General features: G+C 39.1%; 1 protein-coding gene and 1 long non-coding RNA gene across 5 annotated transcripts; both read left to right on the top strand.

Annotated features, from left to right (window-relative positions):
- Window positions 1-23919: 23919 nt before the first annotated feature.
- Window positions 23920-109025, top strand: ZNF608 (zinc finger protein 608). 3 transcript variants are annotated; one of them, XM_054517934.1, is made up of 10 exons: window positions 23920-24244; window positions 27354-28400; window positions 60917-61172; window positions 97652-97739; window positions 98213-100664; window positions 102427-102844; window positions 103388-103560; window positions 104469-104622; window positions 105871-105952; window positions 106943-109025. In XM_054517934.1, the coding sequence occupies exons 2-10, from the start codon at window positions 27516-27518 to the stop codon at window positions 106947-106949; spliced, it is 4515 nt and encodes a 1504-aa protein (XP_054373909.1). In that variant the 5' UTR covers window positions 23920-24244; window positions 27354-27515; the 3' UTR covers window positions 106950-109025. The 3 variants fall into 3 exon arrangements, with proteins under 3 accessions (XP_054373909.1, XP_036259318.1, XP_054373910.1); XM_054517935.1 differs by lacking the exon at window positions 23920-24244 and adding an exon at window positions 26145-26404; XM_036403425.1 differs by lacking the exon at window positions 106943-109025 and having other exon boundaries at window positions 105871-105956.
- A 15549-nt stretch (window positions 109026-124574) lies between these two features.
- LOC118699428 (uncharacterized) lies at window positions 124575-129345 on the top strand. 2 transcript variants are annotated; one of them, XR_004982072.2, is made up of 4 exons: window positions 124575-124703; window positions 124903-125035; window positions 125328-125404; window positions 128850-129345. It is a non-coding gene; the product is annotated as an uncharacterized LOC118699428 (long non-coding RNA). The 2 variants fall into 2 exon arrangements; XR_004982073.2 differs by lacking the exon at window positions 124903-125035.
- The last annotated feature ends 14834 nt before the right edge of the window (window positions 129346-144179 follow it).

The raw sequence follows: 144179 nt of genomic DNA on the forward strand, positions 1-144179 counted from the left end.
AACTCAAAATATATTCTCCTCATTGCTTGGGCCAGAGTGTTTGGACCAGCAAGGGAGAATCTATCAAAAGTCTTTGTATATGGTAAAGAGAGTTAATGACTTTTCTTTTTAGAAGGAATGGTGCCCATTGAGATGGCACTGAGGTGATCTGAGTTTATCTAAGTTTATCACCAATACATTCCATGCACTTATATCTCTAATGGAGCTCTATATAATCAAATTCCTGATTCATTACTGGAATTTGTGGCTATGACCAACACTCTCATTCAACTTCTCTGTGATAAATAAAACTGACTGCACACCTCAAAACTTTCACAATGAGGCTTGTTCTCCAGTCTTTCAATTTCTTTTCTAATTCTTTCTGCATTTTCTCTGGAATATCAACAGCTTACTTGAACAGAGTGCTCCTATACAAACTATCCTACTAAAAATATTTTGAACCTTATTTGAGAATCGCCCAGCCTTGTTATTCAGTTGACTATTCCCCATGGGCCTCCACTCATTTTCAGAGCTGCTGAAGTCCTCTACCCTGAAATACTGGCTTCTATTATTTGCTCAGAACTGAATTGCTATATGTAGGTCTGGTTCTTTTCTCCTTCCTTTTGTTGGAAAAAGAATAGCCATAGTGTTGTGTGAAAATGAAATAAGCCATGCTTTAAAATACTATGTGTAAAGAACCTGAGTGAGCAAATACAGGGGATCCTTTCATGCAGTTACCATACTTTCGATAGTTTTTCCATTGAATAAATACAGATTATATTCTGTATTTATATTGTTATATTAACACTTTACTTAATAGAAAAAAGGCATTCATATTGAATACTATTTGTGCTATTATTTTTATTAATGCCTTGTACGTTTCAAGAAGCAGTTGCCAGGATTAGTGAGAGAAATGGGAGCATATTGTACAGGCAAAATTGACATAGTAACACAATGAAGCCAGGTGACCAGGAGTCTAACACACAAATGAGAGTAAATATATTTTCTTCAACACACTAAGGAGCTAAGTGACTTTTTTCCCCATTCTTTACAGAGTTCAAAGCCCTGGCAAACAGCTTGCTGCAGCTCAAGTTATTTTGTTTGGAGAAATCTAAAAAGGTTAAGCCAACTAACACCATGAAACAAATGGATCAGAGGTATTTGAGCTCTGGAAAGTCAAAGTATTAAATAAATTGTAAGTTCATACTGTGCCAGTTCTTTGTTTTCATTGTTTTAATTTGAAAGATGAAGCAAAATACAACTACATTAGATAAAAACATAATAAAATAAAAAGGTATGAGTAACGTGACATAACACATATAAAATAGTAAATAATTGTTTTTGCTCAGTCAGTTTACATAGAACCTCAGCAAATCAGCTTATTTTTCCTGAAAGCAGTTCAAAGAACACAAGCTGCCATTTGTACCCTGTGTTTTTTGCATCTTCCATGCTTGCTACCTAAATGCTTTGTATCATAGATACAAAATAGGAGTTTTGACTGTGCACCTGACAACATATTCCATGGATTTTGGCTGTCTCAATGGGTGCAGTTCTCCACAACACAAGTATCTGCATAACACAAATGGCTTATGAACATAAAGGCCTGCATGTACTTTCAAAACTGAATATTCGGTTTGCAATGCTTTCCACATTTTGGCTTGAGGTACAGATCCTTGTTTTGCCTGCAAATCAGGCATAGTAGGTACTCAGCCTAGGAATACATGCCACAGTACATGCTCTCCTGTCCACCTGGACCTTCACCCTATGAAAAAATAATAGTAAGTGAAATTTTTCTAAAATATGGTGGCATATTCACCATGAAATCACTGGTAGACTGAAAAAAAATTTAGAAATTACCTAGTATAACTCTAAAAACAACTTAAGCAAGACTTTGTATTGGTCCAAAAATAAAAACTGAATAATAGTAAAATTTAAAATATACAAGTAATTTTCCAGTGTGTTCGTGCATTTTGGTCTCTAGTCTATTTGGAATTAGCTTTAAACTTTTTGAGAGGTTTTTTCTATTGTTTTGATTACCACTTTTCTTATACGTATGACACTTTCTACACTTAAAGCTCAAAAGAAGGGGTGTTAGTGAACTTCATAAAGATGACCAGAGCGAAATCCCTGAAAAATACATTAAAATGTTGGTTCTTGTCCTATCTGCCAGACCCTGCAAGATGCCAGAGTTTTACTGTTCTCATTGATCTGATCTGGGAGAGATGACAAACCCCTGGAAAAATTATGCACCACTGAGGCCCAAGTGCATCTATGGGTTCAACAACCGGGATTGATGCAAACGAGAAATCTAATTCTTGCTCTTTGCTTTATTTTAAAGGTTGGAATGTGGCATTTCAAAGACATAATGTCAGATAAGAAAAAGGGTGAATGTTAAGGGTTTACTGAATATCAGATTTCATCCAAGGAGATGAGAAAGACATAATTTCTGCAATATTTGCTAGATTATGGCTTTTATTTTTGTAGGAAGGGTGGCTGGCAGCTCCTTGTCAGCAGATGGGTAGGAGTACAAGAAGCTTCCTTGTGTTCAGTATCAGCAACTCCTGTTTAATTTGCATTTGAGGGAGCTTTTTCCATAGCGTATTCATTTGCCAGTGAGTTAATATGTCCCTGCATAATCAGATAAGAATGGAATAGAATTACTAATGATAAGAGGAGGTGGAATAAGGGCATGCCAGTAGAGCAGCCTTTCCTTCACCCACTTAATCTGGGTAGGTCATAATTTCAGCTATCTCAAGTTTAGGATAGTCTTATTTCTTTTCCCAGGGTAGGAAGGTTTGTTGCTTGATGTTTGTTTTTATGGTTTTTTCCCCCCTCAATGGTGATTTTAGAAAATTAAATGCTGTGGGTTGTCTATGACAGATACTACTTCATTCTGTGAAGGTGGAGAATACAGAAGTTATACTTGCAGCTAGAAAAATACACCACTTACCTCCTAAACCAAATAGAAGAGCAAACTAATTAAAGCAGAGTAAAAAATATTCTCTGTGAAGCATGAAGTGGAAATCAAAAAACCCTAGAAAATGTTTGTTCCAGTGCAATACAATCTTAATATATGCAAGTCAATAGCCATACTTGCATTGGAGTAAATGCAAATGCCATAAGCCTTTAGGGTTGTAACACGCCATTCATGGGGCAGCCTTCAGTGGAGGAAGGAGGAGTCCAAACAGCTTTGTCAGCTGCTATTGTGGCCGTGAGCAGCAGTGCGTGAGTGCCCTGCCAGACTCCTTGGTGCTCCAGAGGTGGTGCCTTGACCTCAGCCGGGAGGTCACGGCTGCACTGCAGGGGCTTGTGCTGCAGCCAAGGACAATCCTCCAGGCTGCTTAGCAATGCACTTGTGGGCCCTCCTGCAGCCCTTGGAGAGGGGTTCAGGGACCAGCAAAAGGCTGCAACGTGGAGCTGCAGCATGTTACAAAACCCACAAATTTACCACCAACAAATTCATCCCTACTAGTGCGTCTTGGACAAAGCAGTAGTACAAACACTCTGGAGTTTTATGTTGCATTATTGCTTCTAAGCTTCTGTAACTCCACATAGATTATCCCATCTAGCTGAAATACTTTGTAATGTAGATGAAGCTACTTTTGAATTAAAGAGAGACAGGTGTTAATGGCCAAGATGCAGGAGGCCCAATTTTAAACTCATGTATGATGTAATTTCATTTGGATTAGCTCAAATCCTAATTCGGTTTTCTGTGGAAATTCTCAGTGAGCTTAGTAGGCTACACCATTTAAACACAATAGCTAATGCAGAAAGTGGATATGTCATATATTCACCAATTCTGCTTTACAAATTTCATTGTGATTTTAGCATAGAACTGTGAGTATATAAGCCATGATATATTGATAAGTGTCATGAATATCCACAGAAGCATATAAGCAGTTTGAAAGAAAAGAAGGAGGGAGAGAAGGGGGAGAAAAGGAAAATGAAAACAAACAAAAAAAAAAAAGAATTGCAGGGATAAGGGAGGGGATGAAAGGGAATGCAAGGGAAGGCAAAGCAAGGCAAAGGAAACAGTCTCTAAACATGTATTATGTGCCAAACCTAAAACAGTTTCTTCAGTGTAAAGCATTCCTGTGGAATATCATCTGCTCAGCAGGATGATAAGCCAACTATAAACTATTCTGCCTAAGTGACATAAACTACATGACCTTGCACTGGCCTTTGCAAATGATTTGGACCAATGATGTGTTTAATTGGGAATTTAATGAGCGAAATAGATGTTCCTGTGCTTTTCCAATTCACAATTATGTTCTCCTGCTTTTAATTCCAGATAACTCTACTGACTTTGAGGAAGTTACAGTTAGAACACAATTTCAAAAAATAAAAAGGCAGAGAAACAGGCCCATGAGAACTTTGCTGCTGAAAAAAAAAAAAAAGCAGGATTTACACCACTATGGAGGAAGCAAATCCAGATGTAAAACAAGGTAAGTAACTACGGTGTCTGCTGAAACAGCCTCCCCAAAAGGAGCACGAGATTACTGAGAGATGTTTCAGCCACTGACACGAAAACTAAACTTTGAGATTGCAAAGCCTATTGAGCATTGGAGAATGCTTGATCCTGTCATTGAAATCACAAGCATTTCCCTCAACCAATACATCCCAAGAATCATCTTAAAATTACAATACAATAGTCCCTTCTGAAGAAAGCCTACACTTGATGCTACCAAGTCCAGTGTTTCTAGTCACTTTTCTTACTAAATCTTTTTTCAGTAGCTTAATTGAGAAAAATGTATAGCTATCTCAGCTGAATGGGTCTTTTTCCACTTTCTCCATCACTGTAGGACTTGAACATTTAGCACTGTCTTGAGAAATATAGCATAGAGAGATGGGGTTACTCATTCATATAGAAATATGCTTCAAAAATCACACTCAGAATTCAGATTATATTAAAAAATTCTAGCTTTTTTACTTTGATTTCAAAGTCGCCTTATCATTAGTAAACCACAGAGAAGATGCAATATGCAAGACAGGTGAAGGTCTGAGATCCGATACAGAACACAGAGCAAGAGGGCTCATCTCTGACATTATTTAATGCAGAAGTGCAAAGCTAAGGACATCTAGCCTCTAAGGTAGATACTCATACTGGATGAACAATCCAAGCAGGATCCTTATTCTAAAGTCAAAAACTTTAAAATAGAAGTCATTGACCAAGATATGGACAATGTGCTCAGATCACAGGGACACCAGGAGGAAAAGGTTCTGCTTCAAGTACAGCGTGCTGTGAACATATTTTACTTTTCCACTGGCTTCCAGTGGGGCCACTGAATTCCATTAAAAAAAAAAGGCATTCTGCCCATACAAGTATGACAATGATTTATTGCTAATTCTTCATTCCCTCATGTAGTTTATTTATGGTAGGCAACTGATAAAGTGACAAGAACTACATGACTCTGATTTTTATATATAGTTTTGTTCCCTTTTTATTGAAGATTCTTTTCAAGAACAATACATCATTTAGTGAATCAGTAAGATTCACTAAATTATAAGAACCTCGGGTCCACACAAAATTTTCCAAAAACAGGTGAAACTAGCTTTTGTACTTTAACCTTCCCTCAGTCCCCTAAGGGACTGGTGTTGCCCTTCAGGTACCCAGACAATGTCTGGGAATGTCTGTGATCTTTAGAATATAAAATTCCAGCTCCACCGTATTTGTATGAAAGCCAATTCTGCATTTTTCCCTAAGTCATAGAAAATGTCAAAAGCCGTAAGGCATAATGACAGAGTTAGAGTCCCTGCTGTATTATTTATACACATTAAGATATGTCACAGCAATTGTCGTACATAAGGAAGCCCAAGTAGCTTGAATTTTTAAAGGTCTTCAAGTGGATATTTACATGACAATGCCTGTGAAGACCCAGTAGGTGTGTTCTGCTAGGAAAACCTCTGTGGGTCACTTCTTTCTGCAACCGGCAAGAGGTTGTTACAAAGCCTTGTAGGAATGTCTACAAATTTGTTGTCAGGTAGCCAGAAAAAAAAAAAAATCTGCATTTTAAGAAGGATTTATTCATTCACATAAGTAGACTTTACAGGTGTAAGTGTCTGTATGCTTCCACTGGTCCCAAAGCTGCTGCATGTACTTATTGAATTGGCCCATTACAGTTCTTAGTGCTGGTCAGACCTGTCTAGTTTTTAGTGCAAAGCAGAAAAATTAATTTTATTTACACAAACCACTAAGGTCCCGAGTTCATGTGAGCAAATATCTGTGTTTAGGATCTATATTATCAAGTCTCTTCCTTAAACTCCATCAACAACATTAAGGCAACGAGACATAGAGTCTTCAAGAAAGCTATGCTGAAGTCTCTGAAACACAAGGATTTTGATTCAGCAAAGAAGATGAACATCCATTCCTGCCTATTCATAAGTCACCAGAAGGTTTCTGAAACAATGAACTTGCTTGTAGAAAAACCACAGACTAACAAAATGTGGTAACAAGATAATCCCAAATAATTGGGCTATGGTTTCTGTGACTGCACAGTGAGGTGGAAAGATCAGACTTGCAGTACATGGGCAACCCTCTACTGCTTTGTATCTGATTGTTGCTGCCCAGGCAGCTTCAGGAACCTGCAGGGCTGCTGGGCAGCTTTGCAGAGATTGTACGATAGGTCCAACATTCCTGGGGTTGAGCGTTGTGCACTGTCAGTTAGAATCTTTAAGAATGGAGACCTGCAACTCCATGCTCTCAGGTGATCGTGCATAGCAGCAATAAAGAGTGAGGAGCACTCAGAAACAAGATTAATTACCCTTTTGTTTTGGTCAATTCTTACTGAGTTGTGAAAAACAGACAAAGTGATCACCTTTCTGCTTTTGAAATGTATGTGGTGATGAAAGACGTACATAAATTCTGGCAGCAAAGTTAATTTCCCTTTTTCTGCTTTAGCGTGTCATGCTGACCTACAAAAACATCCAATGGGAAACAGGTAAAACACTGCAAAGAAGAGGAGATGGTGTTAGCAATCAGGTGTTCAAATATTTGTTCTTTTTTTTTCTCCTGGATTTTGTCAAACTGCAAGTCAGAATTAAAGTATTTTATTGCAAATTCTTGTGTATCTTGTGTATCATTCTGTATTACTGGTCCTATTGTATTCCTTCAGCAGGGCGCAACAGACATCAGTTACTATTTGCAGGTTTGGAGATGTATATATTTATTACATCTTTCCTGAAAGGCTTGAAAATAAAAGCATTTTCATGTAGCTTATTAACATTATGCAAATGACAACATAACTAGTCTTGATTTGCTGCCACCACCTTGGAAATATTTAAATATTATTATTACTGAGCTCAAGCTTTCAGTTTTATCTTGGAAATTTATGCTTTTAGGCTCAATTTATGCTTGTCAACAAATAATGATCATAGATGTGAGCTGGTTCATAATCCAGAGGTACTAGGTTACAATGTGTTGCCATGGAAACTGTGTTTTATTGCATTTTCTCTACTTGATTTAAGATATTTGACAATCATAGCAACTGTTTGCTTGTCTTCCCATATCATAAAATATTCAAAAACACAAACAGCCAATAGGAGATATTCACACAGTTCTTAGACCTCACCATAAAAATTAAAAAAAAAAAAGAAATTACAACCTTATATTTAATAGGGACCTTTTCTGAATAGTTTATCTCACAGAATGTCAAAGAGTGTTGGAAAATTCAATCGGAGGTTCGTCATCAAATGGACCTGTCTTGCCTGTGGTTCATTTTGTTTATTGCATCATATATCTTTTATGATCACTGGGACTTTAGCCTGAAACAGCATTTTCTTTAACAAGAGCCATGTTTCCTCTAACGTTGTTTATTGCATCTGAAACATTACTCTTTGAAACCACAGTACATTTTCAATTGAGCAAAGGTCTGTAACAGAATACAGCATGTCTGTGTTTATTCAGGATCGTGAGTAAAAAATATCCCAGTTCATGTAACATTAATCACTTTGCCAGTGTTCAGCTGAGGTCATTGCCACATTCCTAGCAGTATTAAGCCAAGTCAAGATTAATCACGTACATTAAACCCTGCAAGGAAAGCATGTGCAGCAGATCTGAAATTAGACATTTGGTGAAGGACTAAGAGAGCACTGTAACAAAATATGTTAGCAGTATTGTAGCAAGCTTTCAGAACAATTTGAGATTTTTACCTCCTATGCCCTTGTCAGCTCATCTATATTTAAGGCCTTGTTGCTGTCTCCCTCATATAGCCCATTTTTAAGAAGTTCTAAATAAAACCACTAAAATCCTTTCTAGATTGTAGGAATTATTTCCTCCCTTTTTTACTCATTCATATACTTTAAAATGCATTAATATATTCTTTTGTAACTGAAATTTGGCTTCTTAATATGAGATTAAAATGAGAATCTTAATAAACAAGTAGTAAAATGATTATATATTTTCAGATAGAAAGTTAATTATCAAATAGTATTTCATATCAATTTTCCATTATACTTTCACTTCTTTTTGTATGTGCACATACCTCAGTACCATAAAGCTTCACATTTTGTGCTAATGTTGCTGGAAATGCAAAAGAGGCATTTTACACTATGCCTTCATGTTCTACATGGTAGACATTTAGAATACATTTGTACATTCTTGTAAACTTCCATTAAACATTTGTTTGATTTTTTTATGTCACACAATCATAAGAGGATAATTGAATGAGAAATAATTTCCACTCAAAACCCCAAGGAGAAAACCCTGTTGTGACATGGAGTTTACAGTCAGTTATTTCTGTCTCGAGAATATATTGACATATCAAAAAGACTAGATTCATGTTTTTAAAAAAATTAGGAAACTTGGCAATTCAGCAACAAAAACGGGAACTAAACTGCTGAACTACAAAATTAAAGGAAGCAGATTAACATTATTTTGCCATTCTGCAATGGCTTAGCCATGGCCTTCAATACCAAATGCTTTTTTTTTCCAAAGATAACAGAAAGGTTTTTCATACAGCAACATCCAAAATCTGGGCTTGCCATAACTGTAACTACGTACAGTTTTGTCCTTATACAGCAGTTCAGGGTCACAGAAGTGTATAAAACATGATCTCACACCACCAACTCATCCAAACACACAAAACGCTCCCAGCTGGGGATGGAAGGACCGCACATTGAAGGCAATCCTTCTCTGCTTGGAAAGTTCTCTACTGCCTGCCTGACTTCTGTGACCAGCAGGAGCAATATCCCCACCTCAGGGTCCTCAAGAGAAAGGCTGGATTCTACAGGAAAGGTAAGTGGCACTTTATCTTGACAAAATCTCTCTGGAAAAGGTTGCCTAGCACCAGTTTTTGCAAGGGTTCAGACACTATAGCATTTTTTTATCTCCTTCTTTATGAACCTTCACTCAGCAAGAGTGGGCTTTTTGTATTAGACCAGCAGAGAAAGCAGTGAGAAAGTTTAATGCTTCCCTGCACTTAGAGAACAGCCTTCTTCTTGAATCATCAGAGGCAATGGTCACAGCTGAAGGCAGGAGATGCTTGTAGTAGCAATGACATTTATGAGACATATGTGTCCTGTCTGTTTGCCACAACTTTATGCTAAACTGATGTCTGGAAACAATCTTCAGTTCTAATTGGGACATATTCCTGATATTCTTCCATACAATTAATCTTTTCCCTGTGGTTGTAGGCAAGGTTCCTCTCTGCTGCAAAGGCTTACAACGTAGGATAAAAAGCCTGCTGCCCTCCTTGGACATAATATAGCTGTGTCTTTTCATGTTTTTATATAGGTCTCATATTTGCTGTAGGACTTGGGAATTAATTCTGTGGCCTTCGATGTTTCAGTAGTATGTAGAATATATATTCTGTGAACCTCCTAAAATACTTATTGCAAGGTTTTCTGCAAGGGCAGGGATTGTGATTTCTTTCACAGTGTCCTCTCCAAACCCATACTCTAGGGATTCAGTGATTTTGTCTGTTTTGCCAAGAGGTGATGCGTGACATTCAATCTTGTTCTTCTCCTATACTACCTGTCTATCTAGCAGTTTGTCTACTAGGTGTCTGTAATATTTTCACTTCTGCTTCATATTCTAAAAGAGTATTTATGAGAAATAAACTCATCTTCTCAGTTTTTTTTTAACTCTTTGTAGAAAATAAAAGTCTTTGTAGAAAATAAAAACTTTAAAAAAAATCCAAAAGGCAACATAAAAGAGAAGCACTTGTCTCTCTTTTTTTGCCTTTTGCTCCAAAAAACGTTATTAATGCAAGTTAAAAGTAAACTGAAAGGGTCTTGCATGTCTGCCAAACTGCGTATGTTTTCCCTGGAAATCAGTTTACCACTGGCTTTATTCAAGACCAAATTCATAGACTCACAGAATATGCTGAGTTAGAAGGAAGCCACAAGGATCATTGCATTTAGCTCATGGTCTTATGCAGAACACCCCAAGAGTCACACCATGAGCCTCAGATCATTGCCCAAACATTCCTTGATCTCTGTCAGGCTTGGTGCTGTGACCACTGCCCTGGTGAGACTGACAGTGCCCAATCACCCTCTGGGTGAGGAATTTTCCTGACATTGAGCCTAAACTTCTCCTAACACAACTTCAGGCCATTCCCTCAGGTCCTGTAACTGTCACCACAGAGAAGAGATCAGTGCCTGCCCCTCCTCTTCCCTTCCCAAGAGCTGTAACCGTTGTGGGGTCTCCCCTCAGTCTCCTTCAGCCTGAGCAGACCAAGTGACCTCAGCCACTCCTCACACGGTTTCCCCTCAAAGCCCTTCACCATCCTTGTTACCTTCCTTTGGACCCTCTCTAACAGCTCAATGTCTTTTTTGTGTTGTGGCACCCAGAACTGCCCCTGGCACTCGAGGCGAGGCTGTCCCAGAGCAGAGCAGGACAATCCCCTCCCTTGGGGACTGTCCCTTGCATCAGGCACAGCTGGCCTTGCTGTGCCTGATGCCCCCCAGGACATGGGGCCCTCCTGGCTGCCAGGGGACTGCTGGCTCATGTTCACCTGGTCATCAACGAGGACTGCCATTGTACCAATACCTTTGCAATCGGCCTTAAGTGATGCCATAATATTATGCTAGAGTAAAAGAGTTAACACAGTTAAAGTTTCAACACCATAACAGCTTGACATTGTTTTTCTGAGTCTTTTTTGTTTTGTATTATTTCAAGGTTTTGGGTTTGGTTTTTTTTTTTTGGTTGCTATTTTTTGGGAGGGAGGTTCTTTGGGTTTTTGTTGTTGTTTTTGGCTTGTTTTGTTTGCTGCTGTTATTGTTTTTGTTGTTTGGTTTCTTGTGGTTTGGTTGGTTGGTTTGGTTGGATTGTTGATTGATTGATTGATTGATTGACAGATTGAATGAATTACTGATATCCTATTACTTTTTTGGCATGAATAGAAAATCTATGCCAGTCTTAAAAATAGGGATGCCTCTCAGAGATAATTATCTGTGCTCAACTTTAGAGCTAAAGAGACAAAATGAATGTTTCAACAATACCACTAAATGGTCCTAAGTTAGTTAAATTAATCACAGCAAAGATAAGACTGTTGAAATCTTTTGTGGAAAAAGTATGAAACTGTGGCTTCATGTGTGTGTAGTCAGTGTTTCCCAGACAGACGCACTGAATGCCAAGGGATGTACCACGCAAAATACTCCTCATGGGTAAGTGTGATTAACAGGTAAATAGCCTGACCAAAAGACCTAAAAAAAAGCCAGTGGGTATAACACAGAAAGAAATCAGGTCACTTTGTGTTGAGCCCATGTACCTGAAAGAAGTCACACAAAAGATTTACTTTGAATTTCTAAGATTTCTTACAAATTTGGAAGATTATTTTGTAGTTAACAGCCTGAATATTCTCTCTGACTTTTCCAAATCATTTGTCTTCCAAACTATTTGCTGCCTTCAGCTCAGGTCATCATCTATTGCATACATTGATCTCACAGCCAAACCTCCTTAGTCTGCTATGAAAGCAGGTTTATTTCTTCCCTTCATTTGCTTAGGATTTCCCATGTGTCTCCGTGAGTTCCACCTTGATTTCTTTGATATATTCTTTTCACTGAGAAAGTTACTGCAAAGTATACTGTTGTGAATTTATAACACAGTCGTTCTTCTGCACTAAATCCCTCGCAATGCTGATGCTCTAAGGACAGAGGCAGATCATTTCTTTTTACTGCAGCTGTGCCAGAGGAAGGGATCCCTAGGTACCAAAACTTTCTAGCTATTCCTCTGAATGAGGTGCTTTCATGAGTATGTCTTATCCTGCTCTTGGAAAATGAATGGGAGCGGGTTATGTCTAAAATGTGGTTTTTTTGGGGCTTTTTTTTTGCAATTCAACCCACAGATCTGGTGATGGTAGGTATCTGTCCTTATGGTGCAGTTGTATTAAATGGTATAACCCAATTTCACGGTTTACTGCAATTAAAAGGGGTTGTCTTGCGCTGTTCAGGCCTCAGTTTCCTCACTCTCACTCCCATCTAAACTGTATGCTACCACTGAGCCCCTTAAGAGGTGACACATCTGCTCCTCTCTGACTGCAGAGTGCACTCACTCATTCAGCTCACTGAGCCAGCAGCAAACTAACCCCACAAAACAGTCAACAGTTTTTGTTGGCTTAACAAACTCCACCGACTCACTTAGGGGTCAAATGACTGCCACATCTGTGCAATGGAGAGGATGAGACCACACAACTTGAAGGGCTGGAGAAAAAGTGGGAAACCCGGGCCTTAGAGAAAGGAACTTCCTCTCTTGGCAGCAGCAAGCTGTTAGAGCAGCTGAAGTGTCTGTCTGAACTGCACCCTCACCGTGCACAAAGAATGCCCATACGAGAAAGAGTGCGGTAGTGTGCTGTAAAGACACACCCCTGCATACTTTGCAGTACCTTCACTTGAGCCGTAACTCTTTTGTTCTGTGTTTGTTCTCCAAATTCCCTCCCTGCAGGCAGGTAAGGGAAGTAGCTTCAGCTAATCCCCTTAGCATACCTTTTGTCTGTCTAAAGTGCAGTCATTATGTTCAACAAGCCTCCATTGTAACGAGTCTGGGAGAGAGAAGACACTATCCACGTGACCTGGATACCCATTTGCCAGGGCATTCAGAAATACAGAAAACCTGCAAGCTCACCACACCAACCAGAAATCCTAAATCTTACCCGTTCACCCCATCGCTGCATTATGTCAGAGTTCAAATTACTAGACATTGATTAGGTGGGAGAAAGGTTTGCCAGAAAACTTTTCTGGCTGAATGCACATACATTGCACAGCAGAACATGTCGGGCCCCTCATCTAATTAATTCTGTAATTAACAGACATTGCCCTGTTTTGAAGAGATCAGCCTTTTTGTGAACGCAAGTAATGTCAGTGACTGGGACAGAAAATGTGTGTTTGAATTAAATTTTCAGTGACCAGTTTTAACCTGTTCCCTTCAGTAATTAGCAAGAATATTCTAGAAGAATCAATGGCTTAACAACAATAGAGGCAGCTCCAGGATATGACTACTGGGCTGTAAACAACCATTGCAGATGAAATAGAGTTATTTTCAACGTCTATTGTGACTTGTTTATCACTGCACTCCCATGTCTCTTCCCAGAAGTAACTAAATAGCATCTCTTCCAGGAAGAGCCCCCTCTAAATCACTTCTGGCGAAATGGGTTCGACTACTTAAGCAGTGGGGAAAATAGTTTTGCTAATTTGCCTCATTTTGGTTGAAATGATCTGGAGAGTGCTCAGGTGGAGGGAATATGATGTGCTGTCCCTAGGCAGATGATGAGCTGTATGTCTTCGCTGGCACAGCTATTTGAGGAGTACATTGTTTATCTCTACTGCTGCAGTCTCCCAGGGAGACAACAGGGATATCTTCAGAGTAAGAAACTTTTAAGGTGCATTTAAACATACATCAGATAAACCATTAAAACATTATTTCATTTTAATGATTTGTATCTGCAAGAGGACATAAATTAGTAATGGCTTATCAAACTTTACAGTTACAGTTTTTTAAAAGATCTCTGAATAGTAGGTGTTAAAAAACCCCATATATATGTGTGTGTGTATGTATATGTATGTGTATATGTATATGTGTATATATATATGTATGTGTATATATGTGTATATATATGCATATATGTATAGTCTTACACTTACATTCACACTTATATTACTACAGAAAGAGCTAAAACCAACTATTTTTTTGTCTCTCACAAAAGAAATGGTTCACACATGTTGACCGGTTTGAAAGTTTCCAAGAGAGCTGATTGCCAGCAATTATTTTGTTTTATGATGCATTCTTTCACTCTGTATTTGGTTTTGTTCATATGGAGTGCTCAGTGCAGTACAAAGGTTTGTATAAGTTTGGAATTCCTAGATTTCTCTTCAAAGCTTGCTACTACTAACAGAGATTGCTTAAAAAAACCTTTTCCATAGCTACTGGCTGCTCCTGAAATGCATAACAAGATTTCAAGGAAAAAAACTCAACCCATATAGAGAAAAAATAATGAGAGGACACTAATTTTACTCATTCTGAGTAGGAGGTATAATGTCTTTATAAAGTAATAATTAAAAAAAAATACAAAACAATGACTGGTGGCTTATCTGGACCTTCCAGCTGTACTTCCCCCTTTTGCATTAGCAGTATGTGTTCTAAGGTTATGAAAAACCATGAAAATTGCATCTTAAGAGGAGTTTTATTCTTTTTCCTAGGATTTGATTGAAACAGACAGCTACATTTTGTGTATATATAATTAGGCAGTAAAATAGGCTTTGAAGGCAGATTTCTGTTTAGTATGTGAGTCACACGCACAACAGTCTTTCATTCAGCAAGGAAAGACTGATCTTTTTAATGCCTCAACTCGCTCAACATGTTTTCTGAATGCTACATCTTGCAGGAAAGAAAGAAAAAGGAGAGAAGGAAAAAAAAAAAAAAAAGACAACCCAAGCAGCTTTAAAGCCATATTTCTCTCTTTCTTTCTGGTTTTTTTCCTTGTTTCCCCAAATAAAAAACAATCTGAAAAGCCAATCTAGCTAGTCTGTAGTGATTTAACCTTATGACAAACTGATTTTTATCGTCTTTCTTTCCAGATTGTTGTCCAGGGCAGCAGTGAATGCTGCACCAGCTCTAGGCGTATCTAATCCCTCTCATAAAAGGCCATTGTGGTAGTAAAACTGAGACCAATGGCTTTTTCATTCTCCACATCTCAGCTCTCCAAAGTAATGGCAATGGGGTCTCCTCTTCATGTTTTTCTTTTCAGATGCATAATTTCTCCTTTTAATAAGACTAAAATAGAGAGAAATAAAAGGAACACAATCACATTTTCCTCAAAGCTCTTTCTATAAATACCTTCTGGGTAACTGAACTTAGGAACAATTATCTGTATTCTGAGTTGTTGGGACACTTGTGTGAATATAGCAAACTATTCATGAAAGTTTCTGATCACTATGAAGTATGCGAACATATTCAAATTTTGGGCACTATGACTTAGGGCTTCATATTTTCTGCTTAAGGTCACACTGGCATTCTTCATCATCCTAAAGCCTAAAGATGCAATAAAGGCAGTGCTCAACACCAGGACAGTTCTCATACTTATTCCTTGCAAACTAATCATGTAAAAGCAATTACCCACTGATTTTGTGCATTTGCAATGTATTCCTCTCAACAATATTTTCCCTAAACCATAATCCATGTATTTTTACAAAGAACAGCTAAGAAGGCTAGACAGCAAATATTCTCTGGGGAAAAAAAAGTGTATTTTCCTTTTTTTCCCCCCTCCCCCAAAAAGCCTTGACCTCGGTGCTAAATGTTTTCATTAACAATATGTTAACAGATTATATTTCAGAACTAGTTCACCATTTTGAACAGCAGTATGAGAGAGTTGGTCTGCATTTGATTACAATTTTTTATTTGACCTCAGAGGAATGCTTTTAACCAGCAAAATACAAAGTGCTAGATAAAAAGATTTAGAACCAGAAACTTTTCACATAAGGTCATTTCTCCAAATAAAAAACCACTACATTTTAATACACCTGATTAATATTGATACACTTGCAGATAACTTTTTATATTACCATTAAAATTAAAACCAAACAAATCTGTTTAAATAATATACAACTTTGCTTTGGGCTTTTTTTAAAATTTTGAGAGCATTACATTTGTGCCCTTAAAATTATAGAAGTGTAAAATGGAAAAGTAAAATTTTATAATAAAAAATCATATAATTTATTCCTAAATTTCAAATTGGGACAAAAGGAAGGAGAGGTATTTAGTCTGCAAAATAATATTCCATGGGCCAGAGCATGGAACAATTCATAAGTATCCTTGTTGTTTAAATACAAGAAATCTTCTGGGCATTCTTGATGAATATGCACTAGAATACACTCTGTAGAAGCAGACAGAGATCCTCACAGGATTTCTTCCAGGTTCTTTTATAGTACATCTGTGGGAAGATAGTTGAAACAGCACTTCCGGCACCAGGACACCACAGGCTTAGGCTCCAGAACAATTCCTAAACATCTCCTAAGGACTCAAGACTTCTTTCATGACAATTACAAAAAGCACACCAGGTTTTTCTTTTTTCCACATCCCCGGTGGAAGTTCAGAGAACTGGACAAAAAGTCTGCTTACATCCCAGCTTAAGGGTTTGAAAGCACAGAGGATCTTTACATAAGGCAAATAAAACTGACACCCCTGTGTAATTCTTGGGACTTCTTTTCTCTGGTCCTAAAGAAGAGAGAAGTTGCAGTCACTGGAAAGTCTGCTTTAATAGCAGCTATTTGCAACACAGGTCTAAATCTAATCACATTACACTTGATCTCAATATGCTTAACAAACACAGTCCTCAGGGCACCCTGTAAGGTAAGTAATCACTGTTACACTAAATTACAAGTGAGGAAGCAGAAGCTTTGTGATGAGAAGACCTGAAGATTTCAAAGTCCAGATTGTGCAGAGGCTCCTCAGCTAACAGACCACCTCTGCCCTCTTGTTTGACACAAACAGTGCTACGTTTAGCTCACACCACTGCTCTGAAACAGATATGAGGAGTTCAATATAGCTACAGTCACAACTTGCTTCCATTAATATGAAGAATGATCAAGCAGATATGATTATGTCACTTGGTGCATTCCCTGGAGTTTTGGTTTGTTGTTCTTTTGGGGTTTTTTTTTTCAGTTTTGGGGGTTTGGTTTTGGTTTTGTTTTGTTGTTTGTTGTTGTTTTGTTTTTTTCATTTTCTCTATTATTTACCAGGCTTCTTTTTAAATTAAATGTTTGTAATCATACTGCTGAAGAAAATGTCTAAAATCTGGATGGGTTTTCTCCTCAAATGTCAATAGTGCAGTTCAGCAATGTTCCAGGTACCTCCATGGAGAATGTAAACCTTGAAATGAGTAATGTCTCACCTGATTGTGTTTCATCATCCACTAAAAAACATAGCTGTGTTACTTATGGCTAAAGGAATCATTGATGTTTTTATATTCACTTGTTGCTTTAGTTACTATTTCAAGGCAAGATGGCCAAATCACAGAAGTTGTCACATAATGACTGTGAGACAACTGAGACCAGACTGCCCCAGTTCCCTATCTTCTGTACTAATCTTCCCTTTCTGTATTTACATTGCCGCCTTTACTGCCTTAGTCTCTTGGTCCATCATCCCCTCTCCTTCTCTCCTACTGTCTCACTCCTGTTTCCTCATGCTGCTTTTAGAGCAAGTCCCTTCTTGTGTAGCGGAGGGTACAAAGCTTTCTTTGTGTTTCTCTCCTGCCCCAATACAGCAAAGGAAACAACAAAAGAGCAACAAGGACAGTCAGGAAAACAAGAGGTCATAGTTGCTAGCTCTGGTACACACAGAGACATTCTTAGGGTTATTCTCTTCACTTGCAGCTCTAGCAGCTAACATATTTAGTTTGTTTAAATGCTTCTCATCCTGATTATCAAAATCTTTGGTATTTGTTTCAGAGCACAGGTTTTCTCCTTCCATACCTCTGCAGTTTTTAAAACTACTGGGTTCAAACCTACACACAAACAGACTCTTATTCTTCTCTCGTGGGTTTTCAAGGGTCACTCATCTTCGAGCTCCTTTCTGTCAAAAATGTAGCAGCATGTTTTCCTCACTCTTCCTGCAAGGATGTTATACCCAGCCTTGGCTCTGAAAACTTTCGGAGTCATTCCTCTCTTTACCAGACAGTGCACATTCTGACTGTTAGTCACCTTTATCTTATTCCTGGTATATGCTATCTGATCTTATATCTGGCCTATTCCTTCTGCTTATTCAACATCATGCTTCTTGCTCTCCTTTCACGTTGGGAAAGTCCCTCTCAAACCCGCTTCTGCTGCAGACTCCTTAAGCCTAACTGGCTACTCCTCTGCAAATTCCATTTCAAGACTCATCTTTCCTCTCCCTGGCCTATGACTCCTAGCCTTTCCTCTAAAAAACCAATCCAATCCTATTCACTAAGCCTCAGTTTCATTTCCCCATGCTCATTTGTTCTCTCTGGAAATGGGAAGTACTGTACCCAGCCACTGGCCTTTTGTACATTTTTCACCTTCAAGACTAGAACATCGACACGCTGTCCTACTAAAATACTGAAACTGCATCTATCATTTCTATTACAAATTATAATGGACTGTGAAACATTAAGCTTAGGCTATGACAAAACTGTAAAAGATTTCAACATGTATTGCTTGTTCTCAGAACACACTCTTTATTATGAAAGAAAAAAATGTTTTTAACATTATCTGAATGTTTAAACAAAGCACTACATAAATAAATATGCTGTTTAAATTACTTGAAAAATTGACCATCTATACAATGAACTGAAGGCTATACTCATGTCTAGGTAAAAGGTTTGTAATTCAAATTCTACAGCAGAACCTTGGAGAGCTGTTAATTTACAGAATAGAAAAGACTTACTGGGTCATTCAGTCCACTCTAATGCCAACACGGAGTAATTACCCATATTATTTATTTTTAGTGCTCTTTCCAGCCTAATTTTTAAGTTCTATGCTACGGGACTTGGGAACATCTCATTTATTCCTTCTGTATTTATTTCACTGATTAGCACATCACACTGGTAGGACATTTATTTATTTATTTATTTATTTATTTATTTATTTATTTATTTTCAACTGTTGCTTTTCTCTTTTCCTCTTTTATTTTTTTATTTTCCTTTCCTTTTTTTTTTCTTCTTCTACATTTCCCCCCACTTTTTTCAGGTTTGTTCTCTTTTGTTTCCTTTTTTTGTTTTTGTTTCTTTCTTTGTGCTCTCAGAAGGATAGTTTTTATCCTGGTTACTTTTTACACTCTCTCTGTACTCCCAAATAAATATACCTATGCACATAGAGGCTCTTTCATAAATCATTCCATCTACTTGTCAGGTCATCTTTGTTGCTCTTCAATAAACAACATAGCAGCACTTTGATTCCATATAGAAACTATATTTGTATGCTGAAACGTCAGAGACACTGACCTCTAGATTAGGTATCAAACTGAGACTCCTTGTGAATATGCAGATAAATGTAAAAGAGTCTATGGACTGCTCTAAAGAAGAAGGAAACATTGTCAGCATTGCCTCTGGAAAAAAAAATGGTATCTAACAGAAGTATCTGCCAAGTGTATAATGACTCCTCTGTAGTTTGTATCATCAGTTCCCACACTCTGGTCTATGGATCACTGGCTGTCAGCAATGCTGTAATAAATTACCCACAACTAATCTGCAGAGCCAGTAGTTTGTGCACATCAACTGAAAGTTCGCCCATAATACTGTGGGATGTTCTGAAGGTTCTAAGGATGAGCTAACCGAAAATTTTCGAACCAATACAATTTCCAGTGCACTGCTTTCAAGTCTTGTTTTGAGAAAACTTTTATGCACAAAACGTTGTACAGGAGAGAAACGCCACTCATTGTTTACGTAATTAGTCTGACAAGTAAATGCTGATGAGAAATGGATTTTTGCCCTCTGGTGCAAGTTGAAGAGAAAGAGAACGATGGGTTTATCTTTGCAGACACGCTGTCGATAATGCCGAGATTGGAGGTACGGACCCGTACCCTTGCTCCTGCAACACCGAACACGGGAACAAAGGGAGAAGTGGAGACAGACTGAATGAGGGGAGGCAATTAAGGCTTTGCTGCTAATGACAGTAGGCCTAGGTGGCATTACTGCAGCTCATCTCGGCAAGTTTAACCCCGGCGCTGCCAGCGGCGCCGGGCCGGAGCGCCGGGCCCGCCCTGCTTCCCTCAGGCGGAGAGCCACCGTTCCCCCGTCAGCTCCCCCGGGGCCCGCGCGTGGGGCCCCCGCCCCGCGCGCCGCCGGCCAATGGCGAGCCGCGAAAGCGATTTCTCGCGCGCTGATTGGGCGCCGCCCGCTCAGCGCTCGGGGAGCGGGCAGCGCGCGGGGCCCGCGGCCGCGGAGGGGCGGGAAGGCGCCTCTCTCACCTCACGGCTGCGGCCCGCCCGGGGCAGCGGGACCGGCAGCGCGGGCCCTCCGCCAAACAAAGAGACCTTCGACGGCGATCTTCGTAGCGTGTGCGATGCATATGTCTGGCAAGGTTAAAACAAAACAAAACCGACAAAAAACGAAAAACCCTCCCAAAAAACCAAAACAAACACAAAAATCCGGACAGGGACCAGGATGGGTGAATGGTGATCTCTTGGTATTATTAGCAGTCCACAGCTGCACCAATTAAGTACGGATTTCCTATTTTAGACAATCACTAATTTATTGGCCTTTTGTCTGTCTTGTAAAATGCGCAGAAATACAAAGTCGTAATCTAATTTGAAGAGTAGGTAGAAATTAAGGCGGAAAAGTCACTAAATCATACAGCGGGCTCTGGCTGCTTTTTGAAATACCGACATTCTTAACCTGACAAGACAATGTGAGTTCAGTGGTCCTTTTGCATCCACTCATGGGAATCGGCTGCTGCAGATGCGCCCACGGGCCGGCAAGCAGTCTTGCTCTAATTTCTGACACAGAAATGGGTAAATAAAACCCTGCTTTGGCAACCATGTGGTATGCTGGGCAGGCTTCTTCCCTATAGACTCATACACAAATGCCAGGAGGGAATGGGGCGAGAGGGGAGGTTCCCCTCCGAAATTTGTAATTTAAGGAGGTTTTTAAGGATACTTTACCCATCAGTTGGCCTCTGTAGTTAGTAACCCTCTGTGGCTGGCTCTTCCCCTGACCGTTACTTTCAAAAATTAAAATGATGGTGTAAGGCAGATAAAGCAGAGGCATTTTTGTAATCTCTCCCAGTGACTGCTCCTTGGCTAGTTAACAGACCATCTATTCAGAAGCAATTTTCTTTGGGCTGAAATTATGTGCTGACCGTAGCAGATCACTTCCCATAACACCCCTTCCCCCACCCAAGGCTAAATACAAACCGTCTCCTACTCACTGTATAATAATGTGAAAATGACTGTAATTTTGCAGACGAGAAGCAGCCCAAAGTGAAACGTGTCTAAACAGAGGTCGATACTGAAAAATTCAGGGTCATTACCTAAATCTGAAAAATACATACTGTAAGGAAACAGGAATAGTGATCCACGACTAAGTAGACCAAGAGCTTGGTGTTGCTGATCTTAAAATTTTGCTAACCAGTGAGTGACATTCACTCAAGAGCTACCCCCGGGGAAACTGTGATTTTCGGTACCTTGTGACATTATGCATGCCTCCTCCTCCACAAATTGCTCGTGCTGGGCATAAGTGTCCCCTCCCTGGGGGGAGGGTGCCAGTGTCCAGCCGTGTCCGCTGCCACACCGGCTGGGAAGTGGCTGCTCACAGGTCATTATCCCTGCGTTGTCCCAACACCCGGGCGGGAGGGCAGGGATGTGTTCACTGTTCACACCTCAGCATTTCTTGTTTGAGCTGTACACATGCCATGAGGTGTTTTTTTTGTTTTGTTTTGTTTGTTTGTTTGTTTTCTTCCCTCCCCTTTGTAATGGCTTAAACATTTAATGTGATCAAGGGCCTCCTTGACAATGAACATATCCCTGCTAATAAACCCTTCATTATGAGCCCTTGAAGGGTAAGTATTTTTACACAGGAGAAACGGAGCAGTCTCAGACCGGGCAGCCTCAAGGCCTCCCAAGGTAGCCTATGTTGGTGACCCCAATGTCCGCGGCGTGAGGGACTCACAGGACCTGGAGGGCAGCCTTTTCTCCTGGGGCGCCTGGCTACGGTGACCATAGCGCGGACGAGTGCCACGCCACGGGCGGTTTTTACCCCCACTAGTCCTGTTTCACCTTCCGCAAAGCCCGCGCGGCAAAGCCGGGTCTGGGGGGGTTTGCTCCTCTGGTACCTCTCAACTAATCGCCCCTTTCATTGGGAAGCCTGCAACGAGGGCACGCTGACGCGCGTGATTTGCTCAGCTGGACGAAATCCAAAGAGGTATTTTGTCACCCTGTCATGGGTGTGCAGGACATCGTAAATGCCACGCTTTGACTTCTTGCCGGAAATCTTGACTTGGGCGTAGCGTACGTTTGGCAAGAAAAACATCCCGTATCGATTTTCACAGGGAGATCAGTCCCAGCGAGATCAAGGGGAAGAGGAAGGGGGAAAAAAGTCAAAGAGAGGGAAAACGGAAAAAAAAAGAAAAAAGAAAAGAGTAGATGGTGCTTAAGGATATTAAAAGGAGCATGGTGTTTACGGGGCTAGTGCCCCCCACCTCCCGACCCTCCCGTGCCCGCGGGCGGCGGCCGCCGCCGCCGCCCCCATTCCACCCCCGCCGTCCGCGAAGGGTTAAACGCAATTTAACGCAGTGGTGTAGCATAATGGCTCCCAACGTAAACAAAAGGAATGATTAAGGGGGATATTTTCGAGCTACACAAAGCCCGATAGGGAAGATTTGTGTTACTAATTCCTGTGAAAGGATGTTCACGTGGTAGTTAGAGGGTCGCTGGCATTCACACTTCAGTGCGTGCGGCAGTAAATCAGCAGTCTGGAAACAAAAGGGTTATTTTCTGCTCCCCTTCCTTCCGAAAAAGAGGAAGAAAAAAAAAAAAAAAGGAAGGAAAAAATAATAAAACCCGACCTGTCTAACTTAAGCCATATTGTAAAAATGAACATGTAATAAAATACATGAGGAGCTGTAAAAGTGAATGCAAGAAAGAGGGCTGATCGGAGAGTGGAGCAGCACCTCGGTGACCCCCAAGCAGAGCTGGGGGTGCTGTCCTACCCTGAGCCTCCCCTCAGCCCCTTCCTCCAGACACTGTTTGCTTTTCTCCCCCACTAAGCACGAAAATAATCGCACATGTGTATCGCAACCCTCTCTCGCTGGCTTCAAGCTGTTATAATTTTGAATGAGGGGGCATTTAAAAATTATGACTGAGATTCTAAATTGCCTCTTTGAAACCGGCACAGTAAAATCATTCATCATGGCTTCGAAAACTGCCCTGAAATTAAATTAAAACGAAATAAGGGAGTCTTCCTCCCGACGTGTGAGTCTTGGCAGAGCTACACTCCACCTTGGTTTTCTATTTTTTCCCTTCCCCTCCTCCCCCTCTCTTTTCTTCTTTTTTTTTTTTCTTTCCCTTCCCTCATTTATTTTCCTCTCCCTCAGCTTTAAATGTTATGTAGGATAATTGAAATGGGAAACACGATTTTGTATCTGGCTGCAGCAAGGAGGCTCGGTGTAGGCTGCGGGCTGCAGAGCGGGGGGCTGCGTGCGTGTGCGTGCGAGTGCAGAACGTCTGAGTGAGTGTACAATGCGTGCGGAGGTGGGGGTGGGCTGGTGCGAGGGTACCGGGCGGGGGTGCGGGGCTGAGGGTGCCGGGCGGGGGTGCAGCGTGTGCGGGGCCGCAAGGCGCGAGTGCGAGCGGGTGCCGGGGGTGTGAGCGAGCGAGCGAGCGGGTGCGTGTTTGTGTCTCTCGCCCTCGCCGGCAGGCAGGAGGAGCGGCGGGCCAATGGCAGGGCCCGGTTTCATAAAAGCTGGGTGCTGATTGGCCGGCAGGGAAAGGGCATCGCGAACAAAGAAAGTCCCTCTCAGGTACCGCGCGGAGTGAGGCTCCCACTCCCCCGCCTCGGCCGCTGCTGTGGGGGCAGCGCCCCTGTCCCCTGTGCCTGTGTGTCAGCCTGTGAGGGGACAGACACACATGCCGGGTTTGCCTTCTCTGCCCAGTTTTTATTTTATTTTCGTTTATTTTTTTCTTTTATTTTTTGTCGGTGTTGTTTTAATTTTGTTTCTAGAAAGAAAGAAAGGAAGGTTCATGATATCTGGTGCTCTCTTCCTCCAAACACAATAAATCTGTTGAAGACATTAGATTTTTTTTTTCCTAAAATAAAAAGCGGCTGCAACAAAAACACACTCAATGCAGTTAGAAGGAAAAGGTCAACTCGATCCAATACAGACCGTAAGTACGGTTGCGTGGTGTGTCTATAGCACTTAGAGGGGATTTTCTTTTTTTTTCTCTGCAAACGGGAGTGTTAAAGAGTTTTGGGAGTTGAGATAACTAGGGTTCTTGGGGATTTTTAAAGGAGGAAGAAAACCCCAAAACAATCCCACAAACAGGGTGAGTTATTTGATGGAAGTAAGAGGGTGAAAGCATTGTAGCCACACAAATCATACTTGACGGTGCACTTGGGGGGCGTTAAAGCGTAGTGCCTTTTTGGGTTTTAACTAACCCAGGGTGGGGGAGGAGGGGGAATAAAAGTGACACCATTACAGCCAAGTCTGCATTGCTTCCCCGCCCCCCCGGGCCCCGAGAGCACTGCGCTCGTTAGCAGGAGCGATGGGGCACCGACAGACCGGGAGGCACCTCGCATGTCACACCGAGACACCAGAAACGCGAGGCTGGAGCCGGGGGACGGGGGTGGGATAGTCCCTCGGCGGCTGCCCGCTTCCATCGCCGTCTCGGTTCTGCCTGCCGTGAGGCGCAGGGAAGGGAAAGCCCTGAGGTAAACGGGCCCCCCCACCCGGGGAGGTGACGGGGGGCTCGGCGAGGCGTTCCTGGGGGGCACTCCGGGACTCCAGCCGAGGCGGCGGGCCGGCGGCGCGGGGCCGGGGCAGGGCGCGGCCCGCCCCGGCGGGTGTGTGAGGGGCGGCCCCGGCCCCGCTCGGCGGCGGCGGCGGCCAATGGCGCCCGGCGGCGTCACGTGACGCGGGCGGTGAGCCCGCCGCTCCTCCCCCTCCCCCGCCCTCCCGCCAACGGCAATTCATTACGGCTTTTAGCTTCCCATCGCCGGCTAATTAAAAATACTAAGCTAAAGCTCCGAGACCGTCTGACTCGGGGAGGGGGGAGGGAGGCATAGAGAAGGGGGAGGGGGTGATAACGGTAGACTGCGAGGTTTGCTGAGACAATAAGGTGGGAGCGATCTGTCCTGACAAAAAGGTCGTCTGCTTTATCTCCTCGGACTCTAATTACTGAATTACTTACCGCATGACTGACTAGCCCAAGCTCACGGGTTTTTCGTTGTTATTATTTTTTTTCCCTCCCAAGACAGCCATTCGAAACTGATACGTGCCTATGCTGGTGGTTTGCCTTTTTTTTTTTTTTTTTTTCTTTTTCCTAATTCCTATTTTTAAAAAGCGCTGATCTAAGGCTGGTGGGGGAGGGACGGACAGACGAACGGACGGGGACAGGCACCCCCCTCCCCGAAATCTTACCCCTGGGAAAATTTAGTTCGTTTGAGAGTACGCAGTCCTTCCTCCACTCCCACAAAATGTTTTGATAACCGGTTTATCAGATCAGTGATTCCCCCCTCCCGCTCCTCCTCCTCTTCCTCGCCCCCCCTCTTCCCCCTCCCCCCGCCTCCCCCGCCCGTTTCCCCTCAAGTTACTTCAAGAAATCAGATCTGTCAGGACGGGCGAAAAAAATGCCACTTCCCAACTAACAGGCGGAATCCAGCCCAGATTTTCAGTCCTTTCTTCTTTTTTTCCTTCCTCCCTTTCACTAATTTATCCCGATGTTAGCACATTCTGTCTTGTAACACCCGGGCGCCTGTAGGTTTGTTTCGTGGGATCATTACTTACTGATCGGGATGGCTCCCAGGTCCGGGGCTGAAGACGGAGTGTGAAGTTGGGGAAACATTTTTTTTTCTTTCTTTTTTTTTTTTTCTTTCTTTTTTTCTTCTTTTTTTTTTTTTTTTTTTTCTTTTTTTTTTTTTTTTCTTTTTAATATTACTGTGGTGTTTATTACCTCTCGGTGCTTATTCAGGAAAAGCAAACAAACAAAAATCTGGTCCTTGATGCTTCACTTCTGAATGTAAAATATTACCTCCCAGCTCGTAAAGTTGTGAGGCACAGCATTTTTTTTTTTTGCTTTTTTTGATTCTTTTTCTTTAAGCAAGAACGAAAAAACCTAGACAAACAAACAAAAAAATGGACTTCTGATCCGTGTGCCAAAGTAGGGGGAGATATGTTATTGGCCGATTTATACTGGCTGAGATGATACTTGCTTTCTACTTCTTGATCACTTGCTCTTTAAGTAAAATGAGGCACAGAGTTGTTGCTGAGACGAGTGGGAACAGCATTTTGATTTGCTGGTTTAATTAAAAATGATAAAGGATTAAAGGTAAGCATTATGCGTATATATGTATAAATATTTCGGCAGTCGACTGTAAAAGGGAGAGATCCCTTTAAAAATCGTTTTAACTAAGCTTTGTCAAACACACACTCATTTGCGGTCACTGAGGCCACCTTGGTGCAGATCACTTAAAGTGTATGTCTTAATCAGTTTCCTGTACAGTCAGTAATACTATATTTAACAGACCTAACAATTGTGTGACCTAGGAATACATTAGAGCTGCTTTTAGAACTGTTATCTTAAGGATATTTTTTTAAAGGAATGAGAATTTTTATTTATTCTCACTTTTTTTTTTTTAATTTTAACCTATGGATTTTAGTATTTTCCAGTAAACATTTGAGTTTGTAGGCTGTTGTTTTTAACAGAAGGTGTATTGTGGCCGGGAAAATGAGGTTTCCCACTTCCCTTAGCAGTCTCCTCCCCCACCCCCCCAAGAGATTAAGTGGAAGGGGGGTAAAAGATAATACAGGAGAGTCGCAAAACTTCAATGGTCTGGTTTAAAAAAAGCCACAAAATCCATGGAATGCACTGAAGAGTGAATCCGTATCCTTCCTTTTCGTGCCTAGGTGGTGGTCCAAGGGGTTAGATTACAACATGTGCTCCAACAGCTAGGCACCACTTCTCTGACTGTATTTCCTGAACTTTGTAGATTTAAATAATATAGATATTTTTTTCTTCCTTTTTTATTCTTCCTTTTTTCTTCTTCTTCTTTTTTATGGACATGGCTCTTAAAGAGAGGTTGTGGATGTTGGTATACAAGTAGATTAAAAGTGCTCATTATAAAAACACTACAGCCACTGTCTCTGGCTTAACAAACTTAAGAACGTGGCAATGCTGAATGTTTTTGCTCCCCCCTACCTTGCCCCCTCTTTATTGAGTGACGTTATATTGTGGTAACACCCAGACAAGAAATACTTGACTATTTCCCTCCTCACAGGACAACGTGGATGTGGACTGCAGGTTGTGAGCCTAGACACACCTAGGGGAGGGAGACAAGAAGAGTTGAACTTAAGAGAGAGCCCAACGGAGATAAACGAATGTCCCCACATCTCCAAAGAAAAGTTCATCGGATTTTTACTCTAGAGATCTTATCTTCAGGATGTCATTGAACACTTCCACTGCAGGAAAAGGTGTGGATCCAAGCGCAGTTGACACTTATGACAGTGGCGATGATTGGGAAATCGGTGTTGGGAATTTAATAATCGATTTGGACGCCGACTTAGAGAAGGACAGACAGAAATTTGAGATGAATAATTCTAATACCACCAGCAGCAGCAACACCAGCTCCAAGGATTGTGGGGGTCTGGCTTCCAGTGGGGTTAATGCTACCTCAGCCTTAGCTGATGGCCTAAAATTCGCTTCTGTTCAGCCCTCTGCTCCCCAGGGGAATTCCTCTCACAAAGAGACTAGCAAATCAAAAGTGAAAAGGAGTAAAACTTCTAAGGATGCTAATAAATCTCTGCCTTCTGCTGCCTTGTATGGGATTCCTGAGATCAGCAGTGCTGGCAAAAGGCAGGAAGTCCAAGGGCGCCCTGGAGAGGCAACTGGCATGAATTCAGCATTGGGTCAAAGTGTGAGCAGTAACCCAAACGGCAATAATAACAACACCAGCAACACCACCACCGTTGCCTCTTGTGGGAAAAACAAAGAGGAGAAACCAGGTAAAGCCCCAGGCAGCAGGGGCTCCAAGCGGGATAAGGATGCAGGAAAATCCAGGAAGGACAAGCAGCATGACCTGCAGCAGGGCCACCCCAATGGCAGTGCGGGTGGCAATAACCAAATTCCCTCTGGGCACCTCTATGGCTTCGGGGCCAAAGGAGGCAGTGGTGGAAGCAGCAGCCCCTTCCACTGCACCTCCTCTGCTGTGGGGGAGGTGAGCAAAAGTACCCCGGATTCAGGGTTAATGGGGAACTCTGTGTTGGTAAAGAAGGAAGAGGAGGAGGAGGAGAGCCACAGGCGAATCAAGAAATTGAAAACAGAAAAGGTAGGACAAAGCTCCTCTCCACCTCTTCTGTGTTTCCCCATGTCTATAATAAGTGTCCCATGAGTGTATGTCTGGTTCCTCTGTCCTCTCTGCTGTGTATTTGTGACATGCGTATGTCCTTCCTCCTTCCCTTAAAAAAAAAACAAAACCAACCCAGAGACCTCTTCCCTACATGGAAGATACCATGTTTCCAGTGTGCTGCTCTTCCTTGTGATTTCCTCTCCTGTCATCAGACCTGCAGAACCTTTCTGTTTTGTCTGTTCGTTTTAATTGCACTTGTCCAGAAGGAGAAACGCAGAGATGACCCTGACTGAGCTGCCCCCAATTTTAGCAGAGAGCAGCAGTACCAGTGGGATGGCATGTGTTCACAGGCTGGGGCTGCAGAGCTCAGGCTGCAGGCGCAGCAGGTCTTGTATGTGCTGACTCTTCCACAACTTCAGCAGGCATTCATGGCCATTCCTCTCCCAAAGTCTAAAGGAACCCCTCTCCCTTTCTCTGACCCTCTGCCTAGAGCTGGGATTGTGCTTGGGGAGGAAACAGGAGCTGTGGGCAGAGACCGGGGCTCTGCCGTTGCGCTTCATGGAGACGCGGGATGCTTATTGTGTTGGGGGCTTCCGTGGCACTGTAGCCCAGAGGCCTCAGAAGCTGGTGTAGCGACTGGGAGGAAGGAGCCAGCAGACAGGCAGTGCCTCTTGTCTTCCTGGAAGGAGGATGCTGGGAGGAGGGAAATGCACCTTGTGCTGAGAATTATGTGTGCAAAACAGCTTTTGGAACAGAGTGGAGCAGTTTGTCTCCTGTCTGGAGGAGTTTTCCTCTCTGAGCCATGCTGGCTCTTGGATTTGAAGTGCTTGTTTGTTGAGAGGTTGAAATGGTGTGAAAGAAATCAGATGAGAGTGTGTGGTTTTATTTCTTTCCATTTCGGATGCTTTCTGTATGAATAGATGGCCGCTACTCTATTATTTGGGAAAGGTGGAGTGAGACATCGTTGTCTTTGTCAACTGCTGGTTCAAGGATGTTCTGGTGTTGGTGGGAGTTCTGTCCCATCCCTAGGGCAGAAGCCATCTTCTGGGGGGCCAGAGGGCGAATGTTGGCCCAGGATTACAAGTATGGTAAATTCTACAGGTTGTTAAACAAAGGGAACCTGCTCTGCTTGAAAAATAAAGCAAACCAACACCCTCCAGATGAATAATCTCGGGGTGTTAGTACAGTGACTGTATTGTCAGCTGTTTGTCCTAAATTACCTGCTTCTACAACTTCCTCGAGTGAACATTGCAATGGGGAGATTTTCGGGAAGGTGTTAACTGTATGGTCTGCAAGTGTCTGGGAGGGCTGAAGGTCTCAGGGAGCGGGAAGTTATGTCTTCTTATGACTGGCTACCAGCTTTTTGTATTTCAGTCATGAAGTTTTTGTAATATGAAGTCGACTGGAGGATTAGATTTGGGTGTTTGTGATAGCAGATATTTGTTAGTACTGGAAGATAATTCCAAGGGATTTGTTCAAGGCAAGGAACAAATTACATTTTATATTGTATGCGTATTATTGCTTTTAAGATAGCATATCTATGGATGAATTTGAATGAGCCTTATGACCTTGTCTAAATGCAGATGAGAAAACCAGATTGCTATGTAATTCCTGTGTATATGTTTGCATTTTGATTTATGAAAAGTGCTGTTCATGGCAGAAAGGTGTCCAAAAATCTCATGGTCTCTTTATTATCTTAGTACAGTAGGCATTTACTTCTGTTGCCAATAGTCTTCAAATTGCAGTTCTCTAATCTGTTTTAACTATCTAGATAAATTGCCCTAATCCGGTCTTCACAATGGCTGTGGTTAAAGAGTCAGAGCCATTTGATTGGATTCAGTGGCTGCCTGGAATGTGGGAGGTACTGCCCTTTTGCAACCCCCTTAGCCTTTTAATCTCTCAGCCAAATGTTCACATTCAACAATTTTGTTTAGCTGGCAATCTGAACATTTCAGTATCTCAAAGGCTGCTGCCATGGCAACGGAGATTAGAGGGTGGTGTGGTTTCTCCCGTTTTTGTGTTCTTTCAACTCTCTAGTCACACAGGAAATTGTATGAAGAATCTATATACGTGCGAGTAATCTTATGTGCAATGTAAATGGGATGGCATGCAAATTCAGAGCAAACACGTATGGAGGAGTTCAGCGTCAGTGGCACACTCTGTGTGTTGTAGATGTCGCTCCAGGAGGAGGTCTGGAGCTTGCATTTCCAGCAACAGCCGCTGCTGTTGGCACACACCGACTTTAATACAGGCTCTGCACACCAGAGTCGTGCAGCCTTGGCCATTGTCTGGCACAATGGTGTGCTTGCTTGCTATCTCAAGTAAAGTCCCTTAGCGTTTTGCTTAGCCAAGAATGTTCCTAATAATAATAATAAAAATAATAATGATGTAGCTCGTTGCTGATAATGGTTGATATTCTTTAAGTCCAGCCAGTGGCAACATTAGCAACATTCGAGTGTTTTATGTTTGTTGTTCTGCTTTTTTTTTTTTGCTTTTTTTTCCCCCAAATGATTAATCCTCATTGGAAAGCATTCTTTAAAGGCTTAAGATGGTTGAAGTGTTATTGCTTTGACTGTTTATATGCTAGAACACATATGCCGTACTTGCACGAAGCAACTTGCATCTGTAGATAAATACATAATTTGCAGCCTGCATGTTGAAATCAATGTGCAGTTGTCTTACTGTTGTGCAAGGCATGCCTCATGAAGTTGGAGGTTTCCTTTTAGAATCAGATGAGTTCATGACTGCTGATTAAAAATCTACATGTTTTTATATGTGGTGTGGAATATAATACTGCATTTGTTTACTATTTGTGAAAAGCTTGGAGCAGATTCCCAGGAGTTGTAGTCACTGTTTAGCTTTCACAGCATGCTTCATTCTATTTTTAGTCTATTTATTATGTTTCCTTGCTGCAGAAAGTCATGTAAAACATGATAAATTGGATCTTACGAAGCCTAATTAAATCAATGACTGTGTTCTGCTGGCTCTTTTATGCAGAAACCACAAGTATGTTGTAAAAGTCGCCACTCCCCTAATATGTGGATAAAGTCAAAGTGTGCTGTAATTCTAAAATGTTTGAGCTATATTTGTGCAGTCCATTTTGTGGCTAAGCCAACAGTGACATGTCTGAATAAGTAGCTTTGACAGGTAGGCTAACCACTCCCAAGATTTTTGGTGTTAAAACCTGTCTCCATTTTCCATTTCTTATCCATACTGTTTTTAGCACAGTTGCTGACTGTTTGTCAGCATGAGCTCTTCATCTGTTCCAGCTAACATATTTTGGTTTTTAACAGCTGTTACATTGAAAATTGTTCAGAATAGCTACAAAATTTGCTTTGTATGCATTGTGAGGAGATTTTGGAATTAATTCAGTCATAATTTACTCTGAGATACAGGAAAACTTCATTTTGTTTGTGAAAAACAGTATGTTTACATGGAATTAATGCAGAAGATACAAAGCTGTAATCAGAAGGGTTTAGTTACAGTTCTAAATGTATCAGTCTAGTGATACTCCAGGATGGAATTTTTCCCTTTTTTTTAGCTTAGTGCTTCTCATTAAGACTGCATTTCACATTTGAAAGTTGTCTTTAGCAAATTAGCCAACAATTAAATGTTGGCTAGTATTATTTATTTTATCTTCACTTTCCTTGTTGTGTTTTAGCGTTAGGATTTGATAGTGTTTTGTATGCCATCAGGAATCTCTGGGTGAATTTTACCTATTGATGTAAATAATTTAAGTACATGCTTTGATTAATGACGTTATGGAGATATGCTCTTCATGTACTTTTCTTGCTGGCCTTGTGTGTAGTTTATTCACTGTGAAATAAAAGGGCAGGGAGGTCACTTGCTGTAATTAAAGAACAAAGTCTATTGTTGTTTGACAGCAAACTGTTTTGAAAGCTACATAAGGGATTTAGCTGTTAAAAACATTGATAAGTATGGGTGTCTAACAATAAGCACAGCTCAAGGTTCTTAAAGTTCTGTAGTGCTGTCTAGTAGTGTGACGGTGCTTTTTGAGCTGGGTGAAGAGGTGTTGCCCTTTGGCCGAGGAAAGCTTTCAGTGTGAACCTGCTGACCTCTGCCAATATGTATGACCAGATCTTCTATTGAATTCCTGTGCAAAGCAAGAGTTAGTGTAGCACAATGGAGGCTGCTCTAGAGCATCTATCAAACAAAGCAAGGAAGCTGATAACCATATTCGGAACTACAGGAAAAATATTTCACTTTGGGCATTAGTAATTTTACAATTTTAATAACTTCATAAATACCCAGTAAAGAGGAAAGGATTGATTGTCCAGATGTCATGAGGTTAACCGTGTTCTCCATGTTAAAGGGCTTTCCTGCAAGACTGTTTTAATTATAGCTATATAAAGACTTGTTTTTCCAAAGTAGCATTTTATAGTCCAATAAATAAAATGTATGTTAAAAGTGCTAAGCAAAATCTCCCGTAACCATAGAGGTGTTCAATAACCAGATTCAAGTAACATGGACAGTACCATCTGTTTTTAGTTTTCAGCATAAGCCCAGGAATTGAAAAGCTGAGATTTGCTCGTATTTTTCTGACTCTCTTTTTTTAATTATTATTATCATTATTTTAAAAACTTCACCTGGCACTTTATAGAAGCTTTCTGAAATGCAATAATACAGGAGAGACTGTGAAAACACATGTTCATACATACAGTTAACCAGTTCCACTTTCATTTAAAGAGGTTTCCAGAAGTTCAGTCATTGAAGAATTTATAATAGTGAATCACCTCCTGCAGGCAAACACAATAAGGGTCAGTTCTTCAAAGGTCTTGCTATTGAGGTAGAACCTGATTTACTCTGTCTTTCCTTACGAAGTAAAATGAAGGGGGGGAAAAAAAACCACAACCTCCCAACAACAACAACCAAAAAAACCCACCCCAGCCTCTCAAAGGATAACTTTAGCAAGCTCTTATCAGGCACCTAATTGCATATGATAAAACCATTGACTAAAATTTTCCATGCAGACTTTGCTGCTCTTCAGAGAAGTGTTCTAGAATGCTTGATAGGGAGAAAATCAGTCTTTAAAAGATAAGTTGTTCTAAACTGTTAGGCAATGAGATTCTTGGCTGCAGCCTATGAGCCCTGGATAAAACGCCATCCGGCCTTTGTTTGAGGTCTTTTACTGAAGCTAATGACTGGTCTTGTGCCGCCCTGAGATAAATGACATTATCTCTGAGTGGTCTGACAGGAAACAGACATGTTAATGGTGAAGCTGCGGGGAGGATCTGCTGTAGTTCTGACAAAAGAGTAAAGCTTGGACCCCTGGTTGTGATCATTAACGCAGAATGCATTCCTTCATAATTGGAAAGCTATTTTATCGACAACAACGTAAATCACAAATCTGAAATCTGAAGGGGTTTCTGCGTGCTCAAACTAGTGCCTTTTTTTCTCCACGGTATAAAAAATGGGTTATCTCCGTAGTACTGACACTAGTGCGAGGGCCTGGGGTCTGCTTTCTGTTAAATGGACACATCCTTTGCACGTTGAATGCAGGTTCCCCTTTATGTGCCCTGTGTTATTCATGCTATTTGCATTTCTAAAAGAATAAAAAAAAACCCTGTTTTTCTTCACGTCTTACATTCTTACTGATGCGTGTGATATTGAGCATGTTTCTCAAGCTTCTTCAGGAGTATCGTTGCAGAAGTACTAACATTTCAGGTATTCTTCACCTTCACTTCCATTTTGGATAAGAGCATACTTATATTTTGGATTTCTGTCACCCACCCTTGAAAAAGGTTGGATTTCCTCTGCCACAGTTCAGGCTGTTTTGTGCTACTACCACATGGTCCGTATTTCTCAAATACAGAATTCATATTGTGAGTGGCATGTTCCAGATTTGTTGCATGGTATACAGTTGGAATTGCTGAATGTAACCAGTCTACTGTGGTCTGAGCTAAGATACTTTGTACAAATGATCCAACAACCAGGTTATTGTTTTTATAGTATTCTTAACATTGTACCTAGTATGATGTTCTAATTCACATGATGATATATTGCTATGTTCCCTGAATGGCTGAGGATTGTCTGACTTCTTAAGTGTCTTTCATTTTTTACAACAGAAATACATCTTGCCCCAGTCCTCATATAGGCACTGTGGATTTGTGGATTGGGTTCAATTGAAGGGCTGGCCATATTTTTTTGCTAAAAACTAGCGTTTGTTTTAGTGTGCTTACATATCAAGGAGTTCTTTTCATTTCTTAACAATCACGGAATATATATGGATATTAAAAAAAAAAAGAAGTGGTCTGTACATAGGATTTCCTGTTGGGTGAAAGACGGCAAAGCCGTCTTTCATGAAAATTTCTGATGATGTCATAATTGCAGAAAGTAAATACCTTTCTAAAAAATCAAAAAAGTTTTATTAGATATATATAAAAATAAAATGTATTTAATTACTATATTGTATGTGTATATATATATATATACACACATACAATATAGTAATTAAACAGAATATACATATATATATATATATATGTATATATGTATATTCTGTTTCATAAACCTCTTTCTTTTTCTCTTTTTGTAGCACTATTTCTGCCCAGTGCGGCTTTTTTCAGTGCAGCTTTTCATCAGAGTGAACAGTAACACAATCTATCATTTTTTAATTTGCTTAAAAATATGTTTGAAATGTGATAATTTTAATAAATATAATTACCATTTGTTATAACAGGATTTGAGGGATTTTCTTAAATGAGATTTTAAATCATGATTTAAAAAAATTATTATTACATTCTTGATTTAATACGATAATTTACTGAAGGCAATGAGTAGCCATTTGGACAAAGAGGAAGGTCAGAGAATGACTTTTGGTTGTGCGGTAGGATTTCAGAAAGCACCCTCTGTTGCACTTTCTCTTTTAACTCTTACAAAATGGTCTTGGCAATTGGAACAAAGCCTTTACATTTGAATGAAAGGTTGTAAAACTATTCAGAGCGACTTGACTGACAAGCAGGTTCTTTGTAATTTTTTTTTTCTTTTTTGAAAAAGCTGAGAGAAACATCAAGGAGTGGAATAGGTAGCTTGCTCTGACACCCACTCCATGTACATGCATGGTTCCATAATATATTTGCTTATATATGTGTAACACTACTTGATTAAACAGTTCAATTGAGTGTTCAGGGCAAGTTGCATGCAATGAAATAGGAATCATGTCTGTACAGATAGGGCTACTATGGTGTTTTTCTGAAATCTGAAGCCAACACTGCAAGTGAGAAAGTTGCACTTAGTGACAGAGATTTGTAATATGTCTGCTTGTATGGTCAGTTGACAAATACTGCTAAATCTTAAGGTGGAAGGATCAACTTCTCTAGCTTCTGCCTGTAATACCTATGAGGAATTAAATGTGAAGCTCTTTGTTTCACTAATTTTGAAGTGAAATTGTGCTACATTCAGTTGTATATCCTTTATGATAAGTCTTCGTCAGCTGATCTTCAGAAAAAAATACCAAAATTTTGGTTCCTTTATCTTCTCACAGCTTCTGATTCTTCCTAGCCTAAATCTCACTTTTGTGCACAAACGCAGTTTGAAGTGTTTGTCTCCAGAGAAACTCCACCAAATAATACTGGAAGGGAAATAACCTCATAAGGATGTTCAAAGCATATGCCAGTAGTGGCATGTGAATGCAGTTTTTGCAGTCCAAAGAGCAAACTAAAATCTATTGATTGTGGTTACTTGATGTTTTCAAAACATTAGCATTCTAGTTGTTGAGTTGTCTTGTCATGTTAACCAAGAAGCAGATGGCATAACACCACAAAAGTGTACTTTTACTTAAATAAACTTTAGAGGTTTTGATGTGTTTTTTTTTTTTCCTCTTATTTCCCCAATGGCTTCTTTTTATTGAAGAGTAACATGAGGAAACCTGGTAGCAATTTTATTGCGTTCCTATAACAGTTTGAAATAATAGGTTGGTCTTTGGTTGCCAGTCAAATGTCTACCAGTCAGCTTGATTCCTTTTTTATCATGTGGCACTGGAATATAAAAAGTATATGTTTGTAGTTTGCCCTCAGAAACTGGCTTTTTTCCATGGTTCAATTAGCAACAGAAGACTAAGCTCCAATTGGTCACACTTTGGTAAACTCTGAGTGCTTGCTTTCTTCATTCTGATAAAAGAAAGCACCAAGTTTAGGTTTTGTTTCCCAGGAAATTTTGAGGCACATCTGGCCTCTTTAACTGTGTTCACTAGACAGTTTGATTTTGCACACATTTAGTCATTTGCATTATCCATTGAATTAATTCAGGGGTTTTGTTAAGCCCATCCCCCCTGCAACACAAGTTCATGCTATTCAAGTGCCACCTTTATTGATGAATTTCAGTGATGCTGTGCTGAACTCTGGTAGAAATAGGTCTGTGGGTACCATCGTTGCTTGTTAGGTAAGCATAGCCTTCATAGTTTTCACCAGTTCCCTCAACCAGTAAGAAGAGTGAAAAGCAAACTGTAATCTCCTTTCTCATAGTGTGCAGGGCCAAACCAAATTATTTTTGGATTTCCTGTCACCTCCTTGGCTGATTTCTGTGGATGGCTTATGTTAAAAGCAACAATAATGTTTGAATTGGAAGGGTTTGGTCTTTGGGTTTTCATTCTTCATGGAGAACTGTTTATTTGAGTGTGGTTCACCACACTACACGGATAGGACTATCAAATCTGTGCTTTATTATAGGCTTGTAGCAGTGAAATAATGGCAGTATTTGCATGTTTCAGGGTTTCACGTTCTTGCCAATCCTTTCTTTTTGAAGGAGGGAAATGAAACTAGATCTGTATCTCTTCAACAAAAGGTAATAGAAGCAAGTACAATTAGAAATGGACCTCGTTACTTCATTGAACTTTGTTTTGCTGGTAGGAGTTTTAAATCTGATTTAGTAAACTTTGAGGCATCTGTTTACCTAGCTTGTACTGACTACAAGGATCTAATATTCCAGGAGTATTTATGGATATAAGGAACATATTTGACATAAAGTTTTGATAGTTAATTTTTGCTCTGGGTTTAATGTTAGGCGCTATATGTGCTCCAGAACTCCAGTATTGCACTGGAGTTCTGGAATTTTAAAGAAAAATAGTGCTGCGTTTTGAGAACAATGAAGGTGGTTGTTCCACACTCAGTTTTACTGAAAACATAAATTGATGTTCTTATCCACTTCAGCCAATAGTAAGGTGCAATATTATATTATTAATATTAATATTAATATTAATAATATATTGATATTAATATAATACTAAACAATATTAATACTAGTGTTACTAGTTGATGTTTAAGGAGATGGTTATGCAAACACATGCATGTGTACATATATATCAATATAAATATTCACATATATATATGCTGGAGGTGTGTGTGTATATATACATACATGTAATGAAAAAAGAGCTGCTACTGTTTTATAAATACAGCAACTGAGTTTTGGCTAATAGTTTTATTTACATTTCATGTCCAGATCTTTTAACAGTTCTTTCCTGTGACGCTGCAACGGATGCCAAGCACTGAAGGAGAAAGCTAGCAGCTGCTTCCATTACAGCATTGGTACATTAGCCTCTGCACTTTATTTTCATTCTATGATCTCCTCCAACCTTTTCCTAATCACCCCCTAAAAAGGCTTTTCCCCTTCTGCCTCTGATTTATTTGTCTGCAGGGTTCTGTGTTTTTCTTAGCTTTAAAAATGTAAAATGCTTTGACTCTTACTCACACTGAGCAAGGGCTTACTGTCCTTTTTCAACTCAAGTAAGTAGTTCCTTGTGTTATGTCTCTGTAATCCCTTACTTGAGATGAGTCCAGGTTGCAGAACAGTACCTACTATGACCAATTATATTATTCTTGTAACAGCTTGAGCTACTGTAGGATTTATAGGTTTTTTGCATGCCACCTGGGTAGTGTTTTGTTCATTCTTGCTCTTTCCTTCACCATCTCTCTGAAAATAATTGTTTCATGGCTGTATGCTCTTATTGCTGAGATATGACTGAAAACTGCATGCAGTACAGTGAAGCACATTCATTTTCATCTAGTACCCGTTTATTGCCTTGAGCACTGTAAATCTGTCAGCTCTTCACGATGCTTTCACCTCTTTCTTCATTTGCTCCAGCTTCTAGTTTGACAATGTTCCCCTGAGGCAGAATTCTAATCTGCTTCCAATTAGTTGCAAAATGTGACTCAAATTTCCACATTATGGCTGCTGTTTTACTTGCACGCACACATCTAGAAACAAATTAATGCTCTTGAATATTTATTTTTGAGCCTTCAGATTTACTCTAGGTGGAAAATTTGCCAACTACATTCAAACTACATCCAAGATTTTTATTTTTTTCTCAAAGTGAAATATTTTTTGAAAGGTTTCAAATGCCTCTTACTGTTTCATTTTCACAAACCCTTTTCAACTGTTTGGTAATTATTGAGGGTACATTGTATTGCGATAAATTAAACAAGTTAACAATACACATAATTAACATTTAAATATGGATGTGACTGCTGTGTCAGTTCAGGATAAGAGACATTTCTTTTCTGCAGGGTTAGCACAATTTTTTTTGGAACCTTTAAGTAGTTTTTCAGGATGAGCATGCATACCTGACACCTGTCTGGCTGCCACCTCTTATCTGCAACTTCAGAAGTTGTGAAGTTGTCATTTGGCTGGGGGGAGGGTGGGTGGGGACGGAGACTCATTTGATCTCTGGGGAGTGTTAATAGGTACAGCTCATTAAAATCTTTTTGTGTGTCCTTTTGTATGGACCTGTGCTTGTGTATGCATCCATATTCATGAGTGCATGGGTTTACATTTGAAATAAGATACCTTAAATTAAGAGGGTTTTCCTGTAGTGTTCATTCTCCCATGAGTAGCTACAGTAGGAATATGTTATATTCAGTGGGGAAGAAGTGAGATTTTGAGTGGAAAGTGTGGAAATCAGGACTAAAACCCTGAGGAGAGGACTGGAATCTAAGGGCAGTTGGAACTTCATTCCTTATTCAGGCAATACTAGCATTGGGTGCTCTGTGTCAATTCTGCCCCATTGCCCATCCACCTTTAATGCCATATGTCTGTAGTTGCCTATACAGGGAAACACTGAGTATTTAATTCAAATATACCAGTGGCTAAACTTGTAGGTGAAAATCTTTAGTAGAGATTAGCACTCTAAAGCCTGGCAGATTGATGTCAGCAGCCGTAATAGACTTTAAATAGGCTTGCAGAATTTCATTGGAAGTATATTGCTGAAATTGAAATGGCTTAGTACCTGTCATTTCTAAATGAGATTTACACCTGTAAATTTATATATCCACTTACAATACTTTACTTATTTAATGTATTAAGTATTGAAAACATACAGACATGTTTTTAAAAATATTTAATTGTCTTTACTGTCACGTGTTGAGGCAGTAGCCTGCTAATCCTATGTTGTATATAGAAACATCTCCATGAAGACAAACATATACACGTTGTGTTCTGGTTTTAACCTGAAAATGTATTTTCCAGAAAGAACAAAAACTTAAAAATAGAGGTAAATTAAAGTTATCTCAATGTTATTTTCTCTTGAGTCATCAGTGACTTTTAACAGCAGCGATGAAAAAGCTAACGTGTTACTTCTCTGAAGCTCTCACTTACTCTGGCAGACTCCTGTGATTCCCAACATCATTCTATAAAGAAACTATACTTGCAAACATTGTGAAATGCCACAGTAGCATGGCATTTTTTTTTCTCATACAACATCGAAGTATTTGATGTTCAGCTTTGTAGCCATGGTGAATCACAGTTCCTGTGATTGTCAGCTGTTATAAAAAAAGTACCCAGTCAATTAAAATTCGAGTGAAATAGATGTATTTGTAGTTTACAATAACTGACCTTTTAAAGGCATGCCGAGTGAATTACCAGGCCAGTGCATAAAACCACCCCCACATATCATCCACATGTATGTGTACACACATATAAACATGCAACCACACATTATTAATTTTTCAGGCAAAAATCACAGTGCTTCAGAGAAGCATTAAATGCTTTTGTTGATAGCTTATAGTTTTATAAACTCTGAATGAGCTTATTGCCTTTTAACCAGCACTAAATAATAGAAGAACCTATGAGCCTCCACATTGGACAGCAGCCAAGCAGCCAAAGAAAGAGAGGGAGGAAAAAAGAAAAAAAAGCAGTGAATGGCTTAATTGTAGAGCAAATCATTTGTTTACAGATTAAGACCTATTTGGTAGCTAAATCCTATGGACAAGGAGGTGAAAGAATGAGGCACTAAGGTACAGGAAATGAGCTTTATATTTTGTGCCTAAGTCTTGCTATTTTTGCCTCCTCCTGAAGCAGAGGAGGCAAGGAAAAAAATGAATTGTTTAACAGCAAAGACTGCTGAACAAACCACACATATTAAGTAGGAACAAAAGAGTGGGAGAAGGGAAGTGTTGGTGCACTTCCGTGCTGACAGGAACCTGACAACTGGAGCTGCTTCCAGCTAAGGGGCATCAGTCTGTGGCAGGAGAGCTGCCCTATTTTGTTTTCCTTTTGAATGGTGTGGGGGAGAAATGCTTCTGTTAATTTGAGCAAATATAATACATTTTCTTGAACCTCTCTCCCCAATATGCCATTTGGTTTGCTCACTAGAACTGCCTACCCCCCTTTTTTCTGACTTGCTTTTTCTCCTCTCTTCTTTTTAAGAGCAAGTTTTTTTAACAGGCCTTTGTTTCAGTATCATAATTAATTAGTTGACAGTTCAAATGGTTAAGAAGTGCTTGTGCTTCCTGCTTTATTGTTGTACAACATTTTTTTAAAGACCCACTTACTGGTGGCCTGTAAATTTGAAGATATCATTTTCATGAGTCATTGGTTTAAAGATCAAAGCCAAGAAAGCATTATAGCAGAAATGGAGTAACCTCTGCAGTAAATGTTGTTTAAGCTTCTTCAGTTAAAACTCACTCTTTACGTAATTTATAGCCTTTCAAAAATCTTACCTTCTGAGATGAATTTTCTATGACTTCTTCTCTTCGTCACTGCTGTGCAAATGAATTTAGAGAGTTAAAATAAGGAAATAGGTCCATAGGTCTTGGAAAAAAAAACATATTATTTTACAGAATATCCCTGCTGTTGGTATCTTGGTTGGCAAAGCCTTCTGAGAAAACAAGTCATGATTATTTGTGTGGAAATAGGCTTTGATTTGATCTGATTATAAACCATCTGAAGATTATGTTTGGCCTCTGTAAAACAACTATTCCATTTTTTGTCTTCAGTGGTTGTAGTAATTTGCATGGGAAAAAGAGTAGATATAGCTAAGTTTGGTAAGTTGTGTCTGGTCATCTGTAGTAGTAAAATGCATTTTTAGTTTGACTTAACTTATAATAAAGAAAACAACTTAGAATAAAATGGACAATTTTTTTTTCCTTTGCCTAGTGGAAAGTTTGTGTAAAGAAAAATCAAAAGATGCATAAAATTTTTTTTTTCAGTTCTTACTTGAAATCCAGTATAAGAGCAGGAGAGTTTTTAGTGTGTAATTATACTGCGTAATTTTTGTAAGGGGACAAGAAAAAAGTTAATGAGTTTCGGGTGTGACCTTTTTAAGTGCCTGGCAACGCTGTGCCTTGTTTCTTTACATGTTGCTTGATTGAAAGTCACTGATGGATATAAAACGTTGCGCTCTGCTTATGTATAAACAAATGCAGAGTGTGTTGCCAGTAATTGTGCTTATTAAGACTCTATCTCCCTCAAACTAGAATCTACTAAGTAGCAACCTCCAGGAAAGTATTCTTAATAGCGTTTCTTGTTTCAGATTTAGTTTCTGTTGCATTTCCTGATCACAATAATGAGAGATAGTGCATGGAAAAGTGCTACTAGCGGCATTCCCTACTAGCAGGCCACTTCACTCATCCCATTTTTAGGCATAGAAGCCGAAGGCTTCAAAATGAGCAGCAACATGAGCATTGACATCTCTGCAAGAAGAATGCTGCTGTGGAGATTATGTAAGAATTGTGTCTTTTATATGCAATATATTAATTATAAACATATTTTTGTATGTTTACGCCCCTTTGGATACTCCCTAGGCTCTGAAATGGCTGTGTCTGTGGGAACATTAAACCAGGCTGTTATCTGATATCTGTTTGGTAAAATGAGCATTGACATATTTGAAGTGATTGAAAGCAGTGTTCTTAGTGACTATTAAAGAACTTTACATTGTGTGCATGGTACTGTGATTTTGTTCACACTATACTTTAAAACCTGTATAATGTGACTGGCAGAACTATAAAACCAGTTTGTAATAAGAAATTTTCTATAGGAGAATTTAAGGCAAAATGGTAGTAATTTTTGCATCTACTTACACATATATAATTTCCTTATTATTATTGCTTCTAATAGATACACTGTTGGTAATCAGACTGCAAGTTAAAAATTGTAACATTGAGATAACAAATGAAATTTCAAAAATTTTCAAAATAAAAGTACTCTTTTTGTGTGTGTATGTATGCAAGGCTGAACTACCAGTAGACAAATTCACTCCAGGGTAATCAATGTAGTGAAGTAGGACCATATTTTTCTTTATCAGTAGTACCTTACCAAGTGCTTGATAGACTTAATAAAGTTGTTTGTATCCTTGGCAGAGTAAAACAAGTTTATTAATGAAGCCAATGATTAAGCAATGTTGCCCTGAATGTGAGTCTTTGTAAATTCAAAAGGAAATTTGCATTCTAAATCAACAATTAGACAAAGAAATAATTTAATCTTAGGACTTGGAGAAATCTGATAGAAATTTGTTTTAATTTTTCCATTGTTGTTCTTTTACTGGAAACCAAGGAGCTGGTAAAAAGGAACTGCTGACACTTTAGCTCATTAGGATAACAATAGCTCTGGATAATATTTATGGTGTCATAAGAGCTCATCTTTCTTATTATTATGCTTATCAACTTTTAATTCTTTCTGGAAGAGCCATGCTAATACAATTTTACTTTCAAAATTGAATCGGCAGTGAGTGGTGTAATTTGCACAATCAGATTTCAGTATTTTGTAAGGAACAAGCCTTTGCTAAGTTTAAGCGTAGAGGTCAGAGCAGAGTTTTCTCTGTCCTGTTTGGCTTGCCATTGTTGCACAATAAGTCACTGTGTTTGCTTTTGTGAATAAAAAATCTGCTCCGCGGATGAGGAGCGTGAGACTTCTGTTGGTCATTCTTGTACTTTCAGTATTTTCAGTGTTTTGACTTAGAGAAGGTCAGTTGATGTGGAAGCTTCAAGTCAGTGTACCAGGTTTGTCATGTACTTAGGCTAATTTATTTTAGTAGTTACTAAATTTATAAAGCTTTTGCTAACAGATCAGGCTATGAGCAGAGAGGAAATATTACTTAGAGGTCAAATTAATCTTTTAAATTGCAGCTTTATTTAAAATCAAGTTTGTAGTCCACTTTAGAGTTGAATTACTGCATTTGTTGGTTTGGAGTGAGAGCAAAGCATCATTACACGTCTTTAGAGTAAGAAAACCTATTTCCTTTGGTTTGATCTAAGTTAGGAACCAGGATATCCAAGAGTAACTCCTCTTCAGCACTACAGAAGTTCTTCAGTCTGGCTTTTCCTCTGTGAAAGTGGGTTATAGTAAATCTTGTTTTCTTCAGTTCTGGACAAAAAAATCGTGGTTTTGCTCAGTTCTCCCACAAAAGGTTTTGCATAGTGCTCATGCAAGAGTGTCTTCACTGGTCTTGGCTGTACCTTAGTCTTTGCATCTGGCTAAGCAGAGAACCTGTATCTGTGGCATGGGTAGAAATGGAGCAGCGCCAGGACAAAACTGGAAGCTGATGATCAGAGCATGCCCCAGCCTGCAGGTATCAGTGGAACAGTTTTGTTAGGGTTCTGAAAATGAAACTTGAGCTGTAATCCCATGTGGAGTTATAACAGCATCTTCCCAGAATACTACCAATGCATATTACTTAGGGGTATTTCTACAAGGTGGAACATTCCCTAGATTGCTTCAAGAAAAGGTCCAGGTGATCCACAATAGTGTGCTTTTTCTAACCTAGTGTCCACGTGTACTGTGGTGAAAAGGGAGGGTACATAGACAATGTGAAGGGAAAGGCAGTGATCTCCAGAATAGGTGTGGTGGGGCTGGTGATGATACCTAGCTTTGATACCCTCACTTCTATTTACATCAGCTGTTAAAGGATATGTGACTGCAACTTAAGTCTGTTGAGTTTATTTGGGCATTTAGACTGAGGTTTGGGATCTCCTGGATAAACAGAAATTTACTAAAAAAGTAAGCATTACATTGCATGCTTTCTTCATGAAAGGCATCACTACTTTATGTATAGTTCTTTCTCCTCTTTCCCACAAGATGAATGATTATTTGGACTTTTTATTGAATTTGTGAGATACTTTTGTTCCTTGCACATTGTAGTGCCTTTTAATATTTTTCCTATCTTATTCTACATGCAGTGTTAGTAGAAGGGGTGGAATGTAAGGTGAAAAGTTTCCTCAAGACTCCCCTCTTCATTTGACAGGTTGTGTATGGAGTAAAGTCTCTGGTTCCATGTTGTACTCTGTCTGTCTCCCCTGTTGTTTCTGTGAACTTTTCAGCTGGTTACTGAGAAAAGTATTTCCAAATTAATAGGAAAGTGTGTTGTGAAACCACAAAAATGTACCAAAGTCTCAAGGGTAAGCTGTGTATCTGGAACACTTTGTCAGGGCTTTCCTTTTTTAAAAGCTTTCATTAATCTGCAGGGACAGTGCTTGTAGAAACCTAATTGTGAAATCCCTGTCTCTGTTTGCTGTCCTGCTTTGGAACTCTCCATTTCTTTAGCATTATCTCTTTAGCAACATTTGAAATTCTTATCTGGCTGTCTGATGGCTAGGTGCTCTGGATATAACCAGGAAGAATGTCACAGATGGCGAGAAGGACAGATTTTTTGGGCATAATTGTTGGAGCTGTAACTGAGTCACTTGATATAAATGAAGCTCACTTAGATGAAAATTCACACTAAGTTCTTCAGGGGAACCTTTTTTATTTTTTTTTGGCAGAGGGGGAGATTGGACATCTGGTCATGAAGAGTTTGGGATTTTTTGTTGTTGTTGTTGTTTGGTTGTTGTTTGTTTTGTTGTTGTTGTTTTGGTTTTTGTTGCTGTGGTTTTGTTCTGTTTTTCTTTTCTGGCCACTGTTTTCATACCACCAGATTCTGGAAAATATTTGCTATTGCTGGCTCGAGATAGGAACAGCCTCATCTTGATGTTTAACAGTCTGTTGCTCCTTCATTGGTCTGTCGATTTGTCTTGTGTAGCCAATGAAATAATTTATGATAACCTATGGAAATAGGTAAGCATACAGTTACTAGCACAAGGAACTGCAGGCTCCAACTGTGACATTCTTTTCCTCTGCATCTAATACATGTTGGGTAGCTTTCCATAAGGTATTCAGTGATGAGGAAATTAAAAATCAGCTCTTTGTAAAGGAATAGGAAGCAAGTGAGTGTAAGCCTTTGGCAAGGGAAAGACAGTCTCTCCACTGACTGTGTTGCTCATCTTGTGCAAGAGCACAAAAGTGACTCTTGCCTTATTTCTCTATGTGGCCTAGGCCAGATACTATTGATGGTGCTGTGTTAAATGCTGAAATGTAGCTTCTCTGTAACCATTATAAATCAACAAACATTTGTGAGTTCCTTCCTGTTAGATGTGTTTTCATAGTGCAGAAAAAGCTGTGGCACTAATTGCTGAAGAATTAGTTTTTCCTTCAGTATGCCAGCATAGAGATGCTTATGGGTGTAATTACTTGGGTTTCAAGCTACTTTACTCAAGAGAAGCCTAAGAAACGCAAGAGATGTGTATTGACTGTATAAGTACTGAGGGCTGAAATCAAAATTATCTTTCTTTCTTGGCTACAGTTAACCTCTGGTTGAACTCTTAACTAATCAAACTGGCACCAGCCCCATTTCTTCCAATGTTTCCTTATCCAAATTTGTACATACAGATATGTGGGAATTACTAGGATGATGACAGATGCCATTTACAGGGCAGTGGAGGGGTAGCTTGATTGACCTGATCTGAGAAATGCGCTTTAAAGTAGTTATAGAGACAAAGGTATTTAATGCGTGAGGCAAGCAAGCCTAGCAATGACAGCAGCTTCCAGACGGTTCTCCTTTGTCTAATCTAATTTAAGATCCAGAGAGTTGTTTTATACGCCGTCTATTGTGCTGAGAGCCACAGTTACTTCCATAAAATTAAGCTTAAAGAAGTGTGCATAATTGCAGGAAAGATTTTCGTGGGATGGGTGTAGCTGCGAATCTTGAGCGTAGAGAAGGGGAGGCTGTCTCTGGTTTGCCTGCAAAATCTGTGGTTAATCTAGGGGAAAATAATAATATAGCCTTTGATTATCAGTTTCAAAGTACGGTGACGTACTGTTTGTTCCCAAACTGTTAACTTTCTGAAAAGTCACTGCATCTCAGTTAATTAATGATGTTTATAGGATCAGTATGTTGTCCAATAAGCAAATCTTTCACATTAATTAAAATGTGAGTGTTATAATCTTAAAATGCAGTTATCTGACCTTTTGAAAGAACGGCTCGTGTGCTACTCTGTGCCACTGTTATATTGAATTAGAAATCAAAATCTAATAATGAGTATGTTTTCTCTCTAGTGAAACTAAATGTGGAGCTCTTTTCCCTGTGTGTCACTGCTGTTACAGTCAAGGGTGTTGTCAGTATTAAAATTTAAATACCACCTCCTCGTCAGTGTGATGACCCACCCTTAAGGGGAAGGTGGGTCATCACATTCACTCATCACCGCTGAACAAAGCTGTTTTTAATTGTAACTTTACAGATTAGCAGTTCCTTAGTTCCCGTATTGCACTCCAAAGCACAGGGGTAGCCTAAAATGGCTGCAGATTATGATGTATGACTGCTCTTGTGAAGCTGCAGCTGTGAATCTCAAAGAGGATGTAACCATGCAGAATCGCTCTTTTAGATGGTCATTAGCGCTGCATAAGTACAAGCCTCTTTTTCAGACAGCATTTATTCTTCACGGTTCTTCTACTAGTATGTGATGGCAATGTCATTTGCCAAGCATTGAATAACAATGAGTGTTTTATTGAAGTACAGTATTCTGAACCAGTGCTTTTTTTAAGCTGTTTAAGTGCTTAATTTTCGTTTGACTGCTCCTTTTCATGCAAATGTGAGTGTAGCAGAAAAATCCAATACATCCTTCTCTCGTATGCTTGTGTGATGTATTGGACTAAGCTGAAGTCTTGTGTGAGGCAAAAGGAAACACAGCATCATTTATCAGTTATCCACTGGCATCCTATCCTATCCCAGTTTTAGTTGTCTTTATTTTGTTTAGAACAAACACGTGCAAAAAACCAAGCGGAACAAAAAACAGGCGAAAATTTTCTGTGTGATACTAAGGAAAAAAACAAGTCAAGAAACAGTCTCTTCCTTGCCCCTAAAATTGCCCTCAAACAGAGGGAAAATTAAGCACAATATTCTTTTTTTTGGAATAAAAAGTGGAATTTGGTCTAAATATTTCGATGCTTGGTGATTTCACTCGTCTTCCAAGGACCAAATTGCATTTGGAAGCATTATGACTTCATTTATGAAGGACAGATTTTTAATGTGGTTAACACCTACAACTTTGGCAAGATTTTTTTGAACAGGCTAGCACCTCCTTTTGTCCTTATGAGGATCTGAGGGAAAGCTCATGTACCCAATGTGCTTTGTCCTTTGGAACATCTGGCGCCTTGTTTCGGTTTGTGAGCTATCTTGAAAATCTGGCATCAGTTCTGGGGTTTAAGTTCTAATTAAATAAAGTACACCGTCTAGCCATAAGCTTTGCAATACATTGAGGAAAGGAAGAAGGGGGGAAGAAAGCTGTCTTCATTTTATTGTCAGTGGAATTGAGATTGTGAGACCATAGAGTTATTGAAAATGGTCAATATATTTTGCTACTGAATATTTCCTTCAAAAGTGGCTTTTAGTGCCTACATACAGACCAAACCAAATGTGTCTGTGATCTCAGAATTCCTAGGTTTTAAGACCATAAAGCAAGTTCTGACATTACCCATTCATGATATGGGCATGAAAATTAGCCATGCCATGCCGTAGAGCAATACACGATTGTATCTATTCCTATATTATCATCAGACTCTTTACCACGATTTGGGAATACAAAATAATTTTCAGCTGTTTGGGGTCAGAACAACAGATACTTTGTTTGTTCTATGGAGCAGTAAACAAATACTCATCAGAATTCAAGTGCTGTGACACTAATTTTAATAAAACACATGATCGTTCTCTTCTAATTATAAGCAATACCGAAAGCAAGTGGTCAGTCTTCGGGAAATATTCAAATTAATCCAGTCTAGGGTAGCTTAAATATATATTTCTTTGCTGTGTAAGAGAGGAGAACCTTCTATATCAAGCCTATTGAAATCAGAGAAGGTTGTGTTTATCCAATTCTTTTTGCTATTTTTTCCTCTATGGAAAAGTTAGGTTGAAATATAAGAATGTGTATGAAGTTCTTTGTATTCAGAGATCCACTAATTCTACCTCTGTATCTTGGGTGTATGATTTTTCCAATGTCTGTATGTGTGTGCCTTCTTTCTCTCTCCTCAAACAAGCAATGCATCTTCAGGTATCTTTGATCCAGTCTTTTGTGGTTGGCCATTAGTCATATTGATTCTCTAGTGATAAAGGAAGCTTTGTTCTCAATGCAGTTTTAACAGTTCAGCATCAAGGTCTGTCACAGAAACACTTTTGACATCAAAGAATTCACAAAAACGTGTAATTTTGCAAAAATATAAACTCAGTTATATGTTGCCTTTTATATTTGAGATAGGGAAAGGAAAACTGAGCAGGTTGGTTTTAATGTCCAAGAGGAAGGAAATTCCAGAAGCAAATAAAATCTAAGCAGTTCCCTCAAAACTGAAAAATAAATGTTCTCAATTACAGTATCTGAAAGTATTATTTTAATTACTTTGTTCACAGGTAGGCTTTGAGCTAAAATACAGTTTACATACATACCAAGAAGTGTTGTCAACTGGTGCATTTTTTATATTCCTGCTTTAATCCATTTAATCCATCCAAGAGTCAGTCCAATGAGAAGGAAAGCAAAAGCAGCAGAGGTGTAATAAACACTGATTTAATTTTTACAGCACAGTACATTATAGAACTATAAAATTGTGTGATTAGCCAACTCATTAACACTATCTTAAAGCAAATAAGTGTTTAGAGCTTGACACAGTTAGTGTTGAAAACCTTTCTGATAGTAAATTTGAAAAGTAACCAGTGTTGCTTGGAATAAAGATTGTGCTGCTGTGCATCATCGGGAGCTCTGTATTAGGGCTGTCATCCAATTATTCCATTCTAATGCATTCCCTGTTTTACAGCACTCCTGTCTATACTGTTTTGACGCTTCCTTGAGAGTGGTGCTGGGTAGAACCTGCACAGCACTTTGTACAGGACTGCCACAAAAATAACTTAATTGATTTAAGTACTGCCCTCCACTTTATAAAAGGGTTTCTTTTCACTTACTCTTTTATCCTGTGTTTATTAGTAGTGACTTAGACAGCATAGTTTGAGCCAATATAGGAGTCATTGTGGTCACCTAAAGTCTGCTTTTCTGGTAGAATCCTGTTGATCCAGATGCTATGTTAGTTGTTTATGCTCTTAACATTTTCAGTGGTGATTTAAGAGATCTAATCTGAAAATTCCTACATTTTTGTACAAAGACTGCTCATGGACTTCTTTCTGAAAATGACGTATTTTAGCTGGGAATTTAGAAGGTCTTGGCCCCTTTTGAAAGAGTCTAAAAATAGATAAACATTGTCTTTTTAATTTGCTGGATAGTGGCAGGCCACTCCGGTGAAACTAAACTCATGTCACTTGGTGCATTAACTTCAACATTTGATATTGGTTTGTATTAGTTCATTATTCAAATTTGAAAACAATGTTAGAGGACACCTGGAAAACAAATTTACTGTGTCAGGCAGCTTAACAAAAACATGACCTCTTAATAAATTTTACTTCTTTGAATCAGATTTTTTTTTTCTGGAAATTAGCAGTTATACAGTGGTTGAATTACTTTCTTGTGTTAATGCTGTCCTTACAAAGTTACTGCTTTGGACGAGGTCTGCCTGATGAGTGTTTCCTCAGGTTAGCTTTTAAGCAATTGAATTGCAAGATCACATCATAGAATGACAGAAAGAGGGAACACACTGAAATTAAAACCTTGAGATATTTTAGGGTGAAGCTCATATCATGGTATTCTTTTTCCCGTATATTTCAGAGATAATTTTTTAAAACAAATCTGTTCCAAAAACACATCTAGGACAAGAAAAAATATTTTTCTAAAATTGTGTCAGCCATTAAGCTACAGGTGATCCATCAGGCCCTTAAAGGGCCTGTTTTGTTTGAGACGTTGCTTTTGCTACGGAAAAATAAGTATAAACCTGAGTGAACAAGGGGACTCTTACACAACATATTAAGCTATGTGATTAAGCTCACTGATGCTTTATCAAGTGAATTTAGGATGTTCTATTTCCTTAGCACAGTTGCCATCTGCATGTGCTGACAGAATGATTGTGGGAGAGAGTTCTGTGCCCTTTGGTGCAAGGCTTACATGGGAGCTGTGGTTCCACCTCTGCAGAAGCTGATTTCAGACTGAGCTGTCACTGCCACACTTTCTCATGGACTTTATGCAATGAACTGATGCGTCAAGATGAATACCACCAAAAGTATGAGATGAGTTGTGGGATTTAGGTCAGATCCTGCAAGATACAAGACTGAACCCTTAGTTAAAATTGTCATTACAGGTGTCCCTGGGGCAGTAAAACTGTGGAAGCCAGTATTGCCATGGCTGCCTGAACAGTCTGGGATTGATACCTCCTTAGTCCAGCTGTTTACTAAAGGAGGAGTTCCACAATATCAATCTGTTTATTGACATACTTGGTGCCTTTACGTGCTTCCTCGAGTAGCTAAAACCCTCTTAGCTGTGTCAATTTTGCTTAAAAATATGCCATCCTGAAGTAGGATATGAGATGTGTGGTACTCCATGTAAGAAACATGAAGGCAATGATTGTCTGGAAGACCACAGCAAAGTGGGAACTTTTAAAACTGGTTCGTGTCAGAACAGAATATATATTCTGGAGCTGTGCCTAAAGCTACTGGCTCTGGGACAGTGAAGAGTCTAAAAGGTTCCTGCTTCTTGCTCCCTCTTTGCTCAGAGGTTAATTACTGGCAGTAACTGAGATAGCTTTTATAAAGGTAGCTCCCCACAAATAAATTCTCTCTTCCCTTAAATACACAGTATTGGCGGATCAGGTTGTTTGCAGCCATGCTGTGAAACCTCTCTATATTTAGACCCTTGAGTAGAGTCCAGAGAGGGAGGACAGTGAAGGGACTAAACCATCCACCTAAAAGTGCTATATTTAAAATGTCAGCAGCAAGTTGTTTGAGGTCCATCTTTATAGGTATGTTTACTTTTGTACAGAGGAATAACTGTTCCCTTTGGAGTTACATTCTTGGCTTATTTCCATTCATTTATATGCAAGAAGGGTAAACCTCTAGTCAACCACACTCCATAGAAGTCAATAAGAAAGGCATAATTGTGGATTTGAAGACACATAAACCTGAAAATGACTTGGTAGTATTTCTACTTCAGTTTTTCAAAATCATTAGCAATACAGAGTAATGCAGTCTGGCTAATATGTATATAATGGTAAATAGGTCTGGTTTTGAGGATGAGAAAAGTCATCAAACACTTCTGTGTACGGATGTTCATTTCCAAATATCTGAATAATAGTTGCAGGATCGATACATTCAGGAAAGCAATACACAGAACTTGTCGCCTTTGTCCACCAAATAGAGCTTTTCCAGCCTTTCACAACTTCACATATGTTAATGAAAAACATTTTCTGAGAAATTGGCAGCTTCATGCTTTTTAGCTAATGCCAGCTTTTTTCATGGACCAGTTCAAGACAGAGCAAAGGGAAAAATGCCTTGTTTTAGTGCGTGAATTACTCTGACAAGCTTTCACATTGCCCCTCCTCTTATTAATATTCTTTTTGATGTGAGCTTGTAAAACAGAGGATTGGCTGTTAATCTCTGGGATCTCAAGGGCTTTTGGCAGTGGCCCATAATTGATGTGTTCACATGGCTGTTGTCTGACTACTAATGATTAGACAGCAGTGTTATCTCCCAGCTAAATCAGTGTTGCTTATAAATCACACTTGATAAAGTGCAGTTTCATTTCTTCAAAGGTCTGTACGTGTCTATATAGTTTGATACAACTGCCAGAGCCATTTCATGATTTCATGACAGCTTAGATTAGGTTTATTTTTATGAGCAAGATATTTTAATTTCTACCAAGCATTCAAAAATGTTTCTTTCTGTTTGTCTTTGTTTTGTTATGCAGTGGGTAGAATAGAAAGGATATGCACAGTTAGGGCAGATCATCCTAGAAGGTGCAAATAACTGGAGAAAATATCACATGAAAAGCAGAATACTTGGACTGTCAATTTCTTTTGCTCTATTTGAACAGAAAGGGAGCTTTGTTTGTAGTATGTGTTGATCATGCTGGTACACTATAAAAATAGTCTATGAGAGTATAAGAAAAGACACAGGCAAACACAACGCATTTCAACAATGGTGTCTGGGATTTTCTGGATGAAATGAGGTACTTTGCATGCCTCGCTTCTTTTTCAGCAGCACAAGAATGAAAAATCCTTACTAAAAGTCTTAAAATACAAACTTTTGTCTGTGTTTGCCCTCCTAGAAAGCAAGCTAATGAGGATCTTGAGGTACTAAGGCAAAATCAACAGGTAAAACTGTTGTTGAGATAGGGACATGCAAAGAGAGATCTCAAGGTGACCTGAATTCTGAGCCACTGAAAGGACAAGATTTGTCTGTCTGTTAGGTAACCTCTAATCAGATAACTTGGGTGCTGTTAGTGTAGATGCTCTCATGAAAAAGAACTAAGAGAACACTAAATCTGGGTTTCTCTTCTCTACCCAAACTGAATGACCTCAGACTTGAGGCTAGTAGGTAAGCAAATTTTGAAAGTAATAATACTGTCTTCTTTAAATAAAATTAGGACACAATATCCTACACTTGGTAGTGTTTGTAGCTCATACTGTGAATATTTAAGGTCAAATGAATACAGAAAAAAACCTAACTGATATGGCTCCTACACCATGTCAAAAAAAAACCACAAGAAAGAGACTTCTGAGGCAATAATACAGGAATATGTTTGTCAAAGAACGATATGTCTTGTCTAAAAAGCCTAAGAGCTTTTTAAATTAAAAATTTTAAGGTCTGTGGATAGAAATAAATATGGGTCCATTAAGTCAAATGGTCGATTTTTGGAACATGCTAAAAATGCCATCCATAAGAATGTAGGCAGGCCCATTAAAGCTTTTGGTATACATAGGTCATCAAGGAACTTAAGTTCTGTTTTGTAGGATTACAGAAGGTCCTTCATAACCTTTTGGAAGAGAAATTTAGACAATTTTTCTTAACAAAAAATCATTGAATTCAGGAAGGAACTGCCTCAGTCATAATGTGTGCAGCTCCTCACTGGCAAAGTGAGTGGTCAGCAAATGGGTAAAAGGCAACAGTGGGCTACTGACATGCAGAAAGTAAAAAAAAGTACAACTAAGCCATTTCTCTTCTGAGTTCTGTTGCCACTTTATTATATATTGTACTGGAGTCCTGGAAAAACTCACAATGTTTTATTAAATGTCTTCTATTCCGGAATGGCTGAAATGGCTGCTCTTCCACCAGACTGTGGTTGCATCATCAAGTAACTGAAACCATCAGTGGAGAACTTCTGCTTTGGAGTCATAGGTCATTATTTGTTTGGACATTAGGAATGAAAATTTGCAGTGGAGCAGTTAAATGATAATGCCATCAAGTTAAACATGATCTTCCTATATACAATTGAGAATGAGAAAATTTTCCTTGGTCTCTTGTAGTCTTGGTTTATCATGGACCAGCTATGCTTCCTTTCTCAGGTTGAAGTCTCTCATGTATTAGAAATAAACATGGGAAAACTGAGGGTAATATTTATTTATAATGCTATGAGACCTATTAAGCAAATACTGTATCTATTTTCAGGCTCAGAACCCTGAAAGTTTGAGCGTAGCAGAAACCTTGGAATAAAAAGAAGTGGTTGTCATTGTTAAAACGAAAAGCTTCTAAAAGCTCATATAACTTCATAAAGCAGTATGTAACCTTCACCATCAAGTGTACATGCCTTGTTTTTTACCATATTCAGTTGCATGACACTGACAGATACTGGATATCATTAGACAGTTTCTATCTATCCCCAGACAATACAGAGAAATTTCTTCCTTTACTGTTCAGAATAAATTCCTTTCTTGATTGTAGAATAGTGTACCTCTCGACACAGGACAGATATCCTGATGGAATTTTAGTACTTGTTCTTTTTTGTATTAAAGCTTAGTGTATGAAAAGCTTCGTGGCTGATTGAAGAAAAGTTTGGAAGTACAGACTGACTAGGAGAAATCAAGATTCAATGCAGTAAAGTGTTTTAGATACAATTATCTCAACGAATGTGATTTACATAGGCTGAATGATGAGAAATGTCTCTACAAGAAATGCGCAGGTGGTGATCTGGGCATCCTCCCAGAACTCTGCCAAGCATTAGAGTTGACATACAATTTTTCACAGACTCAGTCTTGGCAAAAGGCTATCACTGGCAGCTGTCAAATGCTAATCTCTCTCACAGTAAAATGGGTGAATGGCTTGGGAAATCCCACTCATCTGAGCTAGACCTGGAGATCCAAGAAAGGATTCAAGAGAGGACAAGGAAGTTTTCTTGCCTGTTGTTCATCACTGTTGTGCTGCATTAGACCAGACCCTGCTCAGAACTTTGACTTTTCATCATAGTCTCCATTAATACTGTTCTAAAAATAAAATACTAGCATTATCATGGCTGTGGAGGTGCTGCAAATCCATAATGTCATGTAGTCACCTAGAGTCTGAGGAGGTCTGGAGGCCACCATATAAAAAGAACATGCAACTGTCAAAAGATGAGTTTGCAGAGCTTGTGCTGGTTAATGTGGCTGATGCGAGTAACAGAGAATATCTTTGGTACAAGGGGGGCTATTCTTCCTTGTTCCCTGTATTGAAAGCTTAGTAGCAGAATAAGTTTTAAGTAGCTTTTTTTGGTTGGAGTTTTTTTGGGTTTTTTGGTGGTTTTTGGTTGTTTTTTTTTTTTTACCTAAATAACAACTGTTCAGAATATGGAAATCATTCCAGATGTGAGTGATTTGCTACTTTACTAGGAAAAAAGTGACAGTTCTACTAATGTCTTTTTGCACTCTCCAACTACTCAGCTGATTGAAGTGGAGAAGTTAATTTTAAGAGTGGGAAATACTTAGAAATGCAAGTAGATGCTACTTGTGTTGCACAGTTCAACACAATTACACATCAGGTTTCTTGCTCACAACAAGATATGTTATATATCTTATATATGTTGTATATGGAACAATATTTGTAAAGCACAAATATTTTTTAAGAAAAATATTATTCTCAAACAAAGGTTTCAAAGTGTGATATTTGGATGAAATTTAGGCAGTTTGAATCACCTTTGTAATTCTTTTATATTTAAGGTCTTGTGATTCTCAACTAAGTTCACCAAAATAAGTAATTTTCTTCGTACCTCTGACCTTCCTGAGTTTTGAATGTAAAGTATGTAAAAGATATGTCTGTCCTATGGCAGAAATTCCTTTCTACATCCATGTCTTAACAGTATTTATTTTTCTCCTGTGCTTTCCTTTATGGGACTGACCTTTCTTCCCCCCAACAGTTTGATGCAGAATATTTGAAGAAAACAAAATATCAGTTCTGTTAAGCATGATGTCACAATGCTTCTGAGTTGGCCTCTGATGTGATTTACAGGCAAGAAATACTGAACTTAGATGCAAATGAGATCTTTGAGAAAAAATGGAGATTCTTCACGTGGTAATTCCTGTTACATAGTAGAATATGAAGGAATAGCTTTCAGTTTTGAATATGTAAATTCTCTGGGGCAAGGTCTGTAGCATGAGGAGAGTTATCTGGAAGTGCAGACATGCTTCTGAGCACACAGACATTTTTCTCATGTCACATTCTCCCATATTTGTTCTCTTCCAAAGCAGTTCGGTTAATTTCATTAAAATTGCTTCTGATTTGTGATGTTGTGCATGAGACTACAATGACGTCTTCTGGAATCATGTTGCTTTAGAAAATTAAGATAGAGGCAAGTATACTTTATGTATAAGTAAGTTTGTCTCCTTTTCACCTTAAAATCTAAAGAAAGCAATTTGTAGGATTCAAAACTTCCAGATAAGGCTGAATTCCTTTATTTCCTGTTTTCTTTTGCAGACATAGTGATTCTGTGATTTATTAATTCATAACTCTAAAGAACTTGTCAATGTAATTTTCAAGGCTGGAAGTTTCTTAGTCCTTTCTGCCTTTATGTTGCTGTCTTCTAGAGGGAGGAATTAGATTTGCAAAGGGCCAAGCTTGGTTTTTTAGTTAGATCCTATAATAGGATTCAGATCTTCCTTCCATACTCTTTCTATTAGGGCAGACATTCCCACTGGGAGTGCTTACAGTAGATTTTTCTTTTTTTCACCATTTAAAAAGTGGTGCTTTCTGGGAAGAGCTTGTACTTAGCCTGAAACCTGCTCCTCTGCCTTTCTCCTGGCTGTGTTGGTGGATGGATTAAATGGCTTTTTTGGCATGTACATTTCAAAATCACCTGGTGCATGACACTGCAATAGTGTTTGACCCACTTTGGTCTTAGATAGGTAAACTATGTTATCATTGAGATATATCTTTAAAGACACACCTTCATTAAATCAAGAAGGTGAGTTTTGATACACAGAACTTGATTCCAGCATGTAAAATGCCTGAGTAACTGAATGGCAACCTTGCTTTTTAGAAAGTCTTGCCTATTTCTTGTTGGTACGTTATTTCCTTTTTCTTTCATGTGTGCTTCCTCCTACTGATGAATGTTATACAGTCACCAAAACACCAAAACAGACCAGTGACTACATTGCTTGGCAGGCAGCCTTCATTTTCTGTGAGCTTTCTGCTACTAAGCATCATAGCTCCCTGATACGATCAAACACTTGGCAGTGGAAAACTGCCATGAATAACACTGCAGCTTTGTAGCCTTTGTCACCAATCAGCTCTCAAAAGCTCTTGGAATTAGGTGAAGAAAATATTGCTTGAATATTTTTATCTTTTTGTACTCCTTTGATTGTGTGTCTAAAGAGAGCATCTATGTAAATAGTCTTCTTCAGATTCAGATTTTCGATCTCATATTGGAATCTCTTGTGTGATAAACAGCAAGGCTGCTGCTCAGTATGCGCCAACACCTGGGAATAATAACGAAAAAATAACAGTGAGAAACTGCAGAGCATCTGTTCTTGACATTAACTTTCCTCAGTTTGACAGACTGCCACCACCAGATGTTAATCTTATGTGCCTTTTTTTCCACTGGAGATGGCGGCCTTCCTGCCTCTCTTTGCCTCTAATAGCTTACATCAGTGCCCTTTGGAAAATTCATGAAAACAATTGTGTCACCACAATGATCTCTAAGAACCACCACTTTGCAGTGCAGTTATGATTATCAAGCAAGATGGGTTAATTTTAAAACATGGAAATCTGGAGCAATGTTTAAACTTATTGTTTTTTTTTCTTGTGGCTAAGGACATACTTGTGCAATGAACCTGTATCTCAGAGACAGTAAGTGTCCACTTATTTCTCAGCCAAAGGTTTAGTGTTTTAATTCACAGAGAAGCAATCCCATTTAGTGCAGACGCCCCTATTTGGCCTTGTCCTGAGTGAATGTTTCTAGTGGAAAACATGAACATTTATTAGCAGGTCTAAATAAACCAGAACTGAGCACAAATATTTGTAACAAAGAACTTAATAGGATACACTGTCAGATCCATGCTTTCATTAGCTCCCCCTCACTGTTTATAGTAGTCAAAAATGGAAAACACATCTGTCAATTTAGCCTACATTCATTAAAACATTGGCTAGTTTAGTATGACCACAGAAAACCCTTAGGAATTTTCTTCCTCTGGTTTTGTGATAAGTCTATTTTACGGAAGAATTATGTTGCATGTGTAGTAGGAGGTTTTGCACAGCTTTACAGAACACCATGTAAACTATCAAACAGGCTATTCATCAGCATTTTTTGGGTGTATAATGGGATGTGGTTTAGCTTTTCCTAAGTGCTAGGCTCCATTTACCTGCCAGCTACTGAGCCCGGTTCTCTTCTGGTTTGAGCTAAGGTATGTTAAGAGCTCCTAAATGATGCAGGGGTATGCGCTGACCCGGTTCCACTGACAGAGCACCAGTACACGGCCAGTGCCAGAGAGCAGGGCTCTGTGCCATCCAAACGTGTGCCTCCACTTGGCACCAGGCAGCAGGAGCTGCAGAGCACAGGATCAGTGTCTGCCCACGCACAGCATCCACAGCTGTGGTTTTGTGTGATGTGTGCTATTAGATACTGCAAGTAACAGCTGCTGCTGGGGGTCAGTTGATATTTGACTTTCCTGTGTGCATTCAAGTCTACTCTGCAAAGCTTTCTGCCTGTGCTTTAACTCTGCAACTCTCTTGGCATAAAGAGAAGAATAAAGACATCATTGCTTGAGTACATTGTTCTATGTCACAGGAACTCTGCTTTAATCAGTAGAATTTTGATGGTATTAGTAGGTTTTTACTCCTTAGGGACGCTTTCAGTATTTATGTTTTGTTTTGGTTTTGGTGTTGTGGGTTTTTGTGGTTGTTTGTGGTTTTAAAATTTGTTTGGTTTTTTGTTGTTTCATTAATTTGTTCTGGGTTTTGTTTGGTTTATTTGGTTTATTTGTTTGTTTTTTTACTTCCCTCTAACCTGAAGGTTTCATTCTCAATAAAAAGAATCCCCTCTAATGAGGAATACTTTGGAGAAGACTGTGGTTATAGGTCCTTCCCCTCTCCTGCTTAGTTCTAATGTAGTTGAGGTCAGAATCTAGGCTGGTCACACAAAGATCATGCAAAATATTTTCACAATGTTATTGAGAATTATTTAGCACGCATAAGACTTGCACACATGATTAAAAGCATTGGTGCTTGGTTTGCTTCTATGAATAATGCTAAAAAACTCAGAATTGTTACAAAGGCCAATGATAACAATTGTTACAATTTTTAAAAAGTTCTTCCTAATTTGTCATTTTATGTTCTCATTACAAAAAGTGTCCATCTGATGAAGTGGGCTGATCTGTGATACATGTGTAATACCTTTTAGTCTGTCCTTTTATTTGTATCCCCGTTTTGCTTTACAAGCAGGAAAATTAACCTTGTCCTGTGTTATTATACATTTGAGCAAAACCTGGATGATGTACAGTGAGTCATTATGTCTTCTCTGTTGAGTCTTCCTATGAGGTCCAAAATTAAAAACAGCATGGTCATGGAAGACATTTGATCCTCTATTTCAATGCAGCTAAAAAGCAGCTATTTTTAAAAAATCATTGGGCTGAAGAGTGATTTCTTTGCATGGTATCTGTGATCCAATGGGCCAAATGAACGTGGCTTCCAGGGGGTTTAGCTAGTTGACTGGGCACTCTAATATCCTCATCTAGCTGTTTTTATGGGACAAGGGACCTTAGAGCCAGAGTGAAACATTGAAAACCCTCAGCCAAATCTTCATACAGAGAATCTGCTCCTGAGTAGATTGGAAGTCGTATGGGAGAGATAACTTCTTCAGTTCATATGTTGATATTGTCTCTGTGAGTTGTCTTGTGTTCCAACTGATTGTCTGGCAAGATGCATTCTTCTAAATATGCATTTTGGAAACCCTGAGAAATTAGATGGTTTGGCTTGATTCTTGTATAAGTCCTCTCTGTTACTCCAAGTAGAAAGATCTAAATGCTATCTATAACATACTAGGTGGGTCATCCTAATGTGTTTTAAATTATTGGGATGACAAGAGATTGTATTTGCTGCCATATGGATATTAGAATTGTTCCAACTACTAATTTCTCTATGATACACATGAAAGAATAGCATTTGTGTCTTTGTACCTGTCTTTATAATTTTTTTTTCTGTAATTAGAAAATGAAGTTTCCAGTTCACAAAATTAATTTCCATCCAGAAATCAATCTCTGTCAGTGCCAAGAAAAAAGTAAACTTAATCCTTGTTTTAAAAATTTATTATTATTTCATACTAAAAGTCTATGAAAACAGGGAATAGTCTAGTAGAAACTTAGCAAGTTGCCTTGTTTAGCATGTATAATAGATATTTTTGTACTTAATTTTTCATGTGCGGCATTTGGGCTAATGCCAAAAAATTTGAGCTCATAAGACTGAAATTATCTGTGATACACCAAATCCCTACATAAAGAACTGCAATCTTGGCAAACTGGACTTTCTATTACTTTTTTTTAGAAAAACATTTATGTATTTTATTTCATATTATTTTATTTTATTTTTATTTTTTTAACTCTCACAGCACCATTATAGTAAGTTTGTTTGTTGTTTTCAGGTTGATCCCCTGTTTACAGTGCCTGCACCTCCACCTCCGATTTCCAGCAGTATCACACCTCAGATTCTGCCTTCCTACTTTTCCCCATCTTCATCCAATATTGCAGCACCAGTCGAGCAGCTTTTGGTACGGACACGTTCAGTGGGTGTAAATACTTGCGAGGTTGGAGTAGTAACAGAACCCGAATGCCTTGGACCCTGTGAGCCTGGGACCAGCGTGAACTTGGAAGGAATTGTGTGGCATGAAACTGAAGAAGGTAAATTGTTTTTTCCATTAGGTTTGTCTCTGAGATGTGTTGGCAAGTGGGGGGTGTATGGTCTATCTGCCTGGGTGCTGGCTAAAGGCTTGCTAATCTGTTGGGACACCAATATATGCTATGGCAGTCACAGCTTTACAGTTCAGTTAGCGAGTTTTTATTTTAAAAACAAATGACAAGTCTTTTTATTATTTAAAGCAGCTGTGTTTTCCAAATGACCTACCATGTAACCCTAGCTAATAATAGAATTGTTTCCTCTTGCTAAATTAAGAAAAGCATATGAAGAAATTGCTAATAGAATGGCATAAATGTCCTATTTAAATGAACATCATGAGGAGGTGTTTATGTGATGGGAGTGGATATATGAATAGTTTAGATGAAAACTTAGCTGAATATTTCAGCTGATAAGAAATGCCATGATTACATAACAATAGAGGCCCCAGAGACCCTGCAAAAATTCAGTTTGATGTGATTATTTTTGCTTTTTGATTATCTAAAATATGTTTTAAGAGGAAAGCTTTCAGCTTTGCAGAAAAGTGTTCATGTGGTGAAGAAGTGCTATCAAAACCAGATTGATTTCTTTAATATCCTTTGAAGACATTTGTCCAAGTAGGAGTGCTGGAGAGCTTTGGGGAGCACTAAACATTGATTTGCTACGATTTGCTATTATTTAGAGCAAAGTAAGCAGGAAGAGGATTATGCTGTGATATGCAGATTTTTCCATTTTGGATTTCAAAAGCTCTTTATTAAAATTCCAGCTTTCTCCTGCTAAAAATACTGCATGTGTACACTAAACTTCTGCAATTTTTCATTTAGTAATAGCAGATGTTTTCATTTATAGCTGTGTGAAAATCTTTCTTTTGAGGATTATTTAATTTTTAGTGATCTACCTCCCTCAACGGTGAAAACAAGATTATTTACAAAATGATATAACGACAGAATACAGCGATGCAGTGCTTCATGATAAATCCTGACATGCTTCAGACCGTATGCACAATGGCATTCCGTCCTTTGCAGTGATATATAAGACCTCACCAAAGTGCTCTACGCTGTCCTCTCAAAAATCAATAGAGAGAGTCAGATTTACTTGCTCTTATATGCTTTCATCCATCCATCTTTCTCTCTGTGTATGTCTACAGCAGATTCATAAGGTAGATTGATCCTTTTAGATTGTTTTTAAAGCACAGTATAAATTCTAGTTTAAAATATCCCTGCAGAGATGACTGCCCTTAGCAACTCCAATCTTTCTTGGCTGGCCTGTATTAACCAGAGTTGGAATGTGTGGGTGTTAACTGTGTTGACATGAAAGAGCAGTAGCTGTTAATAGTGTTATTCTTGCTGAATAAACTAAACTTCTGACCCCCACTGAATTTAAGAGGCCTTCCTTGCGAAAGGTTTGGCACTAGAAATGAAGTATTAAAAAAAGTGCATTCTGGTCAGGGTGACATTCCATTTACCAGTATCTCAGCACTCTAATGGTTTAAAAACTCTTGTTAGTTAATGGAAATGAACTCCCTTAGCCTTTTCCTAGTTTTGTCTAAAACAATTTTCTGAAACAACTCAATTCAGTAATGGTGTGTTTGAGTGTAACTGTTATGAGTGTGCCTGTTTTCATAGCTTTACAAACACTCTGTGTACACTGCAGCTATGAGTGACTACAAATATAGATAAAATGGGATTCTAAAATACACTAGAAATATAGCTAGAGTGTAGATTAAGAGACTGAAGATAGTTGATATGATATCATATTGTGTGGTTTGTACCATGCTCTTTTTGAGTGTTTCAGACCCTGCTGACTGAAGAAAATAATACAAATTTGACTGTTTTATCCCAGAGTCCGCAATCAACACTGTATTAAGAAAAATGAGTTCCTAATGATGATTTGCATTTTAATTAAGTTTTTGATGTTTGGAGCACACATATAAGTATATATTTATGTGTTTTCAAGCTTTATGACATGTTCAGGAAAGCAGCTATATAAAAGCTTGCATGGGGCCATTTCTGCCAAATTCTGGGAAACAGCATACAGATGGGTCTTCTTTTTACCTTTAATAGAAAAAAAATATTATCAGATACTAATTTTCTCAAGTTCTGATTTTGACTTTAGGTTAAAACACAGCCTTTGCTGAACTGGTGTAAATCCACCTTACTTTAACCAAAGTCTTTGTAACTAGGCACATCTAAAACCATCTGGACATTCATGATGACATAAATTTTTTTTTGTGATTTTTATGTGTTTCTTTAGTTTTCACTCCCTTTACTGCTTTCCAAAAGTAAATAAAAACACCCATGCAAACTGACATTTCTCTGGCTGTCTATAATATCTTATAGCTTCTTAACATAAAACAATTTGAACAAGCTAAGGAAGGTATGAACATTTCTAATCCCGGCTTGTGTTTTGAGATATTTGAATTATTTTGTATCTAGTTTAGCCACTCTGTAAAATGAGTTATGGTGTGATAAGGAAAGGCATGTAGGCTGGTTGCATACTCATATGAACCAAGTGTGCTGCTGAGCAGCAACTAGTTGTGGGAATGCAAATACAGAAAGGATGTGGTGAATCACAGTTATTACAACAAGAATAGTAGCCTGTGTGGAGAAAGATAAAATCAAATAATTTATGCAGAACTCATTATTAGCATAAATGTAAAACATACTTCATAAAAGAGAAGGTATATACTGAGAATTCCTGCTATGAAGCCATCTGAAGTAACCAGTTTTCTTTTATGTATGTTGAGCAAGTTGTCACAATTTGTTGCATTTGTTCTTTGAGGTCAGAAAAAGGATAATGTTCAGGCTTATGAGTCATATTTTTAAGATAATCTCTTCAAGGGTAGGGGGGCAAGGGAAGAAAGCAACACTTGATTTCAGACAAAATTCTGAAAGATCAAAAAGGGCATTGTTACAGCTCTTTTCATTACTTCCACACCTCTTTATTTAGTTGACTTGATTTAATAAATCAGACAGACCATTCTTCCCAGCGTGTTTTAATCTTTAGAGGTGTAGAGGGCAGCTGGCATCTGAAGCCTGTGATATTTAATTACAGGGGGTGGTAACAAACCATAGGTGGTTACTCTTAAATGACTGAGTTATCACATGGTTTTCACATGGGCATTTCTCAGTTGCTCCACTAAGCTGTGTAGTGTTTAATTGCTAGTATGTATGCCATAGGCATTGTCATCTGCATAACAACCTTGTTTGGATATAACTTGGTAGTGTGTCCCAAGTGGTGGTAATGGCTGTGAAACAGAGCGCTGAAGGGACTGTCTGAGGCTATCCTATGGGAGAGGAAAGAGAAATTATTATGTGGGCAAGTCAACCTGAAACTGGCAGCTGATGTGGATATTTGACACCAGAAGCTATCTGCAGTAAAAGTCCTTCACAGAGAGCAGCTTGGTAGTGTTAACTGGAGTGTGCGTTTTGGTTTGTTTGATTATTCTGATGTTCTGGGAAACAGCTGCTAGAAGTCTCTATTGCTATACTGAGAAAAAAGTTTATCTTGAATCAGGTACTTGCTAAATTGTGTGATTATCTTCTGGGAAAACAATTTCTAAGTGAGCAATAATTGCTTCTTACTGCCTGGAGGAAATAAAAATGACCCAGAAAAAAAAGGAAACCACCAACCAACTTTCTAAATTGCTTAGAGCCCTCGTTTTTGTTCGGCTTCTCACACGCAGTTGCCCTGGGTCACGTCCTGGTTTTAGTTCTGCATCTAGTAGTAGAGTCTGCCTTTAGGTGGGAACCAGTTGTTCTGATGATGTCTTTTTTTCCTGAAAACTGCGTAGGAGACAGCCCTTGCTGCCTTTGTGTGCAGAACAAGCTGTCTACATGTGGTGAGATTCTTCCTCTTTGTGCAGAACAGGTGCAACCTGCTGTTGTACAGTAACAAATAATGGGGAAATGACTTGTGTTTTTTAATCAGTGTTAGCTTGTTGGTCTTTATGACCTGAGACTGCCAAATAGAAGAGACAGGAATCTGCTGGATCTCAGAAGCCTGATGGGATAATTGATAGGGTATTCCAAATTTGCCACAGCATCAGTTCTGCCACTATTTTGCAGAATTTTTAGAGAAATTTAGTAGAAAGGAGAAGGCTTAGAAGACAAAGAGGCATGCTGGTATTTGTTGTGTGTACAGTTTTCCAGCCTGCCACTTTTGCAACTAATATGCATGGTTTGTTTTGAAAATGTTATCTGTTGCACAGAGCTGATGTGGATTCCTCTCTGCCTTACTATGTGGTCTTAGTTTTGCAAAGACTACTTTAAAACAACAGTCTGTTTTAAATATCTTTGTTTAGATACGTGTTTGTACATGTGTGTGTAAGTAAGGGTGTGTATTTGTCAACAGAAATAGAATTAGAAGAATGGCTAGAATTAGTAGTCTGGCTGTCTGTTATTCCTGTTAGCAATTTTTGTGGTTTAACAACTTACTTACTTTCACAAATACAGAGGCGTGATCAAACAATGAAACTTGTAATGGTGAAAGCCATATCAAATGTATAAGGAAACAAATTATAAATTAGAGATTTTTATCAAAGAACAGTACAACAATTCGTAGAAATTTAGAGAAACATGTTAAATCACATTTTTGTCTTGAACTCAAGCAAGTTTATTGAGAGAGGCAATAGGCTTTATTAAACCAAGTGATACAGTTGTAAAGAACAGGTTTGCTTTTATACTGGGTGCATTTACATTTCTGTGTGATGTAGACCATTGACTTGCTGGGTACAGGTGTTGGGTATTGTTAACCACTATATTTAATTCAGAATTGTCTATTTTTATGATAGAAGCATAAAGATAACTATTGCTCAAAAATTAGGCTTTGTTATGTCTGTGTTACAGAGAAGTGGTCTGTGGAGACAAGTAGGGTTTTTGGCTACCTACATGAACAGAACACCTAAAATCCAGTTGTTTTCTCCTGCTGCATGGGTCGTCTGCTGACCCACTATGAATATCACCCACTATCAAAATCCCCTCTGTCAAGAAAAAGCCTTTACATGTATTTATATTTTTACACACTGTGTTTAGTTTTTGCTCTTTCTACTGTATGTGATGCCAGACCCAGTAAATCAGTGGATTTAAGGAAGCCTTAAATATGTGATTTTTTTATAGACTTCCAGCTGTCTCATTTTATTATCTCAGGCACTTGGAGTCTGACGTGTATTATGTGTTACATAGAAACCTGTAGTAGAAGAGATATGCTTTGCATCTCATAATGGAAAACCACAGTCTTGCATAAAAATGTTTGTGGTTTGTGGGAGCTCTACCTACTTTTCAGAAGGAATCTGGGATGTACACAGACTGTCTGAAACAAGTTTTAAGAGTTGTAGGATTCAGACCACAGGATGGATTTAGCTGTAGTTAAACCAAGATTTGTCATGTCTGAAGGGGCCATTTTGATCATCTCAGCTGTTTGTGTGACCTTGTCAGAGTATGCACTTGTTTAGGGACATAAATTCAGGCATTGTCGTCTAACTGACTTCTACACTGTTTCTTGTGTATTTCTTTGAAACATAGAGTGCTGGCCAGTGTTAGAGCCAAGGAGTGCCTACTACTTGTAACCTGTTTTATGCCATTTTCATCTAAAATAAATGAAGAAAATAGTTATTTTAGAGTATCCACAAAAGCCTCTCAATTGGTTTTAAACCATTGGGACTGACTTTATGAACCAGGTGCACATGTTTGTGATGTGGCTTCGGTGAGTTGCCCTGAATCAGCTGGGTCACAATAACCACACCTTAGCAGTCTCTTTGTTCTCAGCAAACAGTACATAAATCATGTCAGTATAAACATCAGTGAAGCAGAAATTCAAAATAGGTTATGGATGGTCCCTGCTGGCAGAGGAAGGGAGATGGAAGATATTTTTGAGTTTTAATTTTGATTCTGTTGCAAAGAGCTCCTTTTCCCAAAAATTTAAATTAGTCATTCATATAAATTTGAGTTTGAAGCTGTTTGATGTAAAGCATCACAGATTAGTGAAGAGCTGTAAAAAAAAAAAAAAAAAAAAAAAAAAAAAAGAGGTGAAAACAGATCCTTTATTAATTTCCAGGCGTTCTAAGCACAGCAGAGAAGTCAAACTAGCTCATCACCCTTTCCATTTCTTCCCAATACTATTGCTTCAGATTTTTGAAGACTGCAGAACAACACTGGAAGAAAACCACTTAGGAAATTTGTGCTGTTAAACGTTAAATTTGGTATTTAAATGTCAGCATTCCTCCTTGAACATAAACACCCCACAGGGCCTAGCCAGTGCTAGTCCTACAGATTTGTTTAGGCTGTATGCCTCTGTTGCATGGAGGAATGTGTGATTTCTGTACTGCCTAATGCTTCTCTTTTTGGTCCACTCTTAATATACTGATGTAATGCTAAGCAAAGTGTAGCCACAATGCAGTCCCAATAACCGGCCAAAAACATCAGATGTGTCTTATTTACCCTGGGTACTAACAGACAGCTTATCTAAAGGGACCTGGCAAGTGCTACATGTTGCAACTGAGTGCGGATCTGGGTGTGATTCTCTTGGTATAACCCAAAGCAGAGAATGAAAAAACTTAACAAATTCCAGACAGTGCTTACATAAAACTCTGCATATTGCCAAACTCCTACAGAGGAAGACTCCCTGCGCTTCTTGTACATACATAGAAAATGATCCCTTTTACAAACAAGCATATGGGGGCAGGGAGGGTGCCTAGAAAAAGGAAGGAGGATAATTGAGATTGGAAACATTTGCTTGGAGCCATATGAATGTGAAACTGAGCCTGCTCAAGCGGTGAGGTTATGAACACTGAAGGAGCTGCTTCAAGAAAAGCAACAGTTTTGAGCATTTATTGCTCAAAAGCAAAATCTCAGTAGCAGCAGATTGCTTAGAAGTGAGACTGTTCCAGTACGAAATACTTGGAACATGTGATGTTTGGATTTGTAGATAGCAGGGGGAGAGATGACTGCTAATGAAGTGTGTGTGCATCCAAGTGTTTCCTTACTGAATAAATACCATTGGAGTAGGGGATGAAAGTACAACTGTAATGGCATCTTTAGCTGGTGTACTTCAGGGATTAACCCACTTATTTAAAGATGTTCTCTCAGTCAGTATTAATTTTATATGTAGTTTAAATAGTTAGAACAAGCTGTTGTATTCCAGTTTTTCTACACTCCTAATCGGCACCAATCTTGTACAGTAGTGAATGTGAGGTTCTCTCAGTTGATAAGACTGTATGTTTGTACTAATACAGATTAATATAAATTTAAAAAATAATCCTTTTTCTCCACTCTTTGAGGCTATGTCATGAAAAGCTGCTTTTGGCATTGGAATTAATTTTCCAGTATCAGATCAATGGCTGGCCTAACAAGCAGATTTTCATTTTTTTAAAAGAAAGAGTGGACAGTTAAATTTTGGTACCCTGAGGCATATTTGTAATTCTTTCTAGTTGCTACTAGTTGCTACTGATGTAGTAGTAACTAGCTACTAATCTGGAATTTTTGGTGGCAAGTAGCAATCCAAAAAGCAGAAGGAAAAACTCAATTAAAAATTTTGAACAGTGAAGAGCCCTTTGACCTTCAGGGTTAATAAAAGATTACTGCTTATGTTTTTGTTCTAATAGAGGGAGGCAGGAAACACAGAGGTTGTAAATGTAGAGGGTGAAGGAAAAGAAAAAGTATATATATAAAAAAGAAAAGCTTAATGGAAATAGCTTTCTTGATTTAGTCTGAAAAAGTAGGTCTGGATTTACAAAAGCTGGTGTTGCAATGGAAAGCAGAATTGAAGTTCATCAATTTTGTATCCGCAAGTGCTATGAAATTTAGGGTAATAAAATCCCCTAGAAAAATCTGGGATGAAAAACAAAAGACCAGTATTAGAGCATTTTGCTTTAATTTCGATTTTCAGGGTTGGGTTTTTTTTTGGTGTTTTTTTTTTTATGGAGTATCAACTAAAGCAAAACACTTACACATCCATCAAAATTAGCACTGGTTTGAGTATACTAGCTGTAAATTTAAATCTTAATAGAACCTAAAGGGGTTATAGCTAGGGAAATAAAAGACTGTAGAATTAATTTTTAAGGGCAGATTTTTTTACCGTCCTTGTTAAAGATTTAATCAGAATCAAGAAGAATATTTAAGAAAAGCCTTAAGAACCTTCTTTCCCCCTACGATTTTCTTTTCCCTCTGGTTTAAGATGTCAGTTAAGTTTATTTGGGATGTTTATTAGGCCTTCACTTTGGTCAATATTTCGTGTGTTTAAGTGATTTTGTTTTGTTTGAGTTTTGTTGTTTCTGTTTGAGTGTTAGAAGAAGATCAGGCTATTTGCTGTTTCTGCAGTAATTTAGCTAACAGTATGACGATCTCCCGTAATAAAATGGAACTGACATTAGTTGTTAGGCAATGGCAATTCTGTTGCCAGTCCCTAACACTGAGGATAAGTGTTGTGGAAAATCAGTTTCAAGCAGAGGCAGTTCCAAATCAATTTTCAATTAATCTAGAGGTGGTGGGTTTTTTTTCCCATCACTTAAAACTTCTTCATTTAAGTCGGTTAAAGCAAGTAATTATGTTTTACTGCTTGTTTACTTTCCCCTGCAGTGACCGAACCTGTACTTCTTAACCTTGCATTCATATTGAGCTGGCTTTTGTGGATCTTTGAAAGCCCTGAGGCTATGTGACCCACTCTAGCTGGGATGTAGAAACAGTAAGAAGAGTCTCAGGTTTCACTAAAAGAGCTGTTTTCCTTAGGGAAGAGAGAAACTGATGTCAGCTTTTAGCAGAGTATGACTTATAGTCTGTTACAGATTTTAAAAAGAAGCTTACTTTTTAGGTTATTCTCTACAATTTTCTGAAAGTCCTAAAAGTTAAGACTATAGGTTCTGTGGAGAAAGTTTTGCAATAAATTAATATTGAGGGATTTTGTTCATATGTCACTCTCACCTTTGACAGTGAAGGCAGTACAAATTCGTCTGCATCCAGGCCAATTTCATCCAGAAGAATCACTAGCTGTTAATAGAATTCATAAAGCTTCAGACTAGGAAGAATCACTGGTTACAACACTGAGCAATTAAAAACAAGTTAAGAAAAAAAACCAAAACCAAAAAATAGCTCATGGGTTCCAGCAATTTCCAGCCAGACACCTTTATTTAGAAGTGATATAACCAGACGGAAGGCCAATAGATGCTACTAATGTTCATTCTTTTAATGAAGATCAGATTCTTTTTTGCTGAATGCTGGAGAGAATGACATCCCCACATAGTTTCACACATTTGAAAATTCAGCATTTTTAGGCACATGTGACAGTATCGAATTTCTGAGATTTTTCAACTTCATCAACTTTTTGCAGCCCCCCCCCCCCCCCCCCCCCCATGGCCCCATTTCTTTCAGAGTGCAGGTTACTTAAGATGGGAGAGAAAGATCTGGGGTCTAAAACATAATATATATAAGTTTATTTTTCATTAAACTGCATAGTCAAGGTTGGTTAAAAGCAGATTTGTCTGGGAAAATGTCCAAACATACTTCAGGGGTGGGAGAAAAGGCGGCAGCAGTGTTGGTGGTGGAAGTGTTGCTGGAGATGCATACATACATACATTTCTGTTGGTGGTGGGGATTTTTTGTTTAGTTTTTGTTTGTTTGTTTGTTTTCATTTTGTTGTTGTTTTGGGTTTTTTGTTGGTTTTTTTTGGGGGGGCGATGTATGTATCCCAAAAGCTGGACGGACTGGTTTCCTTGAACTTTCTTTGCTCCAGCACCTGAACTTCTGTGGGCCTCAGCTGATGTGCTGTTGTGCCAAGGTAGTGCCACTTGCTGAACAGGGAAGCTGTAGGTGCCAGCTGACTTGAGATGGGTTTTGAATGACTGCACCTCCCCTGCAATCACCTTCCTGTTGACAGTGGAGGTGAAGTTGTGTAACATTTTAGTAATTTATTTGATGCTACTCACTGAAGGTTCTTCTGCAAGAACTGACAGCCCCTTTTTCCCTCAGATAAAGATTAAAGGCAGCACAGAGGTCTAGATTTAGTAACTGATGCATTTTCATATGAAATATGAATGGATAGGCTAATGCCATTTCTTTTTACTTTGATTCTGCCCACACAAGTGCCACATGAAATTAGTGTAAATGAGGGGGAAGAGGGGCTCTTGAGGGGCAGGAGTAAAGCTGTAGTTGGTTTTGCTTCAAGGTCGTAGGTGGTGATTGCATTACAAATTATTCTGTTGGTCTAGACAAGCAAGTGACAGGAAATAATTTAGAGAAAATGTTTTTGTATCCCCAAAGCATTATCTTTGAGAAGCACAGTTAGTAATGCTGTTGTGAAAAGAAACCTGCATTTGGACAGACAGCTTGATGTGGGCAAAGCTGCTAATTTGTTTTCAGCTTCAAGGAGATTTAGAGTCTTTGCATCTTTGGCAGTAACACACAGTGTAATTGTCTCCTTTCCCCTTAATCTTCAGTCTAGATGCATTGGCTTAATGTGGCTAGGAGAGTACTGGAATGTTGACTGAATTAGCTGCACCAGATAGCTTACCCTCACAGGTGAGGAGAAGTTATTTCAGCACTCTTGACTTTGTAGTCAAAGTCAGAGAGAAGAACACTGGCTGTTCTTTTCATCATTGCATCTAGTGGTAGAAACCCTTTTAAGCAGAATGGAAAATAAATTGTGGGGTATGAAAGGGAGGTGACAGAACTAATGTTCTTGCACTGGCAACATTACTCAGCTATTAGAGGCTCTCTGTAAATAACAGCTTTGCTTTCATCTATTTTCTGCCTCTTTCTTTCACAGAAGTAATTTTGTAACACTACAATTTTTAAGTACTGCAAAAAAAGCTAACTGTGCACCAGGAAATTTGTTTGCATTCCTAGTATTCAGTTTGGTATTGTTGGTGAACAGCAGCTGCTTATGCTATTCCACATAATGGAATATGTGCCATTAATATATCACTGGTTCAAAACTAGCTCAATTCACTAAAACTACAGTCTTCAGTAAAGGGATGTAGCACATCATTGAGCAATTAAATTATTTAGTCAATCCAGTGGTTAAGCTTGGGTCAGCTTTGAAGGGTAAATTTCATTGCTGGGATACATTCTTGGCTATGAATGAATGCATGAATAATCTGTCTTTGAACCTTAAGATGCACAATAGACACAATAACTCTTGAGTTGAACTCTTGAGAGTGGGCTGATTTATGGGCAGCTGTTGAAAGTGCTCCTAGTCAAATTATTTTTTAATCTGTGAAATAGAAACCTGTAGTATATTAATTACTTTATACCATTCCAGTAGTAGACAGAAAAAAACTGTGCAAGTTTTTACGACGGGTTTTTAATTTATAAATTAAAGATTAAAAGGAAAAAGTAATGATTTTGACACGGTACATTGCCATAAAATGAAAATCACTTGTCAGGGCTCCAGCAGACAAATAGCTGAAGGCGTTGTTGACCTCAGCTGCTCAGCCAGTTGATCTGTGTGAATTGCCTCCCGTTTAGCAGAGACAGCAGTGGGGACTGCGCCTGCTCCCGGCGCCAGCAAGATCACAGGCCTGCCTAAGCCAGCACGAGTTTCATTTACATTAATGCTGTGATTGCAGGTGACCAAGGAGCTGACACACATTTATTTCTACCTTCCATTTCTTCTACCATTTGACACACATTTATTTCTACCCTCCCCGTTTCAAGGTCCAGAGCCTCAAGCGAGGGCAGGCGCTGATGTACAGGAGGGTGTAGCAGTCCCTATGCCAGGATTTGGCCACGTTGGTCTGCAGGAGGGCACCATTTGCTGAAAGGGTAAAAGGTTCCGTTCCTGACCAGCTTTAGTGTCTTGGCATGGCACCTTTTAAATGCTGGGGAGGATTGAACTCTCCTTGTCTCAGTATCTCTTCCTGAACTATTGTGTTTACATTACACAGTGCTTACAAGGTTTACTGGTTGTTGTAGGGCACTCTGAGTTATTAATATTGTGTCATGGAAGTTGGGTTTTTTGGGGAGTTCTGAGAATTAGTTACAGAAGGAGCAATTTGATTTTATTTTCTTTCAGCTAACAGGCCAAACAGATGGGGAAGCAGACCTGGAGTGGTTTTGCTGGCTGGCTGCCACGATTCTGTAAATTTTGATTTGTATGGATATGTAACAGTTTTATTTTTCCCTTTTTAGAAATGTATGCCTGTAAGTCTTTGGGAAATTAATCACTGGCTTCCTGTGAAACGTGCACTTGTAAAACAAATGTTGTAGCAGTGTGCCATGCAGACCCTGTGTTGTGTCAATTAGGAAATGTGACATCAGCAAACTCCATAGACTGTCAAAGGCTAAAGCACTTTTCAAAGCATCATTCATTCACAGCTCTCCAGAGAAAGAATTAAAAAATGACAGAAATTTGAACTGCAGTTCAGTACAATTTTATTGTTTTTCTTTGCCATTCAAAAGGTACAGGGCTTGTAATTCTGCCCAAATGAGATTTTTAATACCATTTGACCTTGCGCTGCTTTGTATTTGAAATTAACAAGACATTCATATTTTCAAAATCTGTAGTAATAACCAAGTGTTAGGTGATCAAAACGTGGATATCCTAAATTTAAATTTGCAAGGGAGAAAGAAGAAAAATACAACCCATGATTCACCTTTGGTCTGTCCTTCACCACTTCATGCTGCTCTTGGCACCTCCTCACCAGAACAGCCTGCAAGAAAAAGTTACTAAAGCTTTTATTAACTGTGGTATTGATGATGATGTAGCCACTAATTACACACCAAGAGGGCTACATTTAACAGTAAAAATTGCTAGAAATTTAAGCACATGACTGACAGCTTGGGTCATAGTCCTTTTTTTTTTCCTCTTTTTCCCTGGAAATTTTAAGAACTGAGCTTTTTACTGCTCACTCAGCATTTGGATCTTTGAGATCAAAAGGCCTTTCCTTCAAAGAGTTTCATGTTGTTATTTAAATGGTAATTGGATCTATCCTCAGTTCGACTGTGAGTATTTTAACTTAAGCAGACTTGGGATTTTCATTATTTTCAGTTCTGTGCTTCTGATGGAGGAGGTGATGTGGGCAATGACAAAGATTAATTGTAAATTTGGAAGCTAGTTGCTAGTGACTAGAGTTTAGGAAGTCACATAGACTATTTAAGCAATAAGTGCTCCAAAATGAAGGATTTTGCTTCTCTAATAATTTGTCCTCTCTTTACTGGTGACTTTTGCTTCTACAGTACTTCCTTACTGACAGAGTCATGTTTCTGTATAGTGTGGACTGTGAAGTATACATAAATTAGGGGATATTTTAAACTATTTGCCTGCAAACCTTTCATTTAATATAGTACACTCTCAAGAAAATGTCATGGCCATGAAGTGCTGATCTTCAGAGAGACAGTGCTTGAAGACTAGAAAGCTCTGGTGTATACTTTCTACAGTAATCTTCAATACTTTCTGGTGAAGAAAAAATTATTTTTACATCATTTCTTTGGAGACAGAGCCAACATTTTGCTTTAATCCCTCTCTTCACTGAACTGGACTTCCTCTCTTGTGAAGCCTTACCACCTTCAGCTGTCAGTGCAATCAAGCAGCATGAAAATTGCTATCATTGTTATCCAGGAAAAACACTTTCCCAAGGGAACATATTGCTATATGATATCACTATCATCGTAGTAAGTAAAGTACTGCTGAAGAACATGATGAGTGAGACACAATTGTTTTTCCTGTGCTCGGTGACTTGGTTTTCATTTCTCTCTGGGGAGACCCCAAAACACCCTCAGGTATAAATACTGTTAAAGTGGCTAAACTGTATTCAGGATTAAAATGTCCTTGTGCTAAACATTACACAAGAACCTGCAGACCTGAGTCAGAGAAACAGATAGAGACAGTTTCAAAATGCCACAGTACGACTTCCATGTGTAAAGGAAAAAGGCATCTGCGGAGTGAACAGAGGCATCTTTGTATTAACTGCTCTAGCACCACGGACTGCGTTAAAAACCTCTGGTGTTCTCTAATAATATTAGATGTACCTTCCCATTGACAAGCTCATTTTCTTTAGACCACCCAACATCACATCTAACCTGCAGCCTTTTTTCCCCTCAGTCTCCTTCCTACCCTCCCCCAAATGTATGGTGCATGTGTATTCATGTTTTTGCTTTCTGCTCACGGAGATATCCAGCTGGGAAAATATAGTGTGTACAATACTTTCTGCCTTCAACTGACATTTCTCATAAATTGCAACAGAAACACTGCTATCAGCAGCTAAATAGCAGGTATAATACAGCTCTACATAGCAAGTCTCAGCAGGACACAGAAACTATGGTTACCAAATTTCCAAAGAGAAAGGGTTGGGAGGCAGAGTTTTTATATTAGAATAACTGGGAAGGGGAATGAGAAACATTTAAAATGAGTTCATTGAAAGCTGCCTTTAAAAAAAAAAAAAGGCTTATAGGGGCTGACTCAGTGGCTTCACATTCACTTTTTGCTGAATTGTTGTTTTAGAAGACCTCACAAGAGGTTTCTATCAAAAGCAATGCAAAACAGTCTTTGCTAGTTGGTCCTTAAAAACACTCCTACCCTCCACACACATTCCTTGAAATACTTTTTGGAAAATATGTTATTCTTAACTGCTGCTGTAGTATAAAATGTTTATGACAGAATGGCTGGGTCAGCCACAGTGCATTTATGGTTTGGTGGAAATAGACTAGTAAATATCATTATGTTCCTAATCACAGGATTTAATATGTTTGATTTTGCTCTCAGCTCTATTCAAGCTCAAATCTTGACTGGAAAAGGCTAGAATAAAACCTCACAGCATAGGTTAGAAAATATATCACAGTATTTATTGGCAAAGAATTTTTACTTTTTTTTCATGTCTTGCTTTTTTCTTGTTTTGGGAGTTTTTTTAGTTAGTTTGAAGAGGAGATGAAGCTGGATGATATCTTGTTTATCACAGGTTGGTCTGTTCTTTGTGACCATGGTAGAAAGGACAGGAAACAATGATCTTAAGTATTGACAAGAGAGATTCAAGTGAGATACATCAAGGATTACAAAGCTGTGGAATAGGTAGTCTAGCAGCTTGTGGCGTCTTCCATTAAAGAAAAAACCTACATGAACATTTTTCAGGATAGATGCTGATACTGCTTCAGAAGTAGGAGGAGGGTGGGTGGACTGGGCAACCTCTGAAGTCCTCTTTGCTCAGTAGTCCAATTCTGAGAGCAGGATACTTTTGGCTGTAGTTTTTGTTTTGGGTTTTTGTTTTATTGTTTTGGTTTGGGTATTTTTGCTTCTCACATGGAGATTTCCTAGGAAATTAGGACATAGTGTGTCACCTTCCTCCCTTTTTTTTTCCCTTAGATTAAAAATTAGTTGAACAGCATTAGTGAAATATTTTAAAAAGGCCATAATAAAGAAATTGTACTGTCTAAACAAGGACTATATATAAATTATAGCAAACAGCTATTAATCAAGGGCTTGTGGGAACCAAATATGACACAGAGAAAAACTCTCTTATGGACAGCCTAATGAAGACCAACTGTTGAATCCCCACAGCTAAAGGAAGAATGAGGAGAGAATGCAGGTACTTTTTGCTGGGAAGTTACCCTTGTGCTTGGCTTTAGCTTTAATTTTTCATACCAGTACCTAACTAGTAAATACCTCATCATTTTGAAGGATGCTTCTCCAGTAACCTTTGTGTTTTGCAACATAATCTTTGAAAGCTGTCTTAGGAGTAGTGAGGGAAGGCAGAGTTGTAAACATAGAACAGCATATTGAGATACAAGAATGCCATCAAGTCTGAGGGAGGCATGTAAACAACACTAATCTTCCATTTGTTTCAGTTGGAAGAGTATTGAGGATATACTGCTCTTCTTCAGTTTATCACACTATTTTCAATGGAATGTTTTCCAGCAGTAAAACATTCCATTCTTCATTAGCATTTTTGTTCATTTCTTCGAGTGCTATTGGTTGTATGCTGAGTTTTGCTTGGAGAGAGCTAAAAAACCCAACTCTTCAAGGTCTCAAAGACATGGCTAGGTCTATTTTATTTATGCTATCCATTAGATGGTTCGCAGACAGCCTTCAGAGACAGAGTTTAACTCTTAGTCTTCCCACTTTTCTCATTCTTCCTACCATCCAATGGTAATAGTATTTAACGTTTTCCTATTTTGTGTTGTTTTCCTTGTAGCTGATTTCCCTGTGGCAGAAAAAGAGTAATAGTGAGCTTTACCACTGTCTTCATTTGAAAAGACAGATGTCTGCTAAGGAGGGCAAGAGCCTCTCTTGAAATGGAAAATGTAAACCTCCTCCCTCTAAATTATTATAATTTTGAAATTATGGGGCTCTCAGGCAAAGATATGGGAATAGGAATAACAGTTCTTTATTAGGAAAAAATGCAGTAATGCAAAGCAACACTGACAGAGTCAGAATATGACCTGACATGCTGTGGGTCAGGGTGTTGATAGCAGTCCGATTAGATGGTGGCTGCAGCCCTCCTGCAGGGACAGGTGTGGTTCTGTTGGAGCAGTGATCCTGTAGAAGGGTGGAGATTTCCTCTGAAGGTCCAGTGGTGGTGTAGATGGGCCTGGTCTTCCTCAGGGAATACAGTGGAAAAAGGCTCTCCTGGTGTTCCAAATCTCTGATTATATCCAGGTAGGAATGCTTGGCTCCTCCCCTTGGGCAAAGCATCTCCCAATGGGATGATGTTATTTTATCAGTTGTGCAGTGAGACTCAGTGGCCCATTAACAGAAGATATTTTCTGGAGAGAGGATGTGTTTGTGGAAGAGATAAAGAAAACTGCCCAATTAACAGAAGATAACTGCCCCACCTCTAACAAATGGTAATAGAATACACAGCCCCAGCCACATCTTGCATTACAACCTAAGACAACCACTAATGTTCTCTTTGATTCATCCTTCATTAGGGTTTTTTCCACAGTGTTCCCTTACACTTCTGAAGTTTTAGGAAGTCTAAGTATCTCATTAATTTCTCAGTTGGTCAGCTATATAGTTTTGTCAAAGAGCTTTTGTTATTTTGTTATCTAACCATGAATCTCCTTGGCAGGGAGCAACTAGCTTACAAATGCTTTACCTTTCTCTCTGTCCAGTCTCTCTAAAAGAGGATGTTATCTCACAGACATCAAGAAAAAGCCTCGTACTTCACTAATCATGTAGGCAGATAATTTATTAATCTCCCCTTGCAAAGACCTTTAAGAAAAAAAATCTTTAACCAATAAACAAATAATTTTTGCTTGTGCCTGCTACATTCTCCAGTAGGACAGGTGAAATGTAGAGTCTGAAAAGTAAGTTTAAAGCTGTTTAGAATCTAGACACAATTTCATCCTTTATGTCTCAATGATCCTTATGATCATTGTGAATCTCTGAAATCCAGATAAATTTGGAAGGTTCTTTAGGAAATGCCTTTGCTTTCAAACACAAAGACCTAAATTGGATTAAATCTTACTAGAAGTGTTCTTCCTTGACTGTAATGTGATGGTTAAATGTTGGGGACAATAAATTATCTTTTTACTCTCCAAGTGTCTCTGACAGCCTTCTGTAAAGTACAGTCCCCTGTCCTTGGAGGTCTATGGGCTCATTTTCAGCAATTCCCAAAGAAACAGAGAGTGGGTATATTGAACCCCTTAAGAAAGACATATCAGAGAAAAAATATAGGTCTTACTTTTCTAAAACACTGGCTGTTTACATGGGAAATTTAAAAGTAAATGAAATAAAGTCAGTGGATGTAATTTTGCATGGAATCATTTCTGAACTACCTTAGTCTAGCTACTGAAATAATCCCTTTGCAATCTTTTGGTTTAAGGATGTTTTACTTCCAGTTGCCAGTTTTTCAAGTTTACCAGATTTGCCTTTTGTCTTTTTTTGTCTAAAGTAGAGTCAAGTCTTTGGACTAGTCTATAGATGCTTAAAAATAATAAAAAAATTCAGAAAAAGTACACAAAACTTTTTAAAAGGAATAGTTGCTAAATTGATATTTATGAAATACAGATGGTTTCATGAGCATGCTTATATCTTCAGGATTGTATCAGTGTAAACAATGTTCATAAGGACTATACAACAGTATAGTTGTATAGTCCTTATGTCCAATATAGTCCAATATAGTCAAGTTTGCATTTCTAATGGAACAAATGCAGATTCTGGTGTTCTTAGAAATAGTTCTTAGTCACTTGGGAGTTTTATCAAGGGAGAAAAGGGCTTTTTCAGAGGACAGAAGCTCAAAGTAATATAACCTTGCAAATCTTACAGGAAAGTTAGCATGCATCTGTTGGGCAACGGAGAATCTTTGCCCTAGAGGTTTTTCAATGGAATTCTGCTATTTTAAAAACATCCAAATGAAGGGTAAAGGTAGCAGCTTTCCACCAGCATACCAATCCTCAACTGGAAAGAGATCACAAAAACTTGATATGGATTTCTTTTGGCATAGCTCTTGTGTGTCCTCCAGCTTTCTTCCTTGGAATCTGATTCTGTTCACCAAGCAGTCTTTTTATCTGTCTATCCGCAAAAGGTTTCCTACTAAAAAGCAAATGTTTCTGATTGTGCATGGGCCTATGCAAAATGAAAAAAGGCTTCTCAAAAATAAGATGTTAACTGGATTTGTGTTAATGTGATTGATGAAGGGAAAAAGACAAACCCTCTACAAATATATTCCATGAACATATTAAAATCCTAGTTTTTTGGGGTTTTTTTTAAGTAGTTTGCTAACCATTTTATGTAGTTTCAAATCTTTGTTAACAAGAATATATCAGTTCCTGTTATTAAATCTGCAGTCTTCAAATCTTCACTAGTGTCCCTTGTTTTAAAGGCAAGTTCCTTCCTTCCTTATAGTTTTCATAGATAATTGTAATTTTCTTTCATAAAATTACTTTTATGGAAGATTTTCAACCAGAACTGGAGAGGTGTTCCAGGAGAAAACATCCCTTTACCAGTGGACACCAGTCCTAATTTTGTTCAGCTCCCAAAAGAGGCAAAAGATGTCTATATTCTTGTGTCCCTAAAGAGTTGAAACAAATGTATGGCCTTTAGATTGATCTCTAGTTCTCTTTTCTAGGTCACAGGGGGAAGTCTGCTAGAAGAAATGCAGCCTCTAAGCAATTATTTGAATAAAACACTCAAAGTTCATTGAGAGAACCTCTGAACACACTGAAACTGTGAGGAAAAGGTGCCACAGCCTTGGCTGCTTTCTTGGTGAGGAGAGAGGCTTCTGCCAGAGATTTGAAAAAGGCAGCCAACTGTCATTCCTTTCACACCTTCCTGAAGTGTTACAAACTTCTTGTTGTGGCATCTGTTGTTACTGCATTTGGTTGTCTACTGCTCAGAGATGTGGTTCATCAACAGGGAGCTCATGGTTGGAGACATACGGAGGTCTGACTTTTTTTCCCCACTGCCATCCTTCCTTTGTCAGTGCTGTTTTTTTTTTACCTGATGAAATGCCCTGAATCTGAGAGGTTCTACTTTACCCTTTCTTTTAAGTACCCTTAATCTGATCGTGAATATTGCACAGGAAACATAAGAGAACAAAATGCAAGTACAGTATCAGTTTTTGCTGATTACTTTTGTGGTTTCAGATGGTCATCTTCATAAAATCATAGAATATGCTGAGTTGGAACGGACCCACAGGGATCATCAAGTCCAACTCCTGGCCTTATGCAAGAACCCCAAGAGACACACCACATGCCAGAGAGCATTGTCCAAATATTTCTTGAATTCTGTCAGGGTTGGTGCTGTGACCTCCTCCCTGGACAGCCTGTTCCAGTGCCCAATCACCCTCTGGGTATTTTTTCTAATACTGAACTTAAGCCTCCCCTGAAACAACTTCAGGCCATTCCATCATGTTCTGTCACTGTCACCACAGAGCAGAGGTCAGTGCCTGCCCCTCCTCTTCCCCTCACAAGGAAGCTGTAACTGCAGTGGGGTCTCCCCTCAGTCTCCTCTTCTCCAGGCTGAACAGACCAAGTGACCTCAGCCACTCCTCACACAGCTTCACCCCAAGGCCCTTCACCATCCTCATGGCCTCCTTTGGACACTCTCTAACAGCTCAGTGTCTTTTTTGTGTTGTGACACCCAAAACTGCCCCCAGCACTCGAGGTGAGGCTGCCCCAGTGCGCAGCAGAGCAGGACAATCCCCTCCCTTTCCCAGCTGGCCATGCTGTGCCTGATGCTCCCCAGGAAAATGTTGGCCCTTCTGACTGCCAGGGCACTGTGGCCTCATGTTCAACTTGCCACTGACCAGGACCCCCAGATGCAGGACCGTTCCTGGACTCATTTCTTCTCTCAGCTCTCATTCCTGTCTGTACATCCAGGGCTGTCCTGTCCCAGATGCAGAATCCAGCACTTTTCCTTGTTAAACTTTTTATGGTGGGTGATTACCAATCTCTTCAGGCAACCTTGTCTTCTGAAATACAAGGCTCCTCTTCATAAGGCAGGTAGGTGTTTTGAAAGGTCCTAACTCTATAAATAGCATGGAGAGCCAAGAGGAGAAGAGCAGTCTTACCATGCAGTTCCCTCCCAGCCAGTAGGAGGGTGAATATCTACCCCATTGAACACCCACAATCTTCAGGGGTATAAGAAAAAATGCATTGGTTAAATGTACTTATGAAACCACATTCACATAGGACTGAGGGAGGTAGATTTTATAAGGATTTGACACATCACACTGGCATTTCATGAAAGAGGAGGTCCATTTGAGATATGCAGATAATTCCATGTAGTAAATGATGGCATCATTTCCCTTGCTTCCATCCTGACAGAAACCATTAGCTGTAGTGGATTAGCTGCTGTCTGAGTGGAAGTTGTTCTGACAAGGACGATCATGTAAGAAGTGAACTGTAGTTTTATATTAGGAGAGAGATCAGAAAACTAATGCATCAGAGGATTTGAAGAGAAAGAACAAAACACTCCCAGAAGCCTTGCTTTTGTGGCCTGTCAGAAGCAGCTTTCTTCGTGTGGCCAGAAAGAACATAAATGACAATAAAACATGGAGTGAGGAGTTGTACTTAATCTGACTAAATGCTGTACATAAAGTCTTTATCAGTCTTTTCTGCTCCTGCTGTTACAGGCATATATTTTCAGGCATTCAGTTCATTTCCCCCTCCCTCTAGCTACTAGGCAGGGGTTGCAAAAATTCAAGTTTGTTGATATTTTCAGTATCAGAAATAGAGAGTGAAGGATAATACTAGTATGACCCTAGTTCAGACATGACATTTCTTTCCTTCCCCCCCTCCCCCATCAATTTTACTGCATTACTAAGCACTCACAGTGTGGTGGTGATCAAGTTTACAAGCACTGTCATCACAAAGATGGGAAATGAAAATGTTTTTTGCCAAAATTCATGAAGAAGTAGCAGGTGAGGCGTGGAAATCAGAATTAGGCCCTTGGTGCTTTTGGTCAGTGTATGGTGTGCTCTCCAGCACAAATCTGCATAACAGAATGAAGGGAAGGATTTTTCTCATTAATTCCTGTGACAAGGAAGTGAAACAAACCATACAGCTTTTACTACAAAGTTTTTATTGCTTTATAAATTTTGCTGAGATAGAAATTAACCAGTTTTCTCTGTGTTTTAAACAGAATCAGTTTGTGTTTTTTGACACAGGGGAAGCTCATCTGTGTTCGAGAATAGATGTGTTTTCTGTTAGAAAAGGCTGCACTTCAGAGAATTCTTTAATGATATAATGTATTAACTTGACACACCATGTTTAAGAATCTGGTTTGGGATTTTTAATTTAGCAATAACAGTTTTTTCTACCTGATTGGTTTTATGATAAGCAATGAAGTATCATGAAAGAAGTACTGAATAATAAGAAAACCACTCTGAGCGGCAACAGATGTGCCAAAGTCAGAAAATATTTATTTGCATTTCCAAAAATTTTTTAGCACTGCATCCACATTAGGTCTGTTGCCATGTTTATTGAAACATTTGAACTAAGATTTCCTGCTCATTTAGGGAGGGCTGTTCAGTCATGGGCATCTTATGTTGTGGCAAACACATTCAGGATTGTCTTTCATTTAAGCTGTATTATTCATTAGCGGTTTTAAGCTGCCCTAATACATGCAGAATTTACACAGCTTTATTTGGGTGCTTCAATACAGATATGTCCATATTTGAAATGGAAGCTTAATGATCTGTGACTATCTGAAGAATGAAACCGTATAGGCAGAGCACTTGAAACGTCACCCATCTTTTTTTCTCTTATTTTTATAATAATGATTGTACAAGATGGGATTTGCATCTCTGAGCAATGAGTTAAATACTTCCAAATCTCCTTGAAATCAATCTTGTGTGTTCATGCATGCAGATTGAAAACCATGACTTTGAGATTTACGTTCTGTGAATAAAATTTACGTTCCCTGAAAAGCAAAGAAGGCTGTCATTTCATGCTTCCTAACCTTCATTGTCTATTTCACTTCAGCAGAAGCCCCATGCGCCTGCGCACAGTCTTGAGGAACAGCTTTCTGCTCTGTCGATTTTTGTTTTATAAAAGCCCTGTTTTCTTTATTGCACTTACCTATTACATCCGGAAAACTTATTAAAGGTGTGACAAATTTCTCTTTTGGGCCCAGAGTATGAACAAAGAACAACCATCAGGCTGTTGGTAAAAGATTTGTTGCCTATAATTGTTCATTAAATGGTAAGGGTCTGTAGATGAGGCTAGCTGTCTAAAGCTGCTCTGAGTAGGTGGGTTATGGGCTGTATTTAGTGAATATACATCATCAGGGAGATAAATGTGCTTCAGCAGCCTTTTGTTTTGTTCAGCTAAAATGGGTGTTGATTTTGGAAAGCTCAGCAAAATCACTGTCATTTTTCCAAATTAGATATGATTCAGAGTACCCATGAAAAACAGCATTTAGCTTAAATATAGCAGCATTACTTGTCGGCTTTGTAAGTTGACAAGAATAGCATTACATTTATTTCCCTTTAAAAAAATGCTCGAGCCTAACACAGTGCCTGGGAGTGAGAGCTAATTGATAGCATTGTATATAGGAATCCTTGCACACTACAAGTCCTGTACAGTCCCAAGTTCAGTGCTTACCTTTTCACACTGCTTGGTTGGTTTTTTTCATTTATGTTTTACGTTCCTGTAGGGACAAGAAATTTAACGTCAGTACTATTTAAAAGATAGGAAATAAAAGAACATTTGTAAAGATAAAAATTTGAGTTACTAATACTATGACTGTTTGATCCACAGTGTCTACATAAATAAATTGAAAGGCCCGCTATATTTTTACTTTTTATTGTGGTATTCCAGCACCACCAGTGCTTACTGCTCTGTTTATTCAGATGTCCACCAAAATAACTGTGAAACTTCATTTTCACCACAATCTGAAAAAACAAGCTATTTGATGGACTGTGAATTATGAGTTCTTCTCATTCTTCAGGGCATAAATATGCTTTCAGCTGAAAGCCAGGGAAGGAGTGGAATCCTTCATTTGAAACAAGCTTTTAGTCTGCACTTGATCTCCTCTGGTTTTGTATGAAAAGCCACATTGGACTGAATGACAGCTGAAAAGGCAAGCTGCTGTGTCAGAGGATTTAGCAGAAGGAAACTGTTGTTCTTTCAGCCAGCACCTTCCCAGAAAGCTCTCTGGCTCTTATACCAGTTCAGTGCACTTGTGAAGTCAGAGCACTAAAAATATGTGGATGAAACAGTTTAATTGAAAATACATCTCACTGCCTTAGTACTGGTGTTCAGATTTAAGAAAGTAAATAATTCTTCACTTATGGCTTCCAGTTTCTTGTCTGTAATTTAATACAAGATGATCCTTTCCTAAAAGCTGAAGTTACAATGGCAGAATATTCTAAGGCTACAGCTAAGTTAATTAAAAAATCCTACCACCACACCACCCCCCCCCAAAAAAAAAAACAACAACCAAAAAGCCAACCAATAAACAACACAACAAAAAACCCCCCACAAACAGCCCAAAAAGAGAAGGAAGACTTTGCCAACTGCAAAATCTAATCATGTTACGCTATTGTTGAAATTATTACAGGAAAAAGGTTTTTGTGTATGTGGCGACAGCACCTGTTGGTGGTATTAAGATTTATGCACGCAGCTGAAATCATACAGAGTTGTTTAAAATGAAGGGAAATGTTTTCAAAGACAAGTCAGTGTACTTCCACATCACACATGTAGGAGTCCTGCTTAAATGGTCTTCAGACCTCGGAACAACACTAGGAAAAATGACATCATGATTAGTTCTGAAAGTGTTTTTCCATTTTGAGCACAATGTGATATTGATCTTGAAATACTATGGGGGGACTAAAGAAGAAAATATCCATTTGTCCACAGTTAGCATGGCATCACTCCACTAGGGGTATTTTTAATCAAATATGTTATGGTCACTCGTTTTCTAATACATAAGCTATATTATGGTACATGACAACATATGTATGACAGTTCTGTGTGGCTGAAAGGTTATTCTTCTTGGTGTGCATAAAATTACCTTCCAAAATCTTTCTTATTAAGTAAAGATGACAATTCTGTGTCTTTCAGTGTTACACCTTTCTTTCACATAAGTCTAAGAACTGATCTTTGTTGCCTATGATTATTAGCAATTAGTAATATATTGCTTTCAAGAAAAAGGCTTTGGGGCCATTGTTGTACATCTCAGAGTCAATAAAATCTGAGCTGCTCATAATAGCCTTTCTTTCTCATTGAAGCCTTGGACTTGCTCTAACTTCATCAGAGCAGAGGAAGAAAAGAATAATGTGAACAATAGGAGCCCTGGAGTTTGACTTAGGCCTAACGTGAGGAGGCTGTGAAAGCTGTCAGGGAGCTTGATTGATTGGCTCTTGGGCTGCAGTCCTCAGTGCAAAGCAATAATGTTCCTGCCTCTTGTGAGAGGGCTGGATATGTCACCTGGGGTCAGAGCTTATCAGCCTCAGGGTCCAGCATTTCAGATGAGGCCAAAGTACAGTCAATAATTTATACAGAAATTTGTGTATAGATTCTGAAGTAAAGCAAGCTTTATCTTGAAACTGTTTGTCTGACCAAAGAAATAATTTAGTTATGTCTGAAAGTCCAATCTTTCCCCCCTCCCCTTAGTGACATGGGAAAAAAATCTCCCAATGTAGAAATATGTGTTTCTGTCATTGTGCTGGTTGTATGTTCAATGAGGGAGAGCATTCCTATGATAATCCTTTATGGGATGTTACTATGCCAAAAGAAACAGATATTTTTAGCTGATTATATTAGTTTTCCTAGCGTCCTAAGTCTTTGCGTACATTTTGTGCAACACTGGGCTGTTTTCTGTGTCTAAATGGTTTTGTTTCTAAACCTATGAGGGTCAAAGGTTGATCAGCTCCAGTGCATGAAAAAACCAAGAGAAGCTGTAGTAGAGACATACATCACAGCAGGCCTGAGTAAACTATCCAGGCTGCTATTAATAACTGGAGAAACAGGGACAGCACGCACAAAGGATACTTACAGGAAAATTGTTGAACCAGTTGCTGACAAGAGAATGAAAGTCTCACAGAAAGTATACTCATCCCTAGTGGGTACTCATTTTGCTGGTAGCTTGCCTTTGCATTGCATCAGTATTGTCAAGCATCTGGAGAAAGCCAGCTGGTTAACTAGATGCTTTACTAGTATGCCCATTTGGAAGATAATTTAAAACATAGGAAAGAAAATCATGGTGAACTTCTCTGCAGAATTTTGACACCACTGAAATTGGTTAGCTGACAAGTAGTTCACTTTTGTTCTGTCCCAGCAAAATTACTACTTCACTTCAGTAGATGCTAACAAAAGCCCTTTTACCTTACTTCTGCTCAAGGAGAACACTATTAGTCACAGTTCATTAGGCTTGTTTACAAAACTGAACTGGTATCTTAAGTGTGGAACTGAAACACTTCTGACTGCTGGGGGCATCTTTTCCACCACAAAGTTGCAAGGATTTTGTAATGGCAAGGATAGCACTGCCTACTATTTTTCAAAAAAAATAACTAGTTTGTGGTATAAGAAGTGCAAAAAATTACGTAGTTTCGTGTTTTCAAACCTAGAAGGTGAAGTTTCAAGCATAGTTTGGTTTATAATCTGTTAGCTATAGTAACAAAAGACCCTAAAATTAGCTGACACCAAATCCTAAGCCATAGCAAATCCTAAACCTTCTTCTTATGTAGGAAGAAGAGCCCCAGATTTTTAAGGTTCTTTATTTGCTCTTTTTTATACAGAGGAAAAATGGGAGTGCTGGGCCTCGCCATGCCAAACTGATTCCATTTTGGTGCATCAGTGGGAAAGAGTTAGAAGAAAAAGAATTCATCATTCACACTTGCAGTTTTCATGGAACTCCTGTGTAGACCTACTGCTTGCCTATGCAGCACTTTCATCTTTTTGTATTTTGCCATGAGGTTTCTTTGTGGCATATTACTGTATTAAGATCTTAACAGAGTTTATATCTCCCAATACAAGGGATGTGTCCCTGTGAGTCCCACAAACTAAATGAAAGAAGAGTTATTTGTCTCCCATTAGCTGTTGCAAGAAAACCTGAGGGAGTTCTGCAGACGAAATCCCAGATGTTTTTATTTCCCTCCCCTTTGTCTTGGATGTGTCTGTTGTAGGTGTTTACTTACCCTTTTCCCAGGCTGAAGACATGAAGTCTTAATGAAATCAGTGAAGCTTAATACAAAGAGAGAGAGAAAGAGAGAAAGATGTAAAATGCAGTTCAGTAGATTTAAATGTTTTCAGCTACTGCTTTAAATTGCTGTTTTAAATTCTAGTGAGTGGAATAATAGAGAAGTTATCATGTCTACTAACTGCAGTTGGCCTTTGTAAAGAATGGCTTGTTAGGAGGCTTTATGATTTACTGAGGCCCACAGCTGGCTGCCAGCAGAGCTACAGGAGTGTGGTCTCTCTTGGGCCTGGAAGCTAGAGATGAAAAGGATCCAAAGCTGGCACAAAAGCAAATAAATGCTTTGACTTTAAATAAAGCATAATAATTTATAAGGGGCTCTGCTTCTCAGTCCCACTGAGGTACATGGATCAGCAGCAGCTCTTTGAGGTTGAGCAGAATTGTCTGTCTGGCTCGACTGCAATTCTGATATCTGCAGTCTACATATTTGGAAGAATTTTCATGGTTTGGGATTGGAATTGTTTCTTTATTCATGCTGATTCTTTTCCATAAATTGTCTCTCTTCTGTCTTCCATTTCTTTATGTTTCATTAGCTACTCTACTGTTTGATAAATAATTTTACCAGTGTTTGGACCTGGCAGCTCTTTATCATGATTTACAGTGCTGGGAAACAAATCACCAAAGACACCTGAAGGTTTATAGGTGCATTTTGGCATCTGTTGCTTGCTTGGGATTTACTCATCAAGTTCCTACAGTAGCAGAGTTCAGAGCTGGGAGACAAACATCTACTGAGATGCCCTAATACTTGCCTTAGGAAGAAAAAAAAAGGTCTGAGCTCCTTAGGAGGTTTTGGGGGTTTTGTCAGAATTTTTTTTTTTAATAGATATACACACACATGCATACACACATAAATTTATACCAGCTTCCCCATTTCTGCAGCTGTTTCTCAACAGTCTGCTGATGAAAACAGTATTTCTGTGGTCTGGTGTCTGAGAAGAAGAATGGAAATGAGGCAGATAATTCTTAAAAGGAACTCCTGAATGCTTGTCTGGGTGAGAAAAAATTGTTTTGGTTTTCCCTTTTTTTGGCCCTACTTCTTGTACTGAAACAATAGCTCTTTCCACCATGCTCCAGACTTGTTTTGCTTTGCTATTTACTTGCTCTTAAGGGAGAAAGAGTTTGGGAGAGAAGTAAGTAGCTGAAGAGTTCCTGTAATTAATATAAAGTGCAGGAAGCAAGTGTGACAGATTAGTTGAAAAGCCCTGTATTCTGTTGCTTATCTCAAGTGACATATGGTCCTGGAGTATGAGCAAAGGCAGTGGATTGTGGGGCTTCTTTTTCTTTTGCTCCACAAGAAGTCAGAAGAGTGTCCATGTGTTCAACAGGCCAGCAACATAGGAGCTGAAATAACACTCCTTGAGAAGTGAGTGGGAAGCTCAGGGGATTACAGAACAGCATTTCCTTCTTCTAAAATTGAGACTGTGACACTTTTCAATGTCAGGCTATGTGAATCACAGTTATGATTACTGAAGTAAAAAAGAAAAAAAAATCTGCTAGAAATGGAATACTTTATTTCTGAAACAGATACAGTTTTCTTCAGAACACACAGATGTTAAATTATTTTCAAATTGCATTTTTAGTATCAGCTGAAATAAAGACTGCAGTTTTATTCTCAAGCTGCAGTGAAACAGTGAAGTTGTTCAGTTACTCTGGCCAAAGAAAAGGTAAGGGCTGCACAAAAACTAGCTCTTTAGTTGTACTCCAGAGGTCAGAAGCCTATGGTTAGTTTATAATAACATTAAGTGCACATTTTCTTGTAAACACTGCAGTCATGTGGTCTGACATTCAAGAGGTTTAACAGCATTTTATCCAAAAGTTTTCCTAATCCTGCCAAATTCTAATCACTTTGATAAAAATCTGGCAGGAGAAAATTATGTCGATTGCTGTGGCTTCATAGTTTTCAAAATCACCACTCTAAGTAGCTCATATTTTAGTAGAACTATTTAGTCATCGATAAATCAACAAGCCATTTGGGATCCAACCTGATGTAATTTCTGGGGTACTACCCAGTTTTCCTTGAGACTTTTATTGGTCTTTTAATGAGTGTGAAATTTAGCCTTATATTTGATTAGGACCATTCATATTTTTTTTGGCTTTCGATTTGTATTTAGATCTTGGTCACTGGTTATTTGTTAGACAGACCAGCTTTAGAAGAAATATATGCACTGAAAAAAAATGTAACAGTTATCATTATCACTAGTAAGGGACATGAGCTCTTAGATTAGATGCTGTCCTATCTTCCAGAACTAACCTGCCCCCAGCATTTCAGTTATGGCTTTGTCCAGAGAAACTGTCATTTCAGCTAACCTCAGCTACATGTCTTCCTAACATGATGGTTTTTTTTTATACTAAAGCCAGAAAAGGGTAATGTTGCTAGGGAGGCAGGAAAAAGAAATGAAACCAGAGCTTCTTTTAGCTGCCCGTTCAACTGAATATTGACCAGCTGTCTTCATGAGAAAGAAATAGATGGTGGTGAATAAGCTAGAGTCTAGTTTTCCAAGAAGTTCAATGATTTTCCCAAATCAATACAGCCCATGAGGCTTCAGAACAAAGGATGTGGGAGACATGACAGTGATGGAAGTATCTTGTGTTCTTTTGTGTATTAAGCACATGGGCTCATGGGGAAACAGGATTTCTTCAGTTATTGGAGTGTTATATTCTTTTATATGCACTGGGATAAACTTCTAGATTAGGAAAATCTATTACAGTAATTATTAGGTGGGATTAAAAAGTTGTCTGCTTGATGGCCCAGCTCCATGTTTCCAAGAGCTACTCCTTACTGTATAATTGCTGCTTCTTTTTTGAATGCAAATGGGAGTATGTAATGCCAGTCCAGGAAACAGGTTCTATAAAACAGCTATTTTTAAACAAAGGTGGTAGTTCCTACTTTCAATATTACCTTTATTTTACCAATGACTTCATAATGAAAAGAAAGGGGATGACATTCAAATAAAGTGTCCATGAAATGTAGGTTGTCATTACTCAGAACTTACTGGAAATCACACAGATGTGATCTTACTCTGTTAGGCTGTTGCAGAAGATACTGTAGTTTGTAGTCCAGCTTTAGCCACCAGCAAGGCAACATTAACTAAAATAGCAGAGTTTAGCCTCTCAGCCCTCTAACCTTTAAACTTGCTATGCTGTCATAAAGTACAGAATGCAGAATTAACGCCACTGCTAAACGCCTCAGTGGTTTATGACTACACCAGCAGCATTTCATTATGCTTCCTTTCCTTGATGCTATCCAATCTTCTCGTCTTCATTGCTGTACAGTATTTGTTCAGATAAAGTCCAGTGCCCAGGATGACTAATTGCAGATCTGTGCTCCAGATGGTCTGATTACAGGATGTGGTTTAAGTGACTTTTCAAACATTCTGTGCTGCAATAGGGCTCTTGGGAAAAAAAAAAAAAAAAAAAAAAAAAAAGGCCCAAAAATCCCACCAGCAAACCAAAACAAAAAGAAGCAAACCCATCAGTCTTGCATTTCCAGGCCACCTGACAATCATTACATCCTCAAGCTGGCTGATGTTGATGCCAGTTACATGTGCACCTGTTGTAGATATAGTTAAGTTCTTGTGCCATGCTAGACAGAGAGTGTGATTAAAGTAGTATATAAACTGTACAACTCCCAGATCAGCATTCAGTCTATAAGACATGGCTTCATACAGAGATCGTTTACTGATCATTTTAGATTACTTTCTGGATGGAAGCAATCAGGGAGGAATAAGCCATTTGCATTGAAAGTCTAATATAAAAATTGCTCTGTGTTTTTTATGCCCGGTTGAATTGCAGGTGTATATTTGGATGTGGGATTGATGATGATGTGACGGATATGATGGTTGTGAGGCAAATGAGTTGTACTGCTTTTACTAAGCCAGTGGCAACAAAAAATCTTGAGATAATACTAAGAATATAGATTTTCATCTTGCAGCTTTTTGCATTTCATATATTTTAGCTATTGTTATGGAGTGATGTCAAATAGTTCTGGGTGGGACCAAAAAAATTGCAATGCCAGATTTAGAATAAAACAAGTTTAATCGGTGGGGGTGGTGTACTCACTGATGACAGATATGCCATGGTTTGGCTATCCCAGGCATGTATGTATTATTTGTACTTGACATGGCAGGGACAAGAGGCAAATCAAATTTGACTTGCAAACATATTTGTGGATTCACTAATCATGAAGATACAAGGAATTGATTATGTTGTAGTGTTAGAAGTAATACTTGTAACAGTAATCAAGTAATGATGTGATGCTTCGCTATACCAGGATTGCATCTCAACCTTGAAGAACTACTATGCCACAGAGATTTTTGCTACAAGAATTTATCATATTAACCTTTTAAAGAAGTAATCTTACTAAAATAATTGTGGAAAGTGTAGTCTACTTTAGAGATCTTCCTCTGGCATCAGGAAAAATTGTTTTAAAATGATACTCAGGATAGTAAAGGTAGTAGGCAGAACTTAATTTTGGAATTTTGACAACAGAGGCTTCCACTTATGTTTAAGGGTAAGTGACTTATGTGACTCTTAAAATATATGTGACTTTTTAAATATACATGACTTCTGATGACTGAAAAGTAGACAAATCATTCCTAGTTTTGAAAGATCATATAAATATTCTTCAACAAAGAAGTGTTCAGAAAGACTTTGTGCAGATCTGGTTTCTCCAGAATTTTACAGATGCTTTCGGCCAGATTGTGTACTAAGAGCAGAGGGAGCAGCTCCTTTTGCAAAAATGAAGGCTTACCCTCTCAGATAACTGGTTTGCTGAGTTTCCTGGTGAAATAATCAGTTTGCACTACACCAGGATTTTGTAGCATTTGCTGGGATCTGAACACAAAAGTAGCCTATGCTGTAAAAATTAAGTCAGGCTTTCCAATCTGATTAATTGAGTAGTGCCTACTTGTATTGGAATTTGAACATGTTTTCTAAAGCCAGTATTTTTAAAAGCTGGGGCCTGCATTTAAGGTAGTGATGTGATAATTTGATTCGTCATCACATGAGCTCATTTTCAAAGTTTTGGATACAAACATAAACATTCTTGGCTTATGATCATTGCAGAAAACTGAGTCAAGAAGACAAAGAAATTAGTATTTTTTTTTAGACTAGGTACTTCAGGGGTTTTTTTGTCTTTAAATGAAGGAATGTCTGCAAGAGTGTAGATGTGTCTGCTAAACGTGCAGTGCCAGAGTAATCCATATGAACAATACCCTTACTTGGTACTGAAAATGCCTTTGATTCTGATGTTTTTATGTCAAAATAGCACATCTGCATTTCTTAGCAACAGGGTTATTTACTTCATTTCCAACTTGTGATGACATATTTCATTCTACAAGATATAGTTAATAGTAAATAGCAAGTTTTGGTTCTGGCCTTTGTTAGGCAGTCACTGAAAAGCAGGCAGAAGGGATAAGGGAAGAAAAGACACATCATATCCGTAGAACTCATAAAAAGTGAGGTTTTTGCTGTAGATTTCTGAAATTACATTCTTACATACTACTTTAGTGACATGTGACTTTTCATTCCATAAGAAAATTCAAGTAGAAATTGTCACAGTTGTTTTGTACGTTATCTATCAGAAGTGCTTATATAAAATGGCTTTGTATTCCTATAGGCATGCATTAGTTTTTCCTGCCTGAAAATTTTTGCCATTAATGTTGTGGTTATGATTATGATGAGTAAAGAAAAAGAGCTCATAATGGTACACATACTGTGAAGGAAAACAGCAAAATACAGAATCTTGTCTTGTTCCTAAAAGGCTGACAACATTTGATCTTAAAGGAGGAGCTTCTATTGACGGTGGTGGGCACCAGATGACATCCTGGGTGTGCCGTTGTCATACATTAATGCTTTTGCATATGATCCTGCCTTGCCTAATAATGGATTTTGGCAGAAAAACTACAGTAGGTGAACTCTAAAACTTCTGGGTAACATTACCCCATTTTCTTACATTATAACACCATTTTGTAATTCCCACACATAAAACATTCTGTACTTACTGTGTTTACTCTTTAATGATAAAGAGTAGCATGGGTGGTAACTTTAGAACATTTAATTCTCATATTCTTTTTTTGCTTTAATGTAGGACATATGACACGGAAGGCTGCAGAAAGTATTGTTAATTTCAGATATACTGTAACTGTGAATAGTTACATAGTTTGCAAATGGAATGATCAACCAAATTAAACCAAGAAATTTATATCCGTATTTTGGGGAGATAAGTTTTTCTTTGCTACATTTAATTCTTGTGAACTATGCTCTAGTAATTGGTCAAACTCTTTAAGATGACACCCCTAGTTTCTCAAAGAAGCATTTGTGTGTAGTATATATTCACTGGTTTTTGATCCAACCTCACAGGAACAGAACTAGATATTTGCCTAAGTTTCCTCCTGAATTAGAATCTTAGAGAGTCCAAATGTCCTCAGGTACATTTCATTACAAGCACCTGTTTTTTTTTTTCCTATTCTTCAGTAAGGGGTATTTTAAAAAGTTTAGCCTCTTGGGCTTTTTATAAGGTGAAAATGCATCTCTTGTTTCAGATAGTATGAAACCTGTGGGTTCCTCAGACTGTCTTTGCATTTTCTCTCTTGTTCAGTCAATGTTAAATAGGTTATTGCTACATTATATGTAGTCTGATGTAATAGGAAGTCTCATTACAGGAACTTCTTATGATTTGGCACAGCCCCCAAGAGGTTTGGTCCTGTGTGTGGTGTGTTCATTCACAAGATGAAGGGGTTACATGAGCACACAGGTGCACAGAGAGGAGCTGGAATGACCCAGAGAAGGGCTACTGCATCCCTGAGTGCATGGCCAGTGTACTCAGAGGTGATACTGGGAGTGAGCCAGGCACCGCTCTAGCCCCTGGGACAGAGCAGGCTCAGCAGAGGTTCTTGCTTTGAGCTTGAACGCTGTGCCATGACAAACAGCACACCCTGATTTAGAAGAATAATCCCTTCTCTTCAGCACTGCATTGAGTACATTGTGTGGATTACCAGCTCAGTCATCTCCATTTTCATGTTCTGGTGCTTTGGCCTAATAAGCCTCTCCCAGTTGCACATTTCCTTAGATCCCTACCTCCCATGTTACTTATATTCTCCTCACCCATTTCTGTGATAATCTTAGAAGAGTAAACGAGTTACCTTCCCTGCCAGTTCTGTGGAGTCTTTTGTGTGGCTGAGCAATGTGCTGTCATTAAGGAAAGGAAATGTATTCCTTTCCACAGCTAACACAACATGGAAATTAATATTCTCTCCTACTTGCACGGGACCTTTGCTAAGCCTAACAAATTTAATGAGATGCTATATGTAGCAGATTTAAGGGAGGAGCTTACTTGTGTTTGCTTTTGAAATACTGACTTTCTTACATGGGAAGGTCATTTAAATGTCTTCGTAGAATTATTGAAATATGTATTGATTTCAGGGGCTTTTATTATTTTCACTATTCTATGCCTTCTACCTTGCCTTCTGTTCTGTCAATAGGCAACAAACTATCCCTAGGTCTGGTACATAAATAAATTAATAAAGTGCACATAGAGATAGGCAAGATTACAAATATCGAGGAAGATAGGTGAGAATAAACCTTTATTAAGACATCCCCCCAAAAAAACCCAAAACAAAACAAACCAACCACCCCCTAAAAAAAAAAATCCAAACTCAAAAAATCCCGACAAAGTAACAATTACTTTTTAAAAAAAGGATAAAAATGAACTAGCTTGGGAAGAATAAATGACAAAGTTAGTTCTTCAGTAATATTCTATGGGATGTCAGAGAGCTCTCTTTGCTTGGTACTTTTAGGAGACTGGACAAATGCTGGTAGGTGGGGTTGAGGGATCAACTGTGCTGCTTGCAGATAGATGGGCTGCCTGCCATAATACAGTTTACCAGGGGAAAATACTCAAGATTCTCACTTGGACCCTTACAGAGTCACAGATGACAAGCTGTTATAGTGGAAGAAAGGCATCAAGGCTGCCAGAGAAACACCTATTCAATCTCTTTTCTCTAGGTTGTGAATGGAAGTGGGAACATAGAGCTGCTCATTGTAAGAAACCCCATTTCTACCAACAGATATTTCCTCTTGGATGTACTGGGTTGTTCTCCGCTTCCTCCTCCTCCTCCTCTCTGGACCCCAGCACTTCCTGGCTGCCTCCATGCCTATGCAAGAGGCAACATAAAGCAGCCTTGGTGTCTTTGCAGGCTGCTTAGTTTGCATAGGTCATAAAAATACAGCATGGCCTTTTAACCCTGATAACAGAATCACAGAATCAGTTAGGCTTGGAAGGATGTCTGAGATCATCGAGTCCAACCTATGACCCAACACTGCCCTGTCAAGTAGACCATGGGACTAAGTGCCACATCAAGTCTCTCCTAAACATCTTCACCATGGTCCCTCTAGGACCTGACAGACACTGGCTGGAAGTGCAGTTTGTCTTTCATGCTTCAGACCAGTTCATTCCAGTGTGCAAAATTCTAGTTGCCTAATTGCAGTGAAAAACCATATGGGGGATAAATTTCAAATCTGTTTCAGAGAATTTTCAAGGAAATCCCTTCTTCCTTGGTACCTCTGCTAACAACATTTAAAATACTTCCCTGCTGCTAAAAGACCCCTGAGGAAATATGCTGCTGCTTGTGTGTTAACTTCGCCTCAGTGCAGCAGAGAGGGATGGTTTTATTGCAAAATTAGAAATTGCACTGGTAAGACAAAGCAAAAAGATGGGCTGGAAACATTCTGGCACAATGCCATAATCATTTCTATTACAGAGACGCTGCAGATAGAATAAGGGAAGTGCAGAGGAAAAACAAGGCTGTCAGCTGCGAGTTGGTGTCTTCACGCCTCTCATAAATTGGGAACATTTTGTACTGTGCCTTTCTTTGTTAGATAAAATGTATTTCTTATTTCACTGTGTGTTCTAATGAGAAGAGATGTCTGGCTCAATAATACTACCTTCTGTTTATCTGTGGCAGTTAATGAATTAAAGGGGTCATTATGCTGGCTAGTCCATAAACATGATGATAAATTATGTGAAGAAGCGTTTGAGGGCAACCTGAAAACATTTGAATGACATCCCCTACATTTATTTTCTTGTTACTTACAATAACCTTATCATTCAAAAATTTTACAGGGATAATTCAAATAAAACAAAATTAGAATTCTGCTTTAGGCAGGCAAATTTGCATTTAATAAAAGTCATAAGTGGAAAATCAATTAAATTACAGTAGGTTTTTTGAAGGATCCCTTTTCCTATATAAATATATATTGCAATTACTCCTACCTTAACTGTGGTATGGTTGAAGTTTCATATCTAGCTCTCACTTTCCACAGAAGCAAAAGCAAGGCAAATAATACATTTTTTGATCTATATCTGCTGAACAAAACTTGCAGTGCATAGGTGTATATGTTTGTGTGTTTGGATATGAGTAATTTCAAGTAAATAGAAGCATCATTATCATATTGTTCAAAGCAAAGCAGATTATTCTTCTCAGTCACCTTCTGATTTAAACACTGTAACTGGTGCTTAGTTTATGCTGGCTGGCTGCCAAGTGAAAGCAATTATGTGCAATAATAGCAAAATTAAGAGGTGAGTGTTGCTGTTTTACAGCAGGACATGGCAAAACCCATTTCCTTCTGTCAGCTGTATCTTGATTACACACACACCGTCACACAGGCAAGCTGTCTTGCACACAGACACATGGGTGCACTAATTCTTGTTCTTTGTCATTTGCAGTCTTTCCTGTGGGTTTTAACTTGAGGTCACTGAAACCAGAAAAGAGGAAGAATATAGACCAGAGTGTTTGAAAGCAAATGAGAATTAATGTCTTACTTTGTGAGGAAAGGACAGGAAAAAAAAAAAGTGCAAAACAAAAAGCCTATCTCAGTTATTGTTCTTATGTGTGATAATACTTTATTTTTTGCTCACTGACAGGTGTCCTGGTGGTAAATGTTACATGGAGGAACAAGACTTACGTGGGAACACTGTTGGACTGCACAAAGCATGACTGGGCCCCTCCGAGGTAGGCAAACATTCTGAGACTATTTTTTCTTTGCTGTGTTTTAACCCCCAGTCTCAGGCAAGAGACCATACAGAGATTAATAAAGCACAACTGGTTATAATTGAAAACATGCATAAGTGAATTGACTAGTTCTGTCTTCCAGAGTGAAACGTGGGGTGGAAGCTCTTCTTTATTTTACTTTTGTATTTTTGAGAGGGAAGAGGAAATACATGGGATTCAGTCAGAGAGCAGTTAATTTCAAAATGCATTTCTTTAAGTTAGGAAAATGTTTTGCTCCATTGTTCTCACCAGGTGGATATGTCCTTACCATTTTTGTCGTTTTTTAATGACTTTGCCTTTGACACTGTAACATTCTCACTTGTCAGAAGGACATCTTTCCTTTAACATTTGTGAAGGTTCTCTTACGGGACATGGTAGTGGTTGTTATTTTTTCAGTTCATGGCTCCTGCTGATGGAATCTATTGTTTGTACAGGTTTTGTGAATCGCCAACAAGTGACCTGGAAATGCGCGGAGGACGGGGCAGGGGAAAGCGGGCAAGGTCCGCTGCAGCTGCGGCTGTACCTGGGAACGATGCGAGTTTCGCCGAATCCCGAGGACTTCAGAATAAAAATCGAGGTGGTGCCAATGGGAAGGGGAGGAGGGGCAGCCTTAACTCAAGTGGGCGCAGAACACCCCCAAACTGTGCCATGGATGAAGTCAAAGCCAGCCCCTCGTCCACAAACAAGAGGAAAACTAAGCCTCCTATGGAGCTGGATTTGAATTCCAGTTCAGAGGACAATAAGTCTGGAAAACGCATTCGTACTAACTCTAGAAGCACTCCCACCACCCCACAGGGGAAACCTGAGACTACTTTTTTGGACCAAGGCTGCTCTTCCCCAGTGCTGATTGACTGTCCTCACCCCAACTGCAACAAGAAGTACAAGCACATTAATGGATTACGTTACCATCAGGCTCATGCACACTTAGACCCAGAAAACAAACTGGAGTTTGAGCCTGACAGTGAAGACAAAATTTCAGACTGTGAGGAAGCACTAAGTAATGTGGCACTTGAATGCAGTGAGCAAAGCACAAACTTGCCAGGCTTTGATCCACTAAAAGCACCGACATCTCCTTCCTCCATTGCTACCCCAGGGACCCCCAAGGGAAAGAGGGAACTGACCAGCAATGGCCCTGGTTCAGTTATCAGTTCCAAAACTGGCAAGAATTCTGGCAAAAAGAAGGGTCTGAACAGTGAATTGAACAGCCTTCCAGTAATTTCTAACATGGCAGCCACAATGGATAATTGCTCAGTAGCAGATGGCAATTTGCAAACCGAAATGCCGAAATTGGAGGCTGAAGGATTAATTGACAAGAAGAGTTTAGGTGATAAAGGCAAGAAATCAAACAATTGCAAAGTGGATAAAAACCTTTCCAAGCTGAAAACTGCCAGGCCCATTGCCCCAGCACCAGCACCAACTCCTCCCCAGTTAATAGCTATACCTACTACAGCCTTTACAACCACCACTACAGGGACAATACCAGGACTGCCCTCTCTAACAACTACTATTGTTCAGGCTACACCAAAGAGCCCTCCACTGAAACCCATTCAACCAAAGCCCACAATTATGGGAGAGCCAAGCACTGTAAACCCAGCTCTCACATCACTCAAAGACAAAAAGAAAAAGGAGAAGCGAAAGCTGAAGGACAAAGAAAGCAAAGAGACGGGCAGCCCTAAGATGGATTCTAAGCTGGGGAAGCTGGAGGACTCAAAAGGGTCTGGAAAAGACTTATCTGGACATTTTTTAAAGGACCATCTCAACAAGAATGAAGTGCTAGCTAATGGACTGTCAGAATCTCAAGAGAGCAGGATGGCAAGTATTAAGGCTGAAGCTGATAAAGTTTACACATTCACAGACAATGCGCCCAGCCCTTCCATAGGGAGTGCCTCCAGGATGGAATGCAGCACTTTGGTGAATGGACAATCTGCCATGGCTCCACTGCACGTGTTGACACAGAATGGCGCAGACAGCACGGCTGCTAAAACCAACAGCCCTGCTTACTCAGATATTTCTGATGCAGCTGATGATGGTGGCTCTGACAGCAGGTCAGAGGGCATGAGGTCAAAGGCCAGCTCTCCATCGGATATTATTTCTAATAAAGATGGTGTTGTAAAAGGACATTCTTCGACCACAGCACAATCAGCTCAAGCGAAAGAGTCTCATTCTCCCTATTACCATGGCTACGATCCTTACTATTCCCCAAGTTACTTGCACTCTGGACAGGTCAGTGCCCCAGCAGCCGGGAACAGCAGTACCCCACAGGGGCTGAAGATTAAAAAAGAGGCTGAGGAAGAGGCTGAAAAGAAAGAGAAGGCAGAATCGTCAGATGCCAAGAAAAGCGAAAGCACTTCCTCTAATTTGCAGCCGCAACATCAGTCAGTAATAACTCAAAGACACCCTGCACTTGCTCAGTCACTTTATTATGGACAGTATGCCTATGGGCTCTATATGGACCAAAAGTCCTTAATGGCCTCCAACCCTGCTTACAGGCAGCAGTATGAAAAATACTATGAGGACCAGAGACTAGCAGAACAGAAAATGGCACAAAGTGGGAGGGACTGTGAAAGGAAGAATGACCCCCCCTTGAAAGAGATTGGGAAGGATGACAACAAGCAGAAGAATATTCCATCTGCCACTATTTCAAAGGCCCCTTCAACTCCAGAGTCCAGCAAAAATAACACTAAAATAGGGTCATCAGTTCCTAACAAAGGTGAGGAGACAAGCAAATCACAGATCCTTTCCAATCACCAGCAGCAGCTTCAGTCTGACACTTTCAAAGCCAAACAAATGGAAAACCACCAGCTTATAAAGGAGGCTGTGGAGATGAAATCTGTTATGGACTCAATGAAGCAAACAGGAGTAGATCCAACCACAAGATTTAAACAGGTGAGATCACAGGAAATGGAACAAGAGTGTTTCGGTTTATCTTTTAAGTCGTGGTATTTACTTTCTGCTACATTCTTCTACCTCTGCAGCCAAACAAGCTCCACCATCATTTTTTCATGCTGGATTGTATTGTAGTCTGTGAATAGACCAATAAACCTTCCAGTTGAGCTGTTTGAAAATTACAAAAAAAAAAAAAATTAAAAAGTCTAGTAAGGTGGTGACAGAGCACAGGCTTATGACCTGAACAGACTATTTTAAATTATATGCATGAATAAAGTAGAATTAGATTTCTCTTTTAGATGTAAATGGTAAGCAGTTTGCTTAGTTCAGAAGTGAGAAATTTCAAGCAAAATAAGCAGCTTTCATTGTGAGAGGACTTAAAGTAGATTTGAAACATGGTTTGAAGTGTTTCTTTTTTTTGTTAAATAACAGTTGGCATTTACTAAAGATGGGTGAGCTGGTTCTTTGAAGAGTTGGCTTAAAGCACAGCTCTTTATCTTAACCCAAGGTGACCTTTCTGAAGCAGTTAAGTTCCCCTTCTTTCCTCAACCAACCTCAAGCCCCTACAGACCTACACAATGGATGAAATCCTCTTTCCATTGAAGTCAGTGATAGTTTTGCCATTGACTTCAGTGGGACCAGAATTTTATCCAGTGGCTTCATGCTGACCCTCGTAGATGTCACATTGCCTTCATTTGAGGCAATGCAACTGTCTCCGTGCTCTGAACTAGAGCCTCAATGCTTGATACTTTCATGTTCTGGCGTATGGTACATCCCAGACTTCACCCTTACAGGCTGTCTTTCAATGTACAGTGGGATCAGGGGAGTGGGAGTAGAGAGCTCTAAAGGAAGTGGGATGGTACAGTCCTAAGTAGGAGAAGATTTCTACTGATTCAAGTGAGTATTTGAACCACACTGTCCAAGCGTTTAGTTGCGTGCTTATATTTCTGTGGCATGTGCCATAAATGTATGTCATTTGGAGAAAATGTTGACAATTAGCTCTTGCATATCCTGTACCAGAAGAAGAAGTCTTCCTGTTACTTCTCCGTAGCAATTTGGTGTAGTGTTGTGAAGATCTCCCCTCTCCAGTTCTGTAACATGTTTATAAACTGGTCTGTGTAATACATTATTTTTGGAAGTATTTACGGTGCCCAGTAAATGTTCTTTAAACCATGTGATCCTGATCCAATAAATACTTGCGTACCTGTAATTTTACAAACTTAAAATAAGATTGCCAGCTGAAAAAGTCTGCTTTAATGTTTGACTTCCACTGATTCCTGGATGTTTGTAATACCAGAGGTAGCATTAAAATCTTGCCAGCTAGATCAGCTTTTCATGTGCATTGTTCCAGGTATTCTAAGTATTCTGGCATATCATTAGCCAGGTCTAATTTTGTGCTTCACAGATACTTTTTGCTCTCTAGTGGGAAAAGTCTCTCTGTGGGCTTTAATTAAAATGTTTTATGAATAACATAGTCTCAGAACTTCATTACATTGGACATGTATTTCATGATTAAACTAGTTAAAGGCATGAAGAAGGATATAAGATGAAGCAATTGAATTAAATTTTGATAATAGACTCTTGCTCCTTCATGGGAATATTGGTTTGACTTTGAGCTCAAGGCACTCTGTGGCAAACAAACCTCTCCTCTATGTAATGGGGAAATGGTATTAAAAATACATTAACTGAAATGTGGGGAATATCAATAACAAACTTAGTTCTACATCTAAGTTCAGGACAATTTTTTTCTCCTCTTTATTAGGACCCAGATTCACGAACATGGCATCATTATGTCTATCAGCCCAAATACCTTGATCAGCAAAAATCAGAAGAACTTGATCGTGAGAAAAAGTTAAAAGAAGACAGCCCTAGAAAAACACCTAACAAGGAAAGTTCCCTGCCTAACCTTCCTGTCTCATTAGCAAGCATTAAAGAGGAGCCCAAAGAGGTCAAGCGTTCTGATTCTCAATCAGTGGATGAGAGCAAGATAAAAAACGATGATCAAAAGACTCCTGTAAATTGGAAGGACTCTCGGGGTGCTAGAGTAGCAGTTTCCTCACCAATGAGTCAGCATCAGTCATACATCCAGTACTTGCATGCTTACCCGTATCCGCAGATGTACGATCCCAACCATCCAGCCTATCGTGCAGTCTCTCCTGTCCTAATGCACAGCTATCCTGGTATGTATTCCAAAACCTGCCTTGTGTGCTAGTTAAGATTTGCATCCTCAGGTTCAGTAAAGCCTGCATTTTAATATTTCTGTTAGTAGCTAGGCTAAATTAGAAGCTTCATGGATGACGTTGTGTTGCTTGTGCTTCCACTGGGGAATGTTCTGTAGATGAAACTGGTTTAATACAAGATGTTCCTTTTATGAACTCTCAAGTTTCTCAACACTTGACAGTCTGCTGTTGCTGTTAGACTGACAGATAGTTTATTGCCTATAAAAATATTCTAAGCACTTACTGTCAGAACCATTATAGTTACTATTCCTTTTACTTAAATAGGACCCATAAATGTCTGAAATGGTTATCAGCTCAACCCTCTTTATAACCTCCATTCATCAGGGCAAATTAGGTGATGAAATTGAAGAGCAGTCGTGCCGTTTGGTAGTCATGTGATCTACTTTTGACGTAATTGTCAGTTCTGATATTGTCTCCTCCTACCTTGATATAATCAAAATGTAAAAACAGTAACTTGATGTGGTATTTATTGTTTACCCGCAGGGGCCTATCTCTCTCCAGGATTTCATTATCCAGTTTATGGGAAGATGTCAGGGAGAGAAGAGGCAGAAAAGGTCAATACCAGCCCGAGCATCAATGCAAAATCAACCACTGAGTCCAAAGCACTGGATTTGCTCCAGCAGCATGCCAACCAGTATCGCAGCAAGTCACCTGTTGTAAGGCTTTGTCTGTTCTTACTGGAGAGTGTCCCATACAGGAAGGGATAGAGGAGGAGCATAACTGTGGGAAGCACACAAGCTGGCATCAAGCTATGAGTGCATGATTCTTCTTTATAGTACAGCTTATAATAAAAGCAGTTTATAGTCAGAATGCTTCTGTGGCATAAACTGGAAGTAACACATCTAACACAGTTCTGTGCTGAGGTTTCCTGTCTTGAATAGACTAATATAGAAATACAGATTCAGAGATACCTCCTGGTGCACAGTTTTTTGCAGTTAAACAGGAACCTCATGTTCAGAAACATAATGAAATGAGGAGTTGGGCTATAGGATTTGATAATATCCCCTCCTTGTATTTGCCAAGAATTCACATCTTCCAAGTAGCTGATTACCATCCCCAGTTTCTGAAGATTTACAAATGAGATTTACAAAGTTGGAACAAATACTGTTATTTCACTTTCAGATAAGTTGTTGCTGGTTTTAATTGTGAGCAAGTCATTGGCTCTCATTCTATTTTCTAAAAATAGTTTTTCTGTTATTCAGTCAGACTTGATCCCCAGAGAGCTTTAGAACATTGAGCATTTTCAGCAGCTCACCTAGGTTGTTCAGGCATTGGCAAGCCAGCTGAGCTTCAGGGAGCCCTAAACCAGAAGTCACCATGGTGTCTTCAAGATGCAGTGTGTTGCCTCAAAATCTTCTGCCTTGGGAAATCTTCCATTATCCAGAAAGATTAGCCTGAGATTAGAATCAAGTGCAAATACTCCGGTAGAGATACTGCTTCAGAAAAAGTGAGCTTCAGTCATTTGTATTCAAAAAGTTTTTGACAGGTAGTAGCACACGGTTTTATTGTGATTTCATCCCTTTTAAAGTTCTCATGTCAGTTTTCTTTCACTTTCTGTTACCAGCCTGTGGAAAAATCACCAGCTGAGCGTGAGCGGGAAGCAGAGAGGGAGCGAGACCGCCATTCTCCTTTCAGCCAGCGGCATCTCCATACTCACCACCATACACACGTTGGAATGGGCTACCCCCTTATACCTGGACAGTATGACCCATTTCAAGGTGAGCAGAAAATTGTCAATGGGTAGGATTAGCTTGCCTCATGGAATTGTTGCCTTGACACTGGAAATTATGCCTACATGAAGCATTTTGAATAGAGATCGCACTGTTAGAAAAGAACTGTGTTACGTTTAGGGAGGAGGCTTGAAAATTCACAGCATGTACTAGCAATAGATTAATAGCTTCATGTCTGAGAAATACCAAGTTTTGTTTCCAAAACTGGGTGTCAGAGCATTATTAAAGATGTACCAGTTAGGCTGTCATCCACATGAATGTTTTGATTCCTCCTGCAAACTGATATTAACTGGCTGAAAGGCAGTAAAATATCCAAACCAAACAACCTCCTTTTTGTATAATTAGGGTTGTGTAAGCAATGGAGGAAGTGTAGCAAAGACAAAAGCTTTTTATACTGAACATATTTTATGTACAAGGCATTCCAGTCACAAGGGTTTGTGCTTGTTATAATTTGACTGTTTGAAAGAGGACTCTTTGTATTTTGGCAAATGCCGTGCACAAAGTTGCAGTCAGGAAAAAAGCAGCACAGTGAGATACAATTTATTCTCCCTAGGTTTTATACTGGTCTTTGAATGTTTTTTTCTCTAACCATGGACTCTAGCCGAATTAAAAGGAGGTTTCCTCCCAGGCAGCAAAATATGTGCTACCACAACTGGTGGCTAAATGACATTTCTTCTTTCCATTGACTTGGTGCCTCAGCATTTATTTTTCCTGTGTAAAAGTCTTGACATTTCTCAGTGTGATTCAGTGATTCCATATGCTTTTTGGGATGCCTTATGCTTGTTCAGTAGCAAAACTGTAAAAATGGTAAGTTATTATGAAAGTATTGTATCCTGAGCAGCTGGCATGTCGTTTCTATAATTCACTGTGACTTTTGATTCTTGTTTTTTCCTGATACCTATTATTTCTACTGAGCTTCCTATTCATGAACTCTCATACAACCCACTTAGCATCATGCAGTGCAGTGTTTGGAAAGGAATGCAGTGAGTAGAAATGCTGTAATTTCTTGTAGGATATCTATCAAAGACAGTTCCGTTTATTACAGAAAGGTATATTGATCATACTGGGCAGATTGTGTTAACAATGTTGCCTGCAATATTTGTTATTTATGTAGTGATAATCCCCCTACATTTTCTGCTTGTTTGCCTTAGAGATCCTTCCTACCATTACTCTGACCACAAAAATCCATTAGAACCAGAGGTACATCAACATTCCTTTGTTTCTTCTTTCTTGCAGGATTGACCTCTGCTGCCCTTGTTGCCACTCAGCAGGTGGCTGCACAGGCATCTGCATCTGGTATGTTTCCTGCACAAAGAAGGTAAATAGCCAATAAATTATATATTGTAACATATATAATTTTTTACAAAGAGGAGAAAGTAAATCACAGATTTTTTTAGCCTGCTGGTGTGCATTTCCTTGTATGACGCAAATTTTTAAAGTTGAGGAAAAACTTGGTAGTTTGGATTAATTGCAATTCTGTTCTCCTTAGAATGACATTTTGTCCTTGGTTGTGTTCTTTAATTGTAACATAGGTCATTAAGAAAGAACAAGTAGTCTGTCTTCTGAGATTTTCCACAGAGTGTGTTTTAAGCACTGCTATTGAGATAAAACAAGAGATTGTGAAATATAAGATCCAAATTTTTAATAAAATGAGTTTAAAATTAATGTTCAATTGGTTCCATGCATGACCAGAAGAACTTGGGATTTTATCTATTCTGCAAGGCTGCCTGGCTTGCTGCTCTTGCTTTTAAGGAGTTTTGTCTGGGAGCCCACTAGAGATGGTTTTGTATTTAAGTTGTACACCCACGTCATACATTTATATGCCTAAAAGCCTCTCAGTTATTTACTAGGTTGTCAAGAGGAAAGCTACTGTATTATGATGGTTCCATATCAAGTGAAAATTCCAAAGCATCTTTTAACATTAGGGTTTCATTCACTGCCGCCATGTTATGACTCAGAATTTAATGTATCAAATAGAACCATGAAGTTCCATGTTACGGGTGTCTGTCTGAAAGCTGATCCTAAAACAGGCAACCATTAGCTATAATTATTTGAGTAAGAAACGTTTGTAGCCCTGGAAGACCTGATGGATGATAGGGAGCCAGAACACAGAAAAAAAATCCTGACACAGGTTACTTCTCAGGATGTTGTTTCTGGCAGGGGAGGGAAGAGGACAGGGCTTGCTGTCTTTTCTTCTTGGGTTTGAGAATACTTGTACAGATTTCATTTTATGGTGCATTTAATGTGCAAGAAAAAAAGTGTGAGGAAAGGATTCTGCTTACTAAAACCTTCTTTTTTCTCTTTTCAGAGAATGATGAATTTGGGGATGAACATTGTCATGTGACTGGATCACATGAGGAAGCGCTTTATTACAGACATCAGTTCCATGGTGTTAATTTGAAATGCCTTAATGGCAGGCAAAAACCAGTCATTTCATTTTTGTAAATTGCAGATTTTATCACAGAGTAACAAATGTTGCTGTAATTAGACTTCTGTTTTTTTATATATATATATGCGTATATATATATATACATATATATATAAAAATATATATATATTCTTTACTTTTTTTGTATCAGTACCAAGGCTCGCACACAGGGTCTGCTGCTAAGTTGCGAACCACACACTAAATGGAGATATGTACTTGTCATGGTTAGAAGGCGTTAACCGCAAAAGGCTGTTTGTTTCCTTTCTCTCCTTCTTCTTCTTCTTCTTCTTCTTCCTTTCCTTTTTCTTCTCTCTTTTTTCCTTTCCAATTGTAAATAAATAATGTTATGTATCAGTGTGCCTGAACCTTGCATACCCTTCTGGTATTTCCCACAAGCTCTCAGAGAGGCTAACTGTGATGACACTTTGGTACAATGTAGATGTCTATTTGGTGGTTCCTATTAAGATGCATCAGTGTAAAATGTTACTGTACTCACTGTTTCATTGTAATTGTGTATTGTGAAAAATATACCTTTGGAAGGCATGGGGATTCTAGTACCACAAAAACTGTGTTGTATATAATGTATAGATTTTAAATGGAGATAATGAGCATCTGTGAATAATGAAATGTCTTTTTTGATAATCTTGAATGGCAGATAACCTAATAGCCTGCATATGAGAAGACATCTGTGATTGTTCTATTACTTGAATAGTCCTGCAGTCTTTTTTTTAATGTTTACAATTACCCAGATTTAGAGGAGAGACTTTAATGCCATTACCTGTTTACTTGTTTTATGCTGTAACCTAGTTTATTTTATGTAAAACCTATATCAAATGCTTTCATTTTTTTACTTGCCTTAAATAATTTGGCAATCAGAATAATGAAAAAACTTTGATTTTTTAATTTTTTTTTTTAATTTCTGGGTGTTCTTGAGCCACTTTGAAAGATGTGTCATAGCTGTAGATAGCAGAGGGTGCAGCAATAGCACAGCTCCTAGCTGTGCTCCTGCTGGGCCTGTGCCAGTGTCCTCTCCCAGCAGGCAATGCAGGGTCCAAGCCAGATGGCAGATGGACCTCTTTCTGTTGACCCTGATAGGCTCAAAAAAGGCCCATGGTAACACTTTTGATGGTATTAGTGGAACTGAAGTCTCTAATACCTGTTTTAGAGCAGCTCTGTATGCTATAAATTATAGGTAAATTTTTTCCTATTATATCTGTATTGCCCTTCCCCCAAAAAATGAATAGATTCCTAAAAGCAGAGGATCTGTCAATTAAAAAAAAATTCCTTTGCTGTGTCTAACCTGCATTACCACAAGATAAATATTTTATGTGGCTATACCACCTGTTTTGTTACAATGCAGTTAATACAGTACACAGTAACATGAAATCACTAATCATGATGTGAAAAAAATCAAATTTACTGGTCAGATTTTTGAGGCTTTAATTTTTTTCTTTTTCTGCATATCCCAGTTACATTGATTGTCAAAACTGTTTTTCAAAGTTTTACTGGTTGTTTTTGTTTTGTGTTTGTTGGGATTTTTTTTGACAGGGTGAATTACTGCAAGTTAAAGATTGTTCTTGGAGTTGGTTCCGTTTCTTCTACCTTGTGAATACTTAATACAGAAGGATGAATTAAAGATTCCCAACAGACAAGCACACTTGGACTTTTATATTACTATGATGAATCTGCCATTAATATTGCTATAATTGTTTTATTTTTATAGGCATAAAATCAGTTCCCTTAGTGAATAGTTATAAGGTTTATTGATTTTTACTACACATCATTCATCTGTGGCTTACTATTATTGTCTTGTTCTGAACACATTCAGAAGTCTCACAGTGGTGACATACTACAAGTTAGCCTCATAAAAAAATGGGAAGGAAGGGGTGTTTTCTTTGAAAAAGGGGATATTGTGAATGCAGGGCTCTTGAAATAATAAATGCCTTATTACTTCTATAGTAAAGGCTCAGATGGCTTTTGTGTTGAAACATACCATTGACTTTTGTTTTTTTCCGCCTAAACCATTACTGCTACCACAGTAAAGTAGATCTTATAAATTCACACTATGGGTGATTTTTAGTGTGGTTTGAGTGTCATAAGTAACTGGAATGAATTATTCTGATTGATACAGGGTAAGCAACAGTTAAAATTACAGTTAACGTTATAGTTTTACTGTATCCTTGAAGTCTGTAAGAGTGGCTAACGTCTCTTGCCATGTATTGTCTTCCTCCACTTAAGATTATTATGTCTTCCATCTACCTTCATAGCCTTCTTTTTTGGTTTAACACTTGCCATGCTGACCTCCCTAAAGGCTGTGCCACAGTGAGTGTCACTCTCTGGTTCAGCACTCCTCAAAGGGTGCTCACCCACACATCTGAGCACTGATGTGCAGCTACCAGGGTCATTTCACCACTTTGCGAGCATCCAAAGGAAGAGCAAACTGAAGCAGTAATACAAGGAAGACAATTTATACACTGGGAACTAAGAGCTGCAGAGGCTGGTCACTGAACAGGGGCAGCAGAATCATCATGATACAGATACATTTGCACTCTGTTTTCGACAGGATGGGATTACACTTTTTGCTACCTCTAGCTGATCTCTACCACCCTGCCCTTCCAGCAGCAGCTAACAGTGACCTTGCTTCAATCTTTCATCCAGATGTTGCTGGATGTCTTGCAAAGGTGAAGCAGGGCTTATGCAGTACACTCATTTGAGTTTCTAAGTCTGTCCATGTAAATGCAGCTAGAGAAATGAAAAGTCCGTCAGTACAAGCCCATCACACAGACTCAAAAACCCAGCCAGGGAGGTACTGCCTGTGATGCTTGCAGGGGGAGAAAAATGGATCTGAACAGTAAAGGAGGGTGGGGTGCTTTCTGAGCGATCACATAGCTCTGGGGCTGGAACAGCTCAGGGGTCTAACCAGCTGAGCTGGCTGGCTACCAGGACTAGCCTAGAGCAGGTGAAAATGAGGGCTAAGAGAAACATAATTTCAGTTTTGTAATTTTAGAATTCCCTGTGGCCTTGGGGAACACCTGAGAAGTCACAAAGCTAATTCTGTGCCACACATCCCCTCCTTGCTTTTGGTAGGTGCACTGGTTGGGCTTAACCATTAGGTGTTGAGTTACACTTGTCACTCTGCTCTCAGGACGAGGACTTCCAAAGGACATGAATTTAGAGAATCCTTGAATTCATCCTAAAACACGCACATTGCTAATATTGGCATAAACAAAGGACACTATAGCGCCCTTCTACGACTCTCCACCCTGGCTCTTCTCAGAGAACCAGTGAGGGTCAGGCAGGGAGTCTAATTCATGTTTCATTCCTGGTATCAGAGTCTTGTCACTGTCACAACTGACAGAAGTACTGTCCTCATGTTGCTGTCTCAAAATCTCACTCTAGTGTTTGCTTACCACTCTCTCTCCTCTTTGCTCCTCTCCCCTCTCTGTGCCACTTGCCAGCTTAACAAGCCCTCTTACATCCATCTGATACCATCAAAACTCTATTTGCACATATAAAAGCTTTCTGCATACATTTGTGAGCTTGACCCTTGATTAGTTCTCTCTCTTTCCTTTTATCACAATTTGTCTGTTGACCTGCACTTTTATCTTAGACTGTGTTAATGTATCCTGCCTCTCTTTAGCCTACAGTGTTTGGGACAGAGAACATATTTCACTTCAGATTCATACCGTGCAGTTCATATTTATAGCTACCTCTTAATAACAGCAACAGCCCCTCACAGGTGATAGCACAAGATGCCATGAGTAGCTAGGACAGACCACTGGTTAACAAGGAGCCTAAGGTAACTGACAAAAAAGTTACAGTTACAGTTTTCAAAGATATTTTGAAACCATCCAATGACTCGAAATTGTGAATGATACGAAGCCCACATAGGAAGTCTGAGCCTTTATCTCCCTGAATCAGAGGGAACTGGAGACATACAGTCATTACTTAATATGCCAGCTTTGTTCTGCTTTAGAAAGAGAGCTCTAGTTTCACTTTTAGCACTTCATGTAGCTTCCCACACTAAACACCCTATAGCATTACTGTGAACTACTCCCTCGGGAAGTCTTCTTTTTTCTAGGTCAGTATTTCCTAAGTTCTCATAGCTTTAGCCTTTTTGCCAAGGTTGGCCTTTTTTTTTTTTTTTTCTCTGTTTTTTCCCTCTTTTTTGTCATTCTTTCTGTTTTCTTTTCTTTTGGAGGGGGTCGGATCTTACTGTTACCAAGAAATACAAAAGGATTTTATTAAGGAGAGGAGACATCAGCAGAGGCTGTGTATGTTCCAGTGGTGGGGATACAGACACCATTAAAATTCTTACACTGGCTGTTAGTAATTTCTGTGCAACATACACTAAATACAGCTTTCAACTTCAGTTGCAACTCTGAAATTTGTCATCTGGACTGATAAATTAGCAAACTTAAAGGTTTAGCAAAGGTAATTATTACTTGCAGCCTAGAAATATTTGTCATGAAGAAAACTTAATCTTCACCTTAACATGATAGAAAAATGTTCTAGGGCTATGAAAGTGTAGATTTTGTTCCAAATGAATTCCAGCAGACCCAGCTGATCCCTGTAATTCAGTTCCAGTAGCCTCACAGATGTTTCAGCAGTATTCCATGGCCATTTTGAATGGTATAAAGATGCATGTTAATTAATGATATGATATCTATCATTTGAGTTCCCTGACGATAGGACAGTGCTTGCTTACTGCTTTGGGCGGTAATGCTACAGGATTTCCTCATGAAACAGTGAAGCAATGCCTGATAAAAAGTAGACTTAGATCAGTAGGCAAAGGCTCTCTGAAAGCCTCTTTAAACCCTTAATACAGGAGACTAATTTTAAAGCATCCATCTTGACAAGGAAATGACTTCGGTTCTTTTAACTGTTTCCAAGGCCCTGAGGGTATTACCAAGCCTTGCTCTCCCTGCCCAGCCTCCCACGGAGCTCCCCGCCCCTTCTCAGTGGCCCAGGACTCCCATTTCAGTCCAGGCTGTTCATCTCTGGCTCAGGGATACGGATGCCTTGGGCTAGAGCTGTACCCTAGCAGTCTTTCCCCTTTGCTGGGGTCACTGGGGTGGTACCTGCCAGCCTCCAGGAGCCCCCAGTCCTGGCTGCATCTTTAGAATGACTTAAGAATGTGCAGTTTCTGCTCTTAAGGGATTTGTGTTTAGGCTGTTTCTTACAGAATGCTATGTAGGGAAAGGTCTTCAGTAAGACCCCTGCTAATATTTTTTAAAATAGACAAATATAAGGTTAAAGAGGAATTTTGTCTTTATATGTTTCAAATGAAACAGTGGAAATGAGGTGTGGAATAAAAAGCCCCAGACTGAAGAGCCCCTTGCATAGTTAACAGCCACCATGAAAAAACAGTCCTTTTTTTTACCTTATTTTTTAATCCTTCTTTCCCCAACAGTATAAACTTTTATTTGAGAGTCTAAGTGACACTAAAAATAACTTGAGGATACAGGAGCATTTTTTTCCTCTCTCCTTCCAGCGAGAGTGACTGAAAGGAACAATTAGATGTAAAAGGAGCTGGCTCTTAATACATGTACTCTAACTGGGCACCTTCTGTATACAGAACATGTTTCTCATTAATGAGCTCCCTATTCAGCAGTGGTCAGCTCTGCTGCCTGCTTCAGCAAGCTGACTGCCTTCTTCCTTTGGGGCTCTGTTCCCCAGAAGAGAGTGGGAGGAACCACATCAAGGGCTACATGGACTGCAAAAGCAGTGGAAATTTCTGCTCTTCCTTTGCTTATAAAAGCCAGAGCAAGGCTTGCTTTTTATAATTTCCTTTTGTTCATACCTTTCCCCACTCCGTCACTAAGTCAGCTTAAGTATTTGCAGTGATGAGCCTCATCAAGCCACTGATTTTCAAGTAGAGCTCCAGACAGAAAAGGTCATTAAAATGTCAATGACAACATGTTCCATGCCGTGCATTGGAACAAAACAATTTAATACCAAGCTTTGCCACAAGTATCTGCAGCACTAATTCATTATCTTCCTGATTGAAAAGAAGCTGATTTCCCTGAACAGAGAAATCACCAAATCCTTAGACTCCAAATGACTTGTGGTTTTCCTGAAACCAATTGACCACCTTCCTTTTGATCTGTAAGGAGTCTGTCCCCATGTTTGGATTTATTTCCCCAAAGAAAGTGTAGAAGAAACTGCTAGAGAAAGAAAACATTAAAAATAGCAAGACAGAGTCCAGTTCTTTATGCTAGAACAATTCTCATTAGGCTTAGGCAGACTCTTCTGCAACTCAGATAAGCATTTGGTCCCTTGAGGCAGAGCAAGTAATTGCTATTTGCTATAGCTCCTTCCTACTTCCTTGAGTACATGCACATGTACTCTCTCAGATGCTCATGTACTCACTCTCCCTTTATTACAGGGTCACATATATATGCCATATGCATGGTTTGATACCAGTTTGCTTAGGGGTTTCTTTTGTAGCCCATTGGCAATAAAATAGCTTTCCAATAGCAATGACTGCTCAGCTTTGGAGTTTTATATCTGCACTTCACACTAGATCACAAGTGTGATTTTAAAACCTGTCCTGCTTCTAAAAGGGTTAGTGAACATACACCAAAATCCAGTTGTATAAAAGGAGAGCAGGATATGTACATCAGTGTTTTGGCCTGGCAAGTTATTCAATGTGCACCCAGAAAGGGGAGGGTACAATTAAATCTGGCCTTGATATGTAGGGAGGACAGGAGGCATTGACATAAAACGGACCTGGGAGAAAACTTCTGAGTCTGCTCTAAAGACTTTGGTGGTGTGCTCTGTAGTGAAATACAGGGCTTTGGAGATTTGTGGGTCCAGCAAGGTCACCCAAGCAGCACAAGGAGCAGTGGTGTCACATAAGTCACTGAGCAGGTGAGTGCCCAGACACTGACACTACAAATTGCAGTGAGTCCTAGCAAAGAAAGCTCTGGCATTGGACAGGCAGACCTTCACTGTGGAGTTAACGTGGAGCAAATGCCCTTGGGGCAGATCTGACTGTTCTGAAGCTGTTGAGTTCTTGCTACATGCCAGCGGCTTATGAGCTGATGAGCTGCCCTCTCTGTGTGCTCTGCCTTCCTCAGTGGCACAGGCCTGCAGCATCAAGGGACAGGGTGTTTACTGTCTGAAGAGAGGTGAGTTACCCTAATACATCTGAGAAACTTACAGACGATAAGATAGGATAAAGCATGGGTCAGTCTTAAAGTTCAAGCATGGTCTTGACAAAAAGTTGTCTTTAGAGAGGACTACACCTGTCTCATTACTGAGGTGCCACTCGCCTGCCCCAAAGGCCATGAATTCTCCTGCTTTGGGCTGCTATACAGCAAAAATACACCTTTTCTGTCTGCCATCTGAAGGCAGGAGTAAATGATAAAGAGAACTTTATTGCAGAGTAGAAAATTATCAGTCAAGGGACTGTATGTGGCAAGCCAGAAGTGTGTGTCTCCAGTTACACTTCCTCTCATGGCAGTAAGGTGAAACCTTTGGTGCGATTCTCTTTCATTGCTTGTTACCGGTATCAATTCTTACATTCTTTTGGGCCCCGTTAAATGACAGTATTAAATTACTAGTCACCAGTGTAAAGGGCCCATGTCTCCTCATTAATAGGCTGATGTTTGTTTAAGAAGTCAGTTTGAGTATTTTTCACTGTAAGAAGGATATTTCCATCATGGGATATGTTGCTGTCCTTGCTTTTGTACTTCCTTTTGTTTTGGCTGCTCTGGTTTTAAATATTAGCACTTCAGTGTATAGATTAGATGAGCTCAGCTGAATCTTCAGGATGCAGTATTTCATATGTTCCTAAGCTCCAAATTGGTACTATACTTTCATATTAAGTGCCCTATATATTTAATAATGTTTTACAGTCTTGTGGTTTTGTTCCTTGTTGTGGTTTTGTTTGTTTGTTTGTTTGTTTGTTTTAAACCTTGCTCAATTGAAAGAGGAAAAGAGGTTTGCAGGAATTCAGCTTTGACATTTTGGGGCCTTCCGTCCCATTTTTTCAAAAGGACAAAATTAATTCCCAAATCATTCAGGATTCGGTAGGATTTGGTAGCTGATAGGGAAAGTAAATTTCAAAATAAGTCATTGATTTAATGAAGACAACATTTATCAATAATATTATCACCACTCTGACTCATGCTAAGACTCATTTGACTAGTATTCAATGATCAGTAGGTTTTCAATGAATTGAAAACCTTCTCAATTTTGAATCTGCAAGGCAAACAGAGGACAGATTTCAGGAGGCTTTATCAGGGTGACTAAGAGCAGTTAGGGATGCAGACCAGACCACCATCTCCCTTTCACAATCCCACACCCCTTTTAGACTATGCTTTGCCCCGGGGTTGCTGCTTAAATATGCCATCCATTAGACCCTAGTGATAGCATCAAGGTCGGATGCTCTACTCAAATCAACATCTGAATTACCCATATCTTCTGACACCATCAAAAGCAAATTGCTAGCTAATCATTAAGGAAAGGAGACAACAACAAATAGTTCTGTGACCAGTGAGGCTAATAAAGACCACTTTTCAGTGGATCCCTTTTCTCTTCAGACCCTCAGATATTTAATAAATCGTGGTCTTCTTCATTTTTCCTACATGAGGCCAATAACAGGCCATCTCTGCTTTGCCTTTTTTAGCAATACGTGTCAAAGTAGAGACTGTCTTTGGAGTGTGCAGTTTATTTGCAACTGGTCAATGGCTCAAATGTTTTGTGCTAGGGAAAGGTTGTAGGCTTGATGTGTTCACAGGAACTGTAAATGAGTGCTTTGCAAGGGTCTTCTCTGCATGGCCCTATTGTGTGTGTCTCCGGAACACTTACAAACTGAAAGGTGGCCATGTGTTTGAGAGCATCTTTTCCCCTCCCAAAGACGGGAGGTGTTCAGGGCCAGGACCCTTTCTGTGGAATAACTCCACCCACTGCCTTGCACCATGCTCTGCACCATGAATAAGGTGCAGAACATCTGCAGCCAAACAGCTGTTGTAAACAAAAGTAACTTGTTCAGAATTTACTTCATCTTAGGGTAAAGTTATGAAAAAGGGAAACTGAAAAAAGCCCAGGTCATGGCATTGAGTCTTAAATCCATCAACAATCATGAGAATACATAACTTGGAAGTAGCCCATTATATTTATCTATTACCTATAGGATTTTTGTGTCATTATAATATACACATAGGCAAAAAAGGAGCCTGGATTTATGAAAAGCTGTAGTCTCTTTTAAATGCTTTTTGGGTGCCAGCAAACAACAATGAATTTTTCTAGGTTAATAATAAGCTAGTTAAGGTACAAAAAAAGAACAAAGTTATTTTTGAAAGCTCTGGGTATTAAGCACATAATGGTTTCATTATCCAAAGTTCAGTCACAACAAGGACAAAGAAATCCCTCTTATGTATGCTGAAGAGCTTTTCAGTTTTGAAAAAAAATCAATACTATATTCACAGTAATGTTAGCTTGCATAAAATATTGACTGTAGTCACACTGGTGGTTTTACATAAAGACTTAAAAGCAATTTTGGATGTCTGAAAGATTCTAATTGTTTTTTCCTTTTCCTGAAAGAGTAATGAAAAGATGACTAAAAAGCAGAACTATATAGTTATTTTATAACTGGCACTAACAAATTTCACCAATTACAGAGTCCATTCTGTAAGCAATGAATGTGTGGCTCCCAATTAATCTAGTGGACCTCCAGGCAAGGTCTAAATCAGCTGGATACAGCTAAAGCAATTTGCACACAGCTAAAAGCAAATTGGAAAATAAGTGTTCCACACTACTGCCTATCTTTTCAAGCCAAATACACAATCAGTATTCTGGCAGCAGCACTCTGTCATGTTATTTGCAACTATCAATTTTAATTATAACAATTATTGATTAGTTGGGAAAGTGAATAATCTAATGTTCAAATGAGGTTGGTGCGGCTGCTGGGGATCATTTTTCGCTTTCATGCACTTGTACATTCAGTGTTAGGAAACACCATGCAAAGAATATACATGCAAAGAATATGTCATGTCTCCACCACCGTCATGAGCTCAGACAACTACCATTGAAGGTGCAGCTGTGATTTTTTTTTCCCCCAGTTTGTTTACAAGCATCCAGTTTTAGGATTCACCATTCTGCTGTACAGAAAAGGTAATATGAATTGAATTAGGGTGTGAGAGGACTGAGTGAGGAACATAGGCAAATACTTTCAAACTTGGACACCTAAAATCAAACTCTTATTTTCTTACTTAACAACCCAGAGTGCTCCTGTTGCCCATTGGCATGGGTTATTTTTCTAACCTATTTACTTTTAGACTCAAGCTGTTCTTTTGTAGAACAATGCTTCTCTTGGAACAGAGAAAAAAGAAATATTCAGCCCTAGCTGAACTAACAAGAACATTATGTGTTTCAGCTAAATAAATAGCTGGGGGAAGAGGGCATCCTGACTTGAGCAGTTACAGCCACAAACATGAATTCTCTGAATCCAAGTTCCTGGTACAAGTTCATCTCCACTGCTAATCAAATGCCCTGTGTAGTGTTTCTGAAGACATTCTGTTTCCATTTGAAGTGACCCAGTAAACACTCCACTAATAATTACTGTGCTCCAGAGAAGCCTTTCAAGTGCACTGCAGCCTACCTCTGCTGAGGCTGCGGGAGAACAGGGGAGTTTTCCTGTCACACGTGCTCTGCTTGCCTCGTGGCTGAACGTGCCTGCTGTGCTGGGGACACGTCCTGCAGCATGGCACAGAGCTGGCACTGCCCCTCTTGGGGCAGGCTGGGCACAGCCACACCACGTGCCTGGCTGCTGCTCACACAGACATGGCTTTTGTGTTTTAAAAAGGTAACGAGGGTAGCTGATGGTAGCAATATCCCAAAGCTCTGGGCCGCCACTGAGGTCAGATGAGAGGGATCAGATCCAGGATCACAACACTGCCCATTCACCTGCTTTTGAATTTAAAGCAGTGTACTAAGTAAACGGTTTTTGCGCAGTTTTGCAAATAATGGTCAGTGGATAACTGGCATAGTAGGTGGTGCATTGCACTGTTGCTGGGAAACTGTGGATGGATGTGAAACTGCGAAGGTCAGCTGCTGCAATTAGTTATCAAGAGAGAATAATTTCAAAGACCTGCACAAGGATATAGCTATGCAACACCCACGGTCTTGGCAAAGCCTAGTAGAACTAATCATCTGCTTTGAAAATGCGAGGAAATCCGTCCTTGGGTTGGACAAGATCTCTCTGCCTATTCACCAGCCAAAAAATTTGTGCTTACAGTACCTTATACTGAAATGGAAAACAAGAAATGGAAAAAAAAAATACCAAAGGCATGTAAATGAGCCATGAGTGTGCCAAACATGGGAATGCTAATGTCTGATAAAAAGTGCTCTCTGAGGAAAAAAAATAGTGAGATGCTTAGAAAAGTATGTATACATGTGAGATCATCTGGTGATCAGGTACAGCTTTGGCACACATGCACACACAGTTAGTGTAATTCTGTTCTTTGACATGCTTCCTGCTCAGTCTTTTGCCTTTCTGAACTCTTTTCTTTGGAGTTTAAATTATTTGATCCTGCCCACCAGAGCTTCCAACCTGCTCAGCTGCTCAGCTTAGTGCTGCACAAATACACTTGCACGGAGAGGCCTGTCCCCAACAGTTTCATTCTTCTTTTCTTTCTCTTTGTTTTGTTAAGGAAAAACAGCCCACATATGGAAATTTCCTGTCTTGTAGTATTACAAGTACTCTTCTAATAGAGAATCATGAAAAGTTATAGACTGCAATCCTTTAACCTGCTGTAAAACAGTGTGATTTGTATTTTGTTAAGCCATAAATTGATAATGTCTCACCTTCTCTATTATTTAAAACATAGCATTAATATTAAAATTGCTGTGCCTGTCCATAACTTTGGGATCAGGTATGTACCTCAAGGGATCCCGCTCCATCTGCAATAAGTGCTTTTCACTTCAGATTAATATATTTTCATTTGCCCTGTCAGCCTATGCAGATGGAGCAGGCCTCAAACCACACAGGGTCAAGTAGGAGCCCAATCAGACAGAGTTATTTTTAAGTTCTGGAGGGCACAGGGTCAGCACTCTGGAGAGATTTAAGCACCTAAAGATGTAGATAGGTGTCTCATGTATTTTCAGAAGTGCTATCACTCTGCAGTCAAGGGGAGCTAGGCATCTGGTAACTATCTTGAAAAGCATGTTTTGAGATTCCGGCAAAGAGCTTGAATTCTTTTGGAAATCCATCTTCTCCTGCCATTAGAAGGTTCAGAACATGTAGCAGAGGCCACCAGTAGTTCTACATTCCCAGTCTCATCATTTCAGTTGAGCTGATGTTTATCCTGATGGCCAAGGCTCCTCAGCAACCCCTGGATATGCCTAGGCTGTTCAGGAGGTGACATGTGCCTCTGTGCCTCGGCCATCCCAGGAATCCAGAGCGCTGCCTGGGGAGCTCGTCAGGAAACATGGGTAAGTCAGCTGCACTCAGGCACAGCGTGGGGATCTCTGATGGACCTCTTGCCTGGCCAAAGGAAGGTCAGAGAACATAAACTCAACACTTTCCAGTTAGTCCAGCCATCAGAAATGGCCATGATTAAATGCCTGGAAAAGAGCAAGAGTAGGGAATGTTTCAATGCTAATGTTCCTCTATCTTCTGACAATTTTCAGTCAGGGAGTTTCTAGTGTAGTTTCTCTATGCAATAATTAACAAACATTTTTTCTTTCTTTGCCGCCAAAGGGCTTTTTCAATCTCCTCTTGAATTTAGTATGAGCTTTTTGTATCCACAATGTTCCTCCTTTGCCAAGGATTTTCCCACGTGCATTGCCAATTACAGAAAAATTCTCTCTGTGTCCTGGAAAAAGTCCTTCTTGCTTTTTTTTGATGACCAAGGATTCTTGTACTGGAAACAACAGTGAAATAACTTCTTTCCTCATCATCCCTCTATACTTAGCATGATTTTATAGTCTCCAACATATTCCACCTTAAAGCATCTTTGTTCCACACTAAGGACTCCCAGCCTAATTTTTTTTCCCTTTTTCCTATATGGAAGTTATTAAACATCCTTGCAGTCTTGTTTGAAACTTTTCTATTTTAGTATATCCTCTGAAGATGCAGGGATTAATATCTATCTTTCTGCTGTAGAACATCCCATTTATTCCTGCCTTTAACTTCTTAATTTTAGCTGGGTAGCCTTCCCTATCTGTGTTTTATACATCTTTAAAAGGCACGGTGAAGGTGCCTGTCAAAAGCTTTGTGGAAAGCTAAATAGGAGCAGTCTGCTTTAATCACGCTTTTTCATATACAGGAGTCCCCCGACTGTCAACAGGTTTGTGAGGCAGGACTTCCCTTGCCAGAAATGGTATGCAGGAACCAAGCTTAAAATGTTTCCAGCATGAAAGAGAAGTAGTCCCTTAGAGCTAGAGGCACTTTGACATGTTAATCTAATGCTGTGAATTGTCTTGGGATTTTACACACACTTGGAATACAGCAGATGACACACAGTCCTTAGGGTTCTTTTTAGGAAACAACTTAGGAAGATGAGAAACATGTACCCTCAGCCATATTTTATTAAATCTACCTCCTTATTTTGCTCTTAGAATCACAGAATCATTTCTCCTGGAAGACACCTGTGAAAGCGTGCAGTCCAGCATCTAGCTTAAAAAAGTTTTGATTAGAAGAGATTGGTCGGAGCTGAAGAAATTTATCTTAAAGGATGGATATCCCACTCCTCTCTAGGCTTCTGTTCCAGTATTTAATGGTGAAAATTACCTAGTTGAAATTCCCCATGTTCCATCCTGTATATTTTTTCTTTTCACCCTCCTTTGTCTAGCTTTGGGAAGGGTCTGGCTCCAATTTCTCCTTTCATCCTTTCACCATGTAGCTGTAGCCAGCAGTCAAATCTCCCTTCCTCCTTCCTTTCTCAGGGCTGAACACACTCAGATATTTTTTAGCCACTATGACCTGATGTATTGGTTTTACAGCACCAGCAGCAACAGCATGTTTCAGCTCTTGTTCCTAATAATGAATGGGACAGGACCAGGATGTAAATGTTACCCACACAGAGTTGGAATAAATCCTTAACAAGTTTTTTAATTAGGTTCCTCAAAAACAGGAGGTTAGATCTAAAGAATTTCACTAGAAGTCAGCTACTAATTAATTCCTGAAGCATTGGCTGAATGTAGTAATATGTACAGTATGTATGAGGGCAGAGAGCATGTGCACTACAAAGTTAAATCCTAATAGAATAATCACCCCAGAGGGGGTCATCAAAAGCTACTAGAAATTAAAGCAATGCAGAATGCTCCAGTTTAGACTAAAGTGATTTCCATCAGAGCAGATCGAAAAGACCAGATGAGGTTTTAACTGCTAGTTTGCAGTTACTTTGCATACTTGGAGTCTGACAATATCCAGCAGCTGTGTGTGTTGCTCTTGATATTCCTGTGGTTCCCAGGAGAAGGGATGGAGCTGTACAGCAGGGAGGCAGAGAGAGCCTTCTCCACAGTGTTGGGAGTTTCTGTGTAAGGTACTAGCCCACTCAGTTGTCTGCCATTACATTATTTCACATCTATAACCCTACCACAGAGCGAAGTGGCAAGGTGAGTCTTTTCAGACTGCTGGTGATACAGATTCATCTCTCAGTTACTCCAGAGCACACAGAAGTACATTTCCTAGAGTCTGAGTGTAGTATGGGGTAGGTAAAGGCAAATCAACTGAAATCAATCTGGAGGGCAGCAAAAAAAAAAAAAAAAAAAAAAACAACTCTCCAGAACAGCTGCTTCCAAAAAATTCCTGCTATTTTTATAGGAAATACAATTGGCAACTCACAAGACACTGATGACAGCAAATCCAACCTTGACTGTCTCCTTAGATTGGAATCCAGGTCTGAAATTGAAAATATTCAGAGACAATAACTTTATTCCAGCTGTGTCCTCACATCTGCAGTTCTGAAATTTATTGTAAATCTTAACCATTTTCAGAAAAGTGCATTTAGTGAGTGTCAAAAGAGGAGCAATGCTGCAGATTACAAACCAAGCTCCAGTTCCAGGTTTGTTTGGCAGTCAGATGCACAACAGCAGCTAGGTGCTTGCTCCAGACTAGAAGGTCTGCCTAAATATATATTGATAGCTATGGCAGGAAATGTGGGTGAGCACTCATGTGTTTGGCATACAATTTGGTGACCTTGACACCTTTAGGTGCTATCATCCTGTTCTGGCTTCTTCTCAAATTCATTTTAGCCTTGATAGAAGTTTTGTGAGGCTCCTGGGCACACAAACCTCCTTTAAGAGAATATTAGTATGAGATGCATGTATATGTGTGTGTGTGTGTGTGTGTATATGTGTGTGTATGCAGAAGAAACACTTCTGCCTAAAGGGACCAACTAGAATCTGATCCACTAAATACTTCTAGTGTTGAATATGGCATTGTTTCCAAACTGCTTACGCTTCACATTTTGCTTTGTTCATATTTATTTCAGAGATGATAAGATGAATCTGGTATAAAGGTTCTTCATCTTGGTTTTCGGAGATAAAAGTGCTAAAAATGCAAAACAATATCAGTCAAATCTAGGCAAGGTGAAAAACAAATAATAAAAAAGAGCAACCAAGGCTGACCTTGAGAACATTACTGCTGAATGTGACCCAGTCTGAATGATGCATCCATCCAAACCAAGAATTGAAGTCTCTTACAAGTGGGTTTGTAATATGATAAGAGTATTGGTAAGATCTTTTGAAAAAGAGGGGAAAATGGGCCCTGATGTGAACTTTAAATGACAAAAGGCTCATAAAAAAGTTTGTAATTCAAGAAAATTACAGTCAAGTGTATTTATTTCTCTGTTTTTCTTATTTTAATATTGTATATATGGATGCATATTATATATAAGTCTACTTTAAAGACTTTATGTGTATAGATATTTAAGTATATATACACGCACATAAATATGTAAAACCTAAATGGATTTTCAGACATCTAAATACGTCTAAATATTATATTTTCAAAGACATAAGTGAAATAAAGTTCACTAAGTTCCCCCTAAGTGCAGAAGCTTTAGACTGTTTTTGAAATAAGTCAGTTATTTTTGAATTAAACAGAGAAAGAATGTGGATGTAAAAGTTATGAGCTGCTGTTGACCACTAGTCCAGAGTACACCCCAGCCCTGTCTGATATCTGTGTCAGGTTTCCCTTCATGCTGCAGGAGCAGTGGATGCCATCACCCTCATCACTGCAGTGAGGGGGGCACTGCCTGCACCCTCCCTGGCACTCCAGGCACAGTGATCCTCTGGGAAGGGGATCAGACGGCACAGGCTTGTGGACAGCTGTGAGGTGAGTCTTTATTTGGTTGGAACACATTTTTTAGGTTTTGGGGGCTGTGTTGAGTTCTCCTCATTCATCAGTATATTTAATTTTTCTAGAGGACTTTAATACGTGTAAAATAACAGAGCCCTTCAGCACATGGTTAGCCAATACTCCAGAGATGTCCTGCTGCTTTTCTTACCTCAGAAGCATCACTCAGTCTGGAGGGGCAGTGCCAGGAAAGGGCAGGCTTTGGGACAGCAGGAATGGCATTTTCTTGCTATGCACAACAGCCTCCTTTTTCGTGCTTTATGTCCTGTTCTCCCAGGCATCTGCTCATCATTTTCTTGAGTGTTTGGATAGGGTAATGCAGTGTACCCTATTTTGAGAAGGTAGAAGCTGCCACCACCACTGAGGTTCAAAGCGATGGTGAAAATGTTATGGTGGCTAAGTTTATTTTCTTACACTCTTTTTGCTACTTCAGCTCCACTCCACACTCAGCAGGTAAATTGTAGAGATTTATATTCAATGTGCCAGAGATGCTGGCCTCCCCAGTAAATTCAAATTCATAACAGTGTCAAAGGTGTAGAGGCAACTTGGCACAGTGGATAAAATGGAGTGTAAAAAATATTCTATTCCCACAGAAATTAAAGGAATTTGTTTACACTTAAAACAGGGCTGACTGTGGTTCAATGACACTGAATTTCACAGATTTGCATTGATTTGCTAATGAGAAATTTACACCACTGTTTTCTTGCCTTAAATTTGACCCTTTCACTTCAGCTTGAATTGATGATTACTGTGGGAACAGAAGGAACTGGATTCACTTCTCTGGAGTGAACATAATTCAGTGAGCAAACTATAAAAGACTTTGACAGGAAAGTAATCCAAGGATTAAAAAAAAAGTCACCAAAGAAATAGCAGAAGAAAGACTGTCTGTCTGGCAAATGGTCACGGTGACTAGTACGTGATCCCCGGCATCCCAAATGTTGGGGTGCTGCCCCCTTGTCCAAAGCGAACGCTGTAGAAGAGGGCTGGTGTGCACAAATGTGATTTTAATAAACTCCTGAAAGGTGCTCTGAAATCCAGCCCGGGTTCCCTAGGTCCTGTGGGCCTGTCTTCAGGACTCTTGCAGGGAGTGGGGTGGCGAGTTCCCGGGCGCAGGAGGCCCGAGCGGTGCCTGCCGGGCGGGCCGAGCCGGGCGCAGAGCCCCGGAGCCGGGCGCAGAGCCCCGGAGCCGGGCGCAGAGCCCCGGAGCCGGGCGCAGAGCCCCGGAGCCGGGCAGAGCGCGGGGCTGGGGCCGCGGGAGCGAGCGGCTCTCGGCCCGGATCCGCACGGCTGACCTGCTCCGGCTCTAAGGAAGAAAGCCCACATTAGCATGTAAGCAAAAGAAGTCAAAGTGATCTCATTCACAGAGCTTTCTCCCATCTATGTCAGGGGAGTTGGTCCCCACAGAATAGCCTTTCTCTGGGCCACACAGGGCTGTCTGCCTAATTTTCCTCATTCTTAACCTTTGCCTCTCCATAATACTGGAGTGCAAGACAATGCCAAGATGCTGCATTCTTCCCTTATATCTTAGCTACAGCGCCGACGGGATGGCAGGGTTAAAAATGTTCGCACAGCCGTGGGACGGCTTGGATTCAGGGAGCTGTTCTTTCTGAGCTGCAAGCACTCACCAGCTCGAGTACATGCATCTCTGCCTAAGCTTAACTGTAAGCTATTGAGTTTCAACTGATGGTAAAAAATAGCTTTTAAATAATAGAAGTCCCCAAAGCAAAACTTTCATCTAATACTACTAATTGCCTTTGAATTAGTTCTTCTCTATAATGCCACGTTAGCACAGCGGCTCATTAATTATTAAGCAATATTTAAATCATTCTGAACTAAGTAATGCATTCATTTACCACCTCTATTAGCTAGGAAATATCTCTTGTAGTATGTTACATTTTTAAAACCTTTATTATTTAAAATAACATTTTTTGTTTGTCTTTCCACCTTACATAGTTGTGAATTTTTCTGAAGACAATGCTGCAATTGATCTGTAGGTTCAGAAGAAAAGTATTTCTCATATTTTTAATCTGGTAAGTAATATTTTTTAAAATTATGCCTTTTAGCAAAGTATTTTGTTTGCTGTATTGTTGGACAGCTTAGCAAATTGCTTTTTAAAGAAGTCTAATTAATTATATATGACACTAATAAACTACGTATTCATAAACTGCATCGATTGTGCCAACATAGGCCTTGAATCCATCTTACTATTGAATAGCTAATATTTACATTCCTCTGGAAAAGAATGTAGCCTTGCTGTGACTTTATGAGCTAATTGTACAGTGCAAAAGGTGAAATAGCCTTGCCTACAAGTAAAGGCAGGAATGTACCACAGTAGAAATATATTAGCCACAACTTAATTTCTTTGCTATTATATTCTACCAAATCTGTTTCTTCTTTTAGCATATATTCAAAATACGGCTTTGTTGTTTTGTAAGACCTCTTTTGTCTTGTCCTATAGAAAATGCACCCAGGTAACTGTTCTATTAAATTTATCAAACAAGCTTTCCCCCTGGGTCTTTAAGGTGCTCAGACAAGAGATTCAGCTCCTGAACAGAGATACCCTAAGGTGTAAGCCAGTACCCCCTGCCTGCATAAATAAAGCCTCCCAGGTAGCTGAACCCCCAAGAGATGTGAGTGTGTTCTCATGGAGGGCAGGCTAGTGAAAGTGCTGACTTCACAGCTATGCAGGGCCTCGCAGGGAGCAGCACAGTGTATGGAGTTCCTGGGAAAAGGGGAGAGGCATAATCACTGGTTCTTGTCCTGACACATGGGCTGAAGACATTCTTCACAGTTCAGATAAGATTTTTCTTTTCTCTCTCTTCTCTTCTCTTCTCTTCTCTTCTCTTCTCTTCTCTTCTCTTCTCTTCTCTTCTCTTCTCTTCTCTTCTCTTCTCTTCTCTTCTCTTCTCTTCTCTTCTCTTCTCTTCTCTTCTCTTCTCTTCTCTCTATAGCTTTCCAGGTGTTTCTCAAGCTCACCTGTAGAATGCTGTAAGATCCAAATGAATGTCTAAAGGGTTTCCTAGGTGTTACAGGAGCAACTGATTTTGCTGTGCCAATTTGCATGACCTGCCGAGTGCTACACACAAACTTTGGAGGTCGTTCCTTTGTGTCCTTCCACTACATGTGGTGTTAAACTGAAAACACTTACAGGAAATCACAATTAGATGAAAGCAGGTGCAGATAGAGGATGTCACAGGCTTTGCTACTGTCCCTGAAAAGATTATGGGACAGGTCCTCTTGCAAGCTATTTTATCCAGGCATGTGGAGGGCAAAAATGTGACTGGGAAAGCCGATACAGATTTACCAATGATAAATGGTGCCTGACCTCTCTTGTCACAATGTCTGGTGAAACAACTTGCTCAGTGGTGAGCAGAGAGCTGAGGATATGACTTACCTTGATTTTAGCAGCATGCTTGATGTGATTGTGCCATTGTGTCCTGGCTGGCAACCCATTATGTTATGAGCCATGAGGAGTATGGAAAACTGCCTGACTGGCTGGTGGTAGTCAGTGGCTCAAATTGTCTGCCACTCATAAACAGAGCTCCTCAGGGGGAATGCTGGGACCAGCCATGCTCAACATCCAAATAACTGGTCCTGATGATGGCACTGAATGTGCCTGCTGCTCCAGGTTCATGTGTGACATGACAGGAAGAGTTGTACATACTCAGGAATGAATAGCCATTGTACAGAGAGATGAGATTGGGTTGTAAAGAGATGTGCAAGATTCAACAAAGGGAAACGTGAATTCCTGCTCCTGCGATGTAGTAATCCAAAGCAAAAGCACAAGCTGAGATCTGTCTGGAGGGGCCCTTTGGTTCCTGGTGGGCATCCAATCTGAGCATGAGCTAGGGTGTGCTTCAGCAGCAAGGCAAGGTAGTCCCGGGACACATCAGGACAAATTTTATGCTTGCTGTCATACCAGTTTGAAATATGTGTAGTCAGACTCATATACCATGTCTGACAGGACACTATTTCTTCATTCTCAGATTTCTCCTTTTTAATCACTTGTTCCATTCTGATGCTTCTGATGTTTATATTCCAATTCTGGACTCTTGCAGGACTTTACCATCTTCCTCTGGATTCCTTAGTTCATGCTTTTTTGCGTCTAGTTCTATGAAAAGCTCATGTTTTTCCACTGAGATGGTATTTTCCCACATATACTTCTGACATTTAAATCTTCAGGACAATATTCCCTTTGTGAGAAAATCCTTTAACTTCATAACCTCAGCCTTCACTAATATTTGCATTCATGTTGGAACTATGCCCTTTCCCCCAAGCTGTACATTTCCCTAGGTGACTAATAACTGCAGAATGTCCAAGTGTTTGATGGATTACGAAATTGTTTAGTTGACCCCCTTGTAGGGCAGGATTGCAAGGAATACGTGGAAGGATATTTGAATCTTGTGTCTCTAGTTTGTGATCCTTCCATGAATTTATTCATCTTATCGGAACTAATGGAAGACATCATGATGTTGCATAAACATAAAAGCCCTCAGCAGAACTTTCCAACACTAAGTGGGAGACTCTACAGAGCAATAATGTATAGTTTTGATGGATGACCTCAACACAGTTGAGAAATCATCTAAAACAGGACTTATATTTGTGAAGCATGAAATTTTTAACAATATCAAGATAGTAGCATCTAAAGAGTGTCCAAAGATGGATATGTCTTTGTAAGCACAGAGTATTACAGTACAATTTTAGAAATGTCTAAAATCTGTTTCAAGTAAATTCTAAGGCCAGTGATTTTCTAAGTATGCCCACACTCTTCAGCAACAGAAGGGTTTCTGTGTAAGTACAGCTGGAAATCTTTGCAAAGCTTTAAATCTATGCTTTCAGATGGGGAGTGTGGACAACCAGCTGTTCTGCATTTGGCACTTTCAGAACCACTGTAGCAAAATGCAGTTTGGGTTTGCTGAGATTGGTGTGAGGGGAACTCACTCCTGGAGACAACCAGAGCCTGGGTCACAGGCCCTAGCCAGGTTTTGCTTCTTTTGTTCTGTTTTGTTGTTTCGCCCACACTCAATTAGTCAGTTCAGAGCTGGTTTTTCACTTTTGCCTCATGACTATAACCAGTACTTTCTATGGGCATACTTTCTAGGTGAATTTTCAGTCTTTTGTTTCCAGGGGGTTTTGAGAATTTATGCCTGCTGGGACTTTGATTCACACCTTCCACTTTTTTCCATATCTGAACTGCCTATGATCCTCAGCTGCTACTATTTTCTGAAAGGTAGTTTGGAAGTTGGCACTATTCAGCAAGGAGAGCAAAAAGAGCAGCTGTGTCACTGGAACACTTAAGAGTTACTATTTTATTCAAACTGAAGTATTATTCTGAGGAGATCACCTTTTGGGTCAGAGAAAAATATTTTTCAGGCATGTGACATGCTATTTCCAGTGCCTGTACATCACTCATGAACTAATGTCTATACATCACTGTGCAAGAAAACATGATGTTTTGTCTGTATCTCATTTCAGGCTGTGTTTCAGATCCACCGTCCATGACACTTTCCTTCTGGATTGTTTTATCCAGCTTGTGCTATAAAAACAGATGCCTAATTATTTTTAGCCTGCATCTAAGAAGTGGAAGAAGATGTTTTTATTTGCTGTCTTTGCCAAGAACAGTTAGACAGCCTAATGGAAGCCAGTTGTCTCAGTCTGTCTCTGAGAATTAGGTATGAATATTTCAACCAGGGTAACAAAGTGGTGAGTAACATGACAGGTGAGCAAAAGTCTAGCAGGAGATGTGTGTCTTCTCCAGACCTACCTGCTCTTTGCCCCTGCTTCACTGATAAGATGATCTTGGAAAACATGAGAGTAACAAAGAAGAAGAAAGAAGTACAGCTGCCTGAATTAGATATTGAGCCTGCAGAGTGACTGTGGGAGGGATAAACTCTGTGAGAGACAAACACAGGTATTCTTGTTTGTGATGTGGTTCCCTTTATTGTCCAAGAATAAAGTGTTTTAAAAATTCCTTCCTTGTTCTTTTCTTTAACAATGGTTTCTAAGGAGAAACACTTTTGACAAGAGTGTCATGAAAGAGGAGCTCTTAGAAGATTATATGAACTACCAAGGAAACTTTGTGATGGAGGGCTTCTTCTCTGACTTGTTCAAGACCCTGTTCCCAAGTGAGAAGGAGGCTCCCAAAAAAGCACATGCAGCCTCATTACAAACGGGTGGCTCACAAGTAGAAAATATTCAGGATCATTTGTGGGGAAATCCCAAGATCCAGACCCTGGGTAGACTGACTGCCAGGCATGTGGTAAGACTCAGCCTGTGCTGTAGTGTAAATAAAGTAAGAGGTGAAAGGGTAAGATGGGAGAATAATATTTCTGTCAATGTAAATGTATCCTCTGAAGCACTACAGGAAAAAAGACCCCATCAGGAATGGGAGGGTAGGAGACACCATATGCTGGGTAGGAAAAAGATGTAAGATTAGGACGTAGGGAAATCCCCTGATGAGAAAGAGATAAAGGAAGGGATTCAATGGCAAGAAAAAAGAGACTTTGGGGATAAAGGATAAAGAAAAATTAATGTGGTAGGAAAAAAAAAGAAAAGAAAAGTGGAATGCAATGAAAAGAATTGGACAAAAGAAAAAAAGAAAGATCACAGGAAAAGAAGTGTGTGAGTCAGTAAAGGGTGATAGGCATAAAAGCATTAAAGAATGAATGGAAAAGAAACACTCCTTTCAGAGACAAAAATAGTTACTGAAGAGAGGCAAGAGAACAACATGCAGAACAATAAAAATCTAAGATAAATAATACAGATGCGAATTAAATTAATCATAACTAATAAAAGAGAAAAGGAGGGGAAAAGACTAAGAGAATAAAAAATGACTCAATATTCAGGAAAAATAGATGATGGATTCTAATTGTATTCACTTGATTCTCTCTATCTAACAGTCTTTCTGTACGAGGCATATCTTCTGAGATTTTGATATTAAAATCATTGGCCATCTATAGAATTATGTGCTGCATTTATCACATTTTGTCATTATAATGCTCATGGAATAGCTTTTTTTTTTTTTTTTGGTACATTAATGTAATCTAAGTAATAAAGGGAATATGTAGAAAAGGTTATCCTAAAGGAAAAGTGACCCTCCCCCCAGATTAATTACTCTAATTATTTTTTCAGAGTAGAATTGAATTTAATTTGGCTTCTTTTAATTAAGGGGCCAAAAAAAAAAGCTTGTCTCCTTTTGAGTCACATTTTTTTTCTTACAAGCCCACTGTTTACAGTTCATCTGAAATCTGAGGGTCACATGCCCTGCTCTTTTGCACACAGCAAAATCAGCAGCTTACATTTCAGATGTTTTGCTTCTTTTCTGAGCCTCTTGCTAATGTACTTAGCAGAGAATGATTAAAACCTGTGCTCTGTTAGAATTGTTGCAGTGTTTAAACAAGGAAGTCTGTGTTTGTTTAAGAGAATGGGGAAATGGTTATCTTGACAGATTAGACTGAAAAAACAGGACAGCCACAGTCTAGCACAGATGTCCAATTTTGCCACTTGGCTGGTTTTTTGAGGTCCTCTAAATAAAACTTGCTTGTGTGTTTGTGCTTTTGCTCTGTTTGACACCTGACTGAGGAATGTGATTAAGCACTACTGGCAGGGATTACATGTCCCTCTTGAGCAAGTGTTCACAGGGCTGAAGTTTCCTCATGTCTGTTTAACTGTGTCATAGCCTGCTATGGGAATACAAGAGAAACATCTCAAAATGGATTAAAGCTCTTGAAGAAAGGTTGGAGTGCAATGAAATGACTGCTTTGGACAGAAATTCGCTGCATGTTAGAAAATTCAGCTTAACTTTTTCAGCTGAAGTTTCTAACATCTCCATTCTCTTAGTGACAGAACACATAGAAGTGAAAAATATATAATTTGTGTGTGAAATACTGAAGCCATTTGCAAGACACATTGCAGCCTCCCAGACATAAAGCACATTTCGGTGGAGAAAAATGTTGCATCCTTAATCAGTGTGAGATGATAATTTTCTAATACATTTTTTCTAATACATTTTCTAATCAGTTTTCAAATACATTACTTCCATGATAGAAAAAGCACTTGCAAAGCCACTGCCACTTAATTTCTTTAAAACACGCTTATCTGTAAATGAAGTTTTGCTTGGTTCAATTAATGTTAAGCTGAAAACCAATAACAAGTACTTGATGGATAAAGGCCATCTGCCTACCCAAGGAGCTCAAGGCACTGATCAGGCTCGTGAGTGTGTTGGGGTTTGTATTTTCACAGTGCCACGTGAGAAGTGTGTGCATGTTCTGTGTATCACATACATCCTGGCCATGTAGACAAATTTGGTATACACTGTAGGTCCCCAGAAATATGTCAGAACTCTGGGCCAGATCCCAAAAAACCCCAGCTGTGCGTGGGACCTGACAGTGGAGATGTATAAATAGCATTATAGCAATTGCCATTGATTCCAGCCTTCAGAAGCACTCTGAGGAGTTCCATCTTTATATGTTTGTGTGATTACAGCAGGTTTTTTTAACTATTCATGGTGAATATACTGTTAGAATGAGAAAGCTCTTTTTTTGAGAAATTACTGGAGATACGTTGATGAGTTGTTCAGACTCCTATTAGCACAGTGATGTTGGACAGACATTTTATAAATCCCCTGTGGCAGAGCAATTCATGTAGATCTTTTGTCCTTTTTTTCAGGCTATCCTATATCTAGATTCAAGTAGTGTTTTACCAAGATTAAAGATATGTACCTAACATAAATATTAAGCACCTGATAAACACATAATGGATGATGAATGCGAAATGCATGATAAATATGAAAACAGAACTTCTTTGGGATTCAAGTTTCCATACAGCTAAAAGGACCCTGTAAGCAATTAAAATTTATGCCCTGTAGAGTTGTTCTATGGCTTTGATAACAGTTTAACTTGCTTCAGCATCTGCTGAAGTATCATGACACTATTTAAAGCAGTCATGAAATTGAAGCCACAGCCTAGTTCCACCTTGAAACTTATCAGGTGTTTTAACTTTTTGCTGAGGAGCTGTGAGAATTTTCAGCCTGACATCAGAAGAAATGTAAGAAGGCCAAGGACCTTAAGGGAGAAAGTGTTTATGCCAGGAGGTGCTTATTTAGTTTCTGATAGGCTTTTTTCTGTTTCTTTTATCACCACTTCCTGATTTTTGTTTTCTTTCCAAACCTTGAAAGTTATGATGGTTCTGAAGTTATGTGCCAAACATGCTGTGAGAGCAGAGATGAGTAAATTCCTTATGGTAGAAATCTTGGCTTGAAACCTCTGACTTGCCACAAAGTGCTTAAAAAGTCTCTGAATTTTTATTTTGTGCCTGTACAAGTGTGAAAAAAGGGATTCTTTGCCAAAGCAAAATGGGAAACTGTACTAGTTGGTTTTCTTTTCTGTACCATGGTGGAGAAATAATTTCACCACCTTTGCATGGTGAAGAAAATGGGATTCAGACTAGTGCAGCTTGTTAGCTGAGGCTAGGAGGTGAGTTCATATTTAAATTCACATAATAATGCTACAAAAAATAGTAAAACACACGGCATGTAATTACTTGGAACAAGTGTTGCCTGAAATAAAAACTTTCTAAATGGTGTTAAAATAATAATAATAAATAGAAAAAAATGTATAAATAATACAATAAATAATGTTAATATAAATGTGATAATATAGTGATTATTATTAGAATTATAGTGATAATATCAAAAAACAACTCCTTAATGAAAACTTTCGGAGGCCCAAATGTGTCTCTGCACACACATGATAAAGTATTTCTACAATTTTCATAAGGTTAATTAGTTAATATATCTAGCAGGTACATCCAGTAGGAGATCAGTGGCCCAAATCACCCACCCTTGGGCCAGCCCCTTGGAGTTGGTCCAGGGGCTTCTTAGCCCCATTTCTTGTTATGTCTCTTAAGTTCTGTTGGAAAACAAGATGTCCTTGTTAGACGTTCTCTTCTTAAGAATAAGACTAAACGTAAGTTCAAGAATGTGATAGTAAGGGTTAGCTTATTGGGAGGAAGGGCAGGAAAAGCGCTAGAAACCATACAACTATATATTAAAAATCAACAAAGGTACAAATATTTTAAAAATATATACAGAGCTAAAAATCATTAGTCATCACAAGGAGTAGTGTAACTGTCAACAAAGAACAAATAATTTCAAAATAACTACATTTTCTTCTCTGATAGGGTGTTGGGACAATAATACGAGATGATACCTATTTTGACTGTAGTTAAGAGACAAACTATGTCAATATATAGTTTGGCTGGGTATTACACAACACTCCCCAACACAAGTATCAGAATTGTGGTGTTGTTAAGCTGTTGTGAAGTAGGAATGAATGCAATTGGTAGTCTATATTTGGAAAATAACTATCAACACTTCTTGGTCAAACTAGTGTGTGGACTGAGAAGAGACTCCCATTCAGCTGCTATGAGACCACACTTAAATATATTAATCAATAGATTCCATATTGAAATAGGGAATATACTCTTTAAAAAGATATGGTTCCTCCCAAAATGGAATGGGATAGGACTGGACTGCTGAATAATCTTCACAAGCTAGAAAAGTACAGCACAAAAGATATGCGAAATATATCATGCATAGGTGAGGAAAATAAACTTGTATGGGTAGTGGTTAGGTAGTGACTCTGTAGGGGTTTATCATGGATCAAAGTGAACAATGTCAACAATGTCATGCTCTTGTGAACACATCAACATATCATGCTGGGATATGAAACAGCATGGAACACATTAACTAACAATCCCTCTCCACTGAGCAGTGGGGCGAAATCAGCTCTGTGCCCTGCCTGTCCTCTGGCCATTTGCACTTCAAACTGTGGTCTGAGTAGAGTGAGTCTGGAGGAGAATGGAATTGCTAGAAACAGGGGATTTCAGTTTGAGAAAATCTGATCAGAGGCAGAAGTCTTAGAAAAAAGTTAAAAAAACCTCCAAAATAGGAAAGCAACTTTACTTCATGGCTGTTGTAGGAAGATTAAGAAGTTAAGGCATAAGGTTCCAGCACAGGAGGTTTACATTACTCTTTAGAAAGGCTGAGTGTTAAGGACTGTCCTAGAGGGTCTTATAAAAATTCTTGTAAGCCAAAATACTGGTCATATAGGCCATCATATATAGATGATTCTTGAACTATTGTTAAAGTGTAAGGTGTAAGCTCTAAAGGCTATTTCGTGATGTGATCCAGCCAGCATCTATATCTACTGTAAATATTTATAAATATATATATATAATATATATATAAATATAAAATATTTATATCTCTATATTAAAAATGTTATGCTGATATCTACATATTCCTATGGGGGCTTTTTAGTTTTGCATGACTTAAGCACATGAAAACACCAGGGTTGCTTTAGTACACTAAATGATGATGATGATGATGATGATGATGATGATGATGATGATGATGATGATGATGATGATGAGGATGATGATGATGATGATTCTCTCTTAGCAGGAGAGCATTGGCAAGAATGTTGGGCATGAACTTCCTGCTTCCACAGAATCTTTTTGTTATGTCTGCAGGTTTCTGGAATTGCGTGGGATGGACAGGGCAGTTTCCCTTTAGCTTGCTATGCACCTACTGGAAAAATATTCTGTTCTTTTCCAGTTTGTTTGTTTGGGGTTTTTTTTAATTACAATCATTTGTCACAAAGATTTACCCATGCTGAGTTCCATGGTTTTTTGTTTGCAGTCCATAATTGGAAATTGTTGGGGTTTTCAGCTCTCCTGAAGTAGGATGATCTTTTAGGAAAAATATTTTACTGTTGAATTGCCCAAAGGTACCTTGCGGGACTAATTAATTAAGCTTTGCTCACTTTCTGTAGCATTTAGTGCTCCTTGATTTGCTATAGATACAATCCTTTTGTTATCCTGCTCTGGACACAAACAGCTCTCCACACAATCAGGTTAGCTAGGAGTATCTGAACTGATTGGATTTTTCTCATCTCTTTTTTTCAACTTAATAACTGGATACAAGTTGCAGGAAAAGCATAAGGCTTTTGAAAGGAATATGCTAGTTGAGCTGGAAAAATGTGTAAAATATTATTTGACTTACTCAGATGCTGATATACTGACATTCCTTGTATTGTCTGCAAGTTTTCTAGGTAAAATTAATGGAGGAGTAGATTTACTCCCCAAAAAGTTTCAGAAGCATCAGAATAATCCTCCTGCTATTTCTGTACTGCTAAATTAAGGGGACCTGGGGACCATGCTGGCACTAGGCTTACCCATCTGTACTGACACAATGCCAGAGCTCCTGCATCCCTTCAGTTTTGGCCCACATCATCTGCTGGGCAAGAGATGGGCCTATACCTAAGGTGGAGGTTTGGATTTGGTTGCTTTGTTTTGAATGATAGTATAATTTAGAGGAAAGAATGTTTGCTGTTCTGTGTAGGTTGGCTAGAGATTGGCCTTGGGCATACTGAATTTAGTACCATGTCTTAGGTTATCTGTCCTGGAAAGACAGGAAGGAATTAATGTTTTACTTTCGGCAAAGAAGTTTATACTTCATGGTAAAGGTCATTGCAAGGTCACAGTGAAAATTATTGTCCTCTAATTGTTAGCACAGTGACTACCCTTCCAGTCTGCACAAAATCCACCATCTCCCAACCAGCGCTTTTGCTGTTGAGGGCACAACTATTCACTAGTGCTAATGACAAGAAAAAAAACATGGAACTTTGTTCTTTTGCATTTGACACTTTTGGCACTAAAGACAAAGGCTGAGAAATTATAGCTGATCTTATTTCTCAGTAATCACCAGTATACCAAAACATAGGAAGAATAACCTAGCCAAAGTTTTCTGGCCCAGACATCCTTATAAATTCTAAGCCTGTTGTGAGTGGTGACCCTTATACAGCCACTGTCCTTCAGCAAAAATAGCTGTCAGCATTGTGCTACTGGTAAGATTCTTTTTTTCTTGATTAGAACATTATTAGAAACATTTATACCTTACAGAGAGAAAAATACATTGCCCATAAGATCTGGGATTTAACCTTGAAAGAATACACTGTGACTGACTAGAAATCTGTCTGCATATCTTTCTAAGTAAATGCAGAGGAGAAACAAACAACAAACAAACAATTTGAAAATAATAATTTGACTATTTCCCTGCAAGAATGTCAATATGGATATTCATATACTGGCTCCAAGGAATGTCCAGTATGTTTGCTGGCAAAAAATTTAATTTATGGCAACAACTGTGGCATTTATATTGTTAGTAAAGTTTCAAGGAATTAAGTTAGAAAATTTCAAATGAACTACTGAGGTAACCTCAGCCAATTATGCCTTGCATATTGCTCCTAGACTGATAACAGCGAATACAATGTTGTGGCATTTATTTTATTTAGCAGCCTCCAAAAGATCCATGATAAAAAATGAGAAAAGTGTGACTCTTACAGTAGCTTTGGCCTTGCTCCTCTCTTGACCATAACCCTAAAGCTATATCATACTGAGACTCACACAGGGCTGCCAGGTCATCAGAAAAACTTTTACTTGTTTTCTTGAAAAGAAAACAGATTTCAGTTTTCTGATTGTCAGGGAGCACTTGTAGATAGCCAGAGCAGTGGTTTAGGGGTACAGGCTGCTGCTGCTGGGTGTGTCAGTGCAGGATGCTGGGTCCCAGGAATGCTGCTACAGACCTGTTGGGACACCCAGGCTTGGAGCATCGCTGGTGATGAGAAGCTGCAGCATCTGTCCTCCAGCCACAGCCCAGGGACTGCTCCAAAACCCTGTGGCACTGAGCCAGGGCAGTTCCAGGGTGAGCTGTGGGGCTGAGCTCTTGGGCTGTCCAGTTCAAAATCCATGCCATGTTTACATCTGAGCTGGTAGCTTTAACAAAGGGAGAGAGGGAAGGAGATGTCTGTTGAAGGAGAAGAGGGAAAAGAGTGGAAATGTCCTCCTAACTTGTCTCATACCAAGACAGGACTCAGTAAAAATAATGGAAAAATGAAATTTTTCTCTGCATAATTAATGCTCCATTAATTCTAAATTCTTAAATAAATATGATTCACATTGCTCATTTCTGTAACAGTTCTGCTTCACAATGCTTCAGCACATAGGCTGCTTCATAGTCCAGTAAAGAAAACCCAAACCATACGAAAATACTTAAATGACTGTACATTTTGGTATGTTATTGCCTTTTTTTGATTGACGATGTGAGATTGCACACCTCATTGCAAAGTAATGCTTTTAACTTAAATCAAATCAATTCTAAGTGAACATGTTTTATGCATTTATGCTTGTAGTTCAAAAAAAGTGTGTCCTAAAAAACAGTACTGGCTTTTAATTATACAGTGAACAAGTCACTGGAGATACTTGCATGTCTCAACCAGTAAGCATTTACCTGTATTGTCATGCAACTGTTACAAGTTTAGGGCTCACAAAGCTGCTGTAGTCTTAATGAAGCAGTTAATGATGTGTGAATTATAGATCCTGACAGCCTCTTTTTAATAAAATCAACAGGACTGCATCCACAGTTTACCATAGCTGCTAAACAATGACAGTACTGTCTGCTTAACTGTAAGGCACTATCTTTTAGTAAAGTACCATTCTTGAATGCTTGTACTGAAAAATTCTCATCAACATAAAGAGGAACGTGAGCAATGAAGAACAAGCTGATACACATGACACTTAATTTCTTTCAGTTTGGGAAAGAAATGCACTAGCCACAGGGAATTCGCAAATGAAGCTTCATGTAAAGCAATGTGTTTCTCATTGTTATCGTAACAGCATTTCTACGAGATCCTTCACTGAAGTAAAGAACAACACAATGGATAATGTCAGTCTTTAACAGTCAAAAGTTTTCAGGGCGTTTTTTGTTTTGTTTTGAGGGTGTTTTTGAAAGCATGTGAACTTTATCTTCCCAACAGCTTTCAATGAACAATTGTCCTCACATTGTGGCTAGCTGGAATTTGATGGTTCCACACCTATATGAAAATAGGTACTATATATAAATATATATATTTCAAGGGATTATTTCCATACATTCAGCTAATAGAAAAAGAATGATTGTTGTAAGAATGAACGGGCTCTTTTTAATTTTTTTTGGTGCTGCTTTTGCTGATCACTCTTACAGCTAGTCGACAATTCAGGGAAATTTTTATGTTCTTCTTATGTATATTTTCCCTAAATAATCTTTAGTGCCTGATAGGTTGAAACTAAGCACCAAGGATTTGGAAAAAAAAAACCAAGGCTATTTAATGTATGTGTTTGCTCTTGTTTATGGCTTCCCCCCCCACAAAAAAAAAAAAAAAAAAGATTTCAAACACTGTCTTTCACTAATTTAGAGGATACTGAAGCGAAGAAAAGGGAAAAGGTCCAAGTCACATTCACTCGCTCGTGTAATCACGTCATCTGCAGACTTGGTCCAGTCAATATCAGAGCAACAAAACAACAAGCTAGAAGGAAACAGACATGTGAAAAACCCCTCCAACACAATCCAGCTACAAAAGAAGGAATCACTTAGGCTGTTAAGAACTTGTGAATATATCCAGGATACAATAAACCTGGTCTGCTGAACTGAATTTACTCAAGTGAAATTTTTGTTGCCAGTAAAGAAGCTACAGTCTGTAAAGCCTGCTGCGATTACTATGCGCAAACAAAGCAGGATGACTTGCTTAGGGAAGCACAGCAACACATACCCCAGAAGTTCAAAGTCTGTTTTCCTATGCTGCTGCAACCATTTGTATGACAAACATTGGCCATTGCTGTACTCTTGAGCAAAAATCTTGGAAGTGCTTCCTACATTTGCACCTTTCCATTCCTCTTTGCCTTCTTTCAATCCATGTGTGCAAATCTGTCTGCTCAATTCCGTGAGTAGACAGATGTGCACACATATTCTTTCAAGCAGGTGTTTTTATGTTTTTATGTGTATAAGAAAGGACATAAAAACATGTCTTCATTTCCAGCACTTCATGCCCCACCTCTCTTCTGTAGTCTTTGCTTCACCCTTCTCAGTTAACATCCTCTTTAGCCACCCCAAATAATATCCTGTATCCTCTGGTCCACTCAGCTACTGTGGGGAAAAACATTATTGCACATCCCTTATGGATTGGGAGACCACCCCTGCCACTGGATCCATTTTTCTTCCCTCATCCACTCTGAATGCATGGGGGCAAATTTGCTGCATGGAGCAGATGCTGGGGGGGCAGATGGTGAAAAGAAAGGCGGACAAGCTGTTAAGACCATTCATCTTCTTAGAGGTTACTTTTGGATGATGACAGATCTTTCAATCATTTCTCTCTTTCAAAGCAAACCTAATTTTGTATGCAAGAAAACCAGTGGAGACAGTGGATGCACCTCTTGGGGAAAAAATTATATATCCAGTGCTCTGGATAAAGTAGAGATGGTGAAGTAGTGAAGTGTTTTGAAATCATATACATGGCAGGCTTAGCATCCTAATACCACTCACTATTTTTAGTATTGCTACAGTAATGAAAACCCCGGTAGTTGAGATTCTTTATAAGGCAAAATCTCATTCTAGTAGCTACTGTACAACTTCTTTTACTTGTCTCATTATTAGCATCAGTGGAAGCATATCCTTGAAAAGCAGCAGCAGTAAAACTGCCATTGGAGAGAGGCTGGGAATGTGCCTGCTCAGGAGCACGCACAACCAGAGCTGCAGCAGAGTAAATCTCCCTCCAGTGCAGCATGCCATCCACTTCAGGCATCCTGAGTGGTGCCATATGCTGTCAATATTCCTGGTCAAAACTGCCACTTCCTTGGAGAATAAAACACCACATCTCCTGGGATGTATGGGAAGGGCACAGGTCTTGAATTGCTAGTCTCCAGCACTAGAAAATCAGTAACAAATGTGAAAAACTTAATCTGTAGACAAGATTGAAGCCAGCTTTATCTTTTTGGTGAAAAAGCAAAAATGCACTAACATTTTACTTATTTAAGAAATATTCATTTAATATTAAGATAAATATCACAAGTAATATTGTTTTTTTTTTCTTTTAGACCACCTACCTAAAAAAGAATAAGGGATCCAATCATGCAATGATCATCTGCTTCATTACCACACAAAAGAGGTTTAGAAAGGCTTAGGATAAGCGGTGGGATTTCTGAGCATGTTTCTGAGTCAAACCTTAGAGATTTCTGAGGTTTGCTTACAATCCCTTGCCTTTTTCAGCAACCAGACCTTAGAGGACCTTTGAGAAAGACAGGTCATTAAATGATTCAGTTCTAATCTATAATGGCTTCTATGGATATCAGCAAAACCTGTGCTTTCTAAGCAGGGTTCTTTAATTAGAAAAATACTGGCCTATCATAATTTTCAGTGTGATTTTTTTTTCACACTGGTACTTTTCTTTTGTTTCTTGGTAGTTTATATATTCTTCTGTTGCAGCATTCAAGAGAAAATAATTGTGAAAATGTGTCTTGCACTGCAGATTGCCTTAGCAGCTTCAGAGCTGGCAGTGTGATGTATCTGATTACAAAAATGACAGTATTTTATGATCACAACAGAAAGAGCTAAAAGTGAAAATCAGTAACATTCAATAAGCTCTTAAAATGCATAGGTGCTTTCATTGCTATTAGTGTTTTTCAGGGTTCGGAGGGGCCCAAGCAGGTTTCATATGATTTACTTTTTGAAGTGGTATCTCAGCAGCCTGCACTGCTGTTTTTGTTATAGCACAAATCTCATTCAGGCTGGTGCTGTAGGGAGTAGAAACTGGCATGATGCCACCAAAATAAATGCAAATCTGCTGCTTTTTTGCATTGAGAAGTTTGCCTTGAGATAAAACAAACTCAGTTCAGGTCCCAAAATGACAAGATTATGCACCACATAGAACCACTTTTATATTTGCTTTGAGTAAACTCAAATGAAGAAAAGTGTGTATCAAAATATATAAAAAAAAAAGCACCATTGAAGGGTTTGGATGAGTCATTCAGTTTCACCTGAGAATACACGTAGATAAAAGAGTGAGCTTTGATGGAGGCACTAGTGAATTGGTTATGTTTTCATAATGACTTCTTTACATTATTGAATACAATGGGAACTTTAAGGCCAACTGCAATAACAGTTTCTCATGAAAAATTAACAAAGAATTTATGGAAATGTAGCAAAAGTCCCAAAGCAATTAGCTTAGATTCCTCTAGAGTCTGAGAAAAGCCTGGATAATTGCAGACAGAAACTGCATAAAGTGGCTATTTTCATTATCACAGGATACAGAAAGTCCATTTTCATCACAATGGGACATAATGATGTTAAAGCTAACATGGAGATGGGTTTAAAGAGGTTGGAACATAGTTTACAGAATGGTTTGATTTACATGGCATTCAGATCCATATTAAAGATCCTTCCCTGAGTGACGCAGTGTTTTTCACCTGGGGTCTTCAAACCCTTCTGCAAGGTAGGAAAGTAAAATAGGTTGAGCCTCAGGAAGCTAAATGTACATTACTAGTAGAATGTACAGGAATTAGTTTAATTTAACTTGAATGGAGAAAAGGGAAATTGGGATTCAAATCAGTAGTTAAATACAGATATGAAAGTACTCATTATATATATATGTTTATAAGCTAGTGCTCCACAGTTTTGAAACAGAGAATTTGTGAAGGTTAAGATCATGTAAAAATCACCCTTAAAATAATGAGAACATTGCTGAGAGCACCTGTAACACCTCCTCAGCCCTACTTCCTGTTTTGTCTGTGAGATCCGTTGATGCATTTTATTTTATTTCATTTCACTACTCTGCACATGGTGTGTTCTCACAGATCTAATTACTCCTCACATGAACTGGAAAGTCATATTCTGGTTGGATGCCCATGCTCAAATGATTTATATTACATAACACAAGCAGCCTCTCACAATCACAGATGTCCTTTGCAATGTCAGACACTTCGATTTACAGAGTATTTCTGCAAAAGACCTCCATAAATGGCTGTAAGTCCAAGTTTCTGTAAAGCATAGAATAATTTCTGCACTATTACAGTACACCCCTGTGGTCGTTGTGTGGGTGAAGTTTGCATTGGTCTCCACAGGGATTTTGACTGCACATTCAGGCCTTATATGTTATCACAGCTGAGTAGCACAAATAGCATACAGTCTAGCTGTTAGGCTTGATTATAATCTTGCTCTTATCAGTGTGAATCAAGGCAGCCTTGCCAATGTTTTGCATCAGTGAAAGTCTGAAGTAGACATGGGCTAGCTTTTTTTCCCACTAGTATGCCAGTTTACCTCTCTCTGAACACTGGTATGTATTGGTATAATTGTAATTTAGGTCTGTTTTACAATAGCCTAAACAGGATTAATGTACACTAATGCGTGATCCATTTTCCCTCCATGAATTTTTTGCTAATCTTTGTCTCATATGCGAGTGAGAAGGATAAACGGTTTCAGTGCTTTAATTAGCAGGGAGTTAAAATCATAAATCAGAACTCATGGGTAGCTGCTTATCACCTCCATGAGTACAAATGAATTTATCTACATACCCATCTGATCAATTTTATCTGGTTTTCTGTTTTCACTGCTTTTTAAAAAATAGTAAATTTGCCTCTAAAAAGTTATTTGTTTTATCCTATTGTAGAGTTGCATTAACTGCTGTATAAGACCGATGAGTAATAGCGAGGCAATGCTTAAATATTGCAAATGATTGTGATCTTCTTTTTCCCCAAAGACTGCTTCACAAAAGGAAAATAAAAAATGAAAGAAAAAGAGAAAAACCTGCCACATTAAAAAATAAAAACTCTATACAAAAATATTCCTATAAGCCTGCAATGACCAAAACCCAATTTGGATTCACTGAACCAAAAGCTTACTTGAAACTGTGCTGAACACAAAACTGACATTAAACACCCTTGGATCTGAAACTTCTGAATGGTTTAGATACCAGTAGGTCAAATGAAGTCATTGCTCAAGGGCTAGTTTAAAACTACTTGTAACATGTTTTGATTTACAGATTATCAATTCAGCTGAGCAGCAGAGGAACATATTCAGGGAATCACATAAACAAATACATTCAACTGTACTGCGGATTAACCTAAAGTGACACATTTATTTAAAAATCTGCCTACTACTTGTCCTCATTGATTAAATGCCCTTAAGAAAGTGAGTCTGATGAAATAGAAGCCATTAAGATTCAGCACACCTCCTCCACTCCTTTTGATGGTTGACACATTCCCTGGAGTGGGAGATTGGATGGCTGATAAGCTAACACTGAATTATAAGCACTTTGTGCAATGTCACTGGCAAATGAAAGATCTACTGTTTTGCTTGCAAAGCAACAGTGCACCTTAACAGCGCAAAAATATACATGGTGCAGAATTATTCCATCTGCTGTGCTGGGAATATAAATGAATGTATGTGTGTGCATCTATATACATCATGTGTGCATTTTTACAACAGAGACCAGCTCACAGTGCAATACAGCTTGCTTGGAGGCGAGTACCATTGATCAGGAAAACAGGAGTGTCTGTTTCAGTGTTGTCAGAAAGCCAAACAAGCATAGTGTGATATCTCCATTGTGTGTGCCATGAGAAGATTTTTCCGAAACCAAGTCAGGGAACAAGGAAATGGAGAAATGTTCTTCTCCCTAAGTCTCACTGGGCTCAGGAGGAGATTATGCTTGAGTTTTAGAAGGACCAGGTGAAAACAGTCTAGAGATTACTTGGAAAATGGGCTTTGGCATTTAGTATAGGTCTGCATAAACAAAGAACTACAGTCTCCAATTTTTTCCAGAGCTTGGTGTGAGCTATGTCCTCTCTGCCACAAAAACCCCAAACCAAAACTAAACTACTGGACTGATCTCTAAATTGTTTTGCTTACTGCAGTTCCAAACATTACATAGATTTTATTTG

Source organism: Molothrus ater, chromosome Z (genome assembly GCF_012460135.2).
Source record: "Molothrus ater isolate BHLD 08-10-18 breed brown headed cowbird chromosome Z, BPBGC_Mater_1.1, whole genome shotgun sequence".
NCBI lineage: Eukaryota > Metazoa > Chordata > Aves > Passeriformes > Icteridae > Molothrus > Molothrus ater.

Excerpts from the sequence above, each read along its gene's own strand:
- ZNF608 (XM_054517934.1), top strand. The coding sequence starts at position 27,516 with ATGTCATTGAACACTTCCACTGCAGGAAAAGGTGTGGATCCAAGCGCA. Across the intron at positions 97,740-98,212 it reads CATGACTGGGCCCCTCCGAG|GTTTTGTGAATCGCCAACAA; the intron begins GTAGGCAAACAT and ends TTGTTTGTACAG. Across the intron at positions 100,665-102,426 it reads CAACCACAAGATTTAAACAG|GACCCAGATTCACGAACATG; the intron begins GTGAGATCACAG and ends CCTCTTTATTAG.